Source organism: Strix aluco, chromosome 7 (genome assembly GCF_031877795.1).
Source record: "Strix aluco isolate bStrAlu1 chromosome 7, bStrAlu1.hap1, whole genome shotgun sequence".
Lineage (NCBI taxonomy): Eukaryota > Metazoa > Chordata > Aves > Strigiformes > Strigidae > Strix > Strix aluco.
Window position 1 is genome coordinate 7,904,570 of NC_133937.1, and position 144,179 is coordinate 8,048,748.

The window sequence follows — 144,179 nt, forward strand, 5'->3', positions numbered from 1 at the left end:
GCAATAAAACAACATAACCGGGAATCTTAACAATCTTAAAAGATTAAAATATTTTCAAAAGATTTTTTTAAAGGTAAGACTAATAATTCTTCATGAATTCCGTCGGCGTTCAAGGCAGAGCAGTTAGCTTTTAAGAGCGGAAAGGAAGCTCTCGCTGCTGTGCTGCCCGCCGCTGGGAAGCGCAGTCAAGACAACCTGGCCGCGGGGCGTTCCCGAGCCGGCTGCTCCCCATGGCGCTCCGGGGAAGACCCTTCCCCCGCCGCGGGACCCGGTACCGGGCTCTGCGCGCCGGGGCTGCCAGCGCGGGGCTCCGCGCCGGCTCCGCGCCCCGCGCAGGGCTCCCACGGGCGGGCAGCGCCCCCTCCCGGCCGCGGGCCCCGGCCCGTCACCCGGCGCCAAACGGGACCTTTTAGGAAAAGCCGTTTTCCAGCTATTTTCGCTTTTTTTTTTTTTTTTTTTTTTTTTTTTTCCTTCCTGGCTGGGCTGAGTCAGGCTTGAAAACTTTTTTTCATCATCATCATAAAAACATGAGGATGAAATGAAACAAAACCTAAACAAATATGAAATTGTAATGAATTAAACATTCTATTTCTCAAATATTCCACTAAACATGTAATCCCATCCTGCCTTTATGCTTGAAAGCATGACTTGTATTTGACATGCTTTCCAGGGCACAGAGTTCTGTAACACAACAATTAATACAGGCCACAATTTCGAAACATTCAAGCATGTCCAGCAGGGCGAGGGAGGGGATTCCCCCCCTCTACTCTGCTCTCGTGAGACCCCCCCTGCAGTGCTGTGTCCAGCTCTGGGGCACCAACATCAGAAGGACACGGACCTGCTTGAGCAGGTCCAGAGGAGGCCACGAAGATGCTCAGGGGGCTGGAGCACCTCCCCTGTGAGGACAGGCTGAGAGAGTTGGGGGTGTTCAGCTGGAGAAGAGAAGATTAGATTCCTTTTGAGTTTGAAACATTTCTATAACATCAGACAAAATATGGAAACCTGAGATGAAATGTTACATGCATTCCAGAAAAATTTCCACTGAAATCAAAAGCAACTCTTACAGTATTCCCAAGAAAAGTGCAAACTCTTCATTTATGCAATTTTAATATGGTGGAAATAAAGAAGTGCAAGATATTAAATTTGTTTTAAAGCTTAGGAAGCAATTTAAAATGAAAAAACATACATGTTGCTAATGAATAACTACAGTGAAAAGTGTGTAATTACATGTTAATTAAATTCTCTCCTTATTATATCTGCAGTGCCTCAGAATGATGTTTTCTCTCTATGTATTCTCCTTCTAGCAAAATTTCCTGAAAAGAAAAAAAGGTGTAAAGCAGAAACTGTTAAATATTTCACAACTGGAAAAAGGAAAGAGAATGAAACTACAGCGACTTTTTTAAAAACTGGGATTTCTATTCAGAAATAAACTGAACTTCAACATGTTTTAATTACATATCCTTCTGTTTATAATCTTCTACTTAAGTCTAAACTAAATAACAACACTGGCAGAGCACAGTAAATTTGAGGAACTGGGATGAACTATTTCCAGGTAAATGTTAACAGAACCATTTTCCTTTATACAAAAATAATTACGTTCAGGCAGGGAGCCAGTCTTCTGTGCGTGCCATCCCCTACTGTCCAATTTCTGTAAAGTTCAACATCACCTTTCTTATCTGGCTATTTTGGACTTTTTAATTTTTCTGTTCTCAAAGTATAAGCTTCTTCTTGCATTTGCAGCTTTTCATTTATCTCTGCCTGTAAAGAAAATCAGAAGAAAAAAGTGGTTATGATGGAGCTATCTTAGGCTGCACATTGTCTTTGTGGTTTTGACACACTGTAGTGCAGTAAGACAGACATTATCCTACACACCTTCCTGTTTTGCAGACATAACCGTGTTTCAGCCTGTACTTACGTGATAACACTTTATCATATTACTGTGCACAATTGCGATGTATGGTATGACTGCCGTGAACGGGAAGTGAGCTGGGACAGCCATTCCTCATGTAACCTTGTCTTGGGAGATAGGCTAATTTGCCTGTATTCTCAGACAGCCTTTACCAATAAACACCAAATCAGAAAAATTGCTTTGGGATTTGGTCATTGCCACTGTTTTCCTTTGCTGCAGATGTTTGTTCTCGAGTGTAATACATTTTATTGAAACATTGCTGGAATTAGAAAGCATTACTGAAAATGAACAATAAAAAAACATATTTCTGTGATGTTGCTTGTCTTTCTTAATTACAAACGCAATTATGAATGTGTGTCTCATTCTGGAAATCCAGACTGCAGTAGATATTGAGTGTTTAATTTACAGTGTAACATTCGTGGGGAAGGTACAAAGGTTCACAGAATCACAGAATCATCTAGGTTGGAAGGGACCTTGAAATCTTTGGCAGTGATAATGCGTAGCTATCTTCTATGGCATTTGGAAATGTGGGATCACTGGAAAAAAGGCCACAAATACTGGGGTTTTATGGGGAATTTATGTATATTTCTCAATATCAGCATTTATGGGGAATTTATGTATATTTTTCAATATCAGCAAAAATACATGAGAAATGGAAGGAGTACAATGACAGTCTTTCCAAGAGTTGCAGAGTTTTGTTCAAACAACTGGAACAGGCTCAAAGGTGCTTTACAGCTCCACATAAACAGTTCCAAAACTTAGAGTTACATTCTTAATGGACTTCATGTAATTTTGACAAAGTGAATAGATTTGACCCAGAAAAACTTGCAGTAACTTGCCATTTTAGGAACTTTTTGTTTTGCCAGTCCTAGAAATCCCTATTAGTGCTACACTGCAACCTCTCAATGGACAACCACAGCTAAAATGTTTTCAAAGTTCTCAGTAGCTCAGATTAGCATCGAAAAGCTGGAATTTCTATCTCAGCTTTCTATCTTTGGAGGTGGCCTTCACCATATTCAATCCATCCTCCAGTATCAACAAATCTGTCCCTATCCCTTCACATTATATGTATACTTAGTTGCTTTGCTGTGAAACACTGATCCTCCAGGCTAATCCTCTCCCAGCCACCCCAGCTGCCCTTTTTTCTCCAGTTTTCACATCCCTCTGTCTCCAATTCTACCTTCAGTGAAAATCAGCTGCCACCATACTTCACTATGCCTGCTGTTGTGATCACTGAGTGTCAGCACTGTGATTTCAGGCTAAAAATTATTTTCTAGACTCATCTACAGCAACAGCTGCCTTATGTTCCCTGGAGACATAATGTATATCGTGAAATCACAGCTCACACTTAACAACAAAATGGTATGAGTCTGACCGTGTATCAGGTAAAAATCTAATGATAAAATTACCTCAGAGGTCAAGAAACTGAGAAATCAGGTGAAAAAGATACATTGGTGGAAGACTTTTAAAAACTAAAAGGAAATTATTTTCTTTGTATATAGCCAAAGTTGCAAAAGAAGGAAAAAAAAAAAAGCATTTTTGTCATCTCTGCAGTTTTTGTAAAGAAAAAAAAGTTCTTAGCACTGATCCTAATGAAATCAAGGTCAAGTGAAAACCAGGCATTCCGTTTTTTCTGTAGGTAGGGACACAAATAAGACAACATAGCCCGGTTCCTTCCTGTTTCTAAAGACATGTCAAAATGGAATATGAAATCAAATAGGTAGATCTAATGAGAGCATCATTATTCTAATTTATTATTCATACATAAATCATGTAAAGCAATTTATCAATATCACACTAATTTCAGATAACATTAGATATTTAATAAACTGCTGCTTGGTCAACAGTGTCCAATGTGCTGCATCTAAAGTTTAAAGTGCCTAATGTCACCTGGTTGTTGCAAATAAGACCAAATTCCACCCTCCTTGGTGGAACTGAGTTCTAGCTGGTTTGCTTTCAATAATTTCATATGCTTGAGGGAGCAGTTTACAAAATAACAATGATCTACTCTGCTGGCTTTCCACATGTTTCAATTTACAGACCTCCCTGTGGAGAAGCAGATCGCCCTACAACAAATTTAAGTCAACTGACAATAGCTGCCTTCCCTTTCAAGAACCCCATAGAAAGAACTCATGTACTCTAAGCTCAGAGTCTGCAGATCACATACTGAAACCTGATCTGTTCCATTAAGGCAGCTCTTGTATAGTTATGCACCTACCAAATGAAGTCTAGAATTGGCATAAATGTGTTATTTCTTACACAGATTGAAGGATGTGTAACATAGATGCATCTAACAATCTATATTAAGCACACATTGCATATGCTCCATCACAGCAGCTGATCCTGAACCCCTGAAAAGGGATTTTATCACTGACATCACTGAGAGCAGGATTTGGCCCATGTTTCTTAACACATAGTAATGCTGAAAATATATGTTGTTATATTACTGAATATTTTTTATCTTATCACATGTAAGCTGACTAAACTAGGAGTTATTTATAGAGGCTAATTCACATTTTTACAGCATATGGATGTGCTTTTTGCCAGCTTTAGCATGAATACAGTTTATATTCATTAAGGCTGAGCTAGCTAATTAACCATAGACAGAATTAGTGAATAGCTTTCTAGTAATAGTACCTCAAGGTTGCCAATAATTTCATTTGGGATTTCACCCACTGCGGGCTTCTGATCTTCAGCAGTGACATCAGGCACAGCATCTGCCTCGAAGGACTCTGCTTCTGGACAGGAGTCCTCCAGGTAACCCTCTTGATCAGACCCCTAGCAGCAACCAACCACAGGAAAGGTATGAGTTAGAACATCCTCCTGCTCTCTACAAGATCAAACAGCATCAGTCCACAGACATGTGACAACACATGAAGCCTGCTTTTGAGAACTCCTGCTCTGACAGAGGCCGCCAGCATCTGCCTTTCACTGCCCAGCCCTGGCAGATCCTGAGGTTATGAAGTTGCACGGGGTGAGAGCCCAGAGGTGCTGACTCAAATAAATGTCCTCTGCTGACTGATTAATGCATTAAAAGTAATTCATGCAACCTTAGAAGAGAATGCAGGCTAGATTCTGGAGAATAAATGTCATTAGTGGCTGGGCTCCAATGGGAATAAATGAGGTAGGAGACTCATAGAAAAATAGCTCTTAAAAAAAAAAAAAAGGTACAAAATTCTTTACCTTCAATTCTGTCTCTGCAGCTGTTAGTGATACTATGAATGACGAATAGGTATCCAAAGGTATGCCTTCTTCCAGCAGAGCAGGGAAGGGGGGAACTGCAGGTTGGGCAAGTTCAATCACATTCTGGCAGTATTAGAAAAAAAAAAGAAAAGAAAAAAGAAAAAAAAAGGTAATTCAGGTTTAATTATTGCTCAGAGGTTTATTGCAGATTTTTTTAAATTGAAATGAAATGGCTGGCAAACAACAAAAAACAATACCTTTTTTGTTACTATCCAGGTGCTCAGAACTGGAAAGCATACTGAAAATGATTATAGATCAGCTTTAATTTCTAGCTGTATCTCAAGAGGCCCTCTTTATAATACTTGGAAAGAACAGATGATTTTCATAATTTTGTAACACTACAGCTTTTTACTCATGTGGATAATTAAGTTTAGAAAACACAGTGCTTAGGTAACATGCAGTCTTCCCAATGCACATTTGTCACTTCTGAACAGGGATCTTGTTGCTTTTTGGAATTAAAGGGCCCAGCTGGCCACTAAGGTATCCTATCAAAGGAGTCAGCTGGAGCAAAGTTGCAGTGACACTGCATCAAATAAGGTCCTAAGAAAAATACTTTAATATGTGACTATAATTTAAGAGTTGTAACGGTCCAAGTTTTGCTGCTTCATCAGCTTGCTCTTATTTCTCTTTCCTGTGAACACGGGAACCTCACTGGTATTCTGCTGGTGTGTGAACTGCAGCTCCAGGAATGCTCTGACAAGGAAATGGCTTTTCCCCCCAGGAGGAGCTGGATGCAGCATTTAGCCCATGCTCAGGCTCTTGCCATCAATGTAGAAGGTGGCCCTGCGTCCTCTAAAGGGACAAGGTTTGTGTCGGGTTTTTTTAAAAAAATGGATGATGGAAAACATACATGCCAAATAGGGTGACATAAGGCATTTTTGAGCAAGCAAGGAACAGGGTATAATACTAAAATGGTATGTCTGGGGCCTCTACAATGGGAAGTGCCCACTGAGAATACCAGGCAGATGTTCCAGTTCTGAGTCAGCTATTACAAGCATGATTTTTCTTGGATGGTGTAAGTCAACTACATTAATTCACATCAGGGTAATTGCAGCTCCCATAAATTAATTCTCTCATACCTTTGAAATCATAGCTAGGTTGATATTTGATTTATTTAGTTACTTGCTACAGTTAAATCCTTCTGCTGAAAATATTAAAGGTTCTATACATTTGCAAAAGTGATAGCAAAAATTGAAAATAAACAGTGAGACCTAGCCATTGTACCTTATTGCATCAAAAATCTCTTTCATAGTCCTAAAAGCTTTTCAGAAGTTATGTTTGGACTCTGTCATTATCTTCAAAGATTCCATGTCATCTGTAAGCTCACTAAAAAAGGTAGACAGTATTAGCCCATGTTTATAAGAACCCAAGAGGCTGACAGAAAGATTTCCAGAACTTAAATGAGGAGAAAACCAGATTTTACAGAAGCATTTTCCTGTATCACTTGTGACTCAAATTTTACAGCACTGTGCTAGTGCCTACAGACTCACAAAAGGAATAGTCAGAAAGTTTAGCTTCACATCAAAATGAAAAAGCCTTGAGCTGAGCTAAATGTTATTCTTTCTAAAATAAAAAGAAGCTTTGTTCTCAAATTTTTTTTTTTTTAAAAAAACTAGAGCTCTTTTGATTTAGCAAATAGTTCCATGTTCTCTGATTTCTTACCTTACATTTTCTTCTTAAAAAATATTAGCTGAATTGGATGAGAATTTACAATTACTTTCTGCTTCCTTAAAATAACATTTTTTGGTTAGTTAGTTAACTATTCACTCAAAATATTTTCTTTATTTAGATTAAATCATTATTTCATTTATTCCCTCCAGTCTAAATTTCAGAAAATGAAATAATGTAAAAAACCAGACTGGGTTTTTAAAATCAATTCCTGGCTGATCAAATATATTTTTGTAGCATGGATAAAATTTTCAGAGGTTCTGTTTTAGAATAATATTTTTACTTCACTGCATCCTTTTAAAGACAGCCATTCTTTACTCATCTGTTCCGTGTCTAATAATAACACTTGGATCATTAAGAAATAACTAAATTACAGCAGAACTAGTCTCTTTAATGAGCCATAATAGTCTCAACATTCAGCCAAAAGGTTTTTTTAAAAGACTGTGAAACTTCAATGTAGAATATGAAGTATTTTGTTTAGTAATAATAAGTTTATGAGTAGTACTACAGTTTACAGCCAAAATATAGTGACCTAAAAATGCCATTCTGCATTGCTCCTTCCTATACATTGTGTCCTTAACAAGTCCAGGGGAAAATTAGAACGAATGAATTGTGGTGAGAGCCTGAAGCCAACAAACGTATTTAAATTAATCCTTCTGATGCAATACTTTCCTTTAAAAAATACAATTAAGTCTTTGTATTTCCTTTGAACAAAACCTCATGTTTAATAGCACCAATGGCTCTGTAGTAAAATCTATTTAAAAACAGAGGAGACACAGTAAGTTTTATACAGTCACAGTGGCTTTAAAAATGTTGCTAGTTTCTGAAGTCTGAGTAAATTTATGGTGAATTACTTCCACTGACCTACATTAAAAAATTCATCCTCCTTTTTTTAATTCCTGAAGATTTGTCATTATGTGAGCATTATTCACTATGACAAAGATGTATTACTCAAAGTGTCCTCTTGAATCAATGTAACTATTGAAATGTGAGAAAGTTTGGCAAGATGATAATGCCTTAAAATTAATTGGCAATATTTTCCTGCACATTGCGGTCCAATGGGTCCATGAGAATTCAAACATAAAGAAATCATAAGGCAGTTGCACAAATGTAGATGGCATATCAGTGTCAGCTGCAGATAAAAGGATGTGCCAAAAGAGACTGGAGGGAGCAGAAGTTAAATGCAATATTCTTATTAATTCCTAGGTGTGGTGGGGTGCCAAAAGGCCATTTAAATCTGGACAAGTTAGAACAGGCTAGAGGCTGCTCTAACATTCAGCAGAAGTTAATGTGGGAAATATCATTCAGCATCACCTTTACTTTCCCACTTCAGTTGCGTCAAGCCTCTGTAGTCACAGCTGAGGACTGTAGCTGGTGTTCAAACATTGCTCTCAACGTACAGCCCCATGCCACAATTTTTCTCTGGAATTCTTTCTAGTAAAAGTGTGCATAAAGAGAGGTAAGTATAGAAAGTGTCATGTTGTTCTGTACATAAACCTACATCCTTTTCTTGTTGTTGAGAGCTAGCAAATTACCTTTTTACAAATGTAGGCAGAGCAAAGACAATAAAATAGTACACAGGAAAATTTCTAAAACAGAATAATGGCAGGAAAGAAGATTGGTAAAGCGTTCTAATAAATGAGTTCCACAGATGTGGTAGTTATTATAAAATTAGCTTTGCATAACTTACCAATATACCATTACATTTTCCCCCAGATGTTATCTGTTACTTAAATTAATTTTGCTTAAGTTACTATTATTGCAGATTTTATCCACACTGTATTTTATTATTTAAGTTTCTGTGGCATAAAACAAGCCCTGGCTGATAGCATTACTTTTAATAATATATGTAAGAGGTTTTAGTATTATACAAATGGCTGCTGGGTATATCTTAATAGTCATAGCACAGAACGTCTGCTCTCAAAATATTATGTAGATTAAAACCAGCTATTTACTTACACTCTAATTCAAGTCATTGGAAAGGTTTGCAGTATTTATGTATGTGGTATGAAGGGAAACAATCTACTCTGGGAATAAATATCAGAGTTTGGAAATTAGCAAAGCTAAGGTCAAGGTCAGTTTGGATTTACTAACATACTTGCTGAAAATTAGAATTTATAGTTTATGCTTGCTTATTTCATAAATGAGAAAAGAGACTGAGGGAGTGGTGTATTTGATACAAGGCTTTTGTATCTTAGAAATATTTTAAAGCCACCTTTTTAGCTTAATAGTATCTGAAATTCTGTACTCCTCTCCACAGAGTCTTAACATAAATTCTCTGTAGCTAATCTTACCAAACACAGGAAAATAATTATTTATAAGGATTGAAAAAAATACCCCACGTTCAGCATAGACCATTTCTAAAGCCTTGTAACATCATGGATATGGATTTGATTTTATATGAATGACATGCATTTAAAAAGGGTGTTCTTTGTGTGTTACTCTCTATATTTATATCATCTGTGTGGTTTCTAATTGTATGCCATAGGACCTGATGCTACCAGAGACTTGCACAGACTTCTCTCTTATATATATGTGAGATTTGCTGTGAAACAAAATATTTAATACAGCATTTACATTAGTTTGCCATTCATGCTAAGCATGCCCAGCTGCACACCTACAAATGTGTTGAATTTCAGTTGCTGGAATAAAAGGCATTTACAAGATATGGTTTGTTAGTTGCCTGTATTTCATGTGGTTGAATTTGAATGAATAACTAATGGACAGAGATGCACTGTCTCACACTGACTTTTTTTCCTCCCTCTTTAACCTGCCAGCATATGCAAACACAAGAAATCCGCCCTACCTGCCTTCGGAGGCATCACCCCACCAGTGTTCCCACAGGAGTTTTCTGGAAGGCTGCTGATAGCTCTACAAATACATTTGCCATCCTATTTTGCAGCAGTGCTATACACAAGGTCCAAAGGACCAAAGGATATTACGAAGCGCTCAAAAACTTAATCCAGATATACGACCTGTGCAGTGTGACTAAGATGGCAGAGCTTCCTTCTGAACGCCTTCATTGTACACATTTGTATTAATATTTAAAGTAGAATTAAGATCAATGAGGGACTAAACTTGGCCTCTGAAGTATGTTCCCCAGTTGCTAATGATGCACATGGAAATTCTGTGTGCATGTTCCTGGGCAGGAGCTTTCAAACCACTATTCCTTAAATGAGACAAAAGTTCAGTAAGTCTGAAAAGTACACTTTATGCTCTTTTTCCTGCCTTTCAGAATTCAAGTTAATACATTTTAAAGAGAATTTTCCATGTTTCTGAGCTGAGATGTGAATCAACTTTGTTGACAATACATCAGTAATTAATCTAGTCCAAAATAGCTATCTGAAGCAATTTGGTGCCTACATTGACAAAACAGGATCTACTCCTCCCCCCAGGAAGCTGTAAATCAGTCAGTGACATCTGGCCTCAAGGACATCAGAGTCATCTGAAATGTGGTAATTTATATTAATGAACATCAATATTAATTTTTAAATAAAAAGAATTTGCTACTGCCATTATGTTTACATACGGAATATTATTTATAGCTTGTGTTCCTCCTTTCCTACATTTTGCCCATAAATTACTGTAAGGAAACACACTGTCACAATTATAAATATTTTTCCTTGGAGTTAAAGCTTTTACATATCCTCTTACTGTTTTCAGTAACTATATGAGGGCAACAACCAGGATTTTCTTGCTACTTCAGGAACTGCTGCCAATTTTAATGCTTGACTGAGTAGAAAAGGGTGCTTCTACAAAAACAACCAAAGCCTTCGTCTCTAGAGATATCTTAATGCAGAATACCCTTAATACCTAGATTCTGTAAGAATATCCTAAGATACCAGAAAAAAAACCCCAACTGACTTTACTGCGCTGCAAGCACCTACTTCTGCTTTTACCAGGCTTCCAATTATTACTGCCAATTTGCAGATTATTTATAAAGACAAAATAAGAGACATCCAAAAAAAAATCCCCAGTTGGCTTTCACGCTGAGGACACATCACTAAATGATTCACCTTGGAATGGTCACTCTAAATTCACATTGTGTTTAGCATTGCCAAATCTCCTAGAGTTATGGATTACAAGAGAATCTCAGCTTTCATTTAAAAATAAAGTCAGTGTCTAGCTCTTACGGTTGCAGAGGAAAGATTGAAAACATAAATCTTGAAAGCTCAAAAACGAGGCTGCAAGCAAAAGGAACTGAACAACAATTATTTTTAAGCAACTCTCATGTTTTTTTGTGGTCTGTCTCACCACTTTAAATGCTTAAGGTTAACAAAACCCATTTAAAAACAATGCATACAGATTTTGAGGAAGGGTGAAGGACTTTTTTTTAGTACCTGAAAGTGCAACTCTTATACGTCAAGACTCTTCAAAGTACCAATCCCCCTTTTCCATTTCAAGGGCACCCATCAAACAAGCAAAGAGCAGGCAGCTCCTATTCTGGCTCTACAGTTATACTCAACAGGGATCTATAGCCATTAAAAAAAAAAAAAAAACAAAAAACCACAACCTTTCCCACAGTAATCACCTAGCTGGACCTACAAATATTTTTAAAAAGGTAAGGCTGGTTTTATTAGTCGTGTGATCAGATTAGAAAACCATAAAAGTAGGTTCTGTTGAACCCAATGCACAACAGTCAGTCTAGTATTTTGGTGGCACACACCTTATCAGGCCAGAGCTTTACACTTCCTTGTTGTACATCTCTTTTTGCAAATCACTTAATCAGGAAAGATCTGATATGAATGCTGAAAACCTTATGATAAAAATATGAAAGCATACTTGGCCAGGTGCATTTTGGTACCTCTTTCTGTGAGGTGGCTTCATATATTTTATAAAGACTTGCTGCAGTTTCATACTCTAAGAAAATCAATTTGCATGAGAGCATGTGCCTTTGGCAACAAAATGGCCCATAAGAATTAAATTGCTTAGGGGGATGATATTCATCACACCTGCTTTAGGGGCTTTGTCAACCCCCTAAATCCCTCCTTGTAGTAAGAGCAAAGAAGACCGCATCTCCTAAGAGACAGTCAGAGAAACTAAGATAAATTAAGAACCTAACAATTGCTTAATATGCTTGCTCTGGATCGCAGCAAGCACAGCCTGTTACCTCTCCCATTGACTGTACAGGGAACCTAGGAAAGCCGAGTTCCTCACTCAGGCTTCCCGGTTTGCCTGGTGCTGGGAAACTTGAAATATTCCCTTTTTTAATTCAAAGGACCACTATACAAACTCAGCACGGATTAACAGCACCACACATTCCTCCTGCAGCCCTGAGCATGTACAGTAAAAGTCACATGGCTGTCGGCACTATCCTCAGCTGTTTTTTCCAGGTGTTACATTCGAGATGCAGCAATGTCTCACCAACTATTACTGTTCCACAGGGCTATAGGTCAGCCCTAAGACTGCCAAAAAAATGCTAATGTAGACATGCCTACCTCCAGCATGTATGTCTATCTCTGGCATGTCTCATGCTGTGTACACACCAGTTAGAGCAGGCCTGTGTCTAGGGAGCTGCGTGTTACCCCACCAGATCTCTCTTAGTTCAGTACGCAAGAGTCTTCAGGCTTTATCTACACAGGAGTACAATGTACATGAAAGAAAGGCACCAAGAAGATTCCCCAAAACCTAGGAAAACTTTAATAGAAACTTTTGAAACAAAGAGAGTTCAAGAAGTGATTAGGAGCTCCTGCTGAGAAAGTCTGACAGCAGAAAAATAATCTTTTGCTGTTGATATAGTAATGTGTAATCACTGCCTCAAGCTGGACAGAGGTCCCACCTCCTGCCGTTGTCTGCCACCACTCTTGAACAGCTTTCCCTTCCTATTCATTTCCTCTGAAACCAGCATTTTCTCCATGCAAGTCTGGTCATGGACAAGCCCCTCACACAACTGCCCCATACTCTGTACATACCCACACCACCAAGTGACAAAGGAACAAGATCTCTCTAAAGTCCTCTCAGTCATCAGGTGCATTAGATGTGAATAGGCTTGTCTGTATTGATTCACCCCTAGCTGATGCTACAGAAAAAAGCTGCTCTAACATTTAAAAGGTTGCATTAAAAAAACCCCAACACAAACAACCTAAAGAATATTGATTCTTAGCTAAGAGGAAAAAAAATTGTTCACACAATTTAAAAACTACAATATAGATTTTTTAAAATATGCTACATCAGAAAACTTTTCAGGATATACGGTCACATAAAAATGGGGAGCTTGTGTTCTTTGTTATTAGACCTAAAACATAAAGCCTTTGCCTGAGTGTGTAAGTTTCTGTTAAAACAACAATTTGTCCTGTGGACTGTAAATTCAATTACTGTTTTTATTGGAATCACATTTTGCTTTGGAAACAATCATGCAGAAAAACAACCAGTAACTTAGACATCTTAAAAACATCTCAAAACAGGCATGGCTCTGAGAACAAATCAGTTATGGTAATTCTTCCACTGTGAACTGCAATGTTCTTTAAATCCATTTCCATATTTTTAATTAACACCTAGTTCAAAAAAAAAATCTTACTGTAGGTCATTTTAATCACAAATAGGAAAACAAATTTATTTTATCAGAAAATTGACTCAACGCTATTTTAGGGACTTATTTTTCATGTTTTTATCATCAAAATTAAGTTATTAACATACATTTCCCAATTTGGGAATGCAAAAGTAAGCCAATTTTTCTCTCAAATTTCAGAGTTATAGTTTTCAGTCACCTCTCTATGTGAAACTAGACTATTTTACCACCAGAATATTTGATCAGCACACACAAAACCCACATAAGTCTAAGATACCAGTACTTCTTTACAACTGCATTTCTATAGAATTTGAATCTGCAGTATTCTAACCATACCCTGTTAGTCAAAAGAAACCACCATTTCCTTATATGACACTTGAATTTCATGCCCATTGTAAACACGCTCTCCTTATTACAGTACATGTTCATAAATCTGTTTATACTGGATCTCAGCTTGAATTCTGGGGTTAGTTTTAACTCTATCTTATAATACCTTCATTCACATTAAACAAAATGCAGTTGTGAATAGGGGCAGGGTTAGTCTGGTGAATGCAAGAGTTAAACAAAGCTTTGTTTCAGCATAGCTTGGCTTGGTGGGTGATTTGAAATCTAGCAGGTTTCCTCTTGGTAAACTGCCAACCACACCTTGGATGATGTGAGGTTGTTTTTGAGAAGGTAACATCTCCTTACAGATTATCTCCTCCCACTTTGACTTGGAAGGTTTCTGAGAAGAGTCATTTCCATTTCTGTTGGGACATGAAATGGTTTCTGGTGAAAAAGCACATAAATCTCATTCTGCTTTAACTTGTTAGGGAGCTCATGACAAATCGTATAATTCAATGTGGATATTTCAAATATTTGTTTAAATAAAGCATGAGAGGAAACAAGCATTTCTACTGAATAATTTCTCCCTAAATAAAAAAAACCCAAAACAAAACAAAACAACAAACCAACACTCACTTAAACTCCTCATCACTTATAAACTCCTTATCATTTATAAACTCTTAAGTTAACTTCATTTTTTAGAAATTCACCACACACAAGTAACAAAACCAACAAAAATTTGACATTTGTTCAAAGAAGGTTTCCACAATCATATGGAATTTTAACGCAAGTCAGGGTTAAGAGCAAATGCTTCAAACTTTGAAGTGAAAATCCTGAGTTGGCTACAGAATAGGTGAATATGAAGGGTACTGGATGCAATTGTACACTATATGCTTTCCTCTCCTCCCCGTGTTTTGTCTTTTTGAGAAACTCAGTTCTACAAGAATAGGCAGACAATGTGATCATAAAATTTGCATACTGTTTGCCTGATGAGATAAAGACAATGTGTCAGATTTTGATGGAACAAAATGAAGCAATGATGTCAAAGGAATTTATCTACTTATTCCTTTTAGCAGCACCTTTTCCCAGGCAGCTTTCCTAAATAGCATCATAAGTACCTAGAGGGAGCAAACACCAAACAGCGGCACCTTCTCTTAAGAATGCACAGCTATACCCAGAAACATGATATTGCCTACTCTGAAGTTGCTGTCTTTCGATCTAACCCTCAGAAGAAAACACGTATGAGGAACATCAAACATGTCTGGATTGCCAAGCAGAGAAGTTGAGGAGAGGGTAGAAAAATCACTAATGGCTGGAAAGCTTAGCTGGCAATAGAGAGAAAGGCAGCATGGATGGGGACACAGGAATTAAATTGGTCCTGTGGAAGGAAAGACTTATTCAGCAGCTCAGGGAAAGGCATGGGTCAACGTGCAGAGGAAGAGAGAGGGAGCAAGGGGAGGTAGCTAACAGAGTCAAAATGTCTCACACATGGAGGAGAGGCAGCGAGGCTGAACAGATCCATCTTCACCACTCTGGTATCAGAGTGCAGTGCTGAACTGTACACTTACTATTCCAGTCTCAAACTCCCCTTTGGCCCCAACTGCCAAGCATGCCAGACTGCATGAAGCAGCTGAATGTCTAGGGTGGCTCCAACAGTGTCTCTTGTCACCAAAACAAGATTTTAACTTCCTTTTCCAATAGATTCATAACCTGAAGATCATATCAAAGATGGCACTCTAAAGACTTCTGGAGTGGGCCCTATTCACTTCCTTATCACGTCAGGCTATTTCCCTCCAATAATCCCCTGCTCCATCTAGACCAATTGTCACATATCCTAAGTCCTCCTGTCATATAATTCTTTATTTTGATTTTAGCATTTGGCAGAATGTGAAGCAACTCCCACCACTGCCACTGGGTTTGTGTTTTTATGTTGGCCAGAAATACTCACCTAGGCACCAAAACATAGTCTTTCTCCAGCTGACGCAATCCATATACACACACACACACATATATATGTAACTTCTAATTGTTTAAACCTAGAAGGATTAAAAAATCCAAATCAAAAAATGTCTTTTAAAGCAGGAATTGATACCAAGAGCTGCAAAGAGAAAAGACATTACTAGAGACCGTAAAGACAAAAGATCTTACCAAATATAATAGACAAATTTTCAGTATAGTCCCTCTGCACACACTATCTTCACATTTATGGACTGACCGGTTTAAGTGTTCTTTGCAGGTGTTCATGATATCATGTATACACCCTAATAAATCATACTGGATGCACAGCTCCGTGTGGAAGAAATAAAACTGATAGAAGATACCTTTGTAAAACTTGGCCCCAAAACCAAAGTCAGGTTATTTCTCCATGACAACAAGTAACTTAACAGATATATTTGTCTCTCAATGGTAAATTAGTCTCAAAGCAACATCCTCCATCAGAGAAAGATCTTAAGGTGTTCTTATAACACAAGCAATAGCCCATTGAGCACTTTAATTGGATTTTTTTACAGTCCTAAAATTACTACTATTGTGAACTTTAAATAATTATATTTCAACCAGTGTTTTACTAGTTCTCTCCCTACCTTCTCTGATTTTAATTTTCTCACTTGTCAGCATGTCTTGGCAATGAGAACAAGAAAGACCTCAAATCTTTGCTGATTGCTTTCCATGCAATCTGATTTCTATAAATTAGAAGTTGCTGATGGGGAAGCAGACAGCAGTACCCTTTGATCAAGATACACATCTTGATCTCTTTTTATCATTTTTAAAAAAAACAATAATATTACAACAAAAAAAATCATCATACAAGCTCTTCGATCAAAGTGTGTCACTGTCTGCTTCCCAGTCAACATACTGCCAGTAAATTGGCAAGGTGCCCGGAAAGAGCAGGCAGCAGCTGGTGGGTTTGATTACCATCTGTATATCCACTAATGTATAAAATATTTTGTCTCCATCTAGTGGGCAACTGCATTTAACAGGAAATTTGAAAATGGGTTGGAGCCTACTTCCGTGGATGGCAGAAGGAGCTTCACTAGATTCGCCTCATCAGCAGAATCGGGCTCTAAAGCTGTGATACATCACATTGGAAAGCTATCTTAAACAAGAAATGCTTTGAAGCCCCACTGATGGTTCCATCCCTGTGCTGGCACTTGCCCTTGAAATCATGTTTTCTCCAGAAGCATTCATTGAATATCTATTTCTGTGCTTTCCCAACAAAGCAGCTCTTTCTAACACTCTGCAGCACCCTGGAAGTCTTAATGGCCAAAATTTGAAGATTTAGAAGAGGAACAGGAGAAGGAAGGTGAGAGCCAGGATGCCATTAATGCCCAGAGGTCCCAAAATAAACAATAAGGAATGAGGTGAATATACCAAGATAACGTCTTCCTTTAAGAAGAATTAAGCTACAACATATTAAAGCATTAACCCACTGACTATGTCAGGACACGCAAAATACTACATTAACTTTCTCATGTGGTTTCAGATAACATCCTTGACTGAATAGTAACAGTGGTGACATGAGATACACAAATCTATTTTTCAGGAAAGTGCCATAGAAACAGTTCCTTGGGCACAGATTTTAGAATCCACGTGACCACCCAAAAGAGAAACTGAGGCACAAGCCAGTGCTGCGACAGCTCTCTCATGACAGACACGGGACTAGAACAAATAGTTAATAAGTTAATAAAAGATGAATTCTATCACATTCATTACACCACCCTCCCTTTCATCGATTACCATCCTTTTTGACAACAACTCCGCGAGCAATGTACTGACTGGACATATTTTATGCACAGCCGTCTAGTGTGAAAACTGCATCCTAATGAAGAACTATCAGTACAGCAAAATGCAATAAAAAACAACAACAGGATCATGCTATTGATTTTCTCCATCCACATATGGACTAGACGTAAATTCCCTTAGCTTGAGAAATCTGTCGAGATAACTCTCCAACATAGCATGATTACATTTCATTTAATCACTTCTCTGGATGCATGATAGGTCCTAAAATAGCTCTTTTTTTCTGAATATCTTTTAATAAAGCTGTTTGATATGCATTTTGATTTGACACACCTAAACTGGTTACAGTAAAGCATTTTCTACTTTTATCATATACTCTATTGCATTAGAAGTGAGTTTATTACTCTATAAATAATTCATTCAAAGGAACTTCAGTTTAACAGCACCTAATAGACACAATCACTTAAGGTAGCATGCTGGCAAATTTCAGCTTTAAATCAGAAGCCGATCTGTCTTCATAGAAAAAAAATCAACTTATCAGAAGAAAGCATCATTTTTAAGAAACTCAGACATGAGCACTTAAAAATGAAGTCAATACATGCCAACAACTTTCATGCTAATTTATTATATTGCTTGTTTGTGCAGGAAGGGGATGAGATTTGTTTCAATCTAATCTAATTCCCTTTATTTCAACAGAAACTACAAGAACTAGAAATGAATGTTGTTCCCTCAACAATTTGCTGTGATAGAAGCTTTATTTTTCAGGTCAGCACTCTCTGTTTTTGATTGCTCAATGGGAGCGCCACGATGGCTAAAAAAAGAAGGCTCTGAAACGTTAGGAAATAGAAACTGCTGACTACCTGGTGAAGGAATAATGATTTATAATATATGAATAGGGGCAATAATTGGATAGCAGGCTGTACTCAAAAAAGCCTTAATTCACAGATCTGACATCAGAAAGTCATAATCCATCGATCTAGCATCAGAATGATGGATTATGACTTTTTAAGAACATGTAGACATGTCAGTTTCATGAGCATTCCGGGAATCGTAGTCCAAATTGTTTTACTGAGGTCATTTGAACAATTTCAGCTTTTTCCAATAAAGCTGATGCACTAATATTTTGAAATGTAAAAGTTCTGTTGGATCTATTTTTTCTTTCAAACTCTAAAAATCCTCCAACCAAATATCACAAGTTGCCATAACCTGTGATTGAAGAAATTTTTTTTTAATTACTTCAAGTCTGTGTCATTTTCTTACAGAGATGACAACAATTTTAAATCCTAATTGTTTTTAATGTCAAAAAAGTTTTGTATTCAAATTTGGAGGCAAAAAAACCAAGGTGCAAAGTGAGGGATTAATTGTAATTTTTTCTTTCAGGAAGAGTATTGACATTACTATGCACACTTCCCACTGGACTACTGCAAAAATACCTAATTTCTGACCTCTGACTCCTTCCTTTTTTCAACCCTGGTTAGGTTTAAAACTGTCATGGCCAAAAATAAAGCTATGATGTGAATTTAGATGGAATCTTTTATGGAAAGAAATAATACTCTTGCAATGTGCGAATACCTAGAGGTTGAAATGTATTTCTTGTAAAGAAGCTTTTGACATATTAACTCAAAAAGACATCTAGCGTCTTCAGTGAAATACTTGGAACTTCACTTTCCTCATAAAAACAAACATGGGTTAAGGTTACTGAATGAAAAATTCAGGAAAGTTCCAGAGAGCCTTTCATTGAGCATCACATACTTATTTACTACTAACCCACAATTTCATTCATAAAATTATATTACAAAATGTTCCAGCGGCATTTCCCCATTACAATTAAGTGAAACCACCTATAAATTAACACCTATAAATCAAGCTATATTAGAGTAATTCAATGGCTCAGATGAGTGAGAGTTCAAAAAAAAGCTTTCTGCCCCAGACAAGTGTTGAGAATAAAAAGAAAATCCCACACTGAATATAAAAAATGACTAAATATTTTCAATGTATACACATATTAAAACCATAAAAACCCTGTGACTAAAACATCTTCCAAAGGTATAAAAACTTTAAGGATACAAGTAACAAGGGCTAAAGGGCAAAAAGAAACAAACCAAACCAAGCCAGAGTTGCATATCTATTTTTCCTGCAAGCTCTTTCGTATCTTCCCTTGTCTGGAAGGCTGAGTTTCTTCTTCTCTTGTCTTTCTCACCTTATTTCCCTTCTTACTTGTAAAATGTTTTCAAGAGATCTTATTAATAAAGTAACTACTTATGTGAAGCTTTTTTTTATTTTAAACTTTTGTATATGTTCCTAACTAAAGCCACTATGGAAAGCAGAAGTTATAGGATTCTTTTATAATGGTTGAAATAATTTATTTCACTAAAACCCATGTACATCGAGCAAAGGCATGCTGGGTCCAGTCTCAGCCCAGATTTCAAAACAATCAACGACAACACCACCACCAAAGGAAGAGAAAAGGCAGCTGCAGAACAGTACCCTTTAAAATCTCAGTGGTTTATAGAACAAAAGGGAAAAATAATGCACTTTTTACAGCAGTAGACAGAAGCAATTTACTTCATTTTGACAACTAAATATAAAATGGCTAATAAAAATCACTGCCATGCTACACACACTCCTTCCTCTAAACACACCTAATCTTAGAGGTTTCACATAAAGGGATCACATCACTGAAAAGCAGCTACTTTAACAAAGCCTTAAACAACAATAACATTGAACAACTGATCAAAAGAGAGAGTACCCCATTTGATTAACTTTACTGGAAAATTAACATTGGCAGGCTGTAATTGCTCACTTGGAAGGCAGTCATGAGGACACCATGGCCCACAGTTTTCTCCTTGTGATTTATACTTGAGGTAATGACAAGTGGTCAGGATATCAGTTTTGCTGCTTCCTTCAAAGAGCCTGTTGTGCAGTGCCCTAGCATCAACAAGGTTCACTATTACTTCATCATCAAACATCCCCTACCTGAATTTTCCTTGGATCCTTTCCGACCTAGTACTTACCCAGCTCAACTCAATTAAGCTTACGACATCAAATGAGACCAAGTAGGGTGGCTACAACCTTTCTAACCTTTCCAGACTGAAGAATGAATACAGCCCTTAGGACTGCATGCAGGGCAAGACAGGAGCCTGGTAAATTGGGTATCTTCTGATTCCTCCTCTTTTTTGGACCTACGCATCAGCCCTACCTCTTTCCTTGTTATTAAACTGGTTGTATCCTTTCCTTGTCTCCACTGACACCACTAACTCATTTCGTATATATTATGAAGCAGCAGTCAGATGTTAACTTTCTGTCTTTAATGATGTGTGCTTGAACCAATGACCTTGAAGTGAAAGGCTCTGTAGATCTTTAGCGTTCCCTCGATACTCCAGGCCCCTTTATTCATCTAGTTTATAAGCAAAACCTGTGTGCAAAAGGAACGCTTACTCACAATTACTATTATGATCGTTCTGCTGTGGCAGTACATTGCACTGAAAAAATATGAATTATAAAGTGCATGGGTTAGTAAAATTTAAATCAAGCAAATGTTTAATATTAATCCATTTCATCTTTTTCCAAAGTTCGGCAAATTTATTACTAAGCATTGAAATTGCACTTCAAGCCCTAAGGCTTGCAGTGTTGGAGCCTGCCTGATTACTGTAATTAAAAGAATAGCATAGCTCAAAATTTATTAAAAATTAAATATATGTGGCCTTATTGTTTATTTCCAACTGATAGCATGATTTCTAGCTGAAAATTTGCACTGCTTAATACCTGACAAGTTGTTAAAGCACATCCCCTTTCTCCTGCTGTGCATATGATTAAAAGAGCAGAGGTTAAACACGACAATAAAAAAAATTGGGGAATTCTATTTTTGGTCACAGTGATGCTTAGTTCTCCCTTCTCATTTTTACAATAAACAGGTGCTGCTGAAGAGGTAGAAAGTCTCATGGCAGGAGGGCATCAAGCTGGATAAGGGTAGGAAAATGCTTCCTTGGACAGAATCTTCCTCCCTTCCGCAGTCACTAAGTGTCTTGTATTGTGTTGTTCTCTTAGCCAAAACCCAGCTTGCAGGAGGAGCCAAGCTATATGAATTAGATTACTAGACATACATAGCTTGCAAGGCCTGATCCAGAGTAATGTTCAATGGGTGCCAAGCTGGCAAGTTTATGTGGCATAAAAATACTCTCTTACACAGTGCTTGTGAGACACTTGCAAGTGCATGGCCAGCAAACGCTGGCTAGCATACTGAGGGGTCCCAGAGGTCTAAGAGGCAGGCTTTATAGGATGGAAACCTAATTTTCTTCACTCTGAAACCTCAGTAAAAAAAGCTTACTTTTTCTGCAAATGTTGCCTGCATATCTCCATTTTCTCCTGCAACAATTCTGCATTTTCCTTCAGTCAGTGTACTGATCAGCAGCCCCTCCCAGTACATGAGGTGGAAAGTGAACAAAAAAATTAAAACAACTTGGCAAATGTACCTGTATATACATATTTCATGTTAGCACAGTTATGCTTTAGAAATTATGGCAACAGCAATAGAATTCTGCTGCTGTGATCATGGATAATCAAAGCAAGTGAAAAAAAAGCCAGTGCTGAAATATTTTCAAAGGTATGAAAGTCTTTACTGTTGTGTAATTTAAATTTACTTGCCATTACTTGAAATTTCCTTTTGTCTGCGTGATTAGAATTTAAATGCTCCCAAAGTATATTAACAAATATAATTCCTGCTATATTACAGAAATACTGCAGCAACCTTCTCTTAATGTTGAAAACTAACAAGGCTCCTTAATTTACTACAGAAAATACAAAGCAAAATTAGTTAAAATGTTTTGAATACAGTCTTATTTGGGAATGATCCACAAGATGAACTAATACAGCACTTCCTACTCATACATACACACACATCACAAAGCAGTATTTTATACAGCTGTAAATATGGGACGTCTACATTTTTGCAAGAATAGTTTTGAATTTAATAGTTTTCAGTTTGAGGCCAAATTTTGCTACCATTACACACCATGGTAACGTAGTGGCTATTTTACGTACAATCCTAGCAGATCTCCTGAAATTACTTGGGGTATAGTGGATTGAGGGTACCTGAATTGGATTGTAAATCCTAACCACACAGTCAAAATTTATACCTCACAGCAGTAAACGAAGCACAGACTGAAAGCCTTCTCACGGGTTATCACATGATGAATTTGTCCAAAAGTCTCCATCTCAACAACTTGTTTAATTTTCAAATTCAAGATGTCATGGATTACTAGAAATTACTGTTCCCTGAAGATATATTTCAATAGAATCTTATTATCACATTGAACTTTTTAAGCAGTCCAAGTAAATTGGGTCTTAACAGGGAACTAGTTGACAGAGCCTATATGACCCCCAGGTAAAAATGAAGCTGCAATACCCCGCTGCACCACTACTAGTTATTGTAGCATTGAGCAAGTTTAGTGTACTCTTAATGAGGACCTTTATTTATTCCCCCTGCCATACTGATTTTACCAGACTTGACACACAGAATCCTGTTAAGTAGCACAAATCTATAAAAACAGCCTTTTATACAACTGAATTCCACAGAGCAGGGTTTAGTTTGTTAATAGTCATGCTACCTTTCCTTTACTCTTTATCCATTCTTCTCCAATTGATTTGGCAGAAAGAGAAAAGGGAAAATAAAAATAAATTAAATTCTATATTTATGTATAGGTTGGTGTTATTGACACCTATCTGATTAAGCAATTAATTTTGCTTCTAAAATTGGTAGTACATTAACAGATAAGTGCTAAGGAAGATAGCAGGTTGTCTTTTTAACTGTATTTGTTCACTACAAAGTGGAACAAGAATAATTCATGTTATAGTCTGCAAAGTGGTAAATGTATTAAAATGGCAATCGAGCACTGAAAACCTAATTCCCAGCGCAACCCACAGTCCCCTGTTTAATATACCATGTCCTGTTGGCCCTTTAATGCAGAGCCTTTAAACTTTCCTGTTTCCTAAATAAGCCCCGTTACCACAGATTTCTACATTTTATTCTAATGCATATGGTTTGCTGCTTATTAGTTTGTGTAATTTTCCTGCTACTCTGAAAGAAAAAAAAATAATCCACAAGACAAGTTCTTATTTTATCTTGCACTTGTCAAATATTAAGATTCTCCTAGTCTGTCAGACTTCTAAGCTTGTCTAATGTCTGTCATTTGTATCCAAAATTAATAAAGTCTATCCATGCTGTATGATTTTTCAGTTGCTCTGATTCTGATTATACACAATAATTTGTAATTTAAATTCACAAAAAATGTGCCAATGTAGCAATGTGTTTGCATTGTCAGTTTTAAAGGCTTGGCCTTTATGACTCTGATACCAAAGCCCTGTTCTTTCCGCTCATTAAAAGGTTCCAGTAATGCTTGGACTGACCAATTACTTCTGGTAATTTGATTATGTACCCTCTTTCTTTCTTTACCCATTTAACTGAGGATTGATCAGAACAAAGAGATACAATTAAATACACTGCAATAAAAACAGTATGAATAACAAGAGTAGGAACTGAAGTCAAACCAGCAGTAGTAAGGAAACACAGAGATAAGACTGAAATCCTGTCTTTAACTTCTATTGTGTTTTGCTGTGCCAGGGTTGCAAAGAAAAGGATATTATTTTATATTCAGTAATTTAGGGAGCTATATTTGCAAGTGCAGCAAGGAGGGAGAGACAGAAGATAAAATCTCTGGCATGGCAAAATGAGTAACGTTCGGCTCCTTATTTCCATCTTGACAATTTCTAGATTTCTCAAACAAAATGTGATTATTAAACAGAAAGGAATGGTTCGGTATCAAGTTATATACCAGCATGCATGCACCTATCAATAGACTCAAGGGGTCATTCTCAAAATGGACAGAAATGTAACGACAGTTTTAGAAACCCCAGTGGAGGACAACACAATGCACTCCTGGTAGGGCTTTAAAATAAAAAAAAAAAAAAAAAAAGAAAAAAAAAGTCAGCAATGTAGCCACTAGCCCTCGCTTTCGTTTAATCTAGGTCTGCAGGGACAACAGTAATGCTAAAAATTGAAAACAGTTTCCTGCAACAAGCCTAAGTGAGGGTAAAACCTTTAAATACTTCATTTGAAATATGATCATTACAGGTAATTTAACATTTCTCCAAATGTAAATCTTCAACTCTATCCTAACTCCTGAAGAATACAAAAAGCTGGCAAAGTCTCCTCCTTAGAACTAAAGAAAATCATTAGGAGTCCTAAATGTATAACAGACAGAGATGAAAATGATAAATGGGTGTCATGAATACAAAATGAATGCTAAGAAAAACTCTGAGAGAATGTTAGGTAGATATTCAAAGTAGAATAAGTTCTAAGGAACACCCTTATCACTCCTCCATTTTATTAAACAAGAGTACTACACACATTGTCAGTGGTTGCAATGTATTGCACAACACACAACATTCACTGAATCTAAAGATATAGACCTGAATTCCAGCCTGCTAGTGCCTGAAACTTGCCCACAGCCTTGATCAATCCAAAATTCAAGACTTCTCAACCACGGGATGTTTTCACAACTCTGAGACCATATTTGGATGGCCTTGCTATAAATGAAGCACGCAACATTCGTCTTTGTCACTTAGAATCTATGCCATTTCCTTAGACTGTGTTCACAAGCCAAATTTGATATGCACAGTCAAAATAAACTACAGAGCAACTGCACAGAAGATATTGTTCCTTGTTTAGCGTTATTTGAATAGCACAAAGTCAACAAAACTTTTACCAAGCACATGAATTCTAACACTAAGAAAATAGAGTATTACATGTATTAGCATGTAGTTCATGCAAAATGTTCTGTGTTGTGAGAGCAGTAACAATATTTTTTGCAATATGTTTTTACAATATTGTTGGATTCTTGTAGAACCAACCAAAAAGATCAGAAGGACCACTCATCATAAAAAGTAGAGAGCAAATGTTAATGTATTTCAGCTGAAAACATCCATGTTTGTTTGGGTTTTATCATGGACACAGCACCATCTGCAGTGTAACTCTGCAGAACTTATGCGGCCTCTGGCATAAGCTTTGCAATCTGAGATGAAGACAAAATTTGAAGGTGAAATCAGTCTGGGAAGAAAAAAAAAGGCAAATAAAGTTCATACAAATACTCACCACCTTAGCATCTTAAGGTCAGCCAAAGATTCTGCCCACTCTTACAAGTAAAAAAAAGCAAACATTAAGTATAAACAATTAAGTATTCCTCCTCAGCTGTTTGAAGTTGGTCAAGAGGAGACTCAGGATGACTTCACTACCAAATTTTCAACAGTGCAATGGCAAGCCAAACCATAAAATACTTCAGATAATAGTCTTAATCATGAAGCACTCTAAAAGGCTCCAGCTGCTGTCTTCTCAAGCCCACCCTGAGGAGATACAATATAGTCCACCTATTCAATGTTGGTTTGCTGAGTGCAATAGCTGGAAATACATAACGAAGTCTTAGCTTCTATAAGCAATGCAGTGGATTTGAGGGAGACTCACAAATTGTGAAATTAGTTAAGACTGATGAAAGTTACAGATAGGAACCTATTTCCCAAAACAGAACTACAAGAGATAGTGAAGCTCAGTGGGCTTGAGGTGGTGGGAACTGGCAATCAGACTACACTGAGAAAAGGGATTGGAAGTACAAAATTTTCCCCTCTGCTCTGTCGCTAACAATCTGTAAATGAGTCTTGCTTCAGGATCAAATGGTGAAAGAAATGGTATAGTAACCTGGTCATGGCCCCTTTTTCTCTTATCTGCATAGCTGCACATGGGCTGCCTCGGCTTGTTCTCTTTAGGTGTTCACTAGGTACAGGGAAAGGAGGACAAAGAGTGCACTAAGCCCAAGTATACAGCTCTCCTTCCAGTACCATGTGGCAACTTCTTCCCATATTTCTGGTGCCTCATAATATTGTTGCAGTGTATTCGGAGTCTCATGAAAGAATCGAGCATTATGTTTTGGATAAAGTCCATCCCTTTGCCAAATGTTTTCCCCATTTAAGCCCTAATAAAAACATTTTGAAGGATTACACTGAACGTAAACAGTGTTCAACTCTTCCAAAAGTCTAGCAAGCTACAAAGAACAAATAATACAAACGTTGAAGAAAACAGTTGTTTTGTTAATATTCTATTTACACAGCTGGGATCTTAGGAATTTTATCCGTCTGTATATTTAGTAAGCAAAGCAAATTAATGCAAAAAATTGCGTTTTCCTAAGTGAAAAAAAAAAACAAAACAGTAAAATTGAACGAAAGCTCTCCCCAATCTGTCTTTCTCTGCTCCATTCCAGATAGACACGCACACCTCCCCCGTAGCCATGAACCACCAAGTAACTGGAGAGGATTCTTCACAGACAGATGTAATTTATAACAAAGACAGGAAAAGGCAACTCTAACTCAGAGCTTGCTGCCCTTCCTATAAAGTTCACCTCCTCACCAAGAAAAAGCAGAGAATAATTTGTTTGCTTTCTGTACTCAACTCCTTTTTCTTTTATTGTGAAAAGTTTCCATTGTCCTTTTATGTTTTGATTATTGAGTAAGTTTAAAGACTTGCCAAATAGCCCTAGATTGTTAACAGACCACCACTATTTAACTTTGAATGCTTTAACAAAATAAAGGCACAGTTCACATTAATATTCTATGCCCTCATTTTATTTATTATCTTTTCTTTGAAATTTAAACAATTTTCCTAGCTAAGGTTTATTAAATGTAAGCCTAAGTAGCAATATAAGTTACCTCACATACCAACCAGACATCCTATAAAACTCAGCTTTCTAATTAGTAACACTGCATTTTGCTGAGCTAGCATATTTATAGGAAATCAAAATAACGTTTTATGAATTAAATATTCAAATACATCAGATCCAATGTTCAGTAAAAATACTTTATGTTGTATCTTATGACAAGTTGTAAAATTCAAGGTGAAATTAGAAAACATACAAACTTTCTGGTGCATTTTAAAAAGGGACTTTAAAGGATTGCAAAACTGTGTTATTTAGACTTTGAAGATACTTGTCCTCATAACACCAACTAAAAGGATATAAATTTCTAAAAATGTATATTGATTATAAATCATCACAGTAAAGAAATGTCATGCTGTTTATTTATATGAATAAGGTCAACATGTTATTCATAACATAAGGTCACAAGATGTATGAATTTGATACATAAATATTCACCCATGGGAATACCTTCCCATGAAATATCACATCACTTGTCCATTCCACAGATACTTTTATGAATACAATTTAATCTTCAAGATGATGAAAAGCTGCAGATAAAGGTAGGGAGTACAAAACCAGTTGTCCACTGTAGTATAAGTTCATGGATCTCTGTCTGCCAATTAACAAAAATGATGCTGTAAATTTTGGAAATACAGCAATTGCTCTGGCAAACCAGTCTCCAGTAAGTCACACTGGACCGGCAAGTACCAAAATGGTACCTGCTGGCAAACATTTTCAAGAAAAAAAAAAAGCGCAGCTAAATTTGAACCAGCAAAATATAAATGAAACACAGCACCTTCTTGAATATCTTCTTGATTCATGCTATGTTACACGGAAGAGTTTAACACTGAAAATAGTATTGTTCTGCAGCTGACATAATGCATTGGATTAATTCAATTTTTTTTTGGCAGATTCCTTACAAATGTTGTTCTTTGAACTACATAAAAAATTAGGACAGAATTTGCGTAAATTCCTTTCCACCAATGTGCCAGCAGCAGCCTACCTGGTTCTCACCAGCTTACGTAAAAAGCTCGCCCAGCATAGTTTGCCACGTTGGCTGACCTAGCAACCTGCCTTCTGGATTCCTGGCTCCCCAACAATACACCTTATGGACAGCTGAGGGCACATCGTAGACCCCAGAATCATGGGGGTCTTGCTCCAGCAGAGCCAACTACTCTGTACGGTGCCAGGATAGAGCTTGGGCTCTGAAATGGTCTTCAAGAGCACTGCTTTGGTGTGAAGGAGTTTAAACAGAGACATGTAAGAATAGCAATTCTGTTAAAAGTGTTTATTTTTTGTTTTAAACTGGAATTAAATCAAACTGCAAAAATCTCAGAATCTTCTATGAAAGAAAATTACTGATCTTTGCTAAGGTCCAATTATTTTGTTTTATGCTGGTCAAGTAAAACAAGAACTCCCAAAGGGCATCAACAGAGCAAGCTATTCAGGAATACTAGAAAAGTAAAACAAAATTCATATCTTAATAGTCTACCTTCAGGTACTTTGCTTAACCACTTAAAAATTTCCCCAAGTCAATACATTTCTGCCAATCTCATCGTCTTCCATGAAAATTTACATATCGATTGATAAATATTTTTAAACGTGTGCTATAGCTTTCTGATATAGCACTTAGTCATTTGGATCTTACAACATTCTGATGAATAGCAGAAACATGCTGTCATTAATATACTGTCTGTCCTTCCAGTCAAAGGCTACAATTCCTAGCTGACCTGCACTCCAACAAATAAGTAAGCCATTACTGCTGTTATCAGAACTATGTACGTTTACACACACACGCAGAAGCATGCAGAAATCAAGCCACTTTCTAAATAAATAAAAAACTCACAAGAGCACATCTGTGTATATATTAATTCCTGCACAGTTCCAGAAACGTTTTACTGCCAATTCAAGTTTTTTTCCTCTCTCTCTCCTATTTAACATCATACAGTCAAAAAATGTGGTGCTTTGTGAACTGTACAACTGAAATAAAAAGTTATGATGAGCTTCAAAACTTTTTTTTTTGCTCGAGTGTCTTTAGCTTTTCATCCTCCAGGGTGCTAAGCAATATGACCTCAGTCACTTCTCAGTTTAACTCTGTGTATGTGAATAGGTCCATTGAAATAAAAGTTCCCAAGTGCTTAAAAAGAGGCACTTGTTTAAATGCTGGCCTGGTCAGAACCATAGTGCCAAGCATACTGAAGGCAGTATGAAGGCCTATGTCAGGTATTTGGCATTTTTTCTGACTAAATTTTTACTTTCATGACTTCACACATGTTACTGAATTAAAAAGCAGATTTGGTTTGTATTTGATGTTTCCTAAGAAAATAATTAAAAAAACCATTTTGTCAGTGATTCTCTAAAGCAAGATTTGTAAAACTACTCAGCACCAGCTTATGAATTCCACTAACTCTCTGGAGCTCTCACTGGCTTTCAGGGCAGCACAGTTCAGCTACCAAAACTCAGGAATGTTAAAACTGCTGTAGAAGGCCACCAGCGTGTGACTACATGGAAATGTAACTGTTAAAGGTCAGTATATCTTCACTACTGGCAACTGAGTATACCAAAGACAATCTTTGAAAAACAAGGGCAGTTTCTACTGCACAAGATATGCTTAAAATATTTCAAGTAATTCTGTATACAATTCCAGAAGGCTCCACTTTTCATTCAGGCTAATCACAAGACCTTCAAGATGTCTCTGGTTATAGCCATAGCAAGCTGTGGCTGAGTATCAGTGATTTTTGTCACAAAACCCACTGGCTCTCCAGCCGCTTACTTCAGTAATCCTGTCTTGAGTACTACACACTTCTGTAATGGACATCAAAAACTTCCCCTCAGACATCAAAAGACCAAGTACCAGTTTGCTAGTTTTAAACACTCATAATTGTAAAATAATGAACCTACTCCTGAAGCTGTAGTTTTGATCTTCATAGCAGTAAAGGCTTGAGGAACATGTTTTGAAGAAAAAAATAAATAAGGACATGGAAATTAAAGAAAAATGGGATGAAACACATCAGTTTATCAAAGATAAATGATGCCAGACTAATTTCATAGTTTATTTAATAAGATAACTAATTTTCTAGACAAAAGAAATGTGAGAGATGATCAGTTCATGAGAGGGTAGGAATAACATACAGATGGGAAATGACCTTGAAGACTATTCACTCTTGTATTCAATGACAAATGGTGAGGTGACATTGTAGGGACATAATTTTTTTAAAACCTACTGTGCACTGGGAGTACCTCAGCTGGAAAATACAGTAATAAAGGAGAACCGGAATATCAGACCTACGATGAGACAGCCACATGATACAGGTATAAAATGTGCTTCTAGAACCTATCGTGTAGGCTATTCCCAATAGAGAAAAAGAAAGCACTATTGATATTGTAGAAGGCCTTGCTTTTATCTCAGCCACAATATTATGTCAGTTTGGTCACTTATGTTCAAACAAAACTGATCTGAAGTGGAATAACTATAGAAGGCGGCCAACAGGATGACTAGAGGCTGGTACATATGTAAGAATGCATGTATCAAAAGCCAACCTTAAAAGCAAATATTAGAGAAGGCTGGCTTTTCTAGTTTAGCTAAATGAAGGCTGACAGTAAGATTGCTGTCTCTTTATACACTAGAAAAATAAACACTGGGGATGGAACAAGAACTAAAGGTCAATACTGGCACAACTGGCACAAGGACAAATGCACATAAGCTTGTCATGAATACACTTAGACTGGAAATTAGAAGTTTTATAACCATTACTGAAACCAGGCACCAGGGCAGCTTTCTATCTGGAAGAGCAAAGACAAAAAAAGTTAACTTTTTAAAATGGAGCTTGACAAGTTTCTGAAGAGGATTATATATGTTTTCCTACGAGAAAGTGGCATAGGTCTGACAATTAAAGAGGTCCCTTCCAGTCCTATGCTCTTATTTCCTTCAAAGTAGTCTTGATGTCTTTGCCATGGTGATATTTACAAAACAAAGCGAGAAAAAAATCAACTCAGTGGTTTTTAAGCATTACAAATATCTGAAAACTCCAAGCTTTGAAAAGCATACACTCCATTAGCTGGGGAATGAGTCTCTCTAGTGTGAACTGATATGCTTATGGAAATGTTCTGGTTTTATACATCTTTAAAAATCAGTTCTCAAGAAATCATTGAGTAAATTTGTTTAAACAATGATTGATTAACCAATCTAAACACGCAGCACCTAATGAGGATTACATATCAAAGTCAAATCCCAGACTTCGGGTCTTTTGCCATCAGAAAAAAAGCTTTATTAGCTTTCAAATAGTATATTCTTCCTATCCACCCCCTTAAATTCAAACACAGAAGGGATTTTGTTCAAACTTTCAAAAAAAAGCCCAACCCACAATTGGATAAAGACCAGGCATAGTCCGAAAGCTTAATGTTTCAGAAAGTAAGGAGTACATGGAAAGAAGGCATTAATGGAAACTGTTTTGGAACTCTAAGTACAGAAGATGATATCTAGTGACTGCTATAATACTGAATCTGCACTGCCATTAAACTTAATCTTCGATATTTTTATTGCAACCTGACCCACTATGACATCTCTAAAGAAAATTACATTGTACACTACTATTTCAAGAAGTCAAACTTAGCTAGTCATCTGGGCCATAAAATAGCAGATTACTCCATCAGGCTGGCTAAAGCAACTAGGAATAAAACTAGATTTACCAACCACATTATTTTTATTAGGAAATGTTTCAAAGCAGACATAATCCCAAAAGACCTTAGCCTCACTCCATCCAAAAATACACAACAGAGAGCAGCAAAAACATGAACTGCAGTATAAAGTACAATTTGTAAATGTGAGAAAAAAAATACAAGATGTGCTGTAATAGATCATCCTATCAAAGCAAAATAAATTAACTGAACATAGAAACAGAAAAGAATAAAAACTTCTACAAAATTCATGTATTAACAATTTAAACCTTTCTTATAAGATCTGACGTGTGTTAATAGGAATTGCTCCACTGAATCCCTGCACATCAAGATGTAGTCTGTACTCCTTTTGCTTTCTTTGAAATTGCAGGCTAATACAGGTGTACTAAATCACAGCTAGAGAGTAAAACCTCCAGAACAAGCAAAAGGAAAAAACCAGTATCTTTTACAACAATATTCCTGAAGAACATTGGTGTGTTAGCACTACACGCATTTTATTTTGGATCATAGCCACAGAACAGCTAAAGCACTGCTTCTTCTGTAATCATTCTAAATGTGGGGAACTGCTCATAATAGTAACAGAAAAAAAGCAACGACTTTACTTGGCAATCTTAAGACTTCTCAGTAATTCCTTGTACCGTCATGTTTTCTAACAGGTATTCATGCATACATAATATATAGGTCTTTGTAGATCTGGAATGAAGGAGAAGGGATTTGATAGCTGGAAAGGCAAGTTTTAAATTTTAAATACTGCCAAAGTAGGTTAGATGTATGATGTGTGTTTTATCATCTAACCAAGCATTCATGTCTTTCAGTTTTAACCTTTTTTTTTTTTTTTTCCTAGGCAATATGATCACCTCAGGCAGTTTGGTTTAAAGGCTTTAGCCAATGTAAAAATATATTTAAATTAGCCAGGCGTTTGTTACTTTTTTTAAAAAAAAGACTTAAATACTGTCTGTGTTTTACAAAGGTGGTTCTATTATGATAGCTGCATCAAACGCAGAATATTAATCAGACTGTGAAGCTCCACTAATTATGTGCCACATTTCAGTAACTTAAATTTTGTTAAGTGGCAGGGCCACAGTTATTCTGTGCATAATCTAACTCAGTTTTGAGTCTTTTCCTTTTTCTTGTCTGATTTTATTCTACAGAGGAAATGACAGGGTCATTTGGAAATAACTGCAGTGAAAGATCAAAAAGGAAATCTGATTTAGAACACCGTATAATTGCCTGTGCTAGAGAAAAAATAAAATCCAATGAGTTTACAATCCATTGCTATAAGATTTCTCTGGGAAACACATACTGCAGTCTCTCTAAAAGGATATCCATTACAACACTAAGTACTGCTTTTATTTGTTGTAGCTGCATCTCTTTTAAAGAAGCAGGTCTTCTCATTAGGCTATTGGACTTTCATTCAGTAGGTAATACTTTCAGCACATGTGGAGCACAAATTTACTCACTGAGATAAAAGAAGACATTTCAGTTGAAGCAAATCATTTCAGTTAAAGTAAGTCATTCACTGACTTGTCTCAGAGTCTTCATTTGCGAAAGGAGATAATATTGTAATTAAGCTAAGCTCCTGGAAGACCATGGTTCTTGTTATTTGGGCACATCTGGCCATTACAATTTACGGTCCCCCGTTCCAAAAGAACAGACTTTTATTGCTGGAGCTAGAAGAAACATTTTTAGACATTAGCAACATTCAGCTTAGAGTAAGGATCACATCCAGCTGTGGGCCATGGTATGTCTACATGGGCTGTTTGTTTGGGGTTTTTTGGCAAAACATTGATCTACATAGCAAGACAGCAGTCTGCCTTTCAGCACAGACTTACCGCATACTTTCAGCACACAGACTTCCCAGTCGATCTCCTGCCCCCTTCTGCTCCCTGAGCAGATGCACTGCAGAGCATGCAACTCCAGGTGTGCTTCTGCCGTAGCTATACACACCAAACCACATCAGCCCCACTAACTTGTCAGGGTTTGAGCTGTCCATCCAAGGGCCCACAAACACAGAAGGTAATGCTCTCCTTTATGGATAAGCATTTCTAAATATAACAAATTTGTAGCAAAAGAACTTGAACTCTACGTTGTGTTCACGTCTCATCACATTTTAACACATAAAACAAGGGCAAATAATGCCATAAATTTGTATGTGTAGCTTCAATGCCTTAAACTGTTACTTATTGAAAAACAATGTATCACCCTATCAAAATAAACTCTACAGGAATATAAGTATTGATTTGCTTGGGCATTGCAGGGTGGTTGGACAAATTAAAGACTCTCTGCCATGGAACTCAGAATACAAAACAGATGGATTAAACCAAACTGGCGCATAGGTAAGAAATGGCTGTAAAAGACTTATGGCTAAAAATTGTTATTAAGGTTTTTGTGACAGTTATAACTGTAGATTGCACTTCTTCCTTTGATGAATCATCACCAAAGTAATTCACAGACACTCATTTCTGCCCTTCCCTAGTGGAGGTGGTACCCTCAGCAGAGGTGGTGCTCCCCAGCAGACAGACTGTGCAGAGCAACCACTCTTCCATGGCTGGGACGGTGCACAGTGATCTCAGCCACCCAGAAATGGGTTTTAAGAAAACACAAAGACATTTCTGCTAAGCTAGTCTACAACTGATAAGATACATTACCCGAATTTACACAAGAAATTACTTAATCAAAGCCTCATTAAAAAAAAATTTACCTATTAGAAAGCGCTAACCAGCCATTGATCTGATTAGCTAATACAAAAAAACAACCCACAGTAATGCTGAAGTCCTGCTCTACTTATGTAACAACAGTTTTGTCACTGATTTCACCATAGGTGGAATTTTAACCCACCTTACAAATGGTGAGAATAATTTCCAAATATTTGCATCCATGTCAAGAAAAGTCCTTCTTTTTTATCATATGGCTATTTAAAAGCAACATGGAAAGAAATAGAGTCAAACCACCAGCTTAAAGTGTAAAGAAAATTTTCCAGTGCATTAGTTTTAACTTCACTGTGTACTGATAAACTAAAATATAAGTGCCATCAAAAAATTCCACTACTGTGTCTCTCTGAACAACCAGTTGTCTCCTAATATAAATTATAAATGTAAATCCTTTTCAATGTATTGTAACATATATTCTCAAAATGCAGAGTCAGGCTAAAAGAAGGTTTATTTGATGAATTGAATCTGTCCATTTGATTAAAGGCCACATCCTCCATCAATGCATTTTCCTATGTATTTTTTCACATATAAGTTAGAATACATGACAAAGTTTACAGTCAAGCCAATTCACTATAATTAACTGAAAGCTTTCAGAAGTCTGAATTTCTAGCTAGCTTTTTTCTTTACAGTCAGTATAATTAGCTGTTGGTGGCTACAGTAGAAACAAAATTCTGTACATACACATGCATACATAAATATTAGGACTGTGGTCAAACCAGGCTTGGTACACAACCTTTTCTGATTTTGATTGCTGATTTTAAAATAGTCAGACTCATGCATTTCTAATTCAAATTACATGCATCAACTTAAAAATACATACACAAAAGTATTCCTGATTTAACACAACTAACATCTTAACCAAGCAATGCATTTAGACTTTTTTGAAATCCAAAATTAATTTTGAATATGAGGATCAAAACATCTAACTTGTATTCTTTAATCAGCCATTTTACGTTAGTAATGCAGTAATGTTGACATGAAGTTGCTTTGAGCAATACAAAACATATGCCACAGTGCGCTCATTAAATAACTCTGCATAATGAGTTCCATCTATATAAACGACTTACCTCATTACTTATCACAAGTTCTTCTCCATGACTGTGGAAGAGGTATTCATATAGTTTATAGTGTTTAAATAAGCTGGAAAACAAGAGAATATAGTACTATTACAGCTGTAAATCTTTGGAGAGGTAACTATATTAAAAATTCTGTTAAACTAAGAGTTACTCTCCAGCACGATAATACTCCAAATTCTAAGAAGAAAGACTGTTTAACTTCAGGTACAATATGCAGAATATTTAATTTACAGGATTTATTATCAGACGGCTGTAGAAAATACAGTATGATACTTAAAGATACAACTGCTTTGTCCTTATGAAATTGAACTCTGAGAAGACAAAGTTCTACTCTGAAAAAAGTAATTCCTGAAACACTTATCACCAGGATACTTATGATTTTAACATCAGCAATAGCGGACTAGAAGGAAACAAAGCCAAATCAGCTTTCAGATTCTAGGATGGGCTGCCAGTCAAGGGAGCAAGTTTGATCTTGGAACACCAAAACAATAAAGAATGGAAGTGTTTATTCTCTCAAGGTCATGTTTCAAAATCAGTGTAGTATTTCCTCAAGAAAAACTAAAAAACTAGATTGGCACACTGGATTTTTGTTTATTACAACAAAAGTAACTTTAAGTAGACTTTCTCAATGGCCTAAAATATTTATCTTCCTTAAAACATATATGGCTTTCCTTTTCACATGTTTTAAATAATTTTTCTTGTTCCCTTTCCTAATGATCAATGATATGACATTTGTTTAATCAAAGGTTTGGTTTGTCACAGTCTATCTGTTACAATTACTTGTTCTCTTAAAATCATGGTACAGAACTTCTGGCTTCTGTCACGTAATTTTGACATATGATTTAAAACACTGCTCTGTGATTTCATAGCAAGTCCAGGTTGAAGAATGATTCCAGGAGTTTAATCGCACTACTGCCTGACGTACCCATGAAAGATACAGCAATATTTGCAGGGGATATCTGTAACTGGTTCCTGTGCTTTCTGGCTAAGGACAGGACACAGCTTCTTTTCTTAAGACAGCCATCAACTGGGACAGCAATGCCTCTTCGATTGGCACTATCGAGGTCACATCTGGAATAGTGAGGCCTGCTGTGAGGAGGGCTTTGGACTAGGTGGTCTCCAGAAGTCCCTTATAACCTCAATTTTTCTATGGGTCTATGAAAGTAACTACTACACCCAACATGCGCAATTATCTAGCTAATGGTAAAGACCCTGCTACTAGCTGCAGGGTATCTTGCTAATGCTATGAAAGCGTGTTTACAATACCAGTGTCTGGCCACACAACCCAGCACAGGTTGCTCTTTGACATGTGGTGCTCCCCATGGCTCTCCAGGGGCCACTCTGGCTGGCTGCCCCACAGCGCTGAGGCTTTTCCCCAGCTGTGTGCAAAGCCAGAGGCTGCTGCAGTGAGACAGAGGTGTCCGAAATACAATCCTGGCTCTGGGAGGCAATGGGGAAGCCAGCTGTGGGAGTTGATGCTCTGTACACATTATTTTAGCTGACTGTCCTTCCCTGAATCACTACTGGTACTTACATGCTGTGCAGGCCACTGCCACAGTACCAGAGGTTCCACGAAATACTGCAGACCAGAGATGATTTGCTCTAATTTCAGCAGTGCTGAAGTGCCAACTAATGTACAACTGTGGTTCATCCAGTTCACGAAAGCAGCTTGGAATTAGGAGAATAAAATGGTGGCAGGGCCTGCTTCTCTCACAAGACAACACTACATCTTCCAGCAGTTTAGTCAAAGTGTATCTGTGAAACTTTCAAATACATTTTCACCCGAATAGGCACAGACGTTTTTGCACATATGTACAGATGCATTTCCTAATTTGGTGAGAAGTATTATGGCAGCCTCACTGAACATTTGGCTCTTTAAGTGCCATATAAAAGTTTTATTCTACAGTTATATTTAATTCAGTCATTCAATTACCATTAGTTAAAAAACAAATTTGTTTACCAACTTGCATGAGAAATTTGGTTACCATAAACTACAAGTTCCCTTCCCCCAAACCCAAAGCACATAGGCAATTAATTAAATTGTTACAATATTTGCCATTTCATTTGCAGTACATTTTTATTGCAGTACTTCATCAAAAAAGTCCTGCCGTGTTTCAGTGGAGATGCAGGAATTATGTTTAAGCAGATTTCAGGACTTACCCGGAAATGACTCACGCCAGTTTATGAAAATACATATGTCCCCTCACATACACACCTATTGTTTGGCAAAAAATTTTTTGTCTTTGAAAAAGACAAAAATATTTTATGAACATCACACACACAGAAGAAATAAGATATGTATTTTTCAAACTGCATTGGCAGGACTTAACATTTCAAACTCTTTTCTTATATTTATTCCAGTGCCTTGGAAAGGAGCCAGATTTACAGCACCTGAAAATCAGTTCTTCCCCTTCCCCTCTAGAATGTGTTATGATATTCTTTATGGACTATGTTACAGGTACAGATAATTTATAATATTCAAAAAAATATGTCATTACTTTTGGCATTTCTATATTTTTTTTATTTATTTATTTTTAAATAGAACTCTCTTCAACCTGGCACCCTTAATCCTATATCAGAGAAAGAATTCCTCCATTTAATGCTCTTTAGATCAGACCACGTAAATTATACATCAGTATTTATTTTGAAACAACAGTGTAGGTTTTTTTCTTCTATCAGGCATTATATAAAATTCTTTTTTGTTTGTATCTGTCATGAACAATTATAAAATTCCATACCACTGTTTTTAGTAATTACACAAAAATAATTTTACTCATACAAGTAAGATTGTTAAGAATAGACCCTCTTATGATGTCATATGAGAATCTGAAGGTGATTAACAATGACATATTTCCCTAGCTCCACTGCTTCCTGAAACAAAATGTCAAGAGCGATGTTGATGTGTGTTTGCCCAAGGAGACAAGATAAAAAGATGATAACTGTCACCTTCCACCAAACCTGAAGGTGTCATTATAGTTGCTGCACAGTGTGTGCCAATGTGGTTAAGCATTTGTCCCCATTTCCATTATAAATCCCACGGGTTTATAGCTCATCTGTAAAGATGTGATCTGAACTAAAACATGTCATACTACCTTGAGTAGAAAAAAAAGCTATAGGCCTATCATTTAAAATTAAACAAAAAAAAGTGAGGAACAAGAAAAAATGTTGAAGTAATACATTAATTTGAATTGTAATAAAACTCAGTCAGCCTATTTCTGAGTTCATAAAGTTCAAAATACACCCACACAAGTGTGCTGATCTAGTTCTTATTTAGAAAAAAATATTCAAACGACTGAAATAATGGATTGTATAAACTGGACACATATGACACATTTCAGTGTATGTGTATATATCCATGACCTTGCAACAGCAAGTACTTGTAATAAATTGAGCAGTTTGAACATACAACCACATATTTGGTGGCCAAAATACCATTCTGCTGCAAAAGTCCTGTGGCTTGATTGTATTCCTGCCCAGTTAATACTTCGGTGTGGTGGGATGGAGCACCTAATCTCTTGGATGAAATTCTTGTGTCTGTGAAGGAATTACTTCATGGACAAGATATCTCTCAATGGATAATTTATACAAGAGCTATAGACATGGTATTTGGAAAGAATATTTGTTCCAAACAATTATACAAAAGACAGAGACAGGAAAGGAGAAGTAAAAGAAGTTGAGTGAGACATCTTAAATGCCAAGTTTCCTTTTAGTTTAAGGCTAGTACTTGGCAGGACATTGGTTTGCCCTGACTACAGAAATTCAAGATTTAAAGAGATGGTCTCATTTCATATGGGAAGAACCTGAAGTTTTTTATATTTTCCATGAAAAAGAAGCAAAAGAAAAAAATCAGAGAGCAGCAGAAAGAGACAAACTTATAACCCAATTGTAAGAGAAATTGCCTGTGATGGGTTTAAATCCCCAGTCTGAATCCGAGTACCCTAAACTGGAAGGCTATCAACTATCCTAGTATTTTTGTCTGTCTTCAAGAGGAAATACTTTTCTGCATCCAGGAAAACACTTAAAAAAACCCTCTTTGATGTGTTAAACTTTTCCTAGCAAAAGAAGAGTCAGAAAATTCCCAACAATTCAATGTATGGATCAGTCATGACCTCACTCACTTTTTATGCCCATCTGCCACAAAATCTCTCCCTCTAACCACCATTCAGGTCAGAAAATGGGCTGAAGGGCTACAGATGTAGTTCAGTGTATAAGAACATATTACAGTAGAACCTTTTCCGTTTTCCATCTCCTTGTCCCCGACATTCATAGGTGATACAACAGCTTGAGAACCATTCTTTCCATCATGTACTGGAAACAGTGGTATATGAGTGTAGCCACTGTCTTAACTATGGCATTTCAGTGGAGAAACGTCTGTACACATTACTGTATAGTTAAAACTTTACATGGAGAGGTGTGATTGGCTGCTATCAAACCCTTAATTTTTTTCTCAGATAAATAACTGAATTACTGCTGTTTGTACCTCTTTCTGTGTCTTTGTTTAAAAGCTGAGACCTGCCACAAATCCTTTTCATGTAGATACTGAACTTTTGCTAACTTTGAAATGAGACATTTTTTATAACTCATATATGACCGTAGCCTTAATTCTGTAAAGTACATAACTTCAAACCACTTAAAGTCCACTACAGCTGTCAAGGCCGGACAAATACTTAAGGCTAGAGACAAGACCCAGGATTTTGTTCAGCTGGATTCTAAAAGCAGAATGTTTTAAAAGCAAACCAAGAATATTTTTTATACACTCTCCTCTTTTCCTTTTATCACCCAAAACAAAACCCACAAGGAAGCTTTTTCAGCATAATCTCACATTTTAATAAACTTTCAGTCTAAATTTATTTCCTGGGCTTTGACACCTGAGGCCAGATCTTTACTGCTATCTGCATATCCTCTCTTCTTTTTAATGTTTTAATATTTTAAAGTTTGGTGCGTGCAGTATGTTGGCACAGTACGAACGTGTCCAATTAAATAATTTCAACTTATTTTATCAGCTGATTTCCCACCATGTTAAATTATTCAAATAAGAAATAACAGATCTCGTAGAAGTAAATACCTGATATTCAAGTAATCAATGACTGCTTTGGCTTGCTCAATGCTGAAGAAATTCAAGTCACCACTTCTTTCTGAATCAGTTTCTCCTATTCCAGCCAGTGCTCTTCCAAGTTCTTTTAAATTATCTACTAAGGTCATATGTTTGTCTGCAAAGTAAGCCCAAAAAACAAAAACTAAGTGTAAACATGACAGGGTGGGGGTTTTTTGGTCTATTTTAATTATAAGACTTCTTGAAGTTTAAGAAGTTATGAGTTATGTAGAAACGTAAAAAGCAACAGCAGTCAAACATTTTTGTCTGTTGCCGTTATTCTTATCAATAAAATGTGCATTAAAATTCCATCATAAAATCACCAATCCACCTTCATAATGTAAGGATCCCAGTAACGGGTGTTTAGGATACTACGGCTTGGCCTCTAACTTATGTAGAGATAACCACAGGCAGAAGAGTATGTAAATTTAAGCTGCATAGTATGCTTATATTTAAAATAAATTTACTACTGTTTATGTATTGTAAAAGATTGTTCTTCTAACCATGATCCTTGTAACATAAACCATTAATACAGGAACAGATATTAAAAAGGGTAACCAATTTTTTTTAAAGTGCTTACAGTTATAATCGATTAAACATGAATACCCATAATACTTTGTGTGTATCATCAAACTTGAAGACATTTTTGCACCCCCCAAAATAGACAATTACATTTTTACCCTGGAAATCAAAACCAAATGCCAAAACAGCTTTGAATTAAAATTTACATTCTTTTTGTTAACTGTCTTGATGAAGAGGAAAATCTGAAACATATCAGTTTGCTGAACCTTTAAAAAGAAAGGATTCATCTTTCTGATTTGCGTACAGTGTGTGCCATCACCAGAACCATCGCAGAGTTTAAAAAAAAGTTTTGAACACAATTTACTTGTTCCTTCTAAGTCTAAAAAATCTAGAGTAGAAAATGGGGAAACATCCACCAGTGGTGAAATAGATTTATTTTCCTTATTGTTTTAATTCTCTACTGATCCAGTCCTTGGTTCTGTGTACAGAAAACAAATTAAAAAACTTACAAGACTCTGGTCTTTATAGTTTTGCCCTTTAGTGGTACAGCAATCAAAACTCTGAAAATTTCACCTCAGTTTTCAGTAACAGAGGCAGCACAATATAAATAACCATAATGGAAGAAACAAGAAAGAAATACAGAGAATGCAGAGGAAATAGAAGCCATGGGAAATAAGAAAGAGTAATAGAACCAGAAATATCATAGTTAGCAGAGAAGTGAAGCAACATAACAAGATCATGAGAAGTCACAATGCCCAGGTCCAGCTCTGTTGTCAGCTACTCCAAATTTTCTCTTTCCTCTGCACACCTGATTTTCAGCCCCAGTTACCTCTCAGGAAGGCTCTCACAGTACTTCTGTGAGGTAAGGAGCACTTTACCCTTAATGTATAGAGGATGAATCAAATCATGTAATTAATTCATTCTGGCTCCCAAACAACCAAACACTCCAGTTTCCAAACCTCAGTTTTCCTCTCTCCTTTACCAACCTTAAATGAGTTTCCACTACCCTCCTGCTCTAAATCCATTCTTCCTGCTCCATGCTATACTTGCTATTATGACCAAACCAGTTTAATTCTCCAGGGTGCTTGAGTCCAGTGTAGGGAAAGGAAAGCAAATGGTCATTAATATAGAAGACATTAGCATTTTGCTCTTAGTTGAAATGTTTGGTCTTGGAACTTGCACCAGCTGAGAACAGTAATTACAAGGAAATTCATCTCAGCCCTGGGCTACAGCATGCTTTATAAGATGGACTATTCAGGGAACTTAGCTGTGAAGAAAATACAAGAAGGCTTCCGTAAGCATTCACAAACTGCATTCTCTTTCCCTAAAAGCCATGTATCTTAGCCAAATCTGAATGGATTTTCACAGGACAGCAAAAAGCAAATTCACAACACTTGCTTGCCAAACCTTATGTCTTTACTTCAAAGCATAGGGGTATTAGAGCTCTTAAAAAAAAGGCACAAAAATAATACTTTTTTTTTTTTTTTCCACAGCCTCTGTCTGCAAGCCCATTGAACTGTTTTAGTTGTAATTTTATATATAAAAATTAATCAGAGGCAGACACTGCCATGGAAAATTTCAGCTTAAAGAGTTAAAGTTTGGCAAGGCTTTATGAAACTAAGATCACATTCCTGAAAAACGTCAGACAGCTTTAATAATTGGTTGTGCTACCAGCCTGTCTAGTACACATGCATTACATACAGTCTCATAAAACTAATTTCTGACATGTTTCCATTCTTCTCCATTGTTATATTAATATAGTTAGCATATGTTAAGATACTTTCTCTTTGGAGACAGGAAGGACAACTGGAATTCCAATGATCATAAAGCACGTACATATTCTGTCAAAATTCCAAGTCAGAAAGGCCCTTGAATTAAATTAGAAAGAAAGAGTATAATAACTATTATGAGCTTGATTTTAAATATTCATCTTCTCTTTGAATGGAACTGCTGTGTCCTTTCACTCTTCCTCTGGGATGGACTTTTCTCGACATAATCACCTTCAAAGTGAATGTTAAGTAAGCATTGTGATCTCTGAAAAACGGGTTTTAGAGGATGCTGCTAGCATTTTTTCTAGCTATTTTGTTCCCACTAGACCCAAGCTACATGCTTTGTTGCAAATTTCCTCATAGCCACAGGAGCTACAGTCCTTTCATTGTCATTTTTCATCTTCAGCAGTGATGCCAGTTTACTTCCCTCACCAGTCCTTAGTTAACTGATATATTTTGTGCCAGAAGTGGAGCACTTGCCATATAGAAAGCTGCCTGAGAGTTGACCTCCAAGGACAAAATAAATGTAATTCACCTGCTGTAATGCTACAGGATGTACTGAATATCTCAAACAGCAGAGAAATGTGCCCAAGGCTACAGTGAGTGAGTCACTGAGACAGCTGGAATTGGAATTCAGAAGCTCCTTGCTCTCACTCTACTGTAATTATTATTTATTTTACCATAGCAAAGATGAGGTCTCTTCAGGACCTGGTCCTTTTGTACCACATACTGTACATACAAAGAATGAGGGATATTCTCCTAAAAAGACTACAGTTCTCTCTAGCAAAAGTTTAATGTCTGCCAACAGGAATTATTTTCAGGTACAAGGTATAACATGCCAACATTCAAGAGGAAAATAAATCATTTTACAATTACTTGTAATTAAATACCGCTTTATTAAAATGACTGGAAAACATTCTTGCCTTCCACTTCAGATATTTATTTTACAATTTTTAATTATACTTACCACTGAGGTTCTCCAACAGGAAATTTAATAGATCCATGAATCCTGAGAGCTGTATAAGACTGAAGTTCATTTCTTTAGCCCACCAAAATCCTGCAGTATAATAATCTAGCAAAATAGCTTCTTTCAAAGATGTCTTTAATTGTTTAAAATCCAGAAATTCTTCCAGCTTTCTAGAATAAATTGCAGAGTAACATAATAAAATTAAAAAATAAATTACAGATTCCAAAGTTTAACCTAGTCTGCTTGTAATTATATCTATAATATTTACTATTATTATATTTTATATATGTGTAAATATCTTCCTGGAACTTAGCTACAGCAATTTCTATATATGAATGTTTATGATCAGAGCATATATCAACTGAAAAAATAAACAAACACCTAGAGGTTTTAACAGACACTATTTAAATAGAGTTGACATAGCGCTGAGGGATATGGTGGAGTTGGGAACTGTCAGTGTTAGGTTAATGGTTGGACTGGATGATCTTCAAGGTCTTTTCCAACCTAAACGATTCTGTGATTCTGTGAAATGTTAAGGTATGATTAATGAAATAACAAAAATAAGAGCATACAAAAAACTAAGAGAAATACACTGAAAATCCCCGAGAAAAATCAGTGTTTGTTCAGGAAGGGGTTTGTAGGATGAAATGGAACAAATAGTCTCCACTTTCTACTACCACTCTTTCACCCAGATTGAGACAATTTCACAGTACTAAAAAGATCTTGCTTCTCTTTCAAGATTATTTTTCATGTAGCCTCTGAAGAAAAGTTACATTTGAAAATTAATGTAAATAATATAATATAAAATTACTGAAAGTACCTAAAATATTTAGAAGTTCAAATTCCACTTTCATAATGGTCAAGACATTTAAGAGGAGCCTCATCCTACTTTATTGGCACACTGTGGAAATTTTTCCACTTACTTTTACTTGAAAAATTAATGAAAAAATACACTCCCTTGAAGGAGACCACGCTGTTGCTGACACATTTATGTCTACTCTATCCAAACACAGAATTAGTTATGTCTTTTACAATAACTGTGCACATTTTTCCACATGAAGAGGGGGGATCAGGGCTAGTACTTCAGTTTGCAGTTCTTCTGATATAATTTCAGCCATGTCTCAAGTAGTTAAGTTTTACATTTAAGCAATCCTTGTCTTTTTAACTATACCTGATGATACAGGTGCCAGTTCTGACCGCAGTTTCTTGTCCCCCCTAAAAGAGCAGTCTTTTTTTCACCCCCCTGCTTCTCATTCCTTCCTAAGGAGGGCATTAATCTCAGATCTACTCATAGGCAACCATTAATTTTTCAGGGTTTTCACCGAACCAGTAGAGATACACCGCCAAGTAAGATGAGTTTCTTTTTTTTTAATTAAAGCCTCAATAGCTAACAAAGTAAAGCATATAATCCAATCAGTTTTGTTGAAAACATGTATTCCTTTGTTCTGCGTAACAAATTTGTATGGCTGCACACATGCAAGTCGGTTAAAAACACTTAACTGTGTACTGAAATAGAAGTGGAACGTGGCCAGCTGAACTTTCCAAGGTTTGAAACAGTCCATATCCTCTCTTTCTGAAGCTTCTGCCAACTCTATGTTTTCATAATCAGAGCTTCTCAGGGATTTAGATTTTCTCTGATGCTGCTAACAATGCCAGTACCCATCTTTTCAATATTCTGTAAGGCATGTCACTGACAACAGTATCTATAAATGATTGGGAAATGATGGAGCATTTAGATTTCCTAGTTACCCTGATTGCTATTTCTTCCTTCACAGAAGGTGCTTAAGTCTTACAGAGACGGACAGCAGTATAAAACTCCATCCGCAGGACATCAAAATTCTCATACTCATACAATCAGATGTATTCTGATTTTCTAACCTTAGCTGTGGCCTTCAAACTGCTCTTGTGTATAAACACGATGCACTGTGGTAAATTAAAAAAATTTCAATGCTGCTGCTAAACCACTTAGAGTGCATAAAATATCCTGTAACTATCCGCTTTTCAGTCAGATGCAGTATATACTTTACGATCCACTTGTATAATATATATATAAAAATACATATGTGATCAGCTGAGACTAAAAAGAAACGTACGATCTTTCAGTGCTTTTCTTATTAATCTTAATGAGAAAGTTTCACAATAAATTGCGTCATTAAGCACATTTTAGTCTCCAGTGAGCTGTATGCTTCAGTTCCGTCTAAAATAAGAGGCCTATCGTGCAAGAGAAAACAGTAAATGATTTTTTTTTAATCATTATTCGATGGGAACAAATTTTCTTTCCAGTTTTCTTAAAAAAAAAATCCCAGAGAACCATTTTTTTTCCTCAGAACGGTGACAAATAGGTGGAAGAGATTATATTTCAGGAATAATATTTTAATCTCTATTAAATGGTTTATCTATTCAGAGGGACAAAGTTGGATTTTCCTATTCCCTCATATACCTCCCTCCCCACTAGTCCAGTGGACCAGCCCTTTGGCTTTCAATTCACTAAGAATTTCCTAGTGGACACAAGTGCTCCTAAATAATTCGGGTACTTCTGAGAAGTCCCATCCTTAAAGTACAAGTCTAGAGTCTCAGGTTGAACTCCTGGTCTCCTAAATGTACCTGCTATGAAGCACTAATAACAAGGGAGAGTGTTCCTACAGGAAAGACAGTATGGGCTTACGTCAGAAGTCTTTGGCAGCCTCCCCAGTGCACCATAACGGCTACCTATTAATACCTCCTTAAGCTTTCCATCCTTTTCTGAACTTTTAAAACCTTTTCAATAACTCATGTTATAGCACAGAACCTTAAATGTTTTAGCAAAAAAGTTAGCAAGCGAGACTTGCAAAAAAAGCTCAGTATTGGCCTGTTCTTATTTACAACTTACTATTTCATTTACAGCATATTTAATGCTATTGCAAACTCAGAAACCATATCAATGTGAAATATCAGTGGGAAAAAAAAAAAAGAAGTCAAAGAAAAAGCAAGATATAGGAAGTACAGTAAAACAAAGTGGATCTGAGATCAACAGTATTTCCTCCTGATTTTCATGAATCGTATTAACTATCAATGATTTAACTGAACAATTAAAGACTAGTGACGTAGCCATCACAAAAGAAATGTAACATTGCCTATAATTTTTATTTCATTATTATATTGGTTCTAGCATTGTTATCACTGCCACTTACCTTTGAACTCCTTCTACATTTTGTTCTGACAAAGCAGTAATTTGGGAAAGAGAAAGAAACGTCTGATTAACAGTCTTCTTTCCACCCATGGCATCCTGATCTCGGTCTTCTTCCTACACACACATATGCATATAGGAATATAATTTTTAAAGGTTTATTTTAGTATGCCAATAACTTATCTAAATAACATTTTTATTTTGAGGAAGTATGCAAGGGATTAATTCAACAAATGCCAAAAATGTAACACAGCTATAATGATATGGCAGCAACACAATAGCCTAACACATTTTCACTAGAGAAAAGCTAGGCAAATACAAGGAAAATAGTATTTTTTATTCTAAATTCATGTGGGAACATAGTGACATATTATGTGCAGCACAAGATTAAATTAACTTTCAAGTAAAAACAATGGAAATATAAAGGTGCAAAAAAATCCATGAATCTAGATTTGACCAACTTGATACTAGATTGCACACGAATTAAATTCTAAAATCAGTTTCTGCTTAAGATATTATGAGTATGCATACACATTATCATGATATTTGGTCTCCACCCTCTACTTGATTGCATTTTCAAATTTACTGTCTACACTGACTCCTTCCCTAACCAGAAAAAAAAAAAGTCCAAGATGTTTGCTCCCACACAATGATACACATACAAAGATCTGACACTACTGTTCAGGGAAGGTCAGTATATTTGTAACACAGAAGGCAGTTCCTTATAGGAAAAAGAAGGATGTATGTGTTATAGGGGATAACAAACTGAGCACGATCCAACAACGCAATGATCTTACAAAAAATAGGAACGTTTGATGATACTTTATTTAGTGTGTGTCACTGACCAAAAACATTTGACCAGAGACTTCAAGGAGAAATCTATGAAGTAAATAAAACAGTAGGAAAAAAACCTATTTTACAATAGAATATGTAGGCAACAAAGTAAGGTATCAAAGCACATTATCAAATGTGAGATGAGGCAGACTCTTTACAGAGGTGCATGGCAGGGGAACAAGGGACAATGAAAATAGAATAGAATAGAATAGAATAGAATAGAATAGAATAGAATAGAATAGAATAGAATAGAATAGAATAGAATAGAATAGAATAGAATAGAATAGAATAGAAATTAGCACAGGACAGCATAAAGAAAAATATTTCACTATGAAGATAATTAAGCATTAGACTAGGTTACCCAGAAAGGTGTAAGAATCTCTATCCTTGCAGGTTTTCCAGACCGAACTGGACAAAGCCCCAGTCTGCGTTCAGTGCTGGCCCAGCTCTGAGCAGGCAGCTGAACCAGCTCATGTCCCCCAGAGATCCCTTCCAGCCTCACGTCCTGCTTCTGCACCAGGCCACAAAAAACTGATCACAACGCAATCGTAGCAGATACACTTCTACATCTGTGGGACATGGGCTTTACAGAAGTGCAGCAAGGCAAACCTTGCAGAATAACCTCTAGCTCACCTAGAGAGAGAGAAAGTGGAAGATTTCCTAACATGAGCTGATTTTTGAGCCTGAACAGCATTGTTCTGAGCTAATAATTAACAAACTCTAGCACTGGTCAAGGAGAGCCCCCAAATAAAGGTACACTACTCCCCCTGCTGCTGCCAAACTGCAAGATATACTTAAAACTCGGACCAGCTGAATTACAACATTCAAGACTGATGAAACAAGACTTGAGAGCAACAAAGAACATTTAGCGGACAGACTAATTTTTTTCCCTCCAATTAAGTACTAGAGTACTTTCACCTGAACTTTAACATGAAAAATTATTGTTCCCAACTGTAAAGAAGTTAGTCTCGTATACAATGTCTCATCAGAACAGGAATTAAGTAAATAAAGGCTTCCTTCACATCATTAACAGCATGACATTAATATACCTTTGCTTTATTAGCAATAATTCATACAGTATAAAAAGAAGTACTCCTACATTCAGTAAAGTTGATATAATTGTAAGATGCATGCCCTAGCTAGGAAAAAAAAAAAAATTAATAGCTCAACATGTTAGTATTATACAATTATTGAAAGATATTTTTGAATAATTAGGAAAAACATGAATGCTTTCCTGAAGCGACCAGTGGTGTTAGAAACCTGTTGAACAAGAGATTCTTTAGAAGCAGCAAGAGCTGAATTAAAAGAATAACTGATACCGATGTTTTGGAAACTGAACTAATAATACCTGTTCATCTCTTTCTCTCAGGATGTTCAATACATACAATACTTTACTATGTATTTTTTGCACTGTTATATAAATGGTATATTACCAGTCAGTCAGTCAACACCTTACTGACCATACTTCTTAATAAGGCAAAATATTAACATTTTACAGGTATCACCCCAGATGGACTTTATCAGTATAGCATGAGCAATTTAGCACTGTATCAGAAAAAAAAAAAAAACCACCACCAAACCATAAGAAAGTTCAAGGCATAGTGGTTTTTTCTCATCAATCTATCTTCCAGTTTCTCCTCTGTGGTTACAGGCCAGGTGTGAGTAAGAACAAAGACCCTCCCATAACACTCTCAACTACCTGCACAACACACCTCCACCATTCAAGATCACAGCAGTAGTCATGTAAACAGAGGTGCATCAACAGTTTTTTTTTTTTTCCTCCGACTGCTTACATCTTGTGCTGTAAGAAGCAGGTTAGTAGGCAAAAAGTTGAACATTCTAGAAAGCAACTTTTTACCTGAATTCCCAAGAATCTTATCCAAACTAATTCCTCACTGCTTCTTGAAAGGTATCAGGCAACATCCATCATGTCAGAAAAAGCTTGTCCAAAAAGGAATTTTCTCCTGCCTCCAGTATGTACCTGGCTTACTACAGTATGAAGCTTTCTATCCTACATCATATCGACAGGTACAGCACATTTAACATGCTGATGCTAAGGCTCATCTCATTCTCTGAATTACAAACACAGCAAGAAGGACCTCCAGGAAAATTTGCTGAAGTCTTAGTATGTAGCATGGCATTACAGCAATATATAAACTATATAAGATTACAAAAATTAATTTAAAAATAACTCCAGGTGCCTTGCACTCAGTCACCTATAATCTCTTTCAATACATTTAAAGGTCCTCTAGCATTAGAAACATATTCTTTAACCAACTAAATTTTGCAGTTTAAACTTAAGAGGTATTCAAGCTGTCATAAGTCAGTACTGCAGATATGGCTCTGTAATCTGCACATCAAAATCTGACAGTTTACACGGCAAGGTGTTCACTTCCCATTTCACCATTTCATCACCTAGCGTCTGTAACGACAGTCCCAGCAGCAACACCCCCCACCAGTGCATTAGTATCTTTCTTACTGCTCGTGACAAGGACGGATTTGTGGCACCACTGCCCACTACAACAAGCACAGGTATCAGATAATAAGAAATACTGTTCCAAATGACTGATGAGAAACTATGGGAGAGAAAGTACGTAATTTAGAAAATTAATTTTTTTAATTATCAATTTTCATGTAATTTTAAAAAGTATTGAGAGTCCATGAATCATTTGAATAGTCCCATATTTGTGGAAAGTTTCTGTTTGGGCAGAACCTCTGCACACACATGACTAAGAGCTTATAATACTTTTGATTGAATACTGTTTTGTCTTCTGATTACTGTCATGACATGTTCACTGATGTCAAAGAATGTTCATTTTACCATTAACTGTAGAGACTGACCAAGGTAATACAAGGTGAGTTAATTCTGGTAACACTATCCTCATGTGTTCGGAAAAAAAAACCCCAAACCAATCCTACCAATACACACTCCCAGCAGTGGACTTAACCTATTTAAATACAGACTACTACTAGAGAATTATTTGTTACTGGTTTATTTTCCTTCAAAGAATTTTTAGCTATTCTGAATGTATAGTATGTTTCTGGCTGTTCAATATGTTACTCCAAATGCTTTGGGCAACCCTTGTCAACAGCATCAAATCAAAATACCAAATCAGATATTCTAAAACAAAAGAGTAAGATCTTCCTTGAATCTCTCGGCCAATGTTCACAAACCACCATGAAGAAGAAAATACTAGCAGAAAAGTGATATAGTTTAATAGCAAATTGCAAAAAAAACCCCTCTGTGTTTAGGGGGGTGGGGAAGAAATCTCTCAAAAACCCAAATCCCAAGTGAGTCATCCCTGGCTAGAAAAAATATGCCCCACTACCTGCAGGTTTGGTGAGGGCCTTTCCGGAGAGGATAAAACTTTGAAACACAGCAATGGAAATGAGCACCAGTGTTCCTGAAGGACAATAAGCTTGTCTTCACAAGGGAGAGGAACGAGCCCTCTGCAGTGGCTGAAGATGTTATTATTTGCATTTGTTTGACAATACAACACCATGCGTTGCAAAATCATGAGTCGCAAAAATACATTCACAAAGGAATAGTTTACCAGCTCTCTTAAAATATAGCAAATACCCTAAGTGTAAGGAACCCAAGATCCTCCTGTCCTCACTCCATCAGGGAAATTAGACTGGACAAAACTCTGCTGCCACAGCTAGATAGTTTCCAGAATCTGAGCTAGTTCATCTAAAGCTAGCTCAGCTACCTCTGAGTGATACTGCTGACAGCAGTACAGATGTACCCTGAAAGAGTGTTGCATATCAGTTACAACTTTAATCAAAATGGGAAAGAAAAAAACCACAACACCCCACACCAGCAACACAGGCTGTTATTTGTATTATTATATGCATTTTGTTATCAAGCTGTCAAATACTTCAGCAGAAGCAGAAAATCTTGAAGCTGTCTACATAAATAGTTAAGGCAGAAGCAGAAATGCATCCACTGTTCCTGTTTGTTTTAAAAAGGCCCCACTTGTCCGCTCCCACAATGGGAAGTTAAAATCAATAGTTGCTATTTTTAGTCATAATATTTCTTTTGTTGTCAAACTAATGAGAAAATAAAAATGGTAACGCTAATTTCAACTAAATTCAAAAGAGAAATATGCAGATATGTCATGCAAAAGATAAAATCTATACAGAAGTAAAGCTTTCAGAGGACCATTGTAAACAACAGATGCTGATAGTGCCCTTTTAATAACAAAATATGTTTCAAATATTTGACACAATCCAAACGTCAAGATTTATGGATGCCCAAATGTATTATGACATTAAACTTTACTGATGTTTTCACAGCTGCAGACTACTTATTGGAAAAAACGTTGTTAAAAATAAAGGAGGGCAAGACTTGCTAAGATCAGGATTCAGATTTTCTAACATGCTTTCTGCTGAAAGTAATTACAAGTCGGAACAATTACAAAAGTATTCAATTTAAATCAAATGGAATTGTCTCAAGACCGAAGAAAAAATTTAACAAAACCAGTGGCAGAATACGGTGTTCCCTACAGCTTACATATAGACCATGCAAAGCTAGCTTCAGCCAAAACTAGAGACTATATAATTTAATTTATAAAAACGCACAATTAAGCAGAGTTTACAGTAGGAAATATCACAAAGGTAAGCTATTGTGTTAGAACAAACTTGAATATATCAGGAACAAAAACCACATGGAAAAAAAGGTTGACTGAATTTCTCTAAAAATTCCTTTTATAAAGCCATACAAATGACAAAAATTTCACTAGCACATTTCAAATGGATGTACAATATATTTTTGACAGCCTGTTGTTTCCCATAAAGTACACCTTGTATCCTTTCACTATGATCTCACTGCATTACCCCAGTGTTACGCTGTTCCTACTGCCAAAACATTTACAGAGAACACTAACAGAGAATACTGTGAAAGATACATATATTTTTATAAAGCATTTAGAATACATGATAATACATTTCACACGTAAGAGGAACGATTTATTTAAGGAAACGTAAATGTTAAGCTTTTGTACCGACAATCACTAGGGCAGCTCTGTGCCAACAGATGCAACCATTATGGGGGCTGAGAATAACTCCTCGGCCATCTAAGACAACAAAGCAGTTCAAGCAGAAGAAAATTATCTCGTAGTAGCTACAACTATATAGACAGGCTTGAGGGAGAAATTCTGAGCTGATGCAACACCTCATACGTTCTTGGGAGGAATAACTTGTATTCTTCTATTCCTTTTGACGTGCAGCATGCGATGAGTTGCCTGACTGTCAGAAATCACATCTCTGTCAACCAAGTCAAAAAACACAATGAAAAAAGAAAAAGAAAAAATGGAGGAGAGCAAAGACAAGGAAAAAAGCAAATATTAAAGAGAATGATGGGGATTTGTGGATTCCTCTAGAGTGCTCTGGCTATCTAAAGCAACAAAAGGTGAGAAATACAACCGTGCTGCTGCTGGAAGCAAGGTGTGAGCTTGCTTCCACCTCCTCGGTGCTCTTTGAAGGGAAACCGTAAGCCTTCCCCTCAACAATCAAAAATTCGGAGATTCCTACGAATAAGCCCAGAAATAATTATACGCTTAAAAATGAGAGTCCGCAAGCGACTGAAAACTGACGAGCGCGGTGGGGAGGGTGTGGGTGAGGCGCTCCCGGGCGCCGTTCGGGCCGGTTTCTGGCGGAGGAGCGGCCCCGCCGGGGCGGGCGGGTGTCTCTCCCTTGGGGACGAAGGTTACACGCGTCCGCACACTCCCGCTGCGTTTGTGACACCCCACCCTCTCTACCTTCTCTGAAGCTTAGTGAAGACATTTAAAATAGAACAAGAGGGGCGCGAAGGCGGCGGGTCACCGCTGCCCCAGCCCCGCCGCACGCCGCCGACCCGCGCGGAGGGCGGTACCTGTCCCGGCGCTGCCATGTTGCCCGTGGCTCGGCGTCGCCGTCGCCCAGGGAACGGGGGCGGGGCCCGGGCAGGGGGGCGGGGCGCGGAGCCCCACCCCCGCCGGGACCCGGTCGCCTGCTCTCGCCCTGGCCGGGCGCCATCTTGGCTGCCCGGCGCCGTCGCCGCAGCGCTGCGAGGTGGAGGGCAGCAGGTGGCCTTTCCCCTCCGCAGGCTGCCCCTGTGCAGCACCGGCACAGCGGCGGTGCCTCGGGAGCAGGGGCGTGCCCGGCCTCTATGGCGGATGCCTTGAGAGTAGGCCAGCGTCGCCCATGGGGCTCGGGGCAGGCCGCCATCACAGCCCCTGCCCAGGATGCAGGATCCGGGCCCTTGCGTACCCAGTGGCACCCTGTGCAGGAAGGAGCCTGTGTGAGGGGGGATCCGTCAGCCGAACGGCTCCACCAGATCTTCTCGGTTCTTTGCAGTGCGTCCAGTCAGCCGCTGTCGCACCGGCATCGAAGAAGCGCACAGTTCACACAACAAACATCCCGGGTGGCGGTTGTAAGGAGGGCACAGGAGCGTACTTAAAACCAGTGCCAGGGAGTCTGTGAGGAGACCAGTCGGGGCGAGAGGGCGGCAGGGGAGGGCTGAGGCGCTCCTGCGCCCCGAGGGCTGTGCCACCTCAGGGGCAATGCCCGTGTCTGCCTTCCCCATCCACTGACCGTCGCCTCAAGGCCTGTGTGGAGAGACGTTATGAGGCAACATCTTAGGAACATCATGCACCATGAAGCAATGTTTCCATGCCTGTTTTAGTTTAGATCTTACCATTTTCCTAATCCAAATAGCGCCAGTAACTACTGTAAGCATTGTTTGAATAACAATTATAAGGACAGCGTCATGCAGTTATGCCCACAGTTACCCTAACAACATCCCAGTGTTTTCAGCTTCTTGAAAACTGTGTTCAAACTAAATACCTAAACTTAAGTTCGCTCCAATGCACCAGTGGCTATATCTCAGATGCCAGCAGGTGTAAATCAGCACAGCTAAGGAACTGGACTTAAATGTTCATATTTTATGTACAATTTAAGAATAATTTACAAACTATAGTAAGTGGAAGAAGACTTAGAGACTGAACTGCATTTTCATTACGATATACATCAGTATTTCTTGTTTCTCCTCTTTGTCCTATTTTTTTTTTTTTGAAGTTGGAAGGCTAATAAACTAAGCTATGCTGAAACATTTTCTTTGTCAGCTTTGTGTTGCATGCAGACTCGCAGCAGCAGCAACAATTCAGAGTAATAGCGCTTACCTGCAAGATCAAATAAAATGCAAGCATTTGGCGGGTGAACAATAATGAGAACAAAGAAGCAGCTAACTTATTTTGCAAAGTTTATTGATGTGCTGAGGGAGCCGGTATGACAAAACGATTTCTTTGCAGTGCCCCACATAAAGCAAGGACATCCTGGGATTTCTGCAGCTGTTTCAAGGTCTGCTACTGTTTCTGAGCAGTTTGCCACTTTCTGAAGGTTGTTATCATCAGTTTCTTAAAATGTGCAAACCACTAAGTGCAATACCTGTGTCTTAGCTGGGTCACAAGAGATGAGAACCTGCCCATTACCCACTAAGATTCTGATTTATAGTGTGAGATTCAACATGTACATAACTCCTCTTCCTGCACAAACATCCTGACCCTCACCGACACACGAACACCAACTGCGCTACCAAAAGGAGTCAGAAATCTGAATGAGGTTCAGAGAGCTGGATCCTGCAGTGTTTTGTGGAATTATTCATAGTATTTCAAAGAATAGCTTAGCTCCATGTAGAGCCCACACTGCGAATACCTACAATTTGTGCCATGCTCTGTAGCTGACAGCAGTACAGCTGCAGTTACTTCCCCTTTTACTGTGTATATAAATCTAACCAAATAAGAACATTATTCAGGGCTGCAAGCACTGCATGCAGTAAGGTGTAAAAAAAGGGGAATTAAATGTGAGATTTGGATGCAATATAACATCGTGTACATTCATTCTAATGTGACCTAGTCAGTAACAGGTAGATTTTGGACTTAACCCTGCATTCCTCTGGTACTGAAAATGCCCGCCGACTTCCATGAACATTTTCAATGTAAAAGACATGGATGCTCAAAGCCCTTCGAAGGAGCTAATTCTATTTATCTTACTCAATATTAAAGAACTGTATTCTTTCTTACACAAAACCGGCACTGAGCAGGGTGACTGAAGCTGAGCACTGATTGAAGCTCAGCCCACATTTCCAGTAATGAGCTCCTAAACTTCCTACTTTTCAATTTAAATTTTTAGATAGTCAGTGTCACAAAGGTTAGATATAAAAAAAGACAGCAACAAAAGCAGATTCAACAGTGGTATTAAGCCATTCCTTCTAATTTCATGTGGATCTTTCATGTTTACATTTATATGCATGTGTATTTAAGGGAGCTTTTTAATTTCCTTCAAATGTAGGACTTCTAAGTGCAACACAGAAGTAGTGATTTTAAAACTCTGATCTAGTCCTTTCCTATTACAGGTAACCACAGTAGATTTTCTATGATTGGTCACTCAAGGTCAGAGGAGAAGAGCAGCTCCTGCTATATAGAGCTCCTCCTTCTCCACTGGTGTAGCTGCATTAGGTGAAAGGTTCCCTGAAAGTGTCTGTTCCAGCATGTGTAATTTAAACAGACCATATTTGAAAATCTGGATTTACACAGTGTTACACAATAAGTGCTCTTCTACTTACCTGAGAAGCAACCAGAGTTCAGGTTTCTGAGGTTATTTTGCCAAGGCTGGTATCACCCAGCACATGAGCACCCCAGAGGGAACGCTTTCCTCTTCTTCTTTCTGTCTTTGATTAAAGCTCTTCAGCTCATGGTGCCTGGGCAACCTCTTACCTACTAAAGATAACCACGTGGCCCACTTACACTCAGCCCTGGAAGGGGCTGGGTGAAGAGCTGGTTGCTCTCCTCAATTTTCATCAAGTCCTCAGATTTTCATTTTACTGATGATGCAGTGAATCATGAATATAAGCAATTTCAAGCTGCTTCCTGCACAATGGACTACACTGCTGTCTTCCTAGATGTACCTTCTTCTTCCTCATGATATTACATCTTTTGGGGAGGGAGCAGGCTCACCTGCATCACACAAGTCCATGTTGGAAGGGGAAGAAAGGTCACAGATGCACGTGAAGCTTTACAGGGTTTTGATGGTGCAGGCCACCTGCAACTGGAACAGAAACAGCAGCTGCAAGAGGGCTCCAAAATATTTCACTGAGCCCTCTAAGTTTTAATAACCAAGGTGATTCAGTCTGATTTTGTTATTCATTTGCAGAGGTCCTTGCATTTCAGCAGCAGATGAAGTTTATGAATTCAAGAAAAGGAATTAATTTTCAGAAGCCTTCTTTTAAAAAGCAAAGTTTTTGTAAACTCCAAGCCTATTGCCACCACATCCTCCTATTGATGGAGATGCTATGAAAATGTTCAGTTGCAAACATGTTTCCATTCACCTTTAGTTAAGCATCACCAAGCACAATAATTATACGTAGGCAAATTGAGGACAAAAAGCAGATGGAAATTCCTAGCGGAGTCTCGCTTGTTGCAACATCAGGTGGACATATAGCTCCCCTGGCTGACAGCTCTCATGACAACAAACTGCTTATATTCTTGCCCTGTGGGACAAGGATCAAGAAAACACTGGCACGTATGGAGATCCTGCACAGACTATTTGCATTTGACCCTCTTAGTAACAAATGGGTAATTTGTGAAAGCAACAGTACGTTAGTGCTACATGGCTCTTAATAAGGATCATGCATTATTGTATGTAGGTGCATTAACATAGTACTTAATCATCTTCTCCTGGCTCCTTTATAACATTCATTGCAGATATTCTATCCAGGGAACAGTATTCCCCCTAGGTAAGGTTCTTCTGGTTTACATATCATATATCTTCAGAAAAAAATTCAGGGCATGATTACGTACTAGAAAAAGAAACCTATAAATCCCAGGTTGTCAGAGAAACTTGTTATTAAAACAAAAAGATAATTCTGTTGTTTCTCAGGCAATATCCAATTAAAATAAGATACAAGAGGGTAACTGCTTCAGTGTATCAGCAGTAGGATGTACAGAGTCCTGAGTTATTTAGGGAGAGGTGCTGCTTCAAGCTCACCATTCTTCAATACAATCTAGCTCAGAATCTCTCCGTGTCTGTTTAATTAATAGGTAGGCAACATTTCCATACGATTTGATAGTGATTTTGACAGACTTGTAACATTAGTACTTGGCCTAGCAATAAGAAAGTACAAGTTAAATTTAATAAATCATAAATTTTCAATTATTCAAAACAATATGCATACAGAGAAATGAAAGAAGTAAAACATGTACTCTATCAATGATTCCATTATCCTCTCCCCATAAAGAGAAGTGGCTCAATGGAGGATGAAAGCAAATATTAGATTGATTCTATTCTTGATCTTAGCCAAAAACTGCTGTATCTAGTGCCAAGAAATTGAATTGAGGTTCATAGAAATCCTAAAAATTAGATAGAAAAGCCTCAAAAGGACATGTAGTCCATCTCCAAGGGACCTATACTTTTTCTTGCCAACAAGAACTTCATGATGAAATACGAATTTATTTAACCCCGTAGTTCAAGACGGTCCCTTACTATGTCTTACATTGTAGAAGCGATGTAAATGTGCATATAACATTGCAGTATGCTATCAATAGGAACTAAGAAAGCTTAGTATTTTCTCCCCTCTAGATACCTTTTAGTTCAAGAATCTAAACTATGAGACCTGATGCACAAGCTAAAGCAATATTAATAGAGTGCAGGTATTTCAGACTACCTACCCCCCCAAGGTCAGCAACTGCTAAAACAAAACCAAAACCTCTGTAGATCTAAAGGAGTCCTCACAGTCAACATTCAGACCAGAACAGTCCACTAAGAATTCCCAAATTCAGGAGAAGAGACAAAAAGAACAGCACTGACCACTGAGTTACTCCAGGCCCCTCGGGACAGGAATTGTCTTTCTATGTCTTATACAGCTGTGAGTACACTGGTGACAATGAACAAACAAATCATTTAATGTAAGCTTAATGTAGGTCTTCGGGTTTATTGAGAGCGTGTAGGAAGGCACTGTTTCACTGACAGAGCTGTATTCTTCAGGGGGACAAGCTGTTCAGTACAGAACCTGCCAATTAATGTAGGAAGGAAAATTACCAGAAGGAATAACCCAAATTGAACAACAAAATGTATTATAATGGCAAACAGAGATAAAAGTTGTTAAATACAATTTTACATGAATTTATATTATACAAAATATATATTATATATTAAACATATATATGTAAGTATTGTTTTTATATAATACATGTGCATGTATTCTTTCTTCAGGCTACCTTTTGAGTTCACATTCCCATCTCCTCTATGTATTTCCTAAAGATATAAACTACCATTAATCTTGACAAGTTTGCATGAACTGGAATATTAAACTCCACGGAAAAGATAAGACATTCATCTTTTGGGCAAACTGTCTTCAAATTTCATTTTGATAGTCAAAACTTGACTTTTCAGTTTGAACTATTGTTTCATTCTGTTGGCAGACCAAAGAAGATAGAAAGGCACAACTGTGTAAAGTAAAAGCCTGAAACTATTATTACATCTTAATAACGTAGCAAAGCCTGAGAAAAAATATAAATTCACTGATTCCATTGTCCTTGCCCTTTTGCCCCCAAATGGGAACATCATTTCTTTCAGAGATTTCATATTTTACTTCTTTCATGTCTTTGTGGTGAAGCTCTATTGATTTTTTGCCACCTTCTCCATATGATGTTAACCAGCTTTTAGAATAACGTATAACAATTTAGGGCAGTAAGTGAAAAAATACATCCAGCTGAAGTTACAGGGGATTTTCAATAGAGAGACTATAATTACCCAAGACACAAGTTGGCTTGTATACTGGAGCTTACGAAACCATCTTTTGTAAAAAAAAAAGCCCTTTGACTTTTATGCCAGCCTGGATCTGTGTGCAACTTTAAGCTTGTTACTATTTTCAGTTTAAATTGACTGTATTTTTTCTTTGTATATTTGTGAACAGTTTGCTTGTTGGACTACACAAACAGCTTCCAAGGTGTCTCGATATTTCTTTACTTGTTTAAAATGGACTGGCAAGCCTGAATTACTGGGACATAACATAGTGTTTAAGTGATGTCTTGGAGCAGGATCACAGCTACAGCAGCAATACCTGGAGAGTCAGTATGGCAAGCGTATCACCACTTTACAGGGTGAGGTCTATTCAAGAGAGTGATATTTGTCACTGTGCAGTCTAGCAAAAAATCCTAAGCGTCCCTGCCACCAGAACCAAGTAATAAAATTGGGGTAGATGGCACGTGTGTCTTCTCCTTGTGTACTTGGAATCACAGAGTACAAATCCCAATGAGTGGATGAGCACGCTCAGGAAGAATGCGTCCATGTAGTCTCCTTAAATATCTAAGCATAAAGGTTATTCTGTGATCACTAGGCAATATGGTTAAAATTACGATGAAGCTGTTTGTTATTGCCCTTCCCCTTTTCTTCCCTGACTCATTTGAGGTTATAGACTCATCTTGGCAGAGTACATTAAAATAAAAGGGTATATAACTCAGTAATCAGTCCTGGGAGCACTTTCCTTCCTGGATTCTGAATTTGAAATATCTGCTGTGCAAGCAGATGTTTATAGAGAGCTGCAAGGAGGAGTTAATGTCCATATTCACTCCAAAAAGATTATGTAGTTGCATGTAAAAAATGAATTTGCAGAGCTCTAGAGAGCTTAAGTATATTACTCCTAGTAAAAATAAAACTCATTGAGCAGAGGACCTGAGGCCAGCACATATATTTGTGCTAAGAATATCACTTTAACTGCACACTAGCTCTGCCTGTGATGTCATAAGGAACATTCACGGATTTCTTCTAGAACTGGGGTCAAATGCTTCTGTAAGATATTTATTAATTTATTGGGTTAGTTGACGCAGAATCTAAAATTAGCCTCTTGGAGAGTGAAAGTCTAATTAGTCTAACCCATTCTTGAGTTCTTCAGTATCTTGGAACTCAGACTTCAAAGGAAGACAGAGGTGGGGCACAGCTCACACCAACCAGTCCTTCCCTCAGCTTGAGCACCCAGACATACTCTGGTGATACTTGTGACTGTTGAGTTATGAAGAACAATGGCATATTTTGGTCCACAGGGAGCAGAGTTACTCACATGCTTATCCCAGGAAATTTAGAAGCAGAATGAAAACCTCAGTGCACTGTTGGACAATGTTCCTTGAACATGAGCTTATGCTTTTCTCATTTACTTAAAGAGAAATTTGAAGGAAGATGATAGAAGTTAATCGAGTTTCATTATGGTAAAGCAGTATAAATGAATCGTCTTCCTTGTTTTAACATCTGTGAACAGTCTTCCTCTTCCTCGCAAACGAAACGTGAGATTCTGCTCAAGTTTTAATGCTGCTTGGCATCTGTGCGTATACTGCCAGGGACATTCAGAACCATTTACATTAGAGTAAAAACAATATTTGCTGTTAAAGAAAGGAACATATTGATATTCAGCAAGTGGTGCACTGTTGCAACCAAGATATAATTTACTCACTTGTCTGAAGGGATTACATTACTCCATGTATTTTGTAGTTTCATCTGTGAAAAATCGAACTTTGGTTCTACTGTTGTCATTTCCCATAATTCTTTAAAAACAATCTGTGGCAAAAGGAGAAAAAATAGCTCCAATAGAAAGTGCTTCTGGGGATGGCATTTGAAAGGACATTATTTAGAGTTAATGAATTAGACTAAGAAGTTTGTCATATTCTTTACATGAGCAGTGAGTCAGACTTTGTATACAAGTATTTCTTCCATTTGTGTACTTTGTAAAGGCCATGACTCTCTTTGTTCCCTGGGAACCCTGCAGTGAAAGCATTTGTCTTCAGAAGCACACGGCTTTGTTAGGCTGCACGAGTAATATTTCCAGCTGGTCTCCTCAGCCCTTTGGTTTGCTCAGAACAAGCAATGCACCCACCCCTTGTCATCCCTTGCCAGGGCTCCTATAACTCAGCACTGCAGCCACCTGAGCAGGACAGCAGCTCATCAGTCTGCAGCAGAACCCAGAGGAGTTCAGGACACAAGGATAGTAGGACTGAGCTATTACTTATTTATAAAATTAGCAGTTAGAACCTGAATGCAGTAAAAATGGCAAGTCCCAAAAATGGAGGATCAGGGATACTGTGATTTCTTCCTCTTTACTTCCTCTGATGTAAATTTTGAAACTCCCTTTGATGAAAAGAAGATCAAGCTCCAAAACCAGATTTAGCTTCAAAAGATGATTATAGGCTTTCCTATACAAAACTGACTTAAGTTTTATCTCCTGTGTCTATCAAGCACAATTTTTCTTCTACCTCTTGCTTTTACATTATCACAGGGATGACACGTTACTATTTGGTAACTAGCTTTTCCATGTTACCCAAGCCAAAGACATTACTCTTGATAAACGACTATTTAAATTTTAACTGCCTCTGCCACATTTTAAAGTATGAACTGTAACTGGATGTTTTATATACATATAAGAGAAATATTTTTTCTCATGGCCACAGTGAAAAGTTATTTTGTTGAAAATACAGAGAAATTGAATGCAATCCAAATAAAGCATTTTTTAAGTTGAACTCAGTCATGTAAAATTTTGATGCCAAATGAGAACTAAAAATCAGAGGCTGCAAGTAGGGGCTTATAATGGAAACCATTTTTCCAGTCTTACCTACACCTTTTGCTGCTATTCATGAATCCCATTATCACTCATGTAATAATAGTAATCATAATTATTTCTGTATCAGTCAAAAAAATCTTTATATGATTTCATCTGATGTTAATAAAATGTAAATCATTACACTAAGTTGATAATATTTGTCTGGCTATGGAAAAAACAGGCTCAATCTTCTTTCTCCCCACCCTATATAATTAAAAAAAAATCAGAAACCAATTTTTAGCCAAGCATTCATCAGAGTACGTATTGTTAACAGGTGTTGTGTATTTCATTTCCCATGCACACAGTGTTGGAATGTAAAACTGTAATACTGCTCCTAGGAACAAGCAGCATAATTAAAATTCTTTGCGAGTTTGATTTCCTGGGTATTTTCTTCCTTTAAAATAACTACATTGTAAACAAGAGCCAATTTCTTAGATTTGATCTATGGGTTGTACTGCTTATACTTCAGGTTCAAAATGGTGATTTAGACAATAATGCATAACAGCTGAATAGTTATTTATAATAGCACAGCACCTGCGGCAGATTGTCAGCTGAAAAAGCAAATCTAAATGCTTTCAAATTCTCTTGTGTATTATAATAGGAGTAGTAGTGGCCACTATAGATACGATAGTTAGGCATGTAATGTAACTTTTGTTTCTGATTGCTTGCCATTTTCTCAGTTTTATTCCTTTAAGACTGAAAATGTTCATACTTAGTGTCAGTCCATATGCATTTTAAAAATTTCAGGCACAATATAGCTTTTTGTTAATTATGAGGGTGTGTCAGTGAAATTAAATATTAACTAGGACATCAAACTTCAAGATTTCCCACATTTCCCAGACTTTTGCACATGCATAATTAACACAACTTTGGGGTTGTTTTCATCTTGATTAATGCTGCTGAGTTCTCTGGAAAAATTGGATTTGAAATTTTAAAACTATGAAGACATTTTTCTCACCTCAGTATGTAGCAGAATTTTCCTATGAGCCTTTTAGCAGCAACTCCCATTTAAAATTCTGAAATTGTGCATATGCACAGTTACCTTTTATATTTGGTTTCCTCTTGGATTCAAAAGAGCATTGATCATTGGTATGATGATGTGATAATTCTGCAGTGATCTGAAACACATGTTAGGAAGAAATGTAACAGCTTGTTGCAGCAGATCCAGGACCATTCACAAACTGTCAGTATGCTGATGTAACCTCCACCCACAACATGAAGTCCATTCAGATGCACAGTCCACCAAGCAACGTTCAGATTTCCACCAGAAGGAACAACTAGAATGTGAATGTACAAGGACCATACCCAACATGTAAGCACTCTAAACCCATTAACATTTTCAAGTCAAGACAGAGTTTTAACTTCTCTTGTCTATTAAATATCTATAAAAGTACCTGTTTATCTTCTGAGTGTTATGAGGCGTAAGATTTGGTTATGCGCTTTGAGATCTTCAGTTGCAAGGTGACAGGCAGTATAAGTACAATGGTACACTTCTATCAGAACAAGCAAAGTCATATTAGCTTCTAGTAACACAGAAAATATAAGCAGGAGTACAATCTGTCTTCAGATGAAAGGAAAAATAGTTTTCAAGGAGCTAACTGCTTTAGAATACAAACAACAGAAAAAGAAAAGAAAGAAATGACAGGCCTGTAATAGAGATAGCTGTAATGAAGGCTAGAAGCAATCCACTTGTTCTGGGGTGATGGGATGATGTCATTGCCAATTAGTATGAGTACTTTGTTTTATAACATCCATCTATTCGATGTACGACCTATTTTAGTGTACAGCTACAAAATCATCTTTGGAGTGCTTCCACTGGAGCCAAGGGAGTTACTCTAGGAATTAGCTTGGCCAGTGAAGTAGTTCACATGTGATAGAAATACTTACAGAAACTTAGTCGGAAAAGAGTAATAGAGAGGGATTCATTCTTGCCATAAATCTTCTTGGCTTTGTGCTAATGTTTTTTTATCCACTCAAGATAGGGAGGACGTTATATAATGTATGCGTATTGTGTAATATGGGATAGTGGCTTTGTAATGTAAACTGTCCATTAGTAATGCAAAGCAACTTATTTTCATCCGCTAGATCATTACTGCAAATTTTCCTCCTGGGTTTTGACATGTTATAAATCTTGATGAAGTCAACATTTGTTCTCTTTATCCTTTACTTCCATTTGATCCACTCTACTTAAAATGCATATAAACACACTGTAAGAGCACTGAGCTTTATGTGATTTCAGTAGGACAACATTTCCACTCCTAGGGAGTAGCTGATACCCCGCATCTCAGCCCACCAGTCTAGCTGGGAGAGACTCAGAGGCTCTGCTGGGCATCCCTCACTCCATGGTGCCTGTACCACCATAGGACACAAAGATTTTAAATGGGTTGAAGCACAGCTTGAGAAAGCCAAGAGGAGCTGTGGTACAGTGGCCCTCCAGCCACCCACCAGCAGGGTGCCGGGGAACAGGGTGTAACGGCTCCTCAGGCATCCCCTTCCCCAGCAGCAACCCGTGTCCCTCGAGTGGCGTGCGCTTCTCAAGTGCACTGGCAGCAGTACACGGTAGAGCAGCTTTTGGCTGTTTGGAGGATAGCTGACTCAGGGTCTGACTCACATCCCGTTCAGCCTCCCTGAGCTGAGTTGCGTGAGCACTCCTTGGCATTGCTTTTGTAAATATAACAGTAAATGACTGCTAGCAGTACATTTGGCCCCCTGCCAGCTGATGACACCAAACCAAATGCGATCGCTTCTACCAACTCACAGAACTGACATCTCAAACAAGTTGCCATATGGCAAGTTTGTAGATACAGGTTCACCTGGATTCATTTCATATGGTCACAATATTTATTTCACGTACTCTCCATTTGCCAATAAAGAAGAGGTGGAATGAAGGAAGTGGTAGGCTGCTGTTCACTCTGCAATGACTTCAGGTTTGCTGAGAATACTTGGACTTATCATTAACCCTTTGCTTATAATGCCTATGCAGTACAGAAAGAGGTATTTATCTGGGCTCTTGCTTTGGCCAGCTGCTTCTCATCAGTAAACCTGTCCCTCCTTAGTGCAGCAGCATCTCCATGATTGCACCCAAATCCCTCCCTAGAAGAGGAATTCTGTGCCAAGGGAGTAGCATTGCATTGCAATGCCAGGGTTATTTGGATGCTCTATATTATTCCAACTACCTTATAAGATAACAACACTGAAAGAATTAAATGGGCTTGTAGGGCACCTGTCCTATTCTGCTTCCCACTGAAGATCAGCTGTTACTGTAGCCTCTATCACCAAAGCAGGTGCATGAGAGCACAGGCTAACTTGGTTGCATATAATCACAAGGTCCAGTGATTGTGCCTGGTCTCTCACTGTCATTCACAGATCTTATAACATAATTTCATGAATATTCAAAGCTGAATCCACTGGCACCTCAAGACAGTTAGATGGGCAACATTTGTATATCTTTGGAGTCAAGAAAGCTGGAACAAAATCAGTCCAACACACACACACAGGTTGGTTATGGCAGAATGGTCTTAAAAAAAAAAAAAAGCACTTTCATTTCCAGCTCAACTTTGTCTCCCACTCACTTTTGTGGTTTTGTTCAAGTCACTAACAGAATTAAAAGGTGGTTTCAATATAAAAGTAGACACCCAAGATTTTCAAAAGCATCAAGGCATTAATGTAACTTAGACCTCAGAGTGTTTTGCAAAATCACCAAAGGTGTGTATGTGAACCTTTCATGCAAACTTAAATTTTCTTTCAAGATTTGTCTCCACTTCCTTCAGTTCTTGATTTCATTATGTAATAATTACATACACTTTCTAGATTTCTTCTAAGTTCACAAGGATCTACTAAAAATTATTTCATTAATATTTATAAACCACAAGTAAAGCTGTAAAGCTTTTTTCCTACAATAAGAATTACTCTTTGAGCATTGCATATATATATTTCTAAGAGGTATTTATTGGATTTAATAATCGCTACTCTGTGGGAAGCCCACAAAAATTAAGATTTAGCTGACATTCATTTATCCAGGAAATCCTGATTAGTAGAACCTTACATAAGAAATATAGAAAAGTAATGCAGTTTTGTATTCTTTTAGGAGTAGGCTCTGGGGATCTGGATTTTTCCTTTTTGAAGAAGCACCTCCAGGGAATTTCAGCCCAGGAATTGGACACTTTTGCTTCTCTCTTTCATTCTCTATCATGCCCATAAGCCATCTCTGCTCTTTGAAGACTACCAAATAGCTGCGTAGGGGAAGTCCTTTATTTTTAAATACTACTTAGCTCTTTAAACAGTTCACCGACTAATAGTTACAGGTTAATAAGCTAAAAGCACACTTTCTACATGCTTTTCACCCGAGATGAATTCCCAAACACTTCATACCATACGTGAATACTGCAATCTTCCAGATAACCAAATCAAGAGCCATTGGTAACTCAGCCGACTTTCCCTTGTGGCAGTTAGCAAGGATTACAAAAGCTTGTGTATGTGTTCCACCAACGTTTGTGTGCTACGACATATTTTAAAATCAATGTCAGGGTTCAGTCTGGTCCAGTTCTGTTCACACTAGCTTCCAGCCAGGCACAGCAGAGCTGCCTTGGGTACATGAGTATCACTGCCTTAAACAATGACTTCCCTCTCCTGCGGCAAGGATGCTGCCTTGCACCTTATTGCAAACACATGGACATGGAGCAGTCACTTTTTTATGCTTTTCTAGTTATCAGCACCACTTCTTTTTGGCAGGAACAAACAACAGACCACAGCAGAACAGCCAGCAGCCATAACCACTTGCCAAGCCTTCCACGTAGCTAACAAGAACGTAATTTTTGGCTTCAGGCTACAGAAGATGTTAAACCCACCCCTTTGCATCTTCTTTCTCACTCTGGTAGGCAGGAAATGTCTTTCCTCTGCCACATCTATTAGGGAAGGTTTGATGAATGATGACCCTGTACTATCTTGTATTTCCATCAAAGTGGCAGAATCATATTGACTTGTTATCCCATACCATTTGATGGTAGCACTGCACCACTGAATCCCCTATCTTATGCAACTATTTTGAGCTTGACAAGCTGCCTGACAGCAAACTGACACCAGATAATCTGAAAGCCTTATTCACTTTATATAGATTAAAGCAATATAAGCACATAGGTTATATTTGACTATTGGAGATAAATAGTTTGTTAGCAATAACCCATCATATCTCAAACTATTTGGCAACAGGCAGAGAAACTCTTAAAAGATGCTATAATTATAAGGCTGAGTAATTTCTTTATATTTATTTTAATAGTATGTATTTTAAAGTGCCCTCTGGGAGCAAAAAGATGTTTGTAGAGATAAAGCTGTAGGGAGTAATACATTCATGCCAACACGTGTAGCTGAACCACCAATTTTGTTTTATTAATTTAGTTGCTGGATTTGTTCCTGATATCTACAGCTGTATTATCCCCTCATAGAGGTGGATGAGTGGGCGGAATGAGGTTGATTACAATTGATTTAGTAACCAAAGAGTAATTTTTTCCATTGTTTGTTCAGCACATTACTAAACGTGTGGCTTAATTACAGTTGCCTTGTGTTCTTTTCAGTCTGGTATTGCTTATTTTACTGAGACATTGATTTATGCAAAATATTAATTGAAATAGAAAACAGACTTACTATGAGAGCTGACATCCATGAAAACATTAGGTACTCATATTTTGCAACAAGCCTATTGGACTTCTCAGGGGAATCGGTGTTTACAGTTTAATCTGGAACAGCACGAGCTCCCTCCTCCCAGAAACAGTGGTAGTGCATGCACCGCATTCTGGAGAATGGGTCAGAACTTTACTTTTTCCAGCGGCTGCAAAGGGAAATCCTCAGAGTTCTTCATTCGAAGTCTCAAAAATGTGCTGAAGTAGCTGTTCCATTTCAGTGTGATTGCAATAATTGTATGCAAATGTCTCATTAAAAGTAAGTCAAGTTTATATAGCTATAAATAAGCTACTATGCTGTTGTAATGTGTTTCCAGACCATTAAGTAGTATAATAAAGATTCATGGCTTCTCTCGATAGGTTAGGTAATCAAAAAAACCCACCAACACCCTCTGCCTCCCCCCAAAATCAAGCAACTATATGTTGAGAGATCTTGTTTTGTTTTCAGTCATCTTTGTAATTAATCTGCTGGAATAAATAATTCACTAAATATAAATAGAAAATCATGTTCAGTCACAGAACTCATGACAGTATATCCAGGAGGAATTTTTTAATATCTCATTTCCTATTCATGATTTTAATTCAATCCATTGACTCTCACTGTCTCTCTTTCATAAACCAAATCTAATATACAATCAACTTTATAACCAGATATTCAGAATGCAGAATTGAGCAGTTTTGCAGAGACACACATAAAATCCTTTCAAATATTTTTAGGAGAGAGTATGAGAATTTTGCAACCTTCACTACCCACTAATAGGATTCAGATATCCACTGTGAAATGATCCAAATATTTCGTGGGTAACAGCCTCTACAGTTATAATATCAATGTTTTAAAAAAATACATAGTTAATGCACATATCTTTGCACTGCAGTACAGAGATAGTCATAGAAACCAAGACTAGACAATGAGGAGAAAGCAAAAGTGAGCCACAATGTCAAAGTCAGCAGAAATGGCAGAGAGAAGGGTTTGGATACCACCACCAAGACCACATCCAAGACCTTGGCAAGAATTAGAAACAAAGCAAATCCAAAAGTGAATTTGAAGTTTGGCCTGTGAGGAGGTAGGGTCTAGATACAGAGTTTCTCAGTAGCATGAATGGGCAACTAAAAGGTGTGTATACAACGGCACACACTGCAGGCACGTTATTGCTTCCGGCGTTCCCCTCCACCTGGCCTAGGCTTCAGTGACAAGGTTTTCTTTTGCTTAGTACATAAAACTAAGACAGAAAAATCAACAGGTTTCCTAATAAGAACTAGAATACTAGACATCGTTGTGGGGCCATACAGGGATGTTAAAATGGATTCATGGTACATTTTTGCCTTAGTTTAACCTCTAAAGATTTTCAAGGCTTCAGAAACAGGAGTAAGTACAGCTAGACTGAAAGAAGAAAAAGAGGAGAAGGGAGGCAGGAGGAGGAAAAGAGTTGAAGTTTTGGTGACTTTTTAATTTTAGTAACAAAGGACAAGATGATATCACAAGGTTGTGGGGGCATCAAGAGAAAAAAAGGTAAGAGAGGCAAGAGAAGCATGGAAGATACAGTTAATCCTCCTTGTTGAAGTTAGCTAAAACAGGAAATGGCCATGTAAGTGCAAGGTACTGTTAGACACATGGTTACTCTTAAATGGCAACCGCTGTGCATACTGTCTGGTTTGCTTCTGCCTCCTTTCACTCCCAAGCTGTCATGGCAACAAAGCAAATCCCGAATGCATTCAGTGGCAATTTCAGGAGGCATGATGTACCTGATCCCTGCACTAGTGCCTGTGGGTGGGCACAGTGCGGGTTGTGAAGTGAGGCAGTATCCTGGTAGCAGGAAAAGCAGCTGGCACAGCCCCCAGCTCACCCATTTCCACTCCGGGTCAGCCCCTACAGATTCCCAAGGTCTTCCCTTCTATGTCCAGCCAATAGTAGAGCTACATTTTCCCAAATTCCTCCGAAATCTTGATGCTTGTATTGGAGCATGTCAGTGCTTACTTTCTCTGTGAAGGACTGACTGCAGCTGCAGTGTTTTCACAGCTCAGAACTCGGTGTGGTACTCAGGAAAGTGAGGAAAAGAAGAGCATAGAGTTGCAGAATGACACAAGTGTAGTCAGCTCAGAACAGATGCCAGGCACAGGGGGACAAACCACCAGGTCCCCAAACGAGGCATCTTCTCCTGAGGAAATTCTAAGATAAGGAGGTAAACCTGAGCAATTCCCAATCTGGGCAGCTCCTAATGAAGTTCGTGGGCAATGGGCAGCACTAACAAGCATGGTCTTGTTTTGTAAACCATTGAATACTGTTTTCAAAAACTCTTCAGCTATTGGAGACTCCCCCATGTTAGTGTCTCGCATCCTCCTAAGGTTTGTAGCAGCCTATTAAACATAGTCTTAGTATGATACACCCCTAAACCTTTCCTTCTCTTGGAATGGAATCACAGCACGAGGCAAGATGTGATTCAGTGATACAACATGCATAGTGACAATTTTCCAGAATGCAATTATAGAAGAAAAAAATCCTAACCCATCACAGTCACTCTCATATAGTAGCTTAGAAACCTGAACCAACAGAAGAAAAATAAACCAACAGAGAAAGAAAAAGAAATAAACAACTCCAAAATGAATTGTTAATTTAAGATTGCAATATAATCTGTATAAAATATTTAAGCTGTTTTTCTATTTATTCCTGAATGTATAGTGATTAAAATGCAGCCATAATACACTGTGTTGCTCTTTTTTTAATCACAAATGCAATTTTAAGCAAGTAGACAAACTCTAGGAAATTAAAGTGAATATTTATGTCCATATAAACTTCTTAATGGCAACATTCTTGCTGTGAGCACAGCAGCTGAAGAGGGTGGATTAAATTATTTTGGCCAGATCCTGTTACTATTGTTTTCATTGGCAAAATTCCCATTGACTTAATGGGAGCTGGATTAGATCCTGACTTGAATAAAGTACAATTCTCAGATGCATATATAACATAATCACTGATATTTCATGCATACACTCTAGTTTTCATGTCTGTTTTCCCTCTGTGAGTTTTACTAATGCTCTGAAAACACTAATCAGGTAAACTATATACCAGTGATTAAAGGTGTGTAGTCTGTTTCCAGGATTTGGGAAAATTTGCGTTTTACTCATATTTGGACTTGGAAACCACAGTCTGAATGATATCCAGGCTCTTGAGTACAGAGCTTCAAATCTTGGTATGTTTAGTTCATCCTCTTGCAGGCTTTGCAATGCATATGAATAGCATTTATTTAAAAGGCTAGGGAATTACAACACATTTGGCAGTCAGCAGATGCTGTTGATATGATATTTTCTCTCTCTTTCCCACTTCCATCATTCAGGAATATTCAGAGCATCCTGGATAAACTAGGAAGCTCTTGGGCTTAATTCCTTCTGTCTTGAATGATGATCTCATACAGAAGAGAACAAGAGACTACTCTCCAAGCCTCCAGAAATTTTAAAAGGACACATTAACATACAAAGGACACTGCTTCATCAAAGGTCTTATATTAGAAGTAGGAATTCCATCTCCCTAGACAGAGGGCTTCTATGACCACAGTTCTTCAGGCTCAGCTTCCTGTTGAATCTGGGACAGCCACTTGCTGTCACACCAGCAGTTCCACTTCAGGGGGACCTTGTCACGGCACATACATCTGACTTGGCTGTTCTTAGCAAGCCACTTTAAAGACTGCTAAGCGTGTGCTCTGTAACAGTTTGCATGTACCAGACATGAAGTCTGACACCTAGCTACCTGACTTCAGATGTACACAAAACTCCAAGAGAGAGGAACAGCCCTGGAAGGAGGGTCAGTCAGGACACCAAAGTTCAAGCTGTCCTTTAAGATGATTTGTTCCTAGAAAAACACAAGCTGAAGTGGTGAGCCTGAGGGGGTCCCAGGACCACCAGAGCTAAGGGGAACTAGTAACTGTGTACTCTGTATGGTCTGAATTGCATACACAGAGGGGAGTAGGTTTTCTAAACAAGTACTCCAACTCTGGAGATTTATCTGTGATTACTAGTTGCCCATCTTTGTTTCAGTTTGGGAGGGCAGTGTTACTCTAAAATGACAGTGTAATTTCCTATGCAGAGGCTGTTTCTCTGGATGACTCATCTATGTATTGTATTCCAAGATGTAAGTATGAATCATAGATAACTGATAGAAAAATGCAAATGAATCCATTAAATTTTATTTTTTTTATTATGCTTTAAACAGAGTAACTTCTTTTTTTTCTCCTGACTGTGAAACTTACTGGAAATAAATTGGATCAAATCCAATTGAGAAATCTTTGCATTATATATAAAGCCACAAGGTTTTTTGTTGTTGTTTCAGTGGGGCTAGGGATGTGGGGGTGGTTGTGGTGTGGTTGATTTTTATTTTTTTTTTTTCACTAAGCATACAGCTGAAGCTTTATGGCAAATGTCATTAGCTGCAATGCAGTTAGCTTTTTTTGTTTGTTTTAAATGTAATAAAAGAGATAAAAAATTTGACAGTTGATGGTTATTATTAGCTATCAGAGTAATGGGCTGTAGGTAAGAACTAAATACAGTAATTCTAAGGTTAATATCTAGCACCTAATGAATGAGTACACATTTGAGAAATTCACTGCAGACCTGTTTTAAAGAAAATAACCTGCTGTAACAGGTTAACCCTATAGCATAAGGGAGTAATCTAGTTATAAGAATGAAGCCACTTATGGTGGGGAGCCTTTGAGAGGAGCAGACTGTGAGCACCAGCAAGACTGATCCAGTTGTCAGGCTCTGAGCACAAGAACGAGCCAGCCGAGAATCAGGTGTTCTCTGCCCCATGCTGTTACTCACAGCACGTAGAGTCCTGTAGGGAGAGAAACCAGGGAACCCACGGCCCCGCAACAGATCTTGGGACCATCTCTTCAACCTCTGGGGTTGCCTGCAAGGAAGAGGATGGTCATAACTAAAGAAGGATATGTGTCGTGGCTGGAATGATTAAGCTAAGCTGTTTATTTCTCTCCTGGACTGTGCCACCTCTTCCACAGAACAGGGAAGATGTGTCATTCCAAAAACTGCATATATCTATGACCGAAGTGTTTTGGTGTCTGAATCCATTTAGTCTCTGCACTGTCATTTGGTCTTAAACTGTGACACCAGCATCAACTATTCAATTAGGACTGCTTTGAACTTTAAAAAGTGTAGAACCAAACCTGTGGGTCCAATGAAAGCTGCCAGATTAATAGTATTAGATACAGAAACAAAGACTTCTTAATTTCCAGTGCTGGAATTTTACCACAGTTTTATCTTGTCTCAGAGATTTTGTCCATTACAGGGAACCCAAATTAAAGGGTATGGGTTTTTTGATACATTATTTTCTGTATGCTGCTGCTTCTCCTATTTTAAGACCATAACACTGATTCAGAAGAAAAGAGACTATTATGCCTGGCATAATGACCAAAACTCAAAATACCTTTTCCTGGAGTCCCTGGGGCAACAGGACATTTATTCCTTTGATGAAATTAAACTGACAATGTCAGCTTAATATTCTCCTATAAAGAGATTAGGATAGCTTGTATTTATCTGTATTTTGGGATCCAGTAAATGTGTACCTGTCCAAACCTCTGCTTTCTGTAAGGACTATTGCTAGATCCGATTCCTCACAAATAGCAGAATTTTGTAAGGTAACTGCCAAAGCAAGAAAACATAAAAATGCAACGCGAGCGCTAATATTTACTTTATGCTTTTTGAGACATTATGTCCTGAAGTGAAAAATAAAATGTAAACTTCATAAATCTCAGAATCTATAATTTAGAACAACACCTGACAAGATTATTTTTTTCCAGCTGACAAATAAATGTCACTTTTAAAGGAATCTTCCACAGAGTGATAAAAACAAGCAAAGGGGCAAAATTCGTTCTGTCTTCATTGGTAGAAAACACGGAGGGGTTTTTGATAAGTACTTACAATGACTGCACTGTTGACTTGGCGTACACATCAAAAGACTGACAGACTTGATTCATGTTTCTGTGCGATACAAACAATGACATGGAGGCCAGATCTGAGCAGCTCTCAAAGTAATTGAAGGTAGTGCAAACAGATTCTAAAGAACAAGCGGCACACAGTTCTGCTGTTAATAGAAAGAATTGCAAGCTAGACATGTACATTGCTATTTCATGTTTTTCTTCAGTTACTTATTTAATTTTTAAAAGTTCTTTTTGCCTTGGGTCAGGGACTTTCAGAGGCTAACTGGTACAATTACTCTGTAAAAAGCACCGATTACTTGTAGATGGTGGGGCATTTTAGCACTAACTGGTATCAGTTTACACAGGTGATCTGCCTCATGTTGCTACAGAAGCAAAGATGCCTTCGCAGATGAATTCGTGTTGACCCTGTACACTTAAAAGCAACAGAACTGGAACGTGTCTTGCTTGATCAGATATAGCTGCGGTGGTTCTCCTTAGTCATTTTTGGTTTTGGAGTACTGCTCTAAATACCATAGTACGAACAGTTCTGGTTTTAAATACTGTAGTCTTTTCACTGCTACCAAGGCAAATGAATAGGAAATTACTAGCATCATAGCAAATTACACTAGGTCAATACATAATACTTTCTTTTTCCAGATGTCTGAATTCAAGTCATTTTCTCTAAAGATGTTCATATGTATTCCAAATTAATAATTCATTTTCTTGTTACATCTTGTGGAAAACTATGCTCGTATATCATTCATACCAAAGTCAGAGGCAATACACAATTAAAACCAAGAAACTCAGGAGCATGTTTATTGGGGAAGGCTTCATAGAAGGATAAAAACTAATAGCTTTTTAAATTCATAATTCTTTTCTTTGCTTCTGTGTTCACCTCGAACACACCTGATCTTAACTTGTTTATGTCAACTATTGTCTGCAGATACACGGGGAAGGTGGGGGAAAAGGGAGTCTTACACAAAACAGAAGGTATAAGGTTAAGTGCTCTGAATACAGCACTGATTAGGGATATAAAATTCTAACTTCCTTGAAGTTCAGCATACCTTAGAGTGGGTGTTAAAGTAATTTTTAAAGTGAAAGAAGAAAGAAATCAAAGGCATCTAAAAAGGTTTTGTTTAAGCTGTCTTTTGGCCATCAAGGTGTGAGTTTTTATTAAACATACTAAATATCATAGAAAAGTTTCCCTTTATTAAAAAGATGAGGTTACATATTTTGAATCTCTACTAGCTTACATCATCATTCAAAGCCAAGATAATTTAGTTTCAAAATTTTTATTGAAATCAAAATTTTGTCCAGGTGTTTTCTGTTCCTTTAGGAATTTTTATGCTCATTTTCACTGAAAATTAGTTTAAGCAAGTCCCTGATTTGAAAGCTCCAGCATTTTAATCTGTGAAGAATTCATTCAGATAGCCCATCCAGGAAAGAAAAGCAATAATCACATCTGGAGGCAAACAAAGCATAAATCACCGTGCTGGCAACAAGCCAAGACAGTAGGGGACAAGTGTAAAAATATTACTGAAATGACAGTACAATATCCTAACCACATGCTGTTAACAAGACAAAACAAGGTTGAACATTATTTCCGTTGTCACAGATCATTGCATATGAGAAGGAAAGAAGAGTGGGAACTTGCAAACTGAGGGTCAGATTCAGTTGTGGAATAACAGGGAGCAAATCCTTTGAGAGACAATAGGAAAGTAGCACTTCTTTACATCAAAACCACACTGAACCCACAGATATTCCAGTTGGGAAGGGTTAAGTATTCAGAAGTTGGTATTTCCAATAAATGCTTTAATATTATATTCCTGATTTGAAATACAACCACACAAGTTTGAAGCAAATCAGGCTGGAATGGTAGAAGGCACTTGGAATGCTACATACACCGGTGACACTTTAGTTTGTCATCAAAAAGCAAATATAACTGCATGAGATGAATGCCAAACCACTTCATTATGTAAAGATTTACATGATGCATAAATTATCAACTAATGTTTAAATATAAGCAAGACACTCCAGGCCAGCTCAAGGATTCATTATTTTATACATTGCTCAGAAATAAAAGGGGTAACCTTTGCCACAAAGGATAAATTTTAAGAAATAATTTTTTAAAATAATAATTAGATCATCACACAGGTAAATTCCCCAATGATAACCCTGCAGCATCAAATGAAGTCTGACACAATATCTGTCACTACCCTCACATAAAAAAAAGTCCCTATGATTTCAGGCAGACAGAAAAATGCTGACTTTCCGAAAGGGGTGAGACCTCAAGTACATGACACGGAAGACAAGCAAGAAGCAATAAACTACTTCCAAACATTGGGTGACTGTGTTATAGGTCTTGCAAGGCTCATCTCCATGTTTCAAGCCTGCTGAAATTAAGCTGAATTGTTGCTTAGAACCTATTTACAAGGTTCTAAACTATTTTAGATGCAAACACTAAACACAGTGAATGGAAATCAGTAATTTGATGAGCTTTCTACTTAGGGATGAAATCCTGAGAGAATTTATGACTGACACCAGCTGTAATAAACTGGAATTGCAACTAAATACTGAAACTATGCTTCAAGAGCAGCCACCATTTCTTTAGACTCCTATGAAGATCAAGTGAACCATGAATTCAAATTCATTGGAAACAGGTACTTTTGATATATGGTTAAAGAGAAAAGGAGTTTTCTGTAACGCCAAGAAAATGATTAGGCAACGTGCAATGTCTGAAAGAATATGGAGTCTTAAATATCATTGTATGAATAATATTCACTATCAAAATGGCCTATTTCCACCATAGAACAATATAAGGTCAGTGCAAAGGTAGATCTATGGAAACAGGCAGTTCTGGTTGCACTTCAAGTCAGCTGGATGCAAGTCAGTTCCAGGCAGTTGCGCCAGCTTGGTATCAGGGCCATGGAGAGGAAACCCATCTATGATTTCCAGATTGGCATTTGCTTCAGCATCAGTTTGGGCAGTGGGGAAAGCACACCCTACCTACACTTGGCCATTTTGATACATTCTAAGATAACCAGCCAACAGATTCCCACATGCGTGCCCCACCCTAGAAAAACGCCAATTACAGCACATTTCTCTGAAGGTGATAAAAACCTTAAGATGAGAATTCCTGAGTTCAGAGAAGCAGAAAGGGCAGACTTACAGACAACCAACACAAGTCCCAGGCCTCCAGATATGATTGCCGCCTCCTGATATTACAAAACAGATTTAAAATCAATTAGCATAAATGGATTCAAATTGGGAGGAGATTAATTTTGTGCCATTGCCTTACCACTTAAAACCTCAGAACTACTTGGATGATACTAGTTTCCTGAAAATAATTTTTTATTAAGTGTTTGTGCACACTTCTGCTGTTTCTTGCCAGGGCCAATAATCTGTTTGGAAATTATTCTGTCTGTAAAGCAAGAAAGCACTACGTGATAGCTTTCAGTTTGATGACCCCCTTGATCTTGATACCACACTTTGAACAATAGCACACAATACAAAAAGTGAATAGATTTTCTTTTTCCTTAGCATAGAAAGCGTATGTTGATACCCAAGGGCTAACGGTTACTGTAAAGCAGATTCCCCTACACTATAAATCCCATAAATCTAGTTTCTGTAGAAGGAAACCACTGTACAACATGCTCTTTGGAGGAGGTCTAAGAGGAAGAGATGGATTCAGAAACAAATCAGAAAGCCAGGGGAAAAAAAGCCTAAGAAGTTTGATGAAACAGGATGAAAGCCCAATTGATGAGACACATTACTTCTATTCCTGTCAGCTTAAAGAAATTTGCTGAAGCACAAAGTACATATAGTTGGCAAAGGAAGCATGCAGTTAACTGCCTGATGAGAAAGGGAAGCAGCGCATTCATCCTTTCTTCTGTGAGCCGATAGTTAGCAATGGTGAGACTTATTTAATCTTGTGTTTTCTCTGAGAGCAGATAAAATTGAATGGCATTATATTCTGTGCTGTGGGGCAGCACTAATAGGGTACTGTCACTGCTTGGGGCAGCTAACTTTCTGCACTCATGCTGGAGGGCTAGCCTCTCTAGGGTCCTTATGGTTTGCCAGTAAGTAGGAGAGAAGACACAATAAGTTACTTGGAACCGGCACGTGTGTGTGTTCCTGATTTCAGTTTTACCAATGCAAGATAGCTGTATAAAGCAGACCATGCAAATTCTCCTCTAAGTATCAACCTTCTCCCAAACATTTCCATTCCCGCCCTCTTTGAATTGCATCAGAGTGCTCTGTGCACATTCATTTTTGTGTCACATAAAACCAAAACACTGTCTTAAAACATTTGCTTTAACAGCAGCCTCTTAAAAAGACCATTTTGGAAATCCATTATGATTTTCCGATACTTTGTCCCTTTCTAATTCTGTCATATCCCCCTTTCCCTACCACAGATTTATAAGTCTGCTCACAGTCACTTCTAATTCTTTGTTTTACAGCCAGTGTTTGTTCGTGATGTAGAGGATAAGGGATTATTCACCAGAATGCAGTGGCCCCCACCCATACTCTTTAGAGTAAGTTAAGAAAGGTGTTAAGAGACTGCTCTCCCTTAACACATGGTCGCAATTCAGAGTGAAAAATAAAAACTGCCTATAAAATGCAAGAACTCTTTAGAAAAATGTAATATGAAAGGCTGGCTGGCAAGCACGTTTTCTTGTTTGCAGGCTTTATTTACTTGTTTATTTATTTTAACTCAGCTGGGGATGAAATTTATACACATGAGGAGTTCCTCACACTGGGGGAAGCTCAACAAAGCACATACCAGTGTCAGTTCTGTAACTGCTGATAACAGCAGGAAGCTGGCATGCCTGTTTTCTAGTCCAAGCAGCACACCCAGAACCTGACTGATGGCTCTGCCATGAACCTGTGCACCTCCAGCCTGGAGGCATGAGCATGTTGGGCTGCAGAGCTCAGAGAGTACGCCAGATCCGGGGATCTGGATATGTCTCAAAGCCAGGCAACCCTGGTTTGGGGAACACCCGCCCTCCATCAGTGGAAACTATTGCTGAGGAGTCTTCAACAAGATGAAGAGCACAGCAGGTTTGAGTCATCTTCCTTCTGCCCCTATCTTGTCCCCAAACATCCCTGAGACTAGGTAAGCACCAATTTTCTCTCAGTGAGATACTGTACAACAGAAGGAAGCCATGCCTATCATTTTCTCTGCTCTGTATGTCTGGAATAGTCCTCTGAGTGTTTCACCTGGTTGAACACCTGACCATGCTGCCAATAGTTGAGTAAGTTCATCAATCATTAAAAATAAACCTGGTTACAAACTCAGCTACATGTGACAATAATGACAAGCTAATTAGATTCTTGATAGAAATTTGCTGTATTCTATCACTTTGCTTTGCTTTCAATACCTGATTCTGATCTTATGCCAGTTTTGCACTGGCACAACTAGTTTGATTTCAGTGGAGCTAATGCTGATTTGTAGCAGCAGGCAATCAGAATAAGGCTCTTATTTTTCCTTGGCAATGTGTCTCCAGGGAAAGCTTGTCCATCTCCAGCAGCTGTTGCTTTGCTACATCTGTCTAACTTTCCTTTTTAATGTCCATTTTTTCAAGTTTTTTTTATGTCAATCAGTGTGAGATAACATCATTCAGTTTTCCCTCTTGCAATCAAGTTTTAGCAATCACAGCCAGATGTTGTTTTCATTACAACCCCAACCCCTTTTCAATAAAGTTTCAATGTTTAAGTATCAAAAGCACTCCTTACTTTCTTTTCAATTGCCAGACCTTAATGCTTTCATAATCTATTTCACCCTGACATCCTGTCCGTCTACAAATATGGTATGTTTGATCACCCCTGAATGTTTGCCTTTGTGTTCTTTTCACTTTCTTTTCCTGTGTCTTCTGCAGAGTGTACTTTATCCTCAAACCAGGTCAGTCCAAAATACTACAATGCATTTCTGTCTAAAGATATTTAGAGATCATTAGATAGCAGGTGGGGGAGGGCAGATGGAGGCAGATGAAAATTTATCGATTTCAGGATCTGAACTTTAAAGAACTGCTTGATCCTTTCTGCACATATTGAGGAGAGATACAGTTGATATATTCAGTATTGTACTCTATGTCTATAGGGATAAGTTCCTTCACAACCCAACCTGCATTTGATTTTATGTTATAAAATACAGACAGTTCGGCATCTAAGGAAATGTTTCTATAAGGGATGAAAAAATAAAATACTTTAAACAAAATCACCACCTCCACATTGTACATTGCCCAGGGGCTCTTATGTGGCTACATAGTTGTGCTAACAAGAGGATATAATCTTATGGAGGAAAGTAAGAACAGAAGGTTAAATTCCTCTCTGCAGAATAAGGGGTTTCACACATACAGCCAACGTGTGAGGAGTTCAAGTAAGCCTAGAGCAGGCATGGTGAACGAATAAGCAAAATAAATTTATCTGAATGATTCCATGAACTATGTAATCATTTCTGTCTTGAGTACAGGCCAGGTTTGCTCTCACCAGTTCTGAAGCAAAAAAAGGAGGAGCCAGGGCCAACAAGCCTTTACTGTTGTATTTTTGCCAAGTCATAGCAATTGAATAATGACTACACTTTTCTGAAGGAGCTGCCTGGCTCTTAGAAATACAGGTTAGTGTAATGTGTGTTAGATATAAGAAATGGGCTTCAGAGCTAATCCTGTATTCAATTTGATTGCAAGATTAATTCCCAAATAGTGCTATATATGAGCAGGTCTTCATCATATGATACTTCCTCTCTGCAGAATACAGGGGTTCTTATTTAGGCTCCAATCTTGTAATCCAATCAACAGTGGCAGTTCTTACGTCCAAGAGCACAGGCACCTAGTTCCAATGAATTAATGACACAGGCTACATCCATATAGATAAGACTGAAGGACTGGACTTATTCTGAAAGAAATTTATATTCCTTAAAAGTAAACTTGAAAAGGATTGAGAATTAGACTAATCAGCACTGGGTTTACTCGGTAGCAGTCTGAAAAATCTGGCACATGAAATCAATAGGAAACGAGACAATGAAGGTATTGGTCATCATGCACCTTGTCATTACCTTCATTGTGCCAGCTGCTGAAAGGAATGGAGAGTGGCATAACAGCTGCCAAAGAGCAGGCAAGTGTAGAATTACCTGGTTTATATCAAAGATTTCTCCTAATCTTTTACTGCAGAAAGAAAACCCAACTTGTTAAATTAAAATTCAATGAGTACATCAGTGAACGTGATTGAACAGCTAAGTAAATCACTCAACTCTCCTTTTCAAAATTCCATTTCCATTTCAACTTCTGCAGTTTCTTTGCTAAGAGCAATGACATTTAACAGGATTCTTTAGATCACTTCTGTAATGCAATGTCCTAATTACAGTAAACGCTCTCTGTACTTTACCAGTAGCTTGATAAAATTGATTTGATTTTTCTTTTCATTAGCAAAGGAAACAAAAAAATTAAACCCATGGTACAGACAGGTTGGAAAACAGAGTCGTGTTATGCTTAGGAGCTGCTATGAAGAGAAAAGAAAAGTTGAAGAGAGGCCTAAAGAAAACATGTTGTTAGCATAATGGAAACAAATGTATAACCCACTTATAATACATTTTGGATATATATATACTAATATACTTTAGAGCTTTCAGGGAAAAAATATAAAAGTGCTTAATTACAGCTATTTGATGCTGAGTACTCCTATTTTTATATAGAAAAGACATACTATAAAAACACTGGCTGTACAGTCAAATGCTCTCAGTCCACTGGCCACAAGGAGAAACTCTAGCTGGTGATCATCCTCTTGTGGTGGATTGTTTAAAATGGTAACATGAAGGCTCTTGGCCAGATTCTTTTCTTTGGAAGATAAAAGGAGCTCAGTAACAAATTTCAGTAGCATGCAGAACACATTCCACTTGCACTGTTTCATTTCTGCAGATGTGTCCTTGGGTGCAACGCCGACATCAGCATTTTGGCTAAGAGTGACTGGGACATGCACCTGGGCTCTGTGCACTTCCACGTGGCCAGGACAAGATGCCTCACTCTCATGCTTAAGACAGCGGTTGCTAAACCACCAGGTAAGGTTTATGATGTAGAGTCTAACTAAGGTATGTTCTTAATATAGCGGGTAGACTAAAAAATATCAGAAGAAAAATACTAGCCAGCAGGTGCTGCTGGGAGGGAAAAAAGAGCATGAGCTACATCTCTTTTGCCTTAGCTCCTGTTTGCTACTTGATTATAACACTAAACCTGGTTAAACTGGAATGTGTCCAGTTTCAATCTGAGCCTCAATGGCCAAATATTTTACAGCCCCATTTGCCTATACCATCACCAGGGTCAATATTCCCTTTTTAAAGTAATGGTTTTTTGTTCCATGTCCCTGATGGCCTGTCATAGCTTCCCCCACCATATAGAGAGGAAAATCCTCCTGGCATTTATGAAAATCACAGCCCCTTTATAGACAAAGGAAGGAAGGACTGGCTTCTCAGCAACAGATAGCTGAGGAAAATAAGCAAAACACTTCATTTCCTCTCTCTCCCTCTTTCCCACCTATTTAGTAGGGTTGAAAACTTTCTCAGCTCAGGGTGCTACTATCATGAAAATAAAGTCAATTTATGCTTATGAAGCATTCAGTCACTGCAGCAATGATGGCCATATGTTAGATAAGTGCTTTCTGTGAGAAAGTATTTTTTAAATTCTGCAGCTCAAACAACTATTGAGCTAGGAATAAAGAAACAGCATAAGATAATTTCTCCACTATCACATTTTTGAGTGTTACAGTAAGGAAAAATAAAAAAGTCATTCAACTCTAACATATCTGACAAATCAAATTACCCAATTATCTCTATAAACATTTTCCATTCCACTAATTGCTTTCCATTTTAAGATCCAAACTTGCAAACTTTTCTCAAGCACAGCTTGCTCTACAGGATAACTGTGTTTTCTTGGGGAAAAGATTTCAGGCCCTGGGCACTATGGTCATATGAATGAGGAATAAAGTGCAGTATATGAATGAGTTCAAGATAAGAAATAGTCTTATATTCCATTCCAGTTTACGATTAGCTGTTCACTTAAGCAGGACCAGATCAAGACAGGTATTTAAAGGTGATATTAATTTCTAATGCAGAAAGATGGAAATGAAGAAAATAAATTACAAAAATTGTTTTTTTCTTTCTCCTATTTCCGTACTACTGTGTTATTTAGATTGATTAGTGAGAACTAACATCAATTTCATTCATGTATCAAATGATGTCCAGAATTGTCACAAGTTTACCTGATGTCTATGTCCCCGCCTGATATATTATGTACTTTTATTTCTGATGACACTGAAGATGCATCCAGAAAAGTCTTATTGGCCAAACAGCTGAGGAGAGTCAAGAGGGTAAGTTATTCCAGCTAAGTGCAGAAATGGTTTATGAAGTCTAGTTTTTTTAGCTGTGTTTTGTTGTTGTTGGAATGTGGCAAGTGAGCTGGCTTATGAAAGCTCCCTAAAGACAAAAAGAAATCCCTGTGTTGGGGCAATCCACACTAGAGATGTGCGGCACAGAACTTGACCAAGGCAACATCACAGCCACTGGGGTAGTAAACCTCCGTAAGAGCAGCGGTATGTGGCATAGTGCAAGGCACTGGAATACTGTCTGTGCCCATCCACCACAGCAGAGCTCCCCTCCCAGCCCACCCTCCTGAAGGTGGTGCCTGGACTATAGCACCAGCCTCCACTGCTAAAAACAAGGAAAGGAATGAGCTTGTGCTCCTTACTCAGCAAGAACACTCTTTCTTCCCCCACATTTTCCCCCCAACAACACTGCAGCAAGTAAGCCTGTAAGCAGAAGGGGCATCTCAGAGCTTTTGCCCTCTCCATCCTATGCAGAAGCATAAGTGTAGGGCAAGGCAACAGGGATTCAGGGATAGAGATTTTTAAGATTAAAACTTTTGGATACTGCTGCTGTACTTTCTCTGAAGCTCTATTTCTCTCACTATAGAGAGAAGATAAATATGAGCTCATTTCCTTTTGAAGCACACAAAATGTAAAATAAATATTGCCATATATGCAGAGGATTTCATTTCCTGTAAAGCATCCAAACACCCTTAACCAATGTTTACCTCACTACACCAACTCAATTTTATTCGTGAGTAATGGAGTCAGGTCATCAGTTTTACAGGATATTCTCTCAATGAGCTGTCAGTTATATGCCAGGATATTTCAGGTGGTGTTACTGAGCTATTTGCTGGCCTGCCTAAGCTGCAGTGCACAAAACACAAGCTTAGGATAACTAGTTCAGCATGGTGCTCCCTAGCCAAATACAGACTGCACTGAACCAAAACTATTGGGGTATTTGATTAAATATCACATTTCCATGAGCTGTTTTATCTGCTACTGATGATCTTGAGACAAAGATCATTACAGTAACTTTAGCCTACATTCTCATCCTGCACACACACAGCTCCAGTTTTACTCTGTCCATTTGGCAGGACTTGGTATCTCTCAGCTTGTTTCACTGTCCAGAGGGCTCTGCGTGGCCTCCCACAGCAGCCCCCATCCCTCCTCATCTCCCCTCCAAAGGCACAGGACTGAAATGGCCCCACAGAGTTTGGGGGGAACAGGATCTGCTGCTCTTGCAATTAAAATCTGCAGGAGAAATGCTCAATATCCTTACCCCTAGCTCTCCTCCCTAGTTCCTGTTAAAAGATCAAAGGTGAGAGAGCAAGAAGAGGCTTTTGCTGGATCTTGAGATGAAATGGCAGGCCACAGACCTGAACCACTGCTGCTCTTATCTTCTGTAATCATTCACCTACTTTGCACCTGCCCTGCCTCTCTGTAAAATCAAGGAATGTAAAGGAGTGCATTTGGCCCTAAGCTATTACTTTGCTTTAATTCCTTTCCCAAAGAAAATTCACTTCAACAGTTTGATATGAATTTTTTTTTTTTAAAGAATAGATGATATTAGCTGCCTCCTGCAGATAAGACTTCTGAGTTTTAAAGCTCCCTGTTTTCATTCCAATACTTTGATTAAAGCTTTCAAGAGATTCATTTTGGTCATTTTAACTTCTTTTCTCTGGAAAGTGGTAAAGGCTACAAGGGAAGGAAAAAAAAAAAAAAAAGAAGTAAAAAAGTCCTGAAACAGGACTTTCCTTCCACTTTTCTGTGATATATATATAGTAAAATTTCAGTCTCCAGAAAAAGTTAGGATGGTAGCACACTAGGCAACCCACATTCATCCTGAGTCATGGGACGCAGCCTGAGCAAGGTCAGTTGAATCACTGGAACTGCACTTGTTCAAATCAGGAATGGCCAAGAAGTGATGGACTTATATAGGAGCCTTTGTCAGACTTGAACTGTTGGTAGGACAACAACAAAAAACCCCAAAACTCAAAAGACAGAAAGAGGAGCTATCACTCTGTGTGGGGATAAATTCAGCACCTTGTCAGTGTAGGGAGAGGAAATATCAGGTTACTGGGTCAGGTGCTGGGATGGACAAAGACAGTGCAGTGTGTCCAGCTCCATGTTACCTGCATGGGAACAAAAGATACCTCAAAGCATGCAAATAAATGGCCATTCTTGCCATAAATCTACAGAAAGTCCGACTGACAGTGTTTCACATTTGTGTTACTTTTTTTGATTCTATTCACAGGCTTAAGGGTTGGGCGGCACCTCCCAGTTTCATCTTATATAGCTGCCCTGATTTCTGTGGTATTAAACTTATTTCTGATAATAATCAATTAGATTTTGCATGTATGTGAGTACATGCATGAAAGCTTGTCCTTAGCAATGCTGTTTTTAGCAAAGTCTACCTTTCCATGCCAACATAAAAACATATTAGCAAGAATTGCTATAGAGAAAAAAGTACCACGTTGGAATGAAATTATTTTTTAAAAGTGTCTCTTGGAACTATTTTGTTTAAAGTAACATGAATTGATCTGTAAGTGTTATTTCACAGCTTGCCAATAATAGCAAATATAACATGCTCCCCTACTAGTATTGCATTAAGACATAATAGTTGAAATATTTTTGTTTGTTTGGATTGGATTTAAAGTCAATAACAGCAGACACTACTTAGTTCTAATGCAAATGTGGCTTTCCTTTCCTTGATCACAATGTTTGCTCCTTGCAATGAAAAGCAGCTCATCACTTAGTTTCTCGTCAAGTAAATATCTAAATAACCCCTGGCCCCCACATGAAAATCCACTGTGAAACTTCACAGTTTTGATGCATTTTTAAAATTCCATACCAAAAGTTTTTCAGACCCAATATTTTAAGGAAATTGCTTTTTGAGAAATTCAAATGCCACTGCTACACAAAACAAAAACGTCTTTTGAGATGCCTATTGTATAAAATTTCTTCTATAACTTCTATCAGTACTTTTTTCTTTAACTTTTATTTACCTCGTGACATGTATTTGACAACTGAAAAGGGTTCAGAAGATGTTTTTTCCTTCCACAGCACACAAGTTTGCTATCTAATGGATGGCAAGATACTCACTACAAATTAATATCCACCATTGTATACAGGAAACTGGAGTACCTGCATTTAAATCCTCTTTAATCACTGCCATTCAAATAGTACCTGAAAAGGTGTCCCTTCATCTGGGAAATGAGAAACACATGTATATTAGTTTTCTGGCTCAGCTGCTGTGATTCACTATTCCCACACACAATAACCATGGTTCCTTTGGCTCAGAGTATCTCCTGCATTAATATGCTGCTTTTCTCTTTCAAGAAGGCAATCACAGTACTACAGTAATAACTGCTTCCTTCCAAACACAAAGTTAAAGCAGAAAATAAGGATGAGGACAAAAGGAAAAACAAAACCAAAAAATGAACAAGTCAAACAAGAGAAACAGAATTAGTTTGGGGAACATTTCCATTTAAGCTAGTATGGTACATATCAGACACTTTCTTTCCCTCTCTCCCCACCCCTGCCTAGCTCCCTTTCAAGATGTTTTCATTTCAGGTCCTGTTGTTTATATGTTTTATATCATTTGCATTATATTGAAACTAAGCCTTTCATTATATTCTGACTTTGCTACTGTCACCAGCAGCTACATTACTCACTGTTTCTTTCATATGTATAATCAACTTTTTTCCCTCTCTGGTTGCTTTTTTCCCTCCTGATTCACAATAAGAGATGTGAGATTTCTTAGGCCAGCAGGGAAAGCAGAATCCATCAGAGCAGAAGGAAGAGGTTACAGGTATTAGGCAAAGTTGCCACTTTCAGCTTAAAGAATTATAGTTGTTCTCCATTGGTGACATGGCTAACTTTCTTTTGTTAGTGTAACAGTGTATTTAATGTTCAGCTGAGTCTCTAAATTGGCTTAGCGATAAATACTCTTAATTTACATTTTTATGATGCAAAAGCTATATGATCATCAGAAGGCTTTGATTATTATCCTGGTAACTTCATAAGGGATTTTTTTTTCCCCTTTAAATGCTCTCCCTTCACTTTCACTTAACACTTTCATTGCTAGAGTTTTCCTAGATGTTTTGGTTTAAATAATTATCTTATATGTTAAGCTTTAATGTTTATTTATTTGATTGTTTCCTCTTATGTTGAACACTGTTTCCAAACTGTATTCAGATGTCCCAGGGCCTGCATATTTCAGTTTTAGGGCACAGATATATGGACCCCTTTTCATTTTGTTTTGGAGTTTTTTAACCATGTTAAAGCTTAGTTTTTTTCCTGATGGTTTTGTTGTTTGATTTTTTCAAGTCACACAAGTCCATATAGGGTATGATAGAAGTCATTTTCCTTTGAACCCTGTATGGCAACAAATAAAAAGCTCACAGTCCCCAAACATACTTATATACCTCAAATGTTCCTTCTGGGCACGGGACTGCGGAACCTCAGTTATCTGCCTTGCCCTTGCATTCAAAAGAAGTCTGTCTCATATTTTTCCTAGTTTATTATTCTCAAGCTGTCTCTGGAAGTAGGTGACGGTCCACAGCACAGCTGGGCTGGCCACCATGACCAGGGGCAGCAGAGGTTTGCAGGGAGAACAGCTGAGGTGCTGCAGGCCTGCTCTCCGGATGCTTTCCTCACACAGCAGCAGGCAACAGGGGCCTGGAGCTCCAGAGCCATCCAGGCAAACACAGCAGGGCACAGCTAGAGGATGAAAGCAGCAGTCAGGCTTGGAGTCGCCTTTTGCCAAGGAGGCAACAACTAGAATCACTGCCCAGGTGCATTGTAGGCTGGTGCTGGAATCCCTGTATCAGTGTGCCCTCCCTCATTGCTCCCTTCTCAGTAACATACAGATGGGGACAGACCCCATTGGTTTGACTTACAGATCTCACACATACCTAAACTTGCAGATGTGCTTTTCAAACCACTATTCTTAGTGAAGACTTCAAAAACCACTACCACTGAAGACCTGGCAAAATGGTTGCTCTGATCTGCACACAGACGCCCTCTCTGCACTGCTCTTTTTTACACTGCTTCTCTACAAGCCTCCCATGACTTTGCTCCTCACTCATAAAGACAGCATAGTTTGTTTCTCAGATTGGAGTTTGACTAGAAGTATGCCAAAGGATATTCATCCACTGATGTTCTCCGAGAAAACTGACGGCATTTTTATTCCCATCAGAACTGGTCACTTAGTTGATTATGCTACATAATGAGTGATAGACCGAGCCACACGTTATAACTCGCATTCCCCAGTGACTCAACATCAAGTCTTTCAGTCTCTTTTCAAAGCTTATAGAAAAAACAACCCTAAAAGCTCCACTCCATCAAGGGTCCCTTTAGGCCAAGATGAAAAGCAGATTCACATTTATCAATCCTGGAACAAGAAAACTATCAATCACTGGAAATACTTAATGCAAAACAGTGAAGAATGTTTGCTAAAGGCAAACAGTACCGAGCATGGAGTTACTCAGGAATACAGTGTAAAGTCAAATACTGATTGTCTCTGCAGATATGCACAACCTATACATGACACAAAGACACACTGCCCTTTGCCTAAACAAATCAAGATCTATAAATCATATTGACACTCACCACAGTTTGACTCTCACCTGAGAAATTACAGCATTCTTGTTGTTTATGACTTGGAGGGGTACAGTGGAATAGAGTTTGTCCTTGTGAAATTTAACCATTTCCAGGGTATTTTCAGAGGTCTGGTAATATCAGCGAGCCTTACCCTGTTGCTGTAAGTAAGGAGTGATGACATATTGTTGCATGGTATGCAGTGTAATTGTTATTGCTGGAACACAGCACTTGGAATTTTTGCCTTGCCAGCCAGCAAAGGCAGATCTAAGACTGCCTGTTTACATGCAGCAACATATTTCTCTAGAAGAGTTTGCCATATTAACTCTCACTAGCCAATTTTAATGAGACCAATCTGTATTGAAAAATGGATGAATGATACAAGGAAATTACTTAGCACCACATGTGTGCAAGTAAAACTTTTTCGGGAAAGGAATAGAGTCAGTCACCTCTAACAATGCCTGTGCACATAACCTAATCTTGTTTGTTCTGTGGGGTTCCTAAGATGTCTTTTATAACAATATCCAATTTTGGATTTCAGTTATTTCCTACATTCAAAGAAACCAGCTTTTTATTGACTACACTGATGTCTCTGAGCAGGAAACACAATATATTGCTAAAACTAAGGTCCACAGACAATTAGCATGAGCTACATTTGCTCAGTAAGTCATGTACTTCAGTCTCTGCAGAGCCGTGGAAGCCTTTGAAATGTGTCCTAAGTGACTACAACAGTATTTCAAAGACCGCTTCAAATTCCCACAAATTCAGACATAGTGATACCAAGCAATTGACATTCTCCAAGAGACATTCTGTGAAAAACAACTTTTCGACAATTAATTATCACAGGAAAAAGATCAGAAAGGGTAGTATTATGAAACCAATTTATTCAGCCCCAAGGAACACTAGCAGGGTAACAAACTGATTTCTTTAAGATTGGTGTGTTGTGATTAATTGACTTCAGTATTTAGGAAGGTATATGCAAGCTTTGGTTGTAGCTGTTCCTGCTTTTCCGTGACTTTCCCTGGTATCTAGCAAGTGACATGACAGATTTTCTTCTGGTTGGCAAAATACGTAAAAACTTGATGATCTCTAGCTTCCATCATTCCATTAAATTTGGTTAAAATGGGCTAACAGTTATTTGGTATAGAACAATAAAAAACAGACTTGTTTGTATAAATCTAAAACTGATACAAATACCACTGCAATTTTTGAAAGAACTCCAGAGGTTAGATTCACAAAATATTAACATATATATGAATGGTAACCTATACATGATTGTTTGCAAGCTATCAGGAACATTCTCAACAAATCATTGAAGTACAACAATTTTTCCTTCATACTCAGATGCTCTCTGACCAGGCAGAAGAGTTTGCTCTCAGTCCTTAATGGTTTGGATCAATCCATCTCAACAGATTGGGTTGGAGCAGTCTAGCATACAGATGGGGCTGTTCTAACGTACGCCAACTAGCTCTAATCTGAATGTATGGCCAGCTAGCTGAGGACCATAACTACCTCTGACGCCAATTACATTCCTATCATGACTTGAAATGGAGGTGCTGGTGTAGTGTCAAGAGAGGTGAGCCCTTTGTCTGCTGGGAAGACACAAGAACTCTTATATTACCACTTGCTGCAAGATCAGTAGAAACAGAATTGAACAAGAAAAGCATTGGCACATGAAGTTGATATTTGGGTATGTGCCCACCAACATTTATGTAGATTTTTTTCCCCCCTGCGTATGAATCACACACACACAAAAAAAAAGCAAAGCACAGCTCTCATTCTAGTACTGCATTTTGGGGCCAGTTCTCAACTACAATTTATTCATTCCAAATGAGCTACGAGCATAACTCAAATGCAGCCACATGGCAGCACAGTTTAAAAAGAGAATCCTATAGTAGTCAGAATGTGGGGAATTAGCTTAGTAAAGTGAGAGCAGCTGCATTCGTTGGTCTAAAACCTAAAGCAAAAGTGAACATGCATTACAATTGTTGGGGAAATATTTTTATACCTATTTGTTTTCTTTCTGATTTTGGCAAAGTGTCTAGTGACAATATTACAAGAATAGCTTTTGTAGCAGAGCTTTCAACCAAGTCCAAATGGGGAAATGCTGAAACTCTTATGAGAAATATCTACTCTTGTGACACTTCCTGCCTCATGTTTAGAAGAGAAGGGACTGAACAGGCATCTAAAATGACTAAAACTAAATATTTGATGATTTGTGTAAATATAGAGAAGTGAGAAGCAGAGAAAAGTGCCACACAGTGGTCACTTGAATCACTTTATTTTTCCTCATTATTTGCTCCCAACTAGGTCAACAAAACTGCCAAAGAGAATGCCTAGAAGCGTTTGATACATCAGCTCCCTGGTGACCTATATATCCTTATGCGGTTATATACTCATGTCAATCATTGCAACTTCTTTAAAATCAGCGCTGCTATGTCCAGCATCTATCCCAATGATTTCAGATTTTTTGCTTCTTTTGAGCAGAGGCAGTGGCACCCACTTTTTTCATTATGGTGTGGTAGCAGCTTCAGGTGAGTAAGAGTTATGGTGACAGTCACCCATCATGACCAAAGCTATTTATTACTTGCAGCAGTGTGCAAATATCAGTGGGATCCAGGGTGTATCAAAGTAACCAGGGAGATTCTTCTTAGGCTTCAGCGCTGTATCATACATAAACCAGCTTCATTTGCTAAAGGTATGCAGTGAAAGAGTGAGGTCAATACAGGGAGAGAAAGGCAGAAAACAAGTTTACAGACCCTGAGGCTACTGAAAAGGAGAGGGCAGGCACACAATCACCTTGTACAAATGGCTCATTTAAAAACACAAATTCAGTTTGTCTAATGTTTGATAAGGTGTGAAAGGAGAAAATTTTAATGTCAGAAGTACCTGGCCTTTAACCTGGGAGATAAGGAAATGTCAGCAAGAGAAACAGCAAAAATCTTTATGCTTTTGAGCATGATCATCATCAGGTGCTCTGTAATTTTCATTGCTGTTTGCTGAAACTATACTTGTGGCCAGTTTATCAATCATAGAAGACATAATCAAGGGAAATCTCTGATGAATATTGCATTTCATGATGCCAACATTTTGTTCTCATTGCATTTCCTAGGGGTGTTGCTAGTGACCCCCTCACTATGCTCATGAATTACATGGCTACCTCTGTAGTGGTGATTACCAGACTTCCCCCACAGAGCTCCAGTGTGCATCTCCATGGTTCACACACCTCAAGTCCAAGTTCCCGATAAAATCATAGACTGGTTTGGGCTGGAAGGGACCTTAAAGATCATCCAGTCCCAGCCCCCCTGCCATGGGCAGGGACACCTTCCACTAGACCAGGTTGCTCAAAGCCCCGTCCAACCTGGCCTTGAACACTGCCAGGGAGGGGGCAGCCACAGCTTCTCTGGGCAACCTGTGCCAGTGTCTCACCACCCTCACAGGGAAGAATTTCTTCCTTATATCTAATCTAAATCTGCCCTTTTTCAGTTTAAAACTGTTGCCACTCATCCTATCCCTACACCCCCTGATCAAGAGTCCCTCTCCCTCTTTCCTGTAGCCCCCTTTAAGTACTGGAAGGCCACTACAAGGTCTCCCTAGAGCCTTCTCTTCTCCAGGCTGAACAACCCTGACTCTCTCAGCCTGTCCTCACAGGGGAGGTGCTCCAGCCCCCCGAGCATCTTCACGGCCTCCTCTGGATCCGCTCAAGCAGGTCCATGTCCTTCTTACGTTGGGGGCCCCAGAGCTGGATGCAGCACTGCAGGGGGGATCTCACGAGAGAGGAGTAGAGGGGAAGAGTATTTGTATTTAGATTAATTTCTATAACTGTATTACAGAATAATTGAAACTGGTGCATATATATTATTGGAACACGATAAGCACCTCAGGTAAGCATTATATTTGCCTTCAAATAGTCACTTTAAGCAACGTAGGAATTAATCATAAAGGAGAGTTCATTACAGCAGACCTGTTCTGACAGGATCCTAAAGATATGTGGATCTTTGCACAGAACAGCATTAGAAAAGAGGAACATGGCTTCAAATGACATGGCTGCTTAAGCCTGACTTCAGTTGTTGCCTTGTTGTAACTGCACAGAAACACCCCATTGCTCTTAATTTCCTTTTCAACCCAGGTTAAGGTCTAAAAAACCAGAGAGAAGTGGTCCAGAACCTACTGTTTTTACTCCCTAGAAAGGCCCTGCAGACATAACTTCCCTGCTTCCCTTCCTGCCATCCTTGTCTGCAGTAGCACAGTCTCCAGCTGGGCTTCCGCTTGGAAGCCCAGTGCTCCAAATGAGCGGGTGCTTCATAGAAAGGCACTAAGCTTGTCTCACCAACAGTTCTCAGTAGGAATTTCCACAGCACCATATCAAGGCTCTTAATTGCAACATTTAGGACAAAGGCTACTATTCTCTCTTCTATTATGTTCATAAAGCTTTGAGAACATTTCAGGTGCTAGGTTAGTTTTAAATGGTAGCTACATGTTTTCTGCTGCTCCTCTGTTGTCTCCATATTACTTTAAGGGACTAAGTAATCTATGCAATATTTACTAGCACTACCTGTTCATCAGCAATATAGTAAAAATTGTAATATAGTAAAAACTTAATTTACAAATACATGTTTCTCTAGGAAGCTAAAGGGTTATCAGAAAGTGGTTCTTCCTTACAGCTCCAGTGGTCTGGGAATGAGGAGATTCTTTCACCCTTAACTTCTCTACATCTCTGAGGCATGTCAAAAATATCTAGCCTCTTTTTTTTACCTGCTCCTGCTAGCTGATTTACAACCTTTTTTTCCAACTTTGTGAAATCTTAATTTCTGGCAGTTTTCACAAGCCCCACTTCAGAGTTGTTCCATCCATGTAGTGACTTCATCTCAGAACAGCCAAGATAAACAATTCTGTCTATTTCATAGCATTTCATGTATCTCTTGATAATTTCCAGATTTTCCTATATTTCTTATGAATCTGGTAACATAGTATCATGTATTTTAGTCATCTGCTGTTGTTTCACTCAGCAGCTGTAATGACGTGTTCCCCAATTTAGATTTTTCCAATTCATATTAAAGCTGCAATGCCTCTGATTACACAGGACTAAAAGCACTCCTGAACTGGCAAAATTTAAGATCTATTCCAACCCCCAGTTAGTATATATATTTTTAAAAAAAAGGCTTCAAATAACATCATTTATTGAACCATTAATTAGTATTCTACTTCACTGACTTTTTCAGAATGTCTAAGACCCATGGAAACAGGCTTCTTCAAAAGTGAAAGGCTAAAACACACCAGTAGCCCAATACTCCCTCATATATTAATTTATATACTGAAAAAGAATCAGGAGAATTCTGTTCCATAAAGCTGGGACAAACAGGAAAGTTTAGGCAATGATGTTAACAAAGTAAATATTTTTTCAAATGTCAAAGCTGAGTGTTTTCAGATGATGGGAATTACCCTATACCCAATACTTGAAAGAATTCACAAAGCCATTGATTTAGTCTCCTAGCATTAGGATTTAGGAGTCTGAGATTAGGGTCTGTTTTGGAAAAGAGAAGAGAAAAAGAAATCAAGGTAAAAATAATGTTCTGTTACATAGTTCATGCTCTGAAAGTCTCTGAAACTTAGATCAGTTTGAGAACAGATGCTACCAGCTAAAACCAAAAAAAAAATCCAACTGATACTGAGTACATTAGCTTAATTTATGCATTCGTAAAACTGATAGACACATTTCTGAAAAATCTTTAAAGTAGAAACAATAGAGCTAGTCAGCAATTTACCACTAGCAATTAGTCATTCTCACAGTATTCACAACATTCAGTTTTGTTCTTGTTATTCAAGGAAGTAATGATTAATTGATAAAATTTTAGCAAGTGCACTAATAGCAGGTGCTCAAAATTGCAAATTCTCAGGGATAATTTGGTTTGAGCTACTTTGTGCTAATTTGTACAGCATAACAGTCTGTAATTTTACTTTTAGAACAACTTTTTCCTATAGTCACTATAATCTAATTAAGAATTTTAACTAGTTGTTTGTATGGAGAACACTGCTGAATTGTAAATGTGAAAGCCTGATTACCATAAAAGATTAAAGAAGAGGTCTTTAAAGATATGCCCCCACCAATTAAAAGCCCTTGCTAATTGGTTGCAGAGATAGCTCTGTTTTAAAATACTTTTAATTATAACATTTACCCTAATCTCATAGTCTGAAATTCAATCCCAATCCCATTGTATGCATCCCTATCTTTTCTGAATTGATGTTTCCTTTAAACAGCAAGTACTTCTCTCAGAGGCTGAACAAAATCAGTGGAAGAAGCTGCATTCAGCTACCTGTTACCCATTTCTGCAGTTACTGTACTTTCAGGAGGTTCATGGAGGTAAACAAACTCAAGCTACTGGGGAAACAACTGTTAGCAAACAACTAGACAAACAAGTGCTTCCTTACAACAGCCAAAGAAGTGAACAGTGGTATTTTTTTGTTCAGTTGGTCTTTGGGCAAATCAGCTATATCAGCTCTTGTTCTTTAAAAAAAAAATGTCTTTACTCCCAAATTATTGCACAGACCGTTTAATATTGTATTTTTCAAGCAAGCTGTGGTACATGGCAGAAATTGCTATATTTTCATATGTACCACCTGAGAGGTATCTGAAACCATGCACCAATAGCACTGGGGTTCATACCCATGTATAGCAAATATGATGGAGATTCACCCCAGCTCCTCCTTCTCTCTCTCTAAATCACCTTCCATTCCCTAGTCATCTCCCAGCCTTGGATTCCTCCTTCCTCCTAGTGTTAGGCAGGCAAAGATCTGGTTAGGTACACAGTACTTAAAGGAAGGAGTTAGGTTATACCAAATGCAGTTTTCATGCATGAAAATACAGCAACACCAGCAGAGCGCAGAAGGATGATCATAACTGCTGACAGCATCAGCCAGCACAGCAAAAGTTTCACACAGCCACGAGTCACAAATGATGCAGATAGACCTTAGAGCCAAGTGGGATTGGAACAAAGAGGAACCCCGGTGCTCTGTGATCCCATAGCTCCAGCGCAGGAGGGAGCTGGGCTCGACTTATGGCCGAGGCCCAGTGACACCGACTTCAGCACCCTGCTCGCTCTTGCCCTGCACAGCCCGCAGTCCCTGGGGCAGCGCAGCCCTGCTGGCAGTGGGGGAGATGCTCTTGCCTGGACTGCCTATGAGCTGTTACAAGCTGGGACCTGGGAAATCCCTTGATCATGCAGTAAGTCCTTGTGGATGTGGTAACAAGTCAAAATCAAAATACTCCCAGCAACAAGTCCTTTTTTTCAATGCCTTTTTACAGCGATAGCTCTGCTTACAAAGGATAAATAAGAATAGCAAACAACACTGTATCATTCTATATGGAGGAAACAGATTTTTCACAGGGCATTTAAAGACCTGCTTCAATATTTATTGGCCTTGAGAAATGTTCAAGTCTCTTCCATGATACTGGATGAGGTCTTATCTTCTCAAAACATGGAAATGAATGGTCAGTTCAAACACACTTGGAAATTCTTTCTCCATATACTCAATTTTCTTATAGAATTTCACATTGTGGATTATTTGACAGCTAAAAAGCCAAGCTTGGCAAGTGCTCTATGCGTTACTGGTTGTCCCATTGGTGTGTAAGCTGATCACAAAACAGAACTGGAAGCACGCCACAGCTAACTCCTCTCATCTGCAGTTCTTAGTAACAGTGGGGAAGTAGGATGTGGTATTTGATTTGAAACCAGAAGCAGCTGCCAAACAGATGTTCTTGCCGAGGCATGCAAAACTTTGTGCTATATGTCTTCAACCAAAATAACAGTCCAAATCAGCTAGCTAGTAGCTAAGCCATCTTCTTTTGAAAGGCTTTGGGAAAGAGAGATGCAGTATAGACTACATTGTATATAAGAATTGCTCAACCTTGTGACTACGATGGGAACTTCCCTTTGGGATGCTAAGGATCTTGCCTGTGTTTGCATTTACCCAGTCTACAATAAATAAAACTAAAGCCTACGTACAGTCAGATGGCTGTAATAGGTGAAAATTAGAGGCCCTAAACTCCTCTCTGACAAGGGTCATGCTACATGCGCAATATCTAGAATTTAGTATCTGAAGCCAGTGTTTAAGCTAGGAGCCCAGATTTAGCTTTTGTAGAACAGTTCATTAAATACCCTGGAGAAGAAGCACTTCAACTTAATGCTTTTTTTCCCTGCATTATGGTTATCAAAATAGATACACGCACAATAGAGGTCCATTAGCATCTTTATCAAAACTGTAAGTAGGCCAGGGAAGAACATTAGAGACTCGCTTCCCTCAGTAATTCTTTGAATTTTCTCTCTCCCTTCACACACATGCACTTCTCATACCTCGCCATTAAGGACTGGATTTCAAATTCCCTTGAACATAAGTCATCTATTACTAATGCACTGATCTCAGGCAGGAAAATAACTTATTTTCCTGCCTGAGATCTGCCCTTCACATGGCTTGAAAATAATTGTCAACTCAGTGGCTAAAAAAACTGAAAGCCAGTGATTAACTTTAAATACTAGCGTCAGCTCAGCGGCATTATTCTAAAACTTCTTATGCCATAAACATCTCTGTAGCACCCAAGTGCCTTCCAGTAGTGTACGAAGCAACCATGACTAACATCTGTCATGTGTCATTAGTACTCTCGTCCCTCAAGGGGAAAAGCATTTGCAATGAAGTGTTTTGTTTTGGTAGGAAATTAAAAGAAAAAACTTCACACAGCTACATGTTTATCTTAGAGGAACCAAGATCAAAGAGATGTATTTTGCACTTGGAGCAGGATATGATATCTGTGAGGATCCCTAGCTCTTGGGGAATTTTATAACATGGTCTTAGGCTGCCCCCTTTGGAAAGCCTGCTCTCTGGCACAGGCCTGTATCTTGATCATAAGAATGTTCCATTAGGTCTGAGGAGAAAGTTGTCAACCACAGAGCTGTCAGCTGCCTTTTAGCAGGCCTAAGCCTAAGCCATGGGTCTCCAAATAGAAGGACTGAGGAGCTGAATTTGATTCAGTATCAAATAGTATGGTGGAGAAGATGGCTTGATGTGCTTAGGGAGCCCATGGTAGTGAGGAGACTCCTGTGCTCTTGGAGCTTCTGAGACTCACCAGGCTTTATGGTGAGGTACTGCTGAGCTCCCCTACAAAGCTGTCTCATCACAAGGGCATCTACAGATGCTCTTGTCAGCTAACTGGAGTCATTGCCACCTTGCTCAAGTTTAGCTTCTCCCATCTATTCTTCAACCGTAAGCTAACTATGCCATGTTGCTGTGGCATGGCATGGTATTGGGACAGCATCCTTGGTCGTATGTAGGAAAAGACAGATAGGACACATATCACCTTCATAGCATCACCCAGTCCAGTCCTCTGCAGGCAACAGCTGGACAAGGATTGGAGCGCAAAGGGTTTGCTCTACTTGCAGGTGCTGCCTCTCACCAGATCCACCAAGGCGGCCACAGACTAGCTGACTTGCTTAAGCTTGAAGACTGCTTGTCAAAGATCAGGGTGAGTCCCTCCCTGATAGGATCATCCTGACAGCTTTACTAAGACATGTTCAGTCTCACCTCTTGGCCCAAACCCAGATTGTTCTAGGACTGCAATATGAAGCTTCAATTACATCATCAAACTTGGCCAGAAGTGTTTTATTTGTAAGGAAGTGTTTGAAAACTGGTCTCTGGTTTAGCAGTGCAGACTCAGCCTGTAATTTCACAGTAACCGATCACTTCGTTACATGTAATGTTGGAAATACAGGACTGCCCTTGAATATCTGGGGTGATACACCATCATCTGTGACAAATAGCAAAGCTACACTCAGATGCTTTTTTCTCTAGACAGTTGCAGGGGTTTCCTGGTCTACATCTCCTCAAGAGCCAGAAGAGGCTTTTGATTTATCTACCTATTTTTAGTCTGATGTTTAGCTTCCTTCCTTAGTGGCTTCAGACCAGCACGCAACAATGCATTAAACCACTTTCAATCCAGTAGACACCATCATGACATAGCAATGGTTTCTCTGCCAAAGTTTTACTGTGCATCTGCCTTTCCTATGCTGGTAGCTTTGCTCGTGCAGACATCACGTCTAGAACAGGCCCCTGTTCAACACCCATCGACCAGCTCTGCCTACCCTGCTGCAAGGGCTCAAAGCTGCCTACATGCAAATATAAGAGATCAAAATTACATTAACAACTTGCCCTTGGAAGCTAATGCAAGAAATGGAATGAACCCACTCAGAGCCACCAATTTAAGTCCCTACAAGTTTGTCAGGGATACAGACCTTATATTTTAAAGGATGTTTCTTTTTTATATAATAAATACCTGGCACAAGAAAGATGCCTAAGTTTGTTATTATTAGATATTTCATATTTAGCTCTTCTCACACATGTGAACATTTTATGGCTGCACCCACGGATGGAGTGTAGTTACTGTAGTGACAGAAGTATTAAAATACCTTTAAATACCTCCATGGAGACATCTTTTTTAACCTCTTTGGTGGAGCTGTATTTATAGCAATAACAGTTGCCAGTTTTTCAAGGCTAATTATTTTGACTTATGATATTTTCCATATTCCATGAAGTGTCCCTTACTTAATATGCTTTACTGTGACATTTCTTCTCTTACCAGTTTTATTAGTGTATGATCCATGGATAATGGTGACTAAATATCTTGTTCTTAAAACAAAGAAAATCCTCATTTTGGAATGTGATATTCATGCAAATTAAGAGGTAAATGGCATCAAGAGTAAGTGTTGGCATAACCTCCTCCCCCCTCACTAGCTTCTGGTAGTGACAGATTGAAGAGGTCAGGTGCACTACTGAAAGAAACATTTTAAAAAGCTGGTACTAGAAAGCTATTCATATTACTGAGAAGGAAGATTGAAAAGGATGAGTTTGAGGGCCTGCATGAACCTGCAGTACCTCTGGTAGCAAAAAACCCCAAACACCACCAAACCAAAACCCCCAAACCACCCCCAAACAGCCTCCCCCAGCTGAGTTTATAAAACATCTCTGCTAGCACTGAATCAGTAATCCTAGGACTTCTCTATTCCCTTTGGGTAACTGCCTTGAAATACAAAAGGAAGAGTCAGGGACTCCAAATTATAAGAAATCAACTCTGCCTACTCTATTTTTTGTCTTTATTTTACTCGACTCTTTGATTGTAAACATATTTATCTACAGCATAATGCAGCTCTGGTTTCAGTTCCCAAATGCCTCATTCTTTAAATGTTCGGTTTTGTAACCTTGGTATGCAGGACTTCAAAACCATGGAGCTTGCCAAGAATGGGCGGACAGTTTATCCACATCCTCCAGAGTAGGTAGTACGTCCCTTTAGGATACTGCACAGCGTACTGCATTTATTGCTAGATATATTAACTGATGCTTCACTACTGACATAACCCTAAACAATGCCGCCCTCTTTCACCCCCTGCTACATTTGTAAATCTGCCCTTCAACATCTCCAATACAGTTTCAAATCTGCCTGATCTGAAATCTCAGCCACATCTTTTCTTTCTGGTTCCTCATCAGGCTCATGAACTGATTGTTATTACAAGTTCAGGAATGCATATCCTGCCACCACACTGGAATATTCTTGAACTTGCAGCAACAATACAACACATGAGTCATTTCAGAGTCTAACTCTCCTTGTCCAGGTTCACTTCTTCCTTTACAGTTGTGCCTGTTTTGGTGCTCCTAATTTAGCTGACTGACCTCTCATTACAGACTAACACCACCTGATTTCTACAGCTAGAACAACTACTTTCTCCTCTGATTACTTCTCAGAGTCAGTAGCAACAGCCAGGAAGTTTATTAAACTTTGCATCTTATTTCAAATCACAGTCCCAGTATCCTTTCATGCTCTGAATGGGTGATCCGCAGTAAAACAGTTTGGGATAGCTTCATTAAACATACTGTGCAGAATAAAATGGTCTCACAAGAAAGCTTTTAACATACAATGACAAAACATGAAAAGTACCAGTGTAGTCCTCCTCATACTGTGCTATCAATATAATAAACAAGTACAATGTAATAAATAATGACAACAATGAGTAATAAAAAAACCTGTGGGGTTTTTTTCTTTTGGTAGAACCTTCTCCATTCTAGAAATGTATTATATTTGGAAACTATCCATTTCATTTGTGCATGACAGTTCAGACTTGTAGCTAATTGTTGCCATCAAACATGCATAAGACAGTTAAGAGAAAGAAAAAAGCCACCTGTCAAGCCATAAAGATGAGTTAACCAGCTAAATATATATAGAAAGTTTATGCAGAAACTGGAGCAGTCCAAACCTACTGCACCACCCATCTAAATTGCAACATCAGTATCTCAGAATGTGGACATTATTTACATGTATTATGTTTCCTCAGGTATGCCAAATTACAATTTATAAGTCACATGCTCATGTGCCATTCACTTTGTCATACTACTGCTTGTTTTGGCATACTGATTTCAATTTCCAGTTCTGTAGCACCAGTGGTTCACTTTATTCAGTACTCCTGTGTATCTACCACAGCTGAGTAAGCTTTACCTGACTTCTACAACAGTCATGGCAATTCAGGGTCACAGAAGGCAGCATTCCCTGCTACAAAGATCAGGATCCAGATCCTCACCACACATTCTGTGAATTTAAAGAATAAAGGTTTTTCTGAATCTCAGAGTTGCAAAGTTTTCTCCTGCCAGAGTTAGACATACTTTAAGAAAAGACCACGATTTCACAATATTCTCAAGTACTAAATAGATCCTGACTCACCACAGGACTGAAAGAATTCACCAAGTGACTTCAGCTCCTAGAGTACTGTAAATCAGGATCCTGAGCTTCTAGGCATTTTTGGCTGCATTTCAAACTAACGTACCTTACCATATGATATACTACCTCTGTGCAATGAAAGTAGTTCTGGACAGCTTGATCAAGCCTCCAATGTCCTTGCTCACCTCTTTTTTTCTGGTTCTTACCCCCACCAAATAAGCACACACACTCCAAGAAAACCCTGCCACATACCCAAAACAAACACACAAAACTCAAGACACACAGACTAGCTGTAATTATAAAGCAAAGTTTTCCTCATGTAACTAATTGTGGCCCATTTTTGTAGAACTTCTGAATACAGCAGCTCTCTTTGGGCTGATCTCTACATTTTAATGAACTTATTCTAAAAGATTTTGGTTTTACTTGGCGCAGTCAAAATAATAAAAACTCCTTCTGTGAACAAGTTACCTCTCTCCTCAAATCCTCCAACAGCATGTCAAAACTGTGTTGTCAGTCTTTGAGACACTGAAAGGGACTTTCAAGTAGAAAACTGACAGAATCTTATGCATCCTGTTATAGAAGCGCCCTTGTTTTCTGATTCAATTACAGACAAAAAGAATCAATTAGTAGGATTTCTTAAAATATACTACATTTAGGATAAACTTTGATTTTTACAAAGTTAATGTTAAAACACTAAATTAGAAGATTCCAATTAAACTTCCTGAGCAGGGACTCCACAGCTCCTAGTCAACAGAGGTACTGGAGAGTATTAATCAAGATATTTCAAAAAGCAATAGGACTATCTTCCCCCACTGAAACTGTTAACAGAAGCCAGCAGTGGAAACTCTTGGATGAAATAGTTAATTTTTGCTCTTAAAAAAAAAAAAACAGGAAAGAAAGCCTGATGAGACTTTATTGGTTTTGTCCTCTGACTGTCATTTAGTATGGTAAATACTCTGATGTACTCTTAAACTTTTCTCTGCGGAATTTGAGAGTAAAGCTGCCCTAAACACATGCCAGACCTATCACAACAGATCCTTCCTTTTGTCTTCTCATTTGAATCCTGTAGTGCTGTTACTAGTATATTCTAAATATGGAAAAGTCAGCCGATAATTACAAAACTCAGTCTAAAACCTTTTCTTAGTATTTCTTGTCAGATACTGAAGATTCTCTTGTCAAGTAAAGTTTTGCTGTTTCAAAAAGAGTTTTATCAGACTCAGCAAATTCGTGAAAACTAGTAGCCATTTGCTGGGATTGTTAGTTGGATTTTTGGTTTTTTTGTTTGTTTTTTAAACTGACTTTTCCATGTGTGACTTTTCCCATCAGCAGTACTCAGAAATGACATTTGACTTCAAGGCAGTTTAAAGACCACTAGGAACATAATGTGACATTACTGAGTCTAAACTCCAGAAGATATTTGTACGTGCCTATTACACCATATAAGCTCTCTTTATTCAAGTCTCTCAAGTCATTATGTGTACCAGGACCAGCAGAGACAGATGTCTCAAATAAAGGACAAGGGAAGTATAGTCAATGGGATAAAGCACTCAAGAGGAGGCAACAGATGACATTATTTATAAACAAGCTGGCATTGTTAGCTGTACAGTGGGGGTGATCAGAAACAATGCTCACTTATTTTTTGATATTGTCAGACAACTCAACAATATTGTTTTACTCAATAAAAGAAAAAAGTTGAAAATCTCTATGGGTGTCAGATAGGTATTAATAACTTATGGGTAAACATCACAGAGAAAAGTTCTGGCACTCAGCTTCTCTTTTTGCCAGGAAATAAAATGATTGAGCAGATGGTTTGTTCAGAAACTGCAGCCTTTGGGAAGAAGCTTGTTTGTAAAATTGAATATATTTTGCAACCAACAAAGAAGCAGAAATCTTTGTCCTTAGGAAGTTTTCCCTGATAACAAGAGACAGGAAAGTCAGTACAGTACTCCAGTTTGAAAAGAGTATTGCTAATCATACTTCTTAATTTTTTATTTTTTTTTTTTTACTTAGCAGGTCTGTGACAGTCAAATGCAACAGAAGAACATAATTAAGCATCTTGACAGCTTTATGGAAGCCTTGCTCTCAGACAAAGACCCATGTCATTATATTTCTACTGCAGTGATGACGAATATGATTAGCAGATTGTGACTGAGGGTTTTTTTGTGGAGGGAAGTGTTGTTTTCTTTACACGCTTCCCCTCCCCTTGTCTGCATTCATGAAATAATTTCCCAATCTGCCAACCTGTATTCTGTGGTACAGTCCAATCTTTCAGTCCTTTCCAACACAGAGACTAAAAAGCCAGCTTAACAAATTAGCTTGTAGAAATATTAAGGAGTTTTGTATGCAGCTTCAGTATTATTTTCTTCATTAAATCCTGAACATGTCAGGGGACAGACAAAATATATACATAAAAATATACATACACATATATGCAGATCATCATGGACCCCAATATTCCCAGAAGGAAAGTAGCTTATTAGGGCCATAGCCACGTACCATTGTTTAACTGTTCTGAGTGATGATGGCAAAGGCCTACACACAACCTTCATATCATGGAAAACATCAAAAAAATATCAACAGAGACATTTTATCAGGCCAGTGTCATTCCACGACTCCTCCAATGAGATACAGCCTGGCTTTGTGAGAGACTTGACTTCTCATGTACCCAGTATTAACATTACAGTTTGGGGTTTTTTTTATATATATTCAACATTTTGCCAACTAATGAAACTCAGTTATGCTTTGAGTTTATCAGAGGCAAATGATTGTAATTACCAAGACACCATACCCAAAGAAATCAAGGTAGAGTCAGACACTGGCTGTATTAGCTTGGCCTCAGATCCATTAGCTTAGACTTAGTGCCATAAAAATTACTTTCATAGAAACGCCAGCGAGTTCAAATCACAGAGGAAGAATTGAATTATAAGATACTATGCAGAGGTACCCACAGTGTAAACAAAAGCAATGCCATTAGCTTTCAGCTTACAAACTTTTCTTGACAACTGTCTTATAAAGCCTGAAATATTTTGCTTGTATGCCTAGTGTTCCATCTATGAAGGGGGATGACCTTTTCACTAGGAATAATTGCACCAGGAATGTGTGCCCAGCCACCATTTCACTGTGCCGCAAACCTGAACATTTTTCCTGTGGGGTCATGACATGATTCTTACACTAGAAAACAGGAGAGAGAATAACTAGAAAGACCATTCAAAGGATTCCTAGCCAAAAATTGAAGGTCCTCCTCTTTGCTGAGGATGAATGCTATGGTTTTTCAGCGTTTGTAACTTTAGCTATCCCACTTCAACCATGGTTGAAATAGTGCCTGCAGAACAAGGTTGCTTCTATTCTTCTTTGAAATATGCAGTGCTGCACAACTCCTGTGTTTTCTTAAAAAGAACGCCCAGACTGGAGAAAGAATTACAAACCCTAATAAAATACTTGAAACTGTTTTTTTTTTTCCCTCCTAATTCTTTAAGGAAAAATGGTCCTTCCAGAAGGCTTTTTTTCTGAACTATAAAACCAACAGAAAAGATGTATAACTGTAGAGCTCTAAACTGCTCGTATGCTTTCCCCCAGCTTTAAACAGGGGGGAAACATACACCTCTGTGCCATATTTTGGGGCTGCAGAAGCTTTGATGCCAGTGGAGCTCTGCCAGCTCGCACCATCTGACACTGTGGCCAGGGGCCTAGTGCTCATTGTAGACCCGTGCCTGCTAATAAGTGACAATTCCATGTAGTAAGTGCTTTCACCTTCCTTTCTAAAAGGCTGTACTCACAGTGCACTAAAATATGAACTGAAGTTTGTGCCAAGCTCACTCTCCTGAATCAGATCTATGTCTTGGAAGGCAGTGGCCCACAATAGGTGGTAGCTATCCAAAGCAGCCAACCGTTTGATGGGCCCCATCCTCCAAGAAAGAGGTAGAGAGGAGAGAAATGACTGCAAGCACAAAAAGGGAAGCATGGAGTGAAAATGATGTCCAGGTTATAGAGGGGAAAGAGAAAATGAGAACAGGCTGGCCACTGGGAAGCCTTCTGCTCTCTTCCTTTGTATGGTGCAGTTGTGCACATTGGATTTTAAGCTTGTACAAGTATTTTTTGAGACTGGATTCTACAGCTGGTGGCATGGGTACAGTATGGGACTTAGACCGCATCTTGTGGCTCTTATAAACTTAGTGGCAAACAGAAAGGTGTCTGAAAATACTGGGGGCTGTATTTTCAGATGGGGGTGTTCTTTTACATGCTTCCTTTCCTCTGAACAGAGGCAGGATGGCTTGCTAAACTGGAGACTGAGGAAAGCTTTTTTTTTTTTTTTTTTTCAAAAAGGAAGGGAGGAGCAGCAGAAACAGGCTTATAAGAAAGAAGAGACAGGATTTGTAACGTTCATGAAGCCAAAAGCTAGGAAATCGGATGAAAGAAAACTATCAAGAGGTATATTCTTATGATCACTGAAACTGAGGCTGCAAAGTTCTTTAAGTGAATTATGATTTAGTAGATAACAGATACAGAAAGATTTCCCCACCACCACCACCTGTAAAACTGCATTGGTTTTTATCAAGTAGCTTCTGCTGAGCCCATTTAGTTGATGAACATTCTTATCAACTAGCAAATATAAATGACTTATGGGGATAATATTTCAATATATAATGACACTGCTATATCTCGGATTCTTTAAAGATCTGGGTTATTAAATATTAAATATCAAAGCTGTAAATTATTGTAGCAGCTTTATACAACTAAATTAAATTCAAACAAAACCTAATTTCCTTAATCATTGACTGTAATCCTCCAGGAACATATGCTATTAACTCAGCTACAAATGGCACAGAAATTGTATGACTTCAGTTAAGTTATTTTATATCAAATTCTAATCCAGGGCAGAGTCCTCAGTAAATCTCCTGCAGGGATTTTAATGCTTCTGCAATCATATTGGCTCTTTACTGGAGAGCTAATCTTTTTATACTCTGTTTTTTCACTCCTTTATCCATTTCCTTCACACCCTTACTGAGCTATAGCTAGTACCTTCTATCACATATCATGTTTTGAAAATTTGGCTTTCCCCTCTTGCATTTGATCGGCAAGAGTCAGGCTTTCACTTATGCCAGAATCAGATTTTTTTTTGTTTCACATGTAAAACTGAATCATTTCCATTTGTTTCAACATGTATGTTAATTGCCACATGTTGTGATCTCTCTATAAGGCTGTCATAATTATCCACAGTTTGCAGTCAAGCATTCAGAAAACAGAACAATTTCCTCCTCTAAGAACCCTATTGGAAGTAAAATTAAGCAGATTTAATTTAAGCAAGAGACTTCCTCAGAGACTCAAGACAATGATCAGCTAATAAAGAAATAAACCTTAGAGCCCTAGGAGGTAAGACTTGGAGAAACCTCCAGAGATCTTGTAGTCAGCCCTCTGCCCCACAGTGTGATCAGCTAAACTGCTGTCACTCCTGACAGATGTTTCCCTCATCTGTGCTTAAAAGCCGGCGACAATGGAGGTTCGACATCTCTGTGCAATGTATTTCAGTTCTTCACTGTTCTTCCTATCAAGATATGTCTCCAGACATCTAATTGCAATCTTTCTTGCTGTTTAAACCTTTTACTTCCTTCCCTATGCTTTGGGACCAGGAAATGGGCTATTCCTGGCCTCCCTGTAACAGCTTCCTAAACACTTGGCCATTTCCATCTCTCCTCAGTTTTCTCTTCTCTAGACTAAATCACAGCACCCCCTTTTTCTTTCCTCAGCAGTTTTGTTCTTCTCTGGACACTCTATCCCATCAGTTTTCTCTTGAAAATGCATCACCTGAATTAGGGTAGTTTAGCTGAGGTCTTTCACAGCTTCAAGGAAGGCGGAAGTAATAACTCAAATCTGGCATGTTACAGGTCTGTTTATATATCTCGGTGTGTCTCCTTCATAGCAGAACAACACTGCTCACTTGCATTGAATTTATGACCCATTCTCATCTCCAGTCTCTTTCAGCTACTTGCTTAATACCTTGTAACTATTTCTTTATGAATACTGTAAATCAAATCTTCAATGTCTCTTGAACTGAAGATAGGAAATAGTTACTACCCCTAAATTTCACTGCCAAAACATTCCAGAATTTACTTCTATTGCTTACTTACTATCTCATTTGTTCAGAGCTCCCTCTCAAAAAACCAAAACAAACAAACAAACAAAAATCACTGCACATGACCACCAAAACCCTCACAACTTCTGTTCTGGAACTCTTCCTCACAGGATTTTCAACTCCTGCATTCCTGTCCAAACTGGAGTCTTCCAGGTGCTTGAACAGGGGTCTTTTGATGCAACAAGTACTGCAACCTAATAAGGATGTCACTTTAAATATTTAAAAATGAACTATTTGTTTATGCAATTTATGTATTGCCTACTATAGAAACGCTTTAGCACTTCACTGGATTCTCCCTCATTGACCAAAAGTAGGGCAGCACTTCAGCTAAGGCCTTCCCAAATGGAGAAGAACAGACATTTTGCAGGTTTCAGTTCTGTAGCTAGATACTAGCGTGCCCATCCATTTCACAACGGCATGGTACCCCTGACTTGCATTCAGCTTGTGATCCATCTCCAACCCTAGTTTCTTCTTGGGAACTGGTGCAGTTTCAAATTTCTGACAGTTATGGGGTCTGTTTAGTGAAATCAGCATAGTGACTCAGCCTAAAATCAGAAATTAGACAAATACACATGCAATGATTCTGTGGCACAACTTTTTGAAGTGCCAGATTTCTTATTCCTGCAGGTCACTGGTGCTGGGGGCACAGTGAGGTTTAACTTTTCCCAAATGCATCAGACGTGCTACAATTGGCTATTATATGGAAGAGACATGCAGTAGGTCTTGCCAAGATGTCTTGGATGAAAATCCCACATGCCATAACACGTTCACACTATCACGTCCAGGATTTGCCAGAGTACACAGCTCATCTGGAAGCATTTAACTCTCAAAGGTTCCCAGATACAGACAGTTCTCAGCATCCACATGTACAAAGTTTCCAGACAGAAAAAAGAAGAGGGTATATCATTAGTGGAGTACTCCACACAGACCTGAGTCTTGCTTTGAGCTTGGATCCAACCAACACTACCAACCTACCATATGCATAAACTGTCCTGCTCCCACTCGAGGTCAAATTCTTTAGAAAAGAATTCTAGAAAGTCTCGTCTCTATTAGTATAGCCATTTTGGGTCAGAGCAAAGGTCCATCTATTTCACCATCCGCCTCCAACAGTAGACCTAACTCGATGCTCAGAGAAAGAGTACAAGAACAAAGTAAACATAGTTTCTCCCCCAAGTACTCCCTAGGCTGTGATCAATTAGCCTGACAACTGTAAACTGCAAATCAGTAGAAACTGTGGAAAGAACAGGATTAGTGGAACACTAGTACATGTGACATCATAAGGAATAAAAATGCTAATTCTATAAGCTTCTGTGCAGGAGTTAGTAGTGTCCCATGCTACAGTGTACATCTGTACTCATGCTGGGACTCCAAAGAGTTCATCAACTCCTCCTGCACAGCCTTGTCACACCTTGAGGGCTTGTGTGCCACCCAACCAGCCACTGACCCAGCAATTCCCTGGCAGACTTCCTGTTCACAATGTGTTTGAACAGGTAACAGACATTTTAGTTATTATGCTTTTTGCCAATTGTCCCTCACACTCCTTCAGCAAGCCTTATCACGTTTGTAGATTTAACTTGCCAGAGATTGTAATCTTTTCAGTTTTCCTCATCTGGACACTGCTTCAGCTTTTTGAAGGATGCCTTCTTGCTCCTGCAGTCTCACTTACCCTGCCAATGCTGGCTTCTTTTCACTCTTTCTCAAGTTTTACTTGATACACAGTTATTTTCTCTGCACTTCCCATGTGATTTACAGAAGCAATATCCATACTCCCTGTAAAGAGTTAGGTCTTCCATCTGTCTTACTTTCAACAAGTTTCCTGATGTGTGTCTAGTTTTCCTTTTTGAAGCTGAGCACAGCAATGGTAGAGAACTCTGACTTCTGTTACTCCTGCAAGGATGCTGCAAGGCTTGTCTTACTCCTGCAAGGAGTCTAAGCACATTAGGATCCCTATTTCAAGAGAAGTCTTCAGCTGTTACTCTCTACATCATATCATGTAAACTACTCAGGATTAAAGTCAAGCAATGGCCTCATGGGCTCCTGAACCAGCTGCTCCACAAAACAGCCACTGAGACATCTAAAAACATAGTCTGTCAAGTCTGGATGTATTTTTTCCTCTTCTAGACTGCATAACTGAAGTCATCCATACCTACCTACTTCTTCCCTCTACTCAGTCTATTGCATTGCCATCATAGTCCACTGGTCACCTAGACAGAGTCAATATTATATATTCTTCCTACTTAAGTTTGGGACTTCCACCAGTGTGAAGTCTGGATTGTTCATTGATGAAGTTACCTTCAGTTCAGCTCCAAAGTGTCTTTAATATGCAGAACTACTAGCTATCAGCAAAGCTCACTGCATCCTTCCTGAATACACGATATCATGGGAATGTCCCACTGATCACCATCTTTCCAAGTTTATGACATCTGAACTGCTAGAATCTCCATGAACAATTAGACATACCAGGTCTCTTATGTCATTTCTTAGACATCAAGTACTCTTACAGAGGAGTGCCTTGTTTAAACAATCTCTCAATTCTGTCTGTTCCCTGTTTCCTCTTCAACTAGGTTTGACCTTAACACCAACGGAAGGGCTGTGAAACAACAGCACTCAAGGCATGATATGGCAGGGTGGCTGTTGGCAGGGGATTATCAGTACTAGGCACTTGACTTGAATTAATTTTCCTCCGAGTGTGAGGAACTTGATTTTGTGGCTTCAAAAAGGCATGCCGCACAGTCCATTTATTTACTCAGGCATTTCCTGAGCAAGTGATCTATACTGTGGAATGGCCTTTTGTTCTTCTTTTTTTCTAGGCAGGGTTATTTTTAAGAAGTCTTCTCCCCCATCTCCCCCCACCCCCAAGGGTATCAGCTGGCCAGCACCAGCTTCAGCACTTCATAGAGAAAGACACTTGGTTTTGCAGTGAGGAAAACTTGGATCTTAACAATTGAGGGAAAATGTCTTCTTACAAAGGTCACAATTCTTAGAAGAATATCTCCTTGTGTTTAAAGTAGAACAGGATATTTAAAATTAAATCAGCTAGAAAGCTAGGACCTTTAGAGTGCCAAGAGTACATTACATGGACTTGATTCTCCATTTGTATTTTACAATGGTGTATCTCATTTTAAGCGCTTTGGCAGTAGAACAACACAAAACTGAAGTGCTAGAGCGACAATTTAGATCAAGAGGAAATTTCTCTTTGGTTACCCAACCATAAATTAAAATAAAATTTATAATCACTATGAGAAACATCAAAGCAATTTTTAAACATACTCTGTACTTTATAAATTGTTCCCACAGATGATACTAAAGGTCAGTCTAGAGATAACTGACCTAACAGTTAAACTTCTGTGTCTTTTTTGTATATGTCCCTATTGGCCTATTCAGTAAGATTAGTGTTAGCCCAGATTTCAGCCTGATTTCTGGAGTTCCTCACTGGGGCTGCTTCTTAGCCCTGAAGCAGGGTGTAGATTTTACAATACAGTAGTTTGACTAGATTTCAACGCTGGTTAGAATTTCTAACTTCTGTTGCACACAGGGATTCCAGTACTGAACTAAGTACAGAGTTTCTGCTTTTCCAACCCAGAGGGGTTGGAACTAGATGATCTTAAGGTCCTTTCCAACATAAACCATTCTATATTGAAATTTATAATACCATTCTGTATTGAAATGTTAAAAGAATAATTATAAAGCTCCCATATATGAATGATGTCTTTCAGGGGGAGGGGAGAGGAAAGAGGGTTTTGCAGTCTCAGTAATGCAGTAGACCTTTTAGCAAGGAAGATTCAAATTAATAATGCTTCTTACATTTTGTCTCTTTGCTAGACATTTACCACATGAGAACAGCAAGTGGGGCTGAGAGATGGAAACCTCCCTGCCGCTTTGTCCTGGAGCAGATGAGAGAGAGGACACAGAAAGAAACCCTTCCGTCCGGTCTTAGCACGGTCAGAGCTGTGCAGAGCGCTACAAACCACTGTAGGCTGGAAGCGTGAGCTTTTTTTTTTTTTTTTCCCCCTTCCCTTTAAAAAGTTTTCAGGAAGTCTGGGGGAGGGGCAATGCTGTTTCTTTTTTGTTATAATGGGCCCCTTTGTGGAGATGGAAGAGAAGAGGAGATCAGTGTGGCTGTGGAGCGGCCGGTTCCCGGGGAATCCCAGGGCAGCTTCCCAGGGCTCCTGAAAAGCGTGGGGCCAGGGGGAGGGGGCGGCTCCGGGATGGAGCTGATGGTGCTGCTCAATGCTCTGGTCACTCGCCTGCTCTTTGTGTTGCACTCGCTCATCGGGGTCTGGAGAGTGACGGCAGTGAAGAAAGAACCCAAGTACTGGCTGCTGGCACTGCTCAATCTTCTTCTGTGCCTGGAGACAGGGCTCACCCTCAAGTTTAAGCAAGGCAGAGGCTACAAATGGTGAGCATACCCCGCCGGCTCCGACCGACCCCTCTTGCTTCTTTGCATGTACTTTGCAGCAGATGGGAGGCTGCCTCCTGCGGCTGCTGCCCCAGAGCAGTGCTGCCCCGGCCGGGTTTCTGCCAAGCTTTCCGGGAATTGCCTTTTCTCCCCTGCTGCACCTGGGGGTGGCGGGGGGAAAACTGGTAAAGCCCTGGCAAGTCCCTTGCCAAACCCAGAGGGCTTTCATGAGGGGCAGTTTCGCAGCAGGCTACTTGGGAGCCATCTCTGTACAGTTCTGTGTGTGTATCCATGCTGACGGCTAAAAAATGTGGGAAATGTGGCTGCAGGAAAGAGGTACGTGCTCTAGAGCTGCCGACCCAGTGGGCCGGGGAAGCAGGGGCACACACTCCCCCCCAGTGTCGCTGGGCACCTCCTGAGCGACATCGTGTCAGGGGCTACACGTGTGAGGTGCAGAAGGGCGCTGGGGGGCCCACCCAGGCTATTCCATGCAGATGCCCCGCACCTCTTACCCATCCTGCCCTGCCCTGGTTTGCATCTTCCCTGGGACTCATGCCCTGGCCCTCCTGGTACTTGCAACCCTGCTAACGCCACGCTAGTGCATGAACCAAAACTCAGCGACAAATAGAAGATGAGCAGCAACCACTCTTACAATACAGCAAGAGCGGCTTAAATATTTGGCTTTGAATTTGAGAGGCTATTCCAGAGGGGAACATTCATGCATGAAAGGCTGCCTGAGAAATGAACAAAAAAAGTTAGTCATAGCAGAGTTTGCCCAAGCACATGGGTTTTTACAAGCATCTGAAGAATTACTACAGTCATCTACAGCTCATCAGCACAGTCAGCCAAAACAAATGCTCGGTAAAAAGGAAGTGGTCATGTAACTAATTGTCAAGATTTCATTAGGACCTTTTTTTTTTAAAAAAAAAGACTGAAACTACAGGCAGGCTCCCAGACAAAGTCAGGACGAAAAAAGCTCTAAAGTATTTCAATGATCTTAAATTCCTGCCCATTGCAACCTGTGAATCTCATTATAACAGAAGCAGTGTTGCATGACAATTCACACAAGTGTTCCACACTCTAAATTTGAATGTAATAAAAGCAGTGATAAAGTCTGGGACACAGGAAAATTTAACAACAGCAGAGCTCCAAACACACAGTTATGAGACGGAGGCAGAGTGAGCAGACCTGATTCACTGGAGAGAGGAGGCAGCAGAAGAGACTTCATGAAGGAACACTTGCTATGGCAGCTTTTGGAAAATCTAAAGAAAAATAGATATAGAAAGCAGATCCATCTTAGATGAATATATGTGCTAAAAGACTGGGCTAAATTTAGCTAAAAAATTTTGAAAAAGGATATGTTCCAGCACTTTAAGCAGCACAAGTTAAGTACGTTTATAGGTAAGAACAGTAGGCAAATGGCCAACATCTATTTGCGTCAGGATAACTTTCTGCTCTGGTGGAAAACACTCACATTCAGAATGGGCAGTATCATCTGTGTTTATAGACACGCCTCCACTGACAACCACTGATCCAGGCAATGGGCAGTCCGTGCCACAGGACTCTCCTGCCTCCAAGAGCCTCATATTCTCTCCATTCATTATTGGCAGAAGACTGTTACTTTTTACACCAGCACAAAAAAATTAAATGGCGTGTGGGCCTGGCCATGTAATATTTCCTCTAGATTGCTTCTTCTGAAAGAAAAGGCAGGGTTAAAGCCCCTGAAGTCTCCTGGCCTGATCTGGTATCATTAGCTCAGTATTGCTAACCTGCCAGCTGGATGGATTTTTCATGTGCTTAAGTCCTACAGAAAATACTGTAAAATATGTTAGTTCTCCCATTCAAATGAGAGGTGTGTTCTCTCCCAAAATAATCAGGCTAAAACCCCACAGAATCACTAATTTTTATTTTTTTTAGAAAAAAAGCAAGCAACACAAAACACCACCACCACCTCACCCTGCAAAAAAAACCCCAAACAAAAAGACCCAGGACTATCTTATTTAGAGGGGATTGAGTGAAACATTTCATAGCAGCTCAGCAACCCAGTCAGTAACCCAAGCAATAGGGTTTTTTCTTTTCCTCCATACTTAATCTTCACTGGAAAAGTAATGATTACAAAAATAAAAGGTACATTCCGGATAGGAACAAACAAAAATAAATGCAAAAAACTATTGACCAAAACATTGCTGCAGTTACATATTTATAAGCAATTTAAAAATCACTGCAGAATGTGCCAATGACAAGATAGAAGAAGTCAAGCAAGCAAGCATCCAGAGTTTGACTCCAGTGCCCTGTCCTGGGCCAGTACACGTGTGATGCAAAGGTTGTGGTGCATCTCGGCAGCATTGCAGTGATGCTCACTCCATACTATGGCACAGCTAGATGGAACATTAGTGGCATCAGACCTCATTCCTACTCCAAAAGGATAAGAATTGCCAAAAAAAACCCTCCTCACCCAAACAAAACCGTCATGTGTTTAATAGGAAAACATCAGCAGCCTTCAGAAGAATCAGTGCTTGCAGAAGGAGTAATTAAACATCCCCAGTAGTTCTGAATAAACTCGTCTCAAGAAGCTGAAGATAATAAAGCTTCAGCATCATAAGTTATATAGGTGACTGGCAGGGAGAGAACTAGAGACAGAAATCCTAAAGAATTACACAATTTTCAGCACAAAGGGGGAAACAAGGCCAAGACCCATTTTCATAAACCATTTTAGCCTGCACTGAAAAACCTCCTACTGAAGAAATGCTTATTTTAGACAAACTGATGCTATTTCTACCTTTCCTGTGTCAATGCACAGGGTTCTGATCAACAACCTTTATCCCAGCATCATTCAGTGAAATGGCTCAATGTATTAATTCACCCTTCATGAAATCAGAAAAAGCATCTTAGCTAGCAGCTTTATTTATTTATTTAAAGTGCAGAGAATGCTGCAGTGGAAATACAAAGTGCCTTTAGTTAGTTCTTAAAAAAAGAGATTTTAAATAAACTTCCATATATGCTTTCAGATGGATGTACCAATAAACCTACAGTTCACAATACCAACAGCATAAGGAATTCAGCAAGAATAACAACTCTTATTTGCAGTTACACCATTTCTTAATATCCCATATGGTAGGAGGCATAAGATACTTTTCAATGCAAATAATGATAGGATATATGGTATTTATGATGTAATACCAAGCTATCTTTTCTTTTCCTTCACAGGTTTTCACCAGCAATATTTTTATATCTGATTTGCACAGTACCATCACTATGGCTACTAGAAATTCATCATGGGACTCAGGTATTTATTATGAGACAAGATGGACTAGTTTGAAATTGATGCATTGTTTGATGGGTTGGATTTGGGCATACAGACAGAGATCTGCCAGGTCTTGTTCCAATTTTCCATTTTATACTGGTGGGTCTCCCAGTACAGCTCCAGCTATGCTATGGACTACTGTGCATTTCCTAAATATCAAATCATGAGCCTCATTCCTAGCTAAAATGAGACCATTTAGTTGTATTTGGCTGGGGAACCGAGGACTAGAAGTTTGAAAAACACCCTTTCACCCCCAGGTTACCAGCTTGAATCTCGCTCAGGATGGCGAAAGAATTTCATTGCTTTAGAGGTCTTTGTAAAATTAAGTATGAGTTTCACAGCACTTACAAGCAGATATCACAACTCCAAGCAAGCCAAAACTGAGATGGGTATCAGTGAAAGGGGTCTTAAACTCAAATTACCTTGTGCTTGCAACCTAGGAGAATGCTCACAGATTGCTACCACAGATAGCTGACATGGTAATTTGTCAGTGTTTATATCCTTTCTTTGTTCGTGCTGTATAGCAATGTGGGACAGGGGGTGTCTGGGTTCCAATTCAGGACTGAAACACACAGTAAAATTTTTAAAGGCAATTTTTCTTTTGGCAGATGGAGTCAGTTAGAGCCAGGACAGAGCCACTTAGCCCAGCAGCCCACATCGAGTGAACCACCTCCCCGTGCAGGCTGCTTTCAAGTCCCCACAGCACTTCCACATACTGAAAAGGGGATTTTATCTGTCTCGGCATCTGCACATATGCAGTACCTTATATTCACAGCAGAAAAGGGCCCAAAAGGAACAAGAGCAAAAAGCAACAGAAGAAAATACATAAATTAGACTAAGAAGACATAGAGCCTCATTTTCTCCTTCGAAATATTGTTAGAGCCCACAGAAGCATAATCAAATATTCAAAATTGTGTTTACACTGAAAATGCCTGAGGCTTTTTCTAAATACAGCAGCAGGAATTTATTGTCTTCTTGTTTTGCCAAATCTCCTTAAACAGTCAGACAGGTAATGTGGATATTGAGAACATTTGTCATAGTTAAATCTGGTCCAAGAAACAGGCTAATTCTCTAGTCAAAGGCAGCAGTTTATTTCCCAAAATGATGTTAGAACATGGCATACTTTGTTCTTATTGATATACTGCTACTGTGAATTAAAGAGGGAGTATATCAAGTTAACAGCTTAGTTTATACCTGGAGAGATAAGATAGAGAGTTCTGGAAACACACAATCTAATAGATTAAAAAGCAATACCTCCAGAAGGGGAGCAGCCCTCCTAGCGATCTCAAACACAGCACCCAGAGTAGTACTACTCCTCCTACTAAAGTATTGCTGGTTTGTTTTTTATTAAAATACTAACACAATAGGTAATTATGCAGTTTCTAGATCCACACATTTAATATATACACCATGAAAACTGTTTGTAGTCTTTAAAGCAGTAATTTTGATCTCATGTTGAATCTTTAACAGGAAACATCAACTGCTTGTGTTGGTGCTGTTATTTAAGGCATGTGCTAATATGCAGTCTCCCAGAAAACAGAGGCAATTCTGCCTGAGTGCTGCAGAACTGGACATAAGTAATACCGTTCATATATCAACAGTGAAATACAGACTGCATAGAAACTACTGCTTTGCAGTAAAGTATTTGGGGGTGAAATACATGTTTGGGAGAGACTATAAAGTAAATTGAACTGTACTGAGCAAAAAAATTGCTGTCTGCAAAATAGAGTGGCAAGAAAATTAAAACCATTTAATCCATTAAAAAAGCCAAACATTCTTTCTTAATATTGTATAAGATCTCAGATAAACAAATACCTCTGTTACCTTTTCAAATGCCTGGTGCATCACTGCCACAGAAAGCGATAACTGACCACCTTTTGCAGGGCTTACCTGACTAGCAGTGCTGTAGTCAGCATAGGCTTCCCAGTAAGTAATAAGACAGATACTTGGTAAACCCTGTAATTATTTTTAACCACCTTAACTTGAAATTTTAAGGAAATAGTGAATATTACTGCCCATTCCCCCAGCCTCATTCTGATGTGGGATCCTTCCACCAGCTAAAATTCTAGTATATGCCTCTCCTAAAAGTGATCTTACATCTTGCACCATTTCTTCCCTCCCATATCCATGATCTTCCTCAATTTGGAAAACAGCTTCAGCAATCTTTTATCCCTGTTTTACATTTCAGCTTTCCTGTATGAGCAAAATGAAGCAGTCATGGTTGCTTTGAATTTCTGACATCACACCTGTTGCCATAGCAATTGCCACACTGTTTCCAGCAAATTGCAGAGAGCAAGCTGGGTACCTGTTGCTTGGCAGAGGGCCTGCTCCAGGGAAGCTCTAGCCTCTTCCACAGTGTACTCAGGCTTCCAGCCTTCATGCATGTTAACAGGATTGAGGTATCTGCCCCGGTATTCAAGTGTCAATTTTACCATGTCAGTGCTGGACCCATCATGAGAAGTTTTAGCTAGCCTCATTTTTATTTGAGATTAATGGATTGTGAATAACATGCAAACACAAATTTGCTGGGTAAGTTCAGGGCTTCCCCGTGCACTGACAGCGAGCTCTCTGCAGGCTGCACACTAGGACAACACCATGTCATGCAACAGAGTTTCGGTTTTGATTAGAAGTTTTCTAAATCAGAGGAATGTAAGCTTCATCTCACAAGAAACAAAGGAAGTAAACCAAGCTGGAATTTATGCAAAATGTGTACAATTTCTTCCTGGTTTATTTTTGCACAGCATTTTTGTTGTTTAGCTACGCACACAGTCTCGATATCTAGGAGTAACTGGGCTCTAGCAGTGAAGAGGTAAACCACATTTATCAACAGCCTGTGAAACTTAGTACTTGTCACATTCCCATTCAGTCGCTGCACATACATAACTGGCTAGGCAAATATGCCTGGCACCAACAGTCCTATTTACATGCATATACATGACGAAAAGAAAGGCTCTTCTCCAAACTTTCAAGTGAATCACCACCACAATCATCACTTAATAGATGCTCAGAGAGAAACAAACCAAAACAAGATATGAACATACTTAAATGAAAAAACAGTAGCTAACTTAAATGACAGGCTTCGCAGATGCAGTTTTCCATTTCTTGCCTGCATGCAGCTGAGAAGAGATACGGACTTGGCCATGAGGAGTGTCATTCAGTCCCAGTTCTTGGAGCCTTGTACTGAAATAGTAACCCCCCACTCAGCTGGGGGGTTGCAAAAATTACATATAAAGAACCTACAAAAGACACTGATGAAGTGAGCTAATTTTCTTAAAGAATATTCTCTGCACCTTTGTGTCACTGGGGGTGGGGGGGGAATAAAAAAAGATAAAAGGGCCCCATTGCAAGGCACATGTAGGCTGTGGCATGCTCTCCTGGACCTGCCTCCAGTGGTGCGAGTTGCTGACTGCTGCAGCTCCTCTGCCCTGAGCGGAGGTTGCACATACCAGTGGTGAGAGCTATCTGCTCTCTCTAGTTGGCATGGGGAGAGCCACAGCATCTGCTGAGCGGCACCCATACACCTTGCTACCCACACAGTATTACTGCAACAGGCTCTTATTTCAGTCCTGTCCTTCAGCCACCTGATTTACTTGCTGGGAGTTCTCACAGTGTTTGGGAAGGGTTTTCCACCATCCTTGCACGTGCAACAGGCTGCCCTACATGGGCCCTTCCTCAAATTTGTCAAATTCATCCTCAAGAAACAGGGCTTTAAAGAACAAAAACAAAAAATAATCCCAAAACTCTGATGTGAAGTTTAATGCAAGTTCATGGCTCCCTTACTCTTACCCCTGCCAGACTGGGCAAGGGGACAGAGAGTGAGCTGAAATGCAGACTCAATGACAAACCAAAGACTGAATTACCCTTCCTCCTCCAGCCCAAGTTAGTAATCCCTTTGCCCTACCCAAGCTACTTGTTACAATGTAAATATTCACTTAGTATTCTGGGGTGGTTATGCCAGTTATGCAATATTTTTATGTCATGATCTCCTCAGCCAACTGTGTCACACTGCCTGTGGGGGTTACTCAGAAAGGCTGACTTGGATGTTGGGGGCTGGTCTTCACAGTCTTTAGACATTTTCTAAAGGCAACAGATAAAAAGGCTTCTCCGGAGCACCAGTTAAATTTCATTTCTGAAACATCCTCTGAACAAGCTGTTCTTTTTCCCTCAGCTGAAGGGCTAGCCCAGAGAGATTAGCCCCACAAGGCTGTAGCTGGGCAGCATACCAGCCCCTCCATCTCACTGTTTCCATGTCCAGAACTTTAGGCTTCTCTCTTCCAAATGGAAATATCTTCCCCACACCTGTGTGTCAGTCTTTCAATGGTCTTACACCCACTGTCCAAATCAGGCAAGCATTCGGTTTAAGAGCCTTTACTGCCAACTATAAAAACAAGCACTGACTTTTTTTTCCAGATTTTTCAGACCACGGGAAGTTTCTCCTTTTACATACAAGGTCAAGAGGCCCAGATACCGAGCAACATTATCAAAGACCAAGTAAAATATCAAAGTGAAATCTGAAGTTTGCTGGAATGTGACATTTGCTGGAAAATGTTGCCTTTATATTGGCAGGCATTATGCTGAACACAGCTACTCAGTATGCACTAGAACACATTCTGATTGTTGCAGAAAATCACTCCCTGTGCAATAAAATGGTGGGGGGCCCAGTGGAGAAATGCAAATCATCTGGTGTTCTCTGGCAAAATAAGAGAGGATAAAAGTCTTTAATAACAGCATGGTTTGATTTTCTAATTATCCCTTTTTTATTACAATGAAGAGAGATGCTAAGGGATTGTTATGAAGATAGATTTTTAGAACCATACCCCAGCTGTTCTGGGGCCAACCTTGGGCGTGAAGGTAGAAGGGCAGTGCAGTGCTGCAGACCTCAGAGAGGACACAGTCCCACCACTGGTCTACTGCAGTTGAACTAACAGTATGTATTACCCAGCATTCAATTTCCCAGAGCACTACGTACTTGGAGAAAGTAAAAATACCCATTTTTTCTACTCTGCAGGCCCATTTTTCTTAATTATTGCTGAATCTCACCTCTCAGATTATGAATTTTCTTGCAGAATAAGGCTCAGCTGGGGGTTGGGAGGTGTTGGGGCAGCAGATAATACAACCCAAACATCCTACCCCAACTCTATTCATTTCAGCTTTGAGGGAAGTTGTACAGAAGAATGAAATGAAGGCATTTTTAGAGAACTTTTTCTGGATAGTAGATATGAGAAGCAGATATTTTGAGAACAAGTTTAAATATAGAGACTGACCATGACCAACTTTTACCCTACTTTTACCCAGGGACCTACCAACACATCACTCCTGTCCTTATGAGAGTAATTCCTCCTTTCTGAAAAGGGGGGAATTATATTCAGAGTGAGCATGTACCTTTGTAAATATTAACTGACTTCCACAACTAAACCCTCTGCAGTTCAGTAAAACATGGCTCTTCCAGCTTCAGAGCGCATCTGGTCCTTGTGTGGGATGTTTATGCATGTGTGATATTTTTGTTCTCAACAGTACTGTGGTAATGAGCCTGGAGCAGTTCAGGTGAATTTCAGCAACCAAGACTTCAATCAATCCAGAGACAGCAGTCATGGAAGTGAGGGAACAGATCACCACATCATTCAGACGGTGGGACACCTTTTCCTATTCCTAGTAGAGATCTTATGAAATTAGAGCAATTAGAGGACTGTTATGTCTGTTTGGGCAAGCTCCTCACACAGTAAGTAAAACTAAAGAAAGAAAAAGAAATAATAGTGATGTTTCAGAAAACTGTATTGTGAAAATGGCCTACAGCATGCTGCATACTAACTATTGTTGGTAGGACAAGCCTCTCTGTGAAGAGGAGACTCTCCTACCATTCTCTTCCAAATTTAGAAAGTGTCTGAGTGATAGTTCTGCAAAGGATAATGCTCAGTTGAAAAATGAGAACTGTAATAGTACACAAAGAAAGTTTTTCTGTTCATTACCCAAAGTTTGTATTGATGTGCCTTTTTCAAATCATGGCTGCCACATTGAAATGATTAGCTCTAATAAAATAAGGAGAACACAAGCAGGCTCAAGGATGAACACAGTCTCTGAAAGTACCTATAATGTCAGTGTCCTGAAGTTACAGGAGTTATTGTTGTCTTTTAAACAGGCTAAAGTCTTTGTGAATCAGCTCTCCACAATCTGTGAGACCGTATGGACACTAGCCCTCCACCAGACTTTTCTACTGCTACTAGTAGTTGGGAGATGGCTTCTCCCCATCGGGGTTGAAATCACCCGGGATCAATTGTCTCAGCTGCTTCTCATGTTTGTGGGAACAGCAGCAGATATACTTGAATTTGCTAGTGAAACCTTGGACATTGACGATGTTCGGTAAGGACTATTTGCTGACATGAATAATTTGTATTTCATTTGTATAATTGGTATTTCGCAGATCGTTTGTGCAATCTGCAGTGTTCAGACTGGTGGAACAGTATTTCCCACAGGTAACAGAAGGCTACATTTAAGGGCTCTGTATACTCTCACCTTTCCCTCTGTAAAAGACCTAACAGTCTTACGAGCTTTGTTAGGGATTACTCATCTGTTGCCAGCAGAGAAGCACGTCACATCCATCACAATGAAAGTGTACAAAGAGCCAAACAACTAGCATAACTGCCATGCAGTGTTAGTTCTTAAAACTACAGGAGCTGAAACACTGGATACACAGTAAGCCTCTTTCAGGTTAATGAATTGCTTTAGACTGGCAAGGAAGCAACTAGAGTTTGCTTTAGTGATTCATTATCCAAGCTGCTTCTTTGGTTATCTCATGTGTACTTTCCTCATGATAGAATGACAAAGTGTTCAAAGATAAGAAGAAAGGGAATGGCGTAGTCTGGTGTGAATTTTCAACATTGTGATCTCTCCTAGAGAAAGTAAGATCATCTCCCCCTCATAGCACTGAGAGATGAGCTGTGAACATCCATCATAAAGAAAAGGAATCACAGAAGAGGTTCATCCTCTCTTACAGACATACTATTTTTTTTTCTTTTAAATATCAAAGAAAATGTTTTACAGCAGGAAGAGGTCCTTCCCACTTGGCAGAGAAGCTTCAGGCTTGCAAGGAATTTGTAATCACTACAAGGATAAAGATATCTCCTCTTTGAGCCACAGAGTCTATTTCCATATGCTTAGCATTATAATGTTAGCATCAGATATTTAGTGTAATTACACAGCTGGAACATGTAGACTGAACAGCAAAAATTCTATACCAAAAGGTGTCTTTGTTTTCCTCAGTCTTACATCTCAAGAGCATGCATTAATCAACCACTGTTTCACTCAACCCCCCTTTAAATGACATTCTAAATACCACAGGAAACATTTTTGTTATCACATAAGGAAACTGTATCTTCACTGTTACCACTTTTTTCCCCTCCCATAGGAAGAATTATGCTCTCATAAATGCAATTCTTGCTGTATGGACCTGGAGTATGTTACAGTTTCCACTCGATCTTGCAGGTTAGTACTTGCACGCAGACAAGAAAAGAGAACAAATGCTTTAAGTTTTTGCTGGCGTGTCTTGCAGCTGTGCACACGCTACAGGCTATATCAAGAACTTCTGGTGGAGAGCATTTCATATGACAATGGTTTTTGAAGAAAGCCAATTGTGGTTTCTTTTGAGGAAGCACTTGCTTTCTGGCTAACCTCTGATCTCCGTGATAAAACTCTCTACTCCAGACAAAAATAGAATCGCAATATTGTGTTGGAGCATCTGCTCCAGTTGCCTGTTACTGCCTTAAACTGCACTATGTGAGCTCTTGAGTTAGGTCTGGTCTTGTATTATATTATGGCTTGAGTCTGGGTAGGTTACTAGACCCTATGGAGAGATAGGGGATTGTAAACCACAGGGAACAGCACAGGCAAGAGCACAGGTGATGTTACCAGAAGAGAAATTACCTATTTACAGGGAACCCGAAGGACCATATAATGTTGGGACTGTTCACCCTTAAAGGCCCAACATTTAGACAACTCAGGCTTGTATTCATCCCTAGGCAGAAAGGGCTTCTCTGTGTCCAAGAAGAATAACGAAAGTTGCCTCAATCATCTGACCAACAGATGGTTTGGCCTCCGATCGCTACAAGTTTGCAACTCAACTGTACCAGTCTAAAGATACGTTATCTTCACTGGCATCTTATATAAAATTTATGACTAGGTTGACACACTGACTAAAATAATAAAAGAATAATAATGAAAAAATTGTTTCAGGAATTTTTCATTAGCCTTTTCTTCATGAACAGCAGTAGGCTTTGTTTTCAACACTGAAGTTATGAAAATATTTCATCATTTCAGCTCAGCAGCTCACCTCCTGAAAAAAACTAATGCAACCACATTTCAGATTTATCACAGCTAGAATTCCTGTTACTGGTAAAATATATTCTGTTAAAAAGATGCACAACACTCAGGTTTAAAAAAAAAAAAAAACCACAAAACAACCTACCAACAAAAGAACCCCCATACACATCACCACCACCCAAATAAATTCAAACAGTACTTAAACAATCATAGCATTAATTAAAGTGAAGTAACCTCTTGTACTGCACATTTTTTCTCTGCTTTTCTGCTTATGTAATTACATTTACCAGGTAAAAATTAAATTACTGAACACACATTGCCCTGAAATTTGCTATGGGTACAGTTTATGTTTGGTAGTTCTATACAGTTGCACAGATAGTACTTTTTATTCAAGCATCAGAATGTTTATTCATACATCAAAAATAGAAATTTTTAGGCACTTATTATTGGACTACAGCAATGCATTTAGGACTGTTAAACAGCAGTGGCACAAAAACATATTAAAATATTAGCTGCTGCTGAAGCTTTGCCTAATGGATTCAGCAAATTTCTACATTCTACAACTCATTTTCCACTTGAGTCTTCCCCCCGCCCCCTCCAGCATTGACCTAAACAACAGAATTCTTTTGGTAAGCTGAATGTTTGGCAGTTGCTACTGCATTGCGAGTAGCTATGTATTTTAAACTAATGAAATCCCACTGCCTGAGGAACAGGTTAGTTAAGCTACATGCATTTTCATAAGTCAGCCATATTCACTACACACAACCCCTTCTGACGATCCTCTCTAGACACAATGCCACAAAGAGCATTCTAGCCCATCACCACTTTTATACTCAAGGGGAACGCATCCACATAAGTTCCCACAGTTGCATGCAATTTCATACCCAGAAGTCTAAGAATGAGTAACTGTGGCTCAAGTCTTATATGGCAAGCAGCGACCACAGTTTCTTCCTATCCATAATGCTCAATATTGCCCTGCACTGACATGATTTATTCTTACTCTGACACATGAAAAAGTCAATGGCTATCTGCTTAATCGTTTAAAAGCAAGGTCTTAGCCTGGAACAAATTGAAGTGCTACAGCTCAGACCATTCCCATTCAGCACAGTAGTTTTTTTCTTAAAGATACATATTAGCCTCGCATGTTGATTTAACAGAAAAATGTCTTGGGGACGTTGTTACAGAAAGAGTAGGTGACCTACTTCTTGTTTTAAAAGTATATAAATACTGATAGCTTTGTGGGATAGAAAAGGGGAAGCGGTTTTTGGTCCTGTTTGGCAGACCACATAAGTGCCTGCTTAACCTGAGAACTTAGTGTGTTTTGCTGAAACTGATCCCGGAAATTGGAAACGCTTTATGTTGAATTGTTCACAGTTGAATACATTTATAATCCAGGGTACCCTGGATTATAACTGCCCTTTACTCCAAACCTGGCTCAATTTTTGAAGGTTGTTATAACATAACTGTGTTTTATTTCCAGTACAGCATATTGGCTGCAAACCAGCTGCATCAACTAGGCGGATCCCCAGCCTGCTGCTTTGCAGGTACAGTGCGGAACTATGGAACATCGGGGTCAGCCTTTTCATACAGGACGGTCCCTTCTTCATTGTGCGTTCAATCCTGATGGGCCACTTCAGAATATTCAATCAGATGCTGGTGTTTTTTACAGCTAAGAATATCCTAGTTGTGACTCTACAATTGTATCGTTTGGCAGTGATAACATTAGACTTCCGTGCTACCATCCTGCAGAAGAGCAGGAAAGGAGAAGTCAGCTGTTGCCCGTGCGAGCCTTATGAAGCTCGTACTCATGCTACCACTGACCAAGATACCGAAATGAATGAGTTTGTTGCTTTTCCCCCGAAAGAGGAAGCCCAAGCTCTATCAGAAGATCAGTGAGCACAGGTACTGACTTGGCAAAGGTTGCATTTCCCACAGCTTCTTCAGAAGGGCTTAGCCCATTTCTGTGATCAAGCATACCTTGAGTGCCTGAGTCATCTCTTCCACCAAGAGATCAGTAATTTTTTCTAAATTATAGGGGAAATTTCTGAAGCAAATTCATAGAATTGGGACTTTTTTTTAGCCATTTGTATGGTGGGTTTTGACTAGTTCCCTATTATATTACCACAGGGATTTTGTAGACGTAGTTTGTAGTAGCAAGAAAGGTTTGGCACACTAACAAAGTTGGTTATAATCTTTGGTGGCACTGTGCTAACATACACACTTGCATATATTTAAATAGAAGGACGAGCCTACCCATTATGGGAAATACAGAAGCATTTAGCTCTACTTGAATGGTTGGGCCATAACTAGAATGTGATGAACAACATGTTCACTGTGTATGGGAGCAACTTCAGCAGCAACAACTGTGCAGACATGCAAATGAAGGGGGATGACAGATTTCTACTGTTACTGTGACATCTAAACATTTTTCATTCAAGAAGTTTAAGAAAATCTTCAAATGTTAGTTATCTCATCCTTTGCTGGATTCACTTAAAAACTACGCACCACTGTGAAACTGCATACACAAGACTGTCTCTTAGGACCTGCATGGTCTGAATATCTTAAACCTTACAAATAAATAAATAAAAAACAGCCCCACAAATCATTAGAATACAACTGTATTTGTCACAGGCATTTTCTAGAGGTGCTTGCCTTTGTTAATACCAGTTAGAACACACAAAAAAACCCCAACCCCTAAATATTTGTAAAGACTTTTTTTTTTTTCCTCGCTGTGCTTGCAGTTGAGACAAGTTTTTAAAATGTCTCCATTTTATATGATTTTTAAAAGTGGCCTAACTCAGGCATACAATCTAACTGGAAAGAAAATGGCACTGCTCAAGTTTGACAAAACAATCTAGACAGAAGGATTCAGGCGTGTGCTTCAAATTTCATAGAGTACCACAAGGTCCCATGAAATAACTTGAGAGATTGGTCTGTTAAGTGTCAAGATCCATTTTTAAGAAATAGCTAATAATTATTAATTTACTACTTTCACATTTGGAGTGAAGAACAGAGGGCCTGATAAATTTCTCCCAAGAACCCACTTTAGATCAGTGTAAGACCATTGAGTTTGCTGGGCTTATCTTATAGAAGCTGAAAGATAAATGATTTTTGAAAGTCTGCCTAAAAATTACATTCTCACAGAATGTGGCAGATGCTTTTACAAAGTTCTGTATCCATTTTAAAAGAGATCAGAAAAGCAGATAGAAAAATCTAGCAAATATAAAGTAACCTAATTAAGGTAATTTCCCTTATTAAAAATTCCCAATTAAACCTTATTTTCTAAAGCCTCAGCTATCTAAAGACAGAATCTGGCATTGGGAATGAATAAAATGTTTCTGTCACCACTGCAGCAGTCATATGCTTATTTATCCATAGCCTGATAGGCAGTGACATGTTTATTCTTTGAAAGCTGAACCTATTTAAAAATTCCAACCCCCAAACATGTGAACCTGTGTTTATACTTGTGAGCTGTTACTGTTTTATGCAGGATCAGGCCCTTCCATTATGACAGCAGAAAATGCACAGCCATAAAGAAGGAAGTCTCATATACTTCATAGCCCTTTCTACGATTTATACTTTAGTAATAATGTGCAACACCTTCTGCTCTTCTTATTTTGGGCCTTTTTCCACCAGAAATTTTAAAAAGCCAATCATCAATTGCTATGGCATTGTGAGGTAGACATATGGAGAGTGGAATGCAAATTCATTTGGGATTTGAATTCAAGTCTAGAGGTAAAGAAGCTATAGATTGCTGCTGCTGACCAGCTGCGTTGTCTAAAACCTTTCACATTAGGGTGAATTCAGAATCAGTCAGTAGAACTGCAACACATCTCTTCCTTGTTGATGCAAGCCAGGACTACTCACATTCATTTTGAGTTTACCACTTGCTGATATAGTAATTATCCTGTTAAAAGGATCCTTGCTAATTAATTTGGAGTGTACTGAGCTTGCTAGAACATCATTCTAAATTCATCAGCACAAAAATTGCAAGACACTTTTTTTTTTTTTTTTAACTTGCTGTCTATTTAAGGGCTTAGTTCAGCAACAGACTGCCTACCAGGCTCAGCCTGCAGCAAATGCAAGATCCCCTGGGGTCAGCAATATAGACTAGTTACAGCAGGAATATTTTACACAGAACTGTATTTCCTGGTCTTCAGGCTGTTCCATTTTAAACAGCAGTAGAGCTTCTAATCAGATTTACAGTGAGAACAACTCACTCAGATGCTAGGTTGTTACTACTAGATCCCATCCCCATTTACTCACAGACAAAATGAGCTAGATCCTTCCTCACCCTTACAATAGAATAGATTTGGACTTCCCTTTCCCCCCCCCCATTATCAAGGGTGACAACAAACAGATTGCTTAAAAACAAAAGAAAATCCAAACAGACAAAGCACCTAAATGATGGGTAGTATACCTCCCCACCAGTGTGCAGAGGGGAATCACATGTGCCAGGTAGCAGCAGGAACAACATGCAATTTCGACTGCTTCATTTGAGAAGCCTGGAAATGGCAACTAAGAATTCTAGTACCTTGTATGTTTAGTCACAGTGGCAAATCCCAGTTTGCAAGCCCTACCTCACCTTCCTCCTGCAAATTTTTTTGAGGAAGGACTACAGCACTGTTTTTCCAGCAGGCTGTCAGAGTCAGCTGAATCAGCAGCTGGGTGTGGGGAGCCATTGTATCATCCTGCAGCCTTCCAGAGCTTTGCACTAGGCAAGTGGTAGAATGCATTTTCTTGAATATCTGCCAGCATCGGTGGTGTATCTAAAAGAACAACTGATGTCATGCTTGCTCTTCAGGAAAAGCTGCAGTAAACTTTCAGGCGGGGAAAATTCAAGCCTTCAAAATGGAAGCATTTCAGAACATTTATCTTAACCATTATTTACTCAAGTCAGGAGAATTACATTACTAAATCTGTTCTGCAAATAGATATCTAGCCATTTACTGTTATTTATTCTGGTTGTTCCTGTCTTGTCTGTTTAAGATTATTCCATATTAAACCTAACGAAAATGTGAACTAAAATCTATTCCTCCTGTCCTTTGGACATTGGGTCAAATAAGATCATAGCCCTGAGTCTGAAAAAAAAAAAAACAAACAACAAACAAACCAACCACCATGATTTTATTGTATTCCTATTGGTATTTGTACTGTACTGCGTTCTCTGGGACCATGTGAAAATGGAAGAAAATGTGCAATTACTTTTAGAAAATTCCAACTGTATTTTGCAAATAAAAGGCAGTTACCTCAGGCATAGCTGCCAATTTATTATGTGAGAGCTGACTGTTATATGTTCCCATTAATTACATCTTCTGCATGCTGCTTTTCCTTTCCATCCTTCGTAAATTAATTACTTCAGCCAGATTCTGACTGCAGCCATTGCTTTGAAAGCCCACGGCAACTGCAGTAAATTCCACTCTATTCTGGATAGGTTCTTCTTAATTCAGAACCTTTGCCTCCAAGTATGCAAGTCACAGCATAATCCCAGAGTGGATGTGTTTAATATCTGCACACAGGATGCATTTTACAGATGGACACAAATACATATATGCATTTAGATACCCATACACACCTGGCAATACCAAATACACACAGCTTTTATTTCTGGTAGCATGGGAGATTGCTGATGAAAACACTCTGCAGATCTCTGTAAAACATTACAAATATCTTAAAGCTTAGGACTCTAAATACTAAGCATACCATACTCTCTACACAATATACTTACTTTAAAAAAAATTTTTTTTGTAAAGTTCCCTGGAATATATTCTTTCCATGCAGGTTTACTCAGTTGAATGAAACCTACCCAATCATTATTTCCCCCTCAAAGTCTTCAGAGCATTAGAACAGAATACCAACATCTAAAAGCGCACAAGACTCTTTCTCTGGTTCTGTGTCAATAGAAAATAGGCAAGCCTTGAAATCACCAGGTTGGAGTCCTTGTTCCCTCTGGTCTTTGGATTCAATTCTCCATATTTTTCCACGCTGTTCTGTGAGGAAGGAAGCCTTCCCTTCCTTGTGAGAGCAAGGAAAACAGGTTATTCCTAATATGTAATGGTGAGGCAATAAAATGGGTCATGATGGCAGAAGTAGCAAAGATGTTTGCCCAAGATTGGTCATTGCACCAGCAGGGAAATACAGCGATACAGACCCCTAATGGAATAGAAACTAATAACTGAGAAAACCATGCACAAACTGCATTCTGAAAACCTTCCTTTGACCTTCAGAGCCAGCATGGGAAGAGCTCTGGTAAGACAGCTCCACTTCAATGACCTCCAGCAAGATGCTAATACAGGAATTCCAGTCATCCTGAGTCTGTCTTGCAGATGACCCTAAAAAGCTCTATACAAACCTTTCCTAATTTGGGCTCATTTGGGTCCTGACTTTTCCCTTTCAATTGGGTTAAAGGTGTGGGAGGGAAAGTGATGTAACAATATAAAAAACTTAATTTATCAACCTAAACTCTTACCTCATCCACTACATACTGCTGTTCTCTCTTTGTCTACATTTCCGGCTGCTTTCTGGGTTCATCTTCCAGATCTCAGTACACAGACAAAAGATGCTGAACACTGAACTTCCTACTGCTGCCTGTGAAAGTCTTCACAAAATCACACAAGAATTCAGGCCAATAAAAGATTAAGAAGAGCCAAGCCTATTTCTTCCTGTTAAGGACAGAAGGTATCTACAGCTGCCAAAAAGTTTCCTCCATTTGTTTGTAGCCTACCACAGAGATAAGAATGTTTTCCCCGAGTAGTCTTTCTGTACTGTTCTAACTTATTGAAACAGCAGCCCTATGAATTAATACCTCCTTCAAACAATCTTAAGGTCATACAAAGTTTGAAATGAGGCTGTCAGACTGTAGGTAAAAGTAAGGGAGTTGAAGGGTGGTATAATGTAAGTGTGATGCCCTAACCCAGCATTTTTAATTTTGGGAGGTGGGAAAGGTCTCCAAACAGGCTTGCATGGATATAATCTGTAATAGCAGCTTGGATGATCTGAACTCAAAATTGCTCTAAAGTCTTCAGTCTCCTATACATCTAACTAATAATACCCTGAAATAATCATACAGAATAGATATAATCACAGCTAACACCTAGGCCTCACAGAAGACTCCAGAATAGTGTTAGAATAGATTTACAGTGTAAAAAAAAAAATAATAAATGATTGAGTGCTGCTATTATTTCATTTTATATTATTCTGAATAAACTGATGCTTCACATTTGAAGAATGAGTTGGGCTTAATTTCATCCGGCATCCTGCCTAAGTGCTTCAGGATTTCAGTCCCCTGATAGAATTCACAAAAAGCTTGTCTTCCACAACAAACTTGGTAGAAGCCTTGTTGGAGCATCTTTCAGCATTGCAAGAGGCAATAGTATGCTCAGCAACTGCAGCACATGAACCAAGACAGCTGTCAGACAGTATAACTCACGATAGGTCTAACCCTGCTTTCAGGAAGCATTCACAATGCCACTGCTGAAGTTCATTACTATGTCTATAGTATTACTAGAGAAACATAAAAACAAGACTTACTTTTTACACAACCAATTCAAATATTTTAAGAAGCACCTTCCAAAGAGATTTATCACAACTGTCAAACTATAATACTCTCTTTTACCCATTAGAGGTCAGCTCTGGGAAGAGGTTGGCCTTCTCCCTGAGTGAGGGGGAGAACTCTTCTTTCCTTTCAGATTTCATGTTGAGATGAAATCTAGTTGTCCTGGTTCAGTAACAAACCAATATGACCTTATAGCAGCCTTCCAGTACTTAAAGGGGCTACAGGAAAGCTGGAGAGGAACTCTTTATTGGGGAGTGTAGGGATAGGATGAGGGTAACGGGTTTAAACTGAAAGAAGGTAGATTTAGATGAGAAATTCTTTGCTGTGAGGGTGGTGAGACACTGGAACAGGTTGCCTAGAGAGGTTGTGGCTGCCCCCTCCCTGGAAGGGTTCAAGGCCAGGATGGACGGGGCTTTGAGCAACCTGGGCTAGTGGAAAGTGTCCCTGCCCATGGGAGGGGGTTGGAACTAGATGATCTTTAAGGCCCCTTCCAACTCAAACCAGTCTATGGTTCTACCTTGTGAGCTGCATATCAAGTTTAACTTAAAAGTTAAGCTCTGCTGTGGCAGAAAATAAAAGACTATTTTGTGGTCTAATCCAAGGAATACTAATTCATTTTAAAAAACCCTCTTACATGCAGAAAAAGAAGAGAATGCCTAAGTAAGTTGCCACAGGGGTAGCCTGAAGCCATATGCCAGCAAGTTACTCTGCTTGTATATTATGAGAATTTTTATCCATCTAATCAATAAGAAATGAGTAGTTACTATGGCAATTTCTACACTACAAGGTACTCATGCTGCAGTAGAGTATGTTCTAGAAGGACAAATACACTTACCACTCTAATGTAAATTTTTTGCACCTTTTACAGTGTTGCAGTGCTGTGTTTAGGCTTGAGAAGGGCGAGAAGAATAAGATGAGAAGAATAAACCGAGTCAAAAGATAGTGGTGGTTATAAAGGACAGCTTGGGAATTCTTAAGTGATTAATATATGTCAGTTAGAGCAACCCACAAATATTCAAACAAATCAAGCAGAGATTTTGCAGATCTTTAGTTGAAGTCAGATATAATGAAAATAAGATTTCAGTACTGTATTTCCCTTTGATTATCTTCCTCAGAGTTTAAACTGTTGGGGCTAAAGTCTAGTCTCTCTTATACCACCATCAATTCATACTAACATTGATTTCAAAGGATAGCAGTACACTCTGTAGTAGCCAGGGCTGATTACAATGGATGTATTCCCTTATATCACAATACTCCATAACCCTGTAGGGACTGCTGACACTTACACATACAGAGAACAAGGATAAAACTTCACTTGCAAGATACCAAATGCTACAACAAAAGTGCAAGGTTCTTTCAAAAGTCTGAAGATAATTGATCATAATCATCTTTATGAAATACACAGAGAAAGTACATATGCTTCTTACAAAATCTTTATCCGATGATATCACGGCTACATACAAATTAAGGCTCACCACAACTGCTAAAGATGGACCAATGATTGTAGCACAAATCTGCCAAAAAGATGTTCAGGAGAGAAGCCTAGGTAAATTAACCTTTGGGCAACTTTAGATGAGAGAAACATGAACACAGAAATACAGGGACCTAAGGACACTTTAAAACCCCCATTAATATCTCCTAGAACCCATGTACAAATAACACATGGCAAAGTTACAAGTGTCCATTTCTGACAAATATATGCACCTGAGGTTCAGATTTTGATGCCTTTTTTCAAATGATCAGTGTCAAGAACTGAAAGCTAATATGACTAAAGGTATTGGGTTCTTTCCCACAGGATTCAGACGCAATTGTATTTTTACTCTTAAAATACTGACTCTAAAGTTACATTATTAAAAAAACACTAATTCCTACATAGGAAGGCTCTGGGCCTTACTGTAGTAGCAAAGACATGACCCCAAAACCTTTACATCTAGAAAATAGTTAAAAGAAGCAATAAGTATAACCCACAATAATTATGCAGTTTCAAAAGAGATCTTTGAAGTGGGACAACCCCTTTGAAATCTGAGAAGCATGAAAGAGAGACCTCATATTGAAAGATGATAAATTTAGGCAAATCTTTTGAAGGCTGGAAAGTTAAATGATAGTTGTATATCACTGTCCAAGCAAAAGCTGAGGTAACATGCAAACAGAAATCCAAAGCTCTAATATTGCACAAAGGAAAAACTTAAAATAGAAGGGCTGTCTAGCGAGCTTACCCTATGCACACCATTATGAAGGAGCATACTAAGAGGCTGGGCTGCTCCTGGAGAAGACACTCAACTTTCACACTCTGACTGCGGCCTATGTACCACAGTAGCCAACCTTTAGCCACTTGAAATTAAGCCTGAGTCTCTCTGGGTACAGCTTTCTAGGATTCTTGAAAGGACTCACAATTGGACAAGAAGTGTATTTAAACAGGCTCTTTATTTTCTCCCAACTATGTTACCTCAACAGTATTCCCATCAGATGGTTTCAAGTCCATTTCCTTATTAAAAAAGACCAACTACATCAATTTTTCCACTGCAGAAAGAGGGAATGAAACACAAGAAGCAGACTGGCCCGGACACAGTCAACATCATAAAACTGGACTCAGAAGAGGCTTTATTCTCACCTCTTGGAATTTTACTGGGGTCCTTAGTGCCACAGAGCAATTCCTCAGAGAATACTGTGTAATGCAGTTACCAATAACATAGTTCAGAAGTTACAGCCTTTCCCTTCACTTCATCAGCTTGGTATAAGAAATAATATCCTTTTAAAATGAGCAAGAATAGAAAAGGGAAGATTTTTACAGTATTATTTCCCTAACAAAACTGTTTCTTTCAGAAGAGCTTTAAGGCAGTGCACTTGTGTTTTAAAGGTCTGTTTCTGTAGATGGGATAGCTTACATCAAGCTTCTTAGTTTGAATCAAGTGAACCAAGCAAGTCTGATACCTCCTTAAGAAATCTTCAGCTGATCACATTTTAATTTGCACCAAATGTTTCTGTGTCTACCTCCATAAAACTCATCCTGGTCAGAGCTTTCTTGCAGCAAATTTCCTTTTAACTAGCTCTGCAGCCAAGGTTCTTCCATTTTCAGTGCTTTGAAAAGGAAGCGTGGCCTGTAAGGAAACGCAACAGGAACTGACTATGCATCTATGTGAGTTCTCAAAGTGGCTTTTCTGTGGAAGTGTTTCCAATAATGAACTTCAGCAAATTTTCATTTTGCAATTTAAAGAGTCTGTCACTGTGGTCTCAACAGATGTGCAATAGCACCAACTACTCACATCACATGAAACCCAAACCTTTTTAGAGGAGAAACATACTTCATCGTGCTGCACTGAGAGAACTAGAAATTACACTGGAAGTATAAAACCCACTATCTGTCCCATAAAAAGGTTAGATCTTAAAAGAAAAGGTCTGAAGCATGTCAGACACCCTTGGATCTTCAAGATGGCATATCTAAGACAGAGCATAAAACATCTCTTGTGAGTTATGAAACACCATGAGCTCTCTACTTTCAGTATTTTACACTCCCTAGCCTCCCATTATCTAATTTCTCTTGTGTAATGTCCTATTTATAGATTTCAGGCTCTTTGGTGGTTATTTTATTGTCATCAGTAGCAATTGTTTGCTGCTTGTACCACTTCCTTACCTCAGATTTATACTGCCCTTGCACTCAGAAGAAAACAAACAAATAAAAACCCCACCAACAAACAAAACAACCCAATGGCACAACACATCCACTTTCACAGTGTGGTGAAGGATTTTGCAAAACAGTTATCATAAGCACCTTGCAAGATCATAGGTCCAAGCAGCAGCAGCGACAGTATTAAACATGCTCAAATTAGAGCATGAAAGGATTTATTCTAGAATGAATCACTGTTAACAGTTTAATGAAAAGTAGGATCTTCACCTCTGCAAGCGTTTACAAAAAAAAGAAAAAAGAGGGGAAAAAGAAGAAGAAAGAAGTCCTTTACTGAGTCATAGTGGCAGCAAGAGAAGTTAATCCTCTTCATTCTACCTTCCTTCTATGTCCTGAGAGGTTACTGTCATCCCCTTTCTCCTACACGGCTTTATTCCAAGGAGCCTCATGGACAAGAATCCCTTATTACTTACAGTCATTTCTGAAAAATGAACCTCAAGCTACACAAAAACTGAAAATAAAAGTGAGTAAAGCCCAAGTATCACTGTCTTCCCACTGTATCTCACAGCAGTTGGCAACGCTAGTTAAGGAAAACAACAGAAAATGCTGCGCAGGCAGCCAGCGTTACTGTGAATGGAGATACTGCTTTGTTAGGAGAAGTAAATCATCACATGGGATGCAGGAGAAGGGACATCACCAGAGGGAGGTTTCACTCAGCTACATACAGGAACATATAGCCCTCTACCTGCACATTTCAAGGACACTGTGAGGGACCATACCTTTTTCACAGTAACATTTCAGATGATACTAGTTGTTGTTTGGAAACGCTTTGCTTATACACACACAACTATTAGAACAAGGCCATAGACACTGAGAGGGAAACATGGAGAAAAGAACAGTACTTGGACAGTTAGAAATGGGGTATACATTTGCGCTTTAATCTGGGGCAGGCCAAAGGCTTGGTTAACCCTGAGGTTACCGTAACCGAATACTTCCTGTAATTTCTTCAGCACAACTTTGCACAATCATGGGGTAGCATACACCTTTTCACACCGCACACCTTCAACATTGCAAAAGGCAGGTAGGATCCACCGGTTCTACTTATCATATCCTTGCTTTCAAGTGTCCTGTAAATGGGAAATCTACAGATAATGCTTCAGGAACAGACTCAAGCAGGACAAAGTTCCATTAGAAGTAGCTACCTTCCTCTCTACTGCATTCAAGATACAAATGAACCCTCCTGAAGCAGCCAACTCAGCAGATCATGAACTACTTCTTTATCTCCCCTTTCTCTTCACTATGGGACTATATACATTATGAATAACACCTCCATCCCTTTTGTCTCTGAGTCTGCCTTGACCAAATACATAGGAAAACTTCACAAAGTAACCAGCTTTTGAATTCACAACTTCATTATTAACATAGGAGAAGAAAAAAGGTTCTTACCATGTCAGGGCAGTCTATTCCACATCCAACAACTGGGAGACCAAGAATACAGACACATAAACACTTGAACTAACTTAATTCCCTACTTGCAATAGGTAGAGTTTTCACCCTCACAAGTGACTATTCACTAAGCCCCTCCCTTCCCTTCCCTTCCTGCTGCTCCTGAGGCTCACCTGATGGCAGTTAGCAGCTCCTTGATTCAATTTACTAATTCAGCAGAAAACTAAGAAGCAGAGGCAGGGGAAAGAGAGGCATAGTGTAGTTGCATTAACTCAGCTGTGTTACCTAACTGTCTGATGAGTGACAAGACACATAACCTAGTTGGAAGGAGCCAGATCAGGAAACTGTTTCTATAATTAAGTGTTGAACAATTAGGCTTGTATTTAGTGGATCATTACTGACTGAAGATCTCTTTTTCTCTGTTGCTGACTCCCACAATATGACAGATTATCCAAAGATATCTCCGTCCAGTGCAAAACAGCAGAAAGCTCTTCAGATTTGCCTGTACTTGGAAAGTTTCCCAGGAAGGACAAACTACAGCGGCAGGATCCCTTTCTGTTTCAAGTGGAACAAATCTATCCAAAATAGCTGCTTGTAACTGGAACAAGAAACTATGAGACACTTATGAGAAACTGGAGTGGAGGACTGGCCAAAGGGAGATGGACCCTTTCCCCAAGCAGACAGCAGAAATGGGCAGCTTTGCCAGTTTTCCACTGCCTTCCTCTGTTTTCCCCACCTCTCTGCATTCCCTTAATAGCAAAGACATCCCAGATGGTAATGATGCTCCAGACCTCTTTGGCCTCATCCACTTAGGGCTCTGACTGCATTTAAATATAGCTGGGAAAAGGATGATTAACTAGCATGGTCAGATTGGCTTGTGGGAAGAAGAAGAAAAAAACTGTATTAAATCACTGTTTTTGAGACAGGTCTGAGTCTTGGGAGAATTTTTTAAAAGTGACTGAAAAAGTGACTTAAGGCCCCCATTTTCCTTTGGCAATTTTTACAAGATATAAATTTCTTTAGTGTTCCATAGCTTGCCTGAATAACAAATGGTTCAGCAAGTTGTCCATTTGTCTATATTCATATTTTCAGCCACAATGAAAGGAAGATGATAGAGGCCAGATATGAAGAGCACAAACACAGCTGTGCAGTCAGGGTCTTCTAGAATCATCTCAGTCTGTCAGGCCATAGTTCCATAGTCAATAGTGGCCAGCTGCCTTACAGCTACAACAGCATACATTCAGGTAAACATGAGTCTCTCTGAAGATCAATGATCTTTTCTGACAACAGTTAATTATATAAAGGACAGGGTGTTGTGCTTCTCAGCCTCCAAATTCTCTACTTTTGACAGAGTTTGATCTTACAGTTACCTTTCTATTTAGCATCACTCTGCTGTGCTTCGCAATGGATCTTCCAGCCTTCTAACAGTGAACCAGGGGATCCATGAGACCCACATGTTTGGCTGCCAGGGTCTCCCCCAGGCTCCCTCCCTTTTGTCACCTGAGTCTGCAGATTAAGTTCTATCCTCCAGTATGGAAAAGATGCTGTTATCATTGTGTACAGAACTTTATGCTGACATGCTTGTAACAGATTGGTAGTTTGCTTCCATAATGCTCAGGAGAAGGAACAGCAGCACTTTTTTTTTTTTTTTTTTTTTTTTTAGCACTTGTAGTTTACTTAACACTGGGGGCCTAGCCCTAGTCTTGGGCTTTTATGATAATAGCACCAGCTGTCACACTGTAGACTGGGGGTGTTAGACCAAGTGCTAAATCTTGGTTCAGTATATTGCAAAACAAAGAGATTTTATTAGATTAAGTCAGTAAGTGTCAGATCCATTTCTTGAAAGTCACATGCACAAAGAAATTGAGCAAAAAATCTGCAGCCTCCAAAGGAGAAGTGGCCTATTTGCAGAGATGAAACAACTTCACAGGTTTCCAGAGTTCTGGTACTGGAGGATGACAGACCTATTACAGCTCACACAAAATCATACTGGTTACACTTTCTCAAATTCTTTACAGCAGGAAAATGGGAACCCCTCAGGTTAGCTGACAGCCAAGGGGATCTCCATCTATCATTCCACATATCATTCTTTATTTGTTAAAGTTGTCAAAGATTCATGTAACATCTAAGATGACTCATTAATTGTTTTCCAGAAACAAAAGGTTTTCCTTTTGTTTTGTTCCAACAACAAAAGGTTCTCCTCCAACAAAAGGTTTCCAACAACATTAGTTGTCTGAGAAAAAGAACCTGTGAACAATCTTCACCTAGGTGAACTGATATAAAAAGCAATGTAGTTCCTAGTAAAAGGAGCAAATTGTCATGATAAGACACTTATCTCATTTAGAACATGAGATTACATCAACCGCCACACTATTTGCACCTAAAAACCATGCAACATAATGCAGCTCAATTCAGCACACACATAAATCTAAATGTGGCTAATCACATTAGTCTGTCCACACAAAATGAAATGATCTGTGACTAATACTAACACAGACAAACGAAACTGGGGAAAATCATTTGTAGTGCAATATGAGCATGTGTTTGGGCTGCATTCAGTTCTAGCTGTCTTAGAAAGTGAGGACAACAAGGAAAACAGCACCCTTTCTTATGCTCAGCAAAGCTGAAAGCTCAGCAAGCTTTGCACACACAGTAAGAAATTATTTTGTCAAAAGATAAATCGTTCAATATTTGCAAATATTGTTTTGCTCCCTGAAGGACAGTTATTTGGTTTGATATATTCCTATGATCTCCAGGGAACTACACAGAAACAAAGGTGCAGATAAAGACAGACAGAACAATAATGAAGTCGGATATCCTGGGGTACTGATAATGTGCTTTCAGGTCACAAAGTAACTACATCTAATGGTACAATTCAGTTCAGAAGCAGAAAATCAGAGATGTCTGTGCAAAGGCAAAAAAGCTGTAATGGTTTATACCATCTGAGGGTGCATCCCAATATACAACCACGTCCTCATTAAAGACTTCAGGTAAAGGCTAGCAGATACATTTCCCAGAGGCAGATAGTTCAGGTAGAGGAACAGACATCAATGGTTATAAAGGCCTAATGCTTTCCAAACACACATCAGCAGCAATGTGGAACATTGCCATATATGAATCAGTATCCTTAGCTAGTCATGCGCTTTGATGCTGGGGATATTAGTGACTACCTTAGACTCTGTGATTAAACAATTATGACAGGCCAGACCCAGAAGGTGGTGGTAAATATCTCTTTTTCAGACTGGCAACCTGTCACAAGTGGGGTCCCCCAGGGATCGATATCGGGCCCAACGCTGTTTAATATCTTCATAAGTGATCTGGATGATGGGATCAAGTGTATCCTAGTGAAGTTTGCTGATGATACCAAACTGAGTGGGGAAGTGGATACTTTGGAAGGGAGAGACCCACCCTGCAGGAACACCTGGATAGGCTGGAAGCATAGGCTAACAAGAACCTTATGAAGTTCAACAAGGACAAGTGTAAGGTCTTGCACTTGGGAAAACATAATCTGGGAGTGTAGCACAGGCTGAGATCTACCTGGCTGGGGAACAGCTCTGTGGAAATGGACCAGGGGGTCCTGGTGGGCAACAAGCTCAATGTGAGTGAACAGTGTGCTGCAGTGACAATGAAAGCGAACAGGATGCTGGGTTGCATCAGCAAGGGCATCACCAGCAGATATAAAGAAGTAATTATCCCACTCTATTTTGTGCTTGTCAGGCCACACCTGAAATATTGTGTTCAGTTTTGGTCCCCACCGTACAAAAAAGACGTGAATAAGCTGGAGAGGGTCCAGAGGAGGGCCACAGAGATGATCAAAGGACTGGGAAGCCTGCTGTATGAGAAAAGGCTGAGACAATTGGGTTTGTTCAGCCTTAAGAAAAGAAGGCTTAGGGGAGACCTTATCACCATGTTCCAGTATTTAAAGGGTGGTTACAAAGAAGGTGGAGACTCCCTTTTTACACATGGAAAAGATGAGGGGTAATGGGTGCAAGTTACTCCTGGGGAGATTCTGATTGGACACAAGTGAAGAATTTTTCACAATGAGAACAATCAGCCACTGGAATAATCTCCCCAGGAAAGTGGTGGATTCCCCAACATAGGATGCTTTTAAGATTCATCTGAACAGGGTGCTGGGCTGTCTTGTCTAGACAGTGCTTTTGCCAAGAAAGGTTGGACCAGATGATCCTTGAGGTCCCTTCCAACCTGGTATTCTATTCTATGATTCTATTCTATTCTATGATTTTTCTACTTGTAGGGATTAAACAAGGAAAAAGGTTCCCAGTCTCCTCATTATAACACACAGAAAGTATAATTTGACACCACATACATTAATCACATAAGGTAGCCTTAGGAAGCAACCACAGATCCCATGACAAATCCTTGTTATGCCAGAGACAAGGCCTAGTTCAGCAGGCTTTTCATAGTCTGAGCTGTAGTGAACAAATGGACCTTGCCAAAGTGACTGGGGAGAACAGTGACCTCACACCTCTTCAAGCTGCACATTCATAAGTGTAGATGCAAAGAGAGATGACTAAGATGGATTGAGTTTTGCACCAACACCAAAATTTGTTCAAGCAGAAACTAGCAATCAGGACAGATAACTGCAGCTATGCAAGATCTCTTCTTTCTAAGGCCGGGAACAGGAAGAAATGTCCTAGAGGGTCTGAACTGGATAAGACATTTTCCAGTACTCTTCTGAATAAAACACAGTGAAACGGACTGGCTCTCTAGAGAAACTGAGCATGGAGATGGAGTACCAGCCAATGGTATATGTTTATAAGCAACAGCCTGAATCAGCCAAAGAATTCGTTTTGGATATTTTTGTTGTTTAAACAAGGAAGAGAGAAGCTACTGGCAGTCTGCCATTGTAATGTGATATGTTGGCAGGAAAACAGTTTGTGTTATATCATAACCATATGGCGGTGGAAAAGGTTTTTTTTCTATTAAGTTCCTGTAATAGTCCATTCCCATTTTTAACGTAGCCTTTCTGCTTAAGAACAAGATGTTTGCTTCTCAGTTCTATCACAAGAGTTGTTAATACATTACTTTTATACCTAATAATGGCAAACATGAAAAACATTACAGAGGTACAATTAACTCTTCCATTGTGAAGAGGTAAACAAGCACACTGGTGGAATGTAGCTTCTTTGAAGAGTTAACCCTGGTTTCCTGTAAGAAGGCATTCCTTTTTTTTTCTGTTTCCAATGGATGAGAATACGGTCCAAATCAGCTGTGATCAAGTGAGTTCTGACATTCTTTGGGAACAGTGAGAACAGGAAGATGTGTGGGAAGTTGTTGCTTGCATTCCTCTCTTCACCAGCTCATCTCCATTGCAGAAATGGCAACAATAGATTCCCTCAGATATCTTCCTATTGCTAGTAGAAACGCAAAGCAAGCCAATGCTATAGGAAACAGTTTTTCACATACTCTTAGGACAGGCTCCTACTCTGGTCCAGCTGACTTTCTCCCTCTACATGTCTAGGAATCAGCAGATACCAACATGAGTGAAATCAAATCTTTCAGATTCGGAAGTCTGCAGGCTTTGACTTTCCTGTTGGGATAAGTCTGTTATCAGTATGAGGCTACAAATGACTTTTTGGCATATGCATGCTCCCCAGAACCCAGTACCAAGCATGGATTACTATGCTGCTCCTGTTTCCAACTTTTGCAGCAACACAAAAATGAATAAAAGTACACAGAATTTCTTTTCCATTAATGGCAATCCAAACACCACCACAATCACCCCTTTTTTGCCAAGGAAGCTGAAATACAAGATAAGACACAGAGGTACTTATCTAACAAAGCTTTCTCCAGTACAGGAAATAAATTCCCATTAAGGGTTCCTGAAGTTGATCTGTGCAGGATCCTAGTTCAGAACACATGATACCCCTGCAGCTTGCTCTTGCCCAGACAACTCTGCTTGTACTCCCAGGAGTGCATAAAGCAGTGGATGGGTAGCTGGAGTCTACATCTTCACTGAAGTTATTGGCTCGCTGTGGCTACACTGAAGTGCAATAATAAATTAAATAATGCCCCTGAACACTTCCAGACACTCGAATGTGAATATCTATGCAGTTAGGCAGATAGGATGGTTCTTGGCATGTTTCTGACCCACGCAAAATTGTATTTGCCCCTACAGCCCCAAGGTGTTTGTTAGAGTCACCATGCTCCAGGAGCTGTCCCCAACCTCCCGTACTTACACTTGTGGAGGCCCAGATAGTTTCCACGCATAAACACATGCTGTTCTGTGCCAGAAAACCTCAAGGCCCAGATACTTTCTTAATTTCTAACAGGTTTAATTTAGTAGGAAATTCCCATCTATTTCAGCTATGGACTGGTGTCAAGAACTAGTTGCAGTCCATGAGTGAAAGGAACAGAGTCTGGCCTACACTTGAATTTGCCCCAAGTCCTTTATGATATTGTTATGACCTGAGTGCTACAAAAAACAGATAGCAACAGAAGTACTGAACTCTGGAATGAAAACCCATAGGGAGGAGTTTGCAGGAAAATGATAGAAAATTCAACTGCTGTGACTTATGTGATGGCAGCACTGAAGTTTCTGCACTCACTCCCTGAGCAGAAACATTACCAGGGCAGGTACAAATATGAAACAATTTCAACAAATGGTCCATAACTTGCCTATATGTTAGAATTCAATCTTCTCTACTTTCATATACCTTCATTGCACTTCTTGGAATATAACAGCCTAAGAGGTTTCTCTTTATGGCATAGGGCATATGAATGGTATAAAAGAGTATTTACAGCAAAATATCCTCAAGAATTATTTACATTACTGTCAGCTCGTTTGAGACACTTAGACTAACCCTGTCTTTAGGGATTTTCCTTTTTAAAAATGTCCATGTCCCATGATAAAGCCCTTTACACTTTAACCAGAGAAACCACATTTTGCTCATATGATGTATTTCTGACTGACAGCATAGTTTGCAGCCTTTAAAAATATTCGTAAGTAGTAGTCAAAACATAGCATGCTTGCAGCCCCTTGGAATCTTAATTCCAAGTCTGTCTAACTTCCTGTCAAAACTTACAGAGTAAGTAGCAATCAGAAAGATCTACTGTGAGAAAGAGTGAGTTTTGCAGGATCCAATGAGACAAAAGAAAAGGGTTTTGTCTTCTGATTTTCCAGAGCAGAATTGCAAAACAAACAATGCAGCCTCAAAGCAACAAATCTGAATTGGTCATGGTATAGCTCAATGGAGAATAAATACACTCTGAAAAGAAAATGAGAGATGAAAGAAAGACTTGACTACAATTTACATTTGTTAATATGGAAATTATTAAAATAAGTAAATGCCTATAAAAGGACATGAATAGAATTCACCCAGATTTACAGTTTGAATTTGATTCTGTCATTCCGTCTTATGTATAATCCAACAGACCTCAAACTGCCTAAAAGCACCATTATTACAGTAATACAGAAGTCTGCTGTGCCTAGTCATGAATCTTAACTCTGCCAGTGAATGGTATACCAACAATAAATGGGCCAAGGACATAGACTTCCTCTACCTTAACTGCTAATCATACCTTCA

The 144,179-nt window shown here is 38.7% G+C and overlaps 2 protein-coding genes across 2 annotated transcripts; one reads left to right on the top strand and one right to left on the bottom strand.

The window, feature by feature from the left end:
- Positions 1 to 1,090: 1,090 nt before the first annotated feature.
- Positions 1,091 to 54,148, bottom strand: CABCOCO1 (ciliary associated calcium binding coiled-coil 1). Its single transcript, XM_074831626.1, has 10 exons — positions 53,814 to 54,148; positions 53,122 to 53,206; positions 48,303 to 48,452; positions 47,112 to 47,224; positions 43,942 to 44,111; positions 40,657 to 40,801; positions 35,583 to 35,655; positions 5,093 to 5,215; positions 4,547 to 4,687; positions 1,091 to 1,758 (listed from the first exon to the last, which is right to left on the bottom strand). Exons 1-10 carry the CDS (start codon positions 54,146 to 54,148, stop codon positions 1,681 to 1,683), a joined length of 1,413 nt encoding a protein of 470 aa, XP_074687727.1. The 3' UTR covers positions 1,091 to 1,680.
- Positions 54,149 to 111,909: 57,761 nt separating this feature from the next.
- Positions 111,910 to 125,990, top strand: TMEM26 (transmembrane protein 26). Its single transcript, XM_074830011.1, has 6 exons — positions 111,910 to 112,392; positions 115,600 to 115,678; positions 121,211 to 121,324; positions 121,833 to 122,053; positions 123,099 to 123,175; positions 125,490 to 125,990. The coding sequence occupies exons 1-6, from the start codon at positions 112,046 to 112,048 to the stop codon at positions 125,903 to 125,905; spliced, it is 1,254 nt and encodes a 417-aa protein (XP_074686112.1). The 5' UTR covers positions 111,910 to 112,045; the 3' UTR covers positions 125,906 to 125,990.
- The last annotated feature ends 18,189 nt before the right edge of the window (positions 125,991 to 144,179 follow it).

Bases quoted from the DNA above. Each gene is read 5' to 3' on its own strand.
- CABCOCO1 (XM_074831626.1), bottom strand. From the start codon at position 54,148: ATGGCGGCCTGCCCCGAGCCCCATGGGCGACGCTGGCCTACTCTCAAG. The intron at 40,802-43,941 runs GTAAGTATAATT...CTTACTTTGCAG, and splicing joins CCTGTTGGAGAACCTCAGTG to ACAAACATATGACCTTAGTA. The intron at 4,688-5,092 runs GTAAAGAATTTT...GGTTGCTGCTAG, and splicing joins CTGCAGAGACAGAATTGAAG to GGGTCTGATCAAGAGGGTTA.
- TMEM26 (XM_074830011.1), top strand. From the start codon at position 112,046: ATGCTGTTTCTTTTTTGTTATAATGGGCCCCTTTGTGGAGATGGAAGA. The intron at 112,393-115,599 runs GTGAGCATACCC...TTTCCTTCACAG, and splicing joins CAAGGCAGAGGCTACAAATG to GTTTTCACCAGCAATATTTT. The intron at 122,054-123,098 runs GTAAGGACTATT...CCCCTCCCATAG, and splicing joins TTGGACATTGACGATGTTCG to GAAGAATTATGCTCTCATAA.